This window comes from Trachemys scripta, chromosome 3, assembly GCF_013100865.1.
Source record: "Trachemys scripta elegans isolate TJP31775 chromosome 3, CAS_Tse_1.0, whole genome shotgun sequence".
NCBI classification, from domain to species: Eukaryota; Metazoa; Chordata; order Testudines; family Emydidae; genus Trachemys; species Trachemys scripta.
Genome location: NC_048300.1, coordinates 94,296,983 through 94,420,808, shown reverse-complemented (window position 1 = coordinate 94,420,808; position 123,826 = coordinate 94,296,983). Strand labels below are relative to the sequence as shown.

The following is a 123,826-nucleotide window of genomic DNA, read 5'->3' as shown; positions in this document are numbered from 1 at the left end:
TGTACTTTTTGCAATTCTAATACACCTCTACCTCGATATAACGTATCAGAAGGGTAGCCGTGTTAGTCTGAATCTGTAAAAAGCAACAGAGGGTTGCTACTGAGGACAGCGTTATATCGAGCAACAGAGGGTCCTGTGGCACCTTAGAGACTCCCAGAAGTATTGGGAGCATAAGCTTTCGTGGGTAAGAACCTCACTTCTTTAGAAGTTCTTACCCACGAAAGCTTATGCTCCCAATACTTCTGTTAGTCTCTAAGGTGCCACAGGACCCTCTGTTGCTCGATATAACGCTGTCCTCAGTAGCAACCCTCTGTTGCTTTTTACAGATTCAGACTAACACGGCTACCCTTCTGATACGTTATATCGAGGTAGAGGTGTATTAGAATTGCAAAAAGTACAGAGAAGAGTAACAAAAATTATTGGGGGGGGGAAGAGGAGGTATGGAACAGCTTCCATATCAAGAGAGATTAAAAAGACTGCAACTGTTTATTTAGAAGACAAATATATGATATGATAAAGGAAAAGATCACAAATGGTATGGAGATAGTGAAGAAGGAAGTGTTAATTATCCCTTCACATAACACTAGAACCAGGGGTCACCCAATGAAAGTAATAGGCAGCAGGTTTAAAACAAACATAAGGAAGTACTTCTTCACACAATGCAGTCAACCTGTGGAACTCACTGCCAGGGGATCTTGTGAAGGTCAAAAGCATAACTGGGTTAAAAAAAATAATTAGATACATTTATGGAGGATAGGTCTGTCAATAGCTATTAGCAAGATTGTCAGGGACGCAACCCCCATACTCTGGGAGTTCCTAAGCCTCTGACTGCCAGAAGCTGGGCCTGGATGACAAGGGATCAATTGGTAATTGCCCTGTTCTGTTCATTTCCTCTGAAGCCTCTGGCACCAGCCACTGTTGGAAGCCAGAATACTGGGCTATGTGGACCAATAATCTGAGCCAGTATGGCCATTCCTATGTTCTTATGATGTTCCCTTCCATAGTGTATTACAATGGGTAACAGCTTTTGTTTCTAACCCTGGTGGTTTGCAAGATATTGGAACAAGACAGTCACTGATCCCTCAGATCAGCATTGTATTTTGGCATAGACCATGGATTTATAGAAAGTACCAGACCTGAGACCAATTTAGTTTTCAACCTATATACAAAAATTCAGAGCAGCATAAATACCATCCGCCAAATATCAGATTCTCCCTTATCTGTGACAGCTGGGTACTTGGAGATGGAGTTTGGACTAATGTGTGAACATCCACCAAATTTAAATCACTATAATGGTGGGATATTCATTGGACACCAATAGACAAACAAGTTAAACCAGATTTCACTTAAATGAAAGTACGCTAGCCAAAGTTGACCCAGTTTCATATAAAAATTTATTTGACTGCAGAAATCAGTGCCAGTAACAGCTGAAGAGGCCATATGGGAGCATCATGCTGAGGGAATAATCTCTCTTCCAGTGTCTCTTCCACCCAAAACCCAATAAATCCAGTGTCTCTTCCTCAACCCGGTGTCATCCCAACCCCATAGTCCTCACTCAAAGATTAATAGATTCGGCTCTCGAATCAGCTACACACACGCTTTCAATTACCCCGCTCCCCTTTTCCCCGATCTTTATTTTGCAGGAACGAGGGAAAACGTTTCAAAGTTTAATCCGGGGTTGAAATACACAAAAGCTCCAGCTGCAGGCGAGGAGCGCGCAGAGAGGCAGAGACCCCAGACCGTACCCACCCCGGGGCACAAACTGGATTCTAGTCGGCGCCGCCCAGCCCCTCCCCAGTCCCCAGAGCAGCTAAGGCGAGGCGCTGGGGCAGCAGACGGGGAATCCCCGCCGGAGAGATGGATGCGGGGGGATGTCCCCAGGGGCAAAGCGCTGTACCGGGCGAGGGGATCTGAGCGGGGGATTGGAGGGGGAGGTGCAGCAGCCGGGCAGAGCTGCAAACGGGGTGAGCCGGGCGGGGAGACAGGAGCAACCCCTCACCCCCCTTGCGGCTCCCGAGGGACGGGGCGACGGGGGCGGGAGGGGCTGTTATTGTCTCTACTCTCCCGCGGGGCTGCGCCCCCCAGCGTGCCGAGAGGCGGCGGCCGGGGCCGGCCGGTCACATTCACGAGGGAGGCGCGGTCGGGACTCGCCTCCACCCGGGCACGGGATCCCCCTGGCCGCGCTCCCCTCCCGGGGCAGAGCGGGGCGAGGGCGCTCGGAGCCGGACCTACCTGCGGGGACAAGGCGGCGGCGGCGTCGCCCCGGGCCCACGCGTGTTGCGGGGTGCGGCGCGCTGCGTGCGGCGCTGGGCTCCGCCCGTAGGGCGGCGGCAGCGCCGTTCGGGTCCCCGGTGCTGGTGGCAGCTCGTCCCCTCCCCCACCCCCCGTGGGGCTCAGTTCCGGGCCGCCATATTCTCGGTAGGTCTGGCGCAGAGGGTTTCCCGGATATGGGCAGTTCCCGGCCTCCTTTGCGCGTATTCCCTGCTGCTCCCCCCACCCCCCTGGATTGGAATGTGAGTAGCTCGGAGTCAGCATTCCGGGCCGGGCGGGCCCTGCGCGGGGTGAACGGGCCGCGAGCGCCTCACGCGCGCCCTCGTCCTGGCTCTGGCAGCGGCCCGTAGCACAACTCCGCCCCCCAGGAAAGGCGCCGTTTCTGGTTGGCTGATGCCTGAGGATTCCGATCCCCTCCCAGCCGCCCCCACGTCTCAGTGCAGAGTTATTTGGTGCGTGCAAAATAATCTGGTGAAGCCACGCCGGGGTGGGGCGTTCTTATCAGCGGGGTTCCAGGCAGGAAGGCCTCCAGGAAGCTGTCATTTTGCAGTCCTCACCCCTGCATATCGGGGTTTGTGGCTGCCCACATTGACCTGTCTCTCCAACGCCACTGAAATTCCGCTGCGGCGCAAATTCCTTGCCCCGTACGAAACCGGTTCAGAAGGCTGCACCATTGCCTTCGGGGTAAATGAAACCCGGGTTGGCACGGAGTGGGGTCCCAAGCAAGATAACTATATGTCACTTTCTCTGCGGTCCGTGAAGTTCGCCACGTGTCCTCTGTCGTAAATCCATCACCCCAAACTTGTTCACAACCGGCAGCATGAGGGCAGACGGCCATAGGGTGGATTAAACAAGTCTTTAATTAACAATAGATGTGGCATATTTTGCAATTTTGTCACAAGCTTTGCTACGCTTTCCTGTCTACCAACACTGGCCGGAGCAGTATTGCAGAGACCTGGTAACTATGGTTAAGGTTAAGATTTTGTCATGGTTATTTTTAGTAAAAGTTACAGACAGGTCTCTGGCAATACACAAAAATGCATGGGAGCCATGACCTGTCCGTGACTTTTACTAAGAATAGCGGGGGGAGAGGGGGATCACAGCTGGAGCTCTATGGGGGAGACTTAGAGCCCAAGCCCTACTGCAAAGGGTGAGGGGGACTGATAGCCCCACTGCAACAGAGGGGGCGTACAACCCTAGCTCCAGTCCTGGCCGCAGTTGGGGGGGGGGGCACACAGCTCTGGCTGAAGCCAAGGGTTAGGGTCGCACAGCCCCAGCTCGACGCAGGGTTGCGTGGGGGCACACAGCCTCGGGCCCAGACGCAGGGTTGCGTGGGGACACACAGCCCTGGCTTGAGCCCTGGCCACAGCTATGCTGGGGTAAGGGGGAGCACAGCCCTGGCTCCAGCCCCAGTTGAAGCCACTGGTTAGGAACACACTGCCCCAGCTATGGTCACAGCAAGGCGGGGGGGGGGACACAGCCCCAGCTCCGGCCACAGCAATGGGGGTGGGGGTCACAGCCCCAGCTCCTGCCACAGCTGCAAGGGGTGCATAAAGCCATAGCTCCAGCTGAAGCAGACCGGTGCAGTTACAGAATTGTGACCAAATCATATCTTTAACCACAGTAGAAGAGTAGATGTAAATATGCCTGAAATAATAGGTATGGTGCAATTAAGTTATACATCGATCATCTTTGCATGAGACAAGCGAGCCCCTTTGGAGCACAGTACTTCACCTCTGAATAACAGAGTGCCAAGGCTGAAGTGAGGAACATATGGGCATTGGCACCCCATATCATACTGACCAGTTTCCTGAGCAGGTTTTAGCGCACTTTGACTTTAGTTGCTGTCTTTGTAAGATGGTAACGATATGTGAAAGTTCTATCCAACATGATGCCTAGATAGACCGGGTGTGAATCATGCTTTATTTGCTAACCATTGAGAACTACATTCATCTCTGCCTCCTTGTGCATGATGAAAGTGGAAGGCACCCAACACAGTCTTACTTCTACTTGGTATCAGGCACCATCCACAACAATAATCAGCCATAGCTGCATTCAGAACACTCAAGTATGTCAAAGGAGTGACTGAGTGCTGAGACATATGTCATGAGGCAACAAATGAGGCGCAGATCTCATTGCCTCAGTATCTGCTCCTGGCTCAACGATACCTTGTGGCAATGAGGCCATGGTAGACTGTACTCAACACAATCCTGTCATCAGCCTTTTAGTGTCAACCACTCTCTGTATGCTCTTCTTATAAGAGAGAAAACATCACCTCTTAGATATGAAATAATGAATGGCTCTCTCTACCACAGTGGTCTCCAACCTTTTTATGCCCAAGATCACTTTTTGAATTTAAGGGCAACCTACGATCTACCCCGCCTCTTCCCTAAAGCCCCACCCCGCTCACTCCATCCCCCCCACACTCACTCACTTTCACCAGACTGCGGTAGGGAGTTGGGGTTCAGGAGGGGGTGCGGGCTCTTGGCTGCCATCTCAGCCAGCCCCAATGTTTTCACTCTCCCACTCTGAAAGTTTTCTAGACTCAATTTCTAGACTCTGCCTCCCTTCTTTTATCTATATATTTTTTTGAGAGAGGGGAGGAGCAGAGGTAAGACATTATGCTAGGTGAGAACATACCACTTAATTTATGTAATCTAATAGTTTTATTACCTTTCTACCCTATTCCTGATGCAGCTTCCAAAACAAACAAAAAAGCCACTGATGCACAGTAAGTAAATGTTTTCATTGAGCTGCCCCCCATGACAGCCACGTTTTCACAAGTGCTTACAGTTAATTTAGAACCCAGTAATGTGTACGAGTCGTTAAGATTATTCCTTCTAATATACATATTCTTGCATTTAATAGTGAATTTCATGTGATGTGATATACAGGCTGCTCAGCAGGCTTTGACTGGTCTTGCTGAAGTTTCTCACAGTCCACTAAATTAGCATCTGCTAAATTTACTGCAGTAGATGTTTCCCCTTCCCAAACATTGACAGTTGCTCTACTTAAGTTACTTGCATATTTTAAGGTCCAATTATCTTGTTCATCCTTTTCCAAATCATTGATTAATATACTAAATCAACCTTCTCTAAGGAGAGTTAAATGCTTAAGCCCTTTCAACACTACTTCCAACAGTGAATCTAGGCATCAAGATTTGCTACTGTAGATGCAGCTTTGATGAGGTAAAGATGAAAGGAACAGAATGGAGAGGGAAATTTGGGAGACTGAAGTGCAGCAGGAAATAAAATCAGTAAGACAGGCAGGGACAGTTACTTAGACTAAATGTAAATTTGATGCAGTAAAAGGACAATTAAGGGATTCAAAAAAGCGTTGACCTGATCATAGCATGAAAAAAAGGGAGGAATAGTCAAATAGGGAGTGTTTCTAATGGGATGTCACAGGAGTTTGTTCTTCACCTAACCTCATTCAATATTTTTAATCAGTGATCTGGAAGAAAATATAACATCATTCCTGATACAGTTTACAAAGATTGATGGGGTGGCAAATAATGAGGTGGACAGGTCAGTTGTACAGAGTAATCTGGACTATGAGGTAAACTGGGCATGTTCAAACATGTTTTTTAATATACCCAAATTGAAGGTCATGCATCTAGGAACAAAGAATATAGGCCATACTTAAAAGGATTTGGGACAGAATCCTGGAATGCATGACACTGAAAAGGATTCAGATCTTGGTGGATCAACTTGGAGGATAACCAACTAAGCATGACCCCCTAGTGCGATACTGTAGCCAAAAGGGGTTGGCTGGATGTATAAATAGGGGAATATAGAGTACAAATAAAGGAAGTGATTGTGATGTTGCACTCCATGTGTTTTATGGAAATATGTTTATAAGTTTGAATATGATATAACTGGAATATGCTTCATGCAAAAAGTCTCTTGTAAGATATCATTACAAAGCTTATGATCTAGTACGTGTGTTCATTCTATTTGAATGATTATATCATTCTTGTAGTTGAAGCTAGAAATATGAAGTATTATTCTGAAGTCCTATTGTAATTATGCAAAGTGTGGGCCATTAATGGTGGCTTGGAATCTTGATCTCCCATTGACTAGGACAATTGGTTGTAAATGGCTCCGTTTACTTGCAAGCCTTCCTGTGAGTCAGGCCGGGAAGAATGGAGGCTTGGGGTCTCACAGGACATGTGACCACGTCACCTGTTAGTGGAATCCATCTTAAACCTGGTGCTTTTCCATTTAGGAGAGGTGGGAACCCAGAGAAACAAAGGATTCCCACCTTGTACCAAAGTTATAAAAGGGGGTGGAAAAGAACAAAGGGGGCTGCCAGTCATGAGAAATCCCTGAGCTAGAACTGACAAGAACCGTACCGGGGAAAGGATTGGGCCCAGACTAGGAAGGAGTCAAGTGAAAGAAGCTTATTGGAACATCTCTGAGGGTGAGATTTATCTGTATTCAGTTTCTTAATGTATTAGGCTTAGACTTGCACGTTTTGTTTTAATTTTTCTTAGTAACTTACTTTGTTCTGTTATTACTTGAAACCACTTTAATCCTACCTTTTATACTTAATAAAATCACTTTTGTTTATTCATTAACCCAGAGTAAGTGATTAATATCTGGGGGAGCAAATAGCTGTGCATATCTCCCTGTCAGTGTTCTAGAGGGCAGACAATTTATGAGTTTACTCTGTATAAGCTTTATACAGAGTAAAATGGATTTGTTTGGGGTTTGGATCCCATTGGGAGCTGGGTGTCAGGAGTACTTGCTGAGCTGTTTTCAGTTTAGTCTGCAGCTTTGGGGGCACGTGGTTCAGACCGTGGGTCTGTATAGCAACAGGCTAGTGTGTCTGGCTCAACAAGACAGGGTTCTGGAGTCCCAAGCCATCAGAGAAAATGGGCTCAGGAGGTAGTTTCAGCACATCAGGCGACAGTCCCAAGGGGGTCCCTGTGACCAAACCTGGCACAGTGATATTATCTTTGTATACAGCGTAAGTGAGATTCATAGAGTTTCTGGCCAGAAGGGACCACTGTGATCATGTAGTCTGACTTCCTGCATAGCACAGGCCCTAGAACTTCCCCCAAATAATTCCTGTTTGAACTAGAACAGATCTTTTAGAAAAATATCCATTTTTTGTTTAAAAGTTGCTAGTGATGGAGAATCCACCACAACCCTTGGTAAATTGTTTGAATGGTTAATTATCCTCTTTATTAAAAACGTACATCAGTGGGTTTCAACCTTTGGTCTGTGGCCTGCTGGGAGTCCGCAGCCCATGTCTAAGATTTCCAAAGGGGTCTGCACCTCCTTTCAAAATATTTTAGGAGTCCGCAAATGAAAAAAGTTTGTAAACCCCTGCTATATACTTTATTTCCAGTCTGAATTTGCCTACCTTCAACTTCCAATCATTGGGTCTTGTTATACCTTTCTCTAATAGATTAACAAGCCCATTATCAAATATGTGTCTTCCATGTAAGTACTTGTGAACTGTGATCAAGTCACATCTTATCCTTTGCTTTCTTAAACTAAACAGATTGAGCTCCTTGGGTATCATTGTAAGGCATGTTTTCCAATCCTTTAAATCATTCTTGTGGCTCTTCTCTGAACCCTCTCCAATCTATCAACATCCTAAATCAACCTACATCTTTAATTGTGGACACCAGAACTGGACACAGTATTCCAGCAGCAATCACACTAGTGCCAAATAGAGAGGTAAAATATCCTCTTTGCTCCTACTTGAGATTCCCCTTTATGCATCCAAGGATTGCATTAGACCTTTTGGCCACAGTCTCACAGTAGGAGCTTATGGTCAGCTGATTATCGCTGTTTCCCAGGATATAGTGCCCCATTCTGTAAATATAGCTTACATTCTTAGAAATGTATATATTTACATTTGACTGTACTAAAATATATATTGTTTGCAACCAGCTTACAGAGCAATCTGGATTGTTTGGTATTAGTGATCTGTCCTCTTTGTTATTTATCTCTCTCCCAATTTTTGTGTTATCTGCAGATTTGATCAGTGATGACTGTATATTTTATTCCAGGTTGTGATGGGGTATACAAACCCCACATAGGGCCAGAAGAGGTTAAAGGGTAGTACAGGGCCCAGGTAGCCCTGCCCCTCCAATCCTGCTGAGCATACTCCAACTGGAGATAGGGTTGAAAAGGGAGCAACCCAGCTCAGAAGGGAGAGGCTTGGAAGGAGTGCAAACCTACCAAGAAGGCTCCTGCCCAAGAGAGGCTGGAGAAGCCTCCCTGCATGAATAGGACTGTATGCTAAGCCCAGTTGGGGGTGGGAGTTTGGATTCCATTTCTCCTTGTCTGGGACCAGAAGCTGAGGGAGTGAAGCAGCGATAGGAATGACCCAGGGAAGGTAGCTCAGAGGGCCCTATCTGGAGGCCAAATGATGCTGACCCTCCTAGGGCTGTGGGTCAGAGCCTGGTGGAATGGGCAGGCCCAGGCTCCCCTACCACTGCCCCATGACCAAGTGGACATTAACCACTAGGCCCCTTGGCCCACCAAGGACCCTATTACACTGGTCATTAAGAACATTAAATAGTATAGGGCCAAGAATCGATCCCTGCAGGACTCCACTAGAAACAGCTGTTCAATGATAATTCCACATTTATAACTACATTTTAAGAGTTGTCATTTTGCCAATTTTTAATCTGCTTAATTGGTATCATGTTAATTGTATATTGTTCTAGTTCTTTTGTTTTTAATCTAAATGTTGTACAGTACCAAGGCAATTATGTTGGAGAAGTCAAAGTATATTGCATTACCACTGTTCTTTCTAGCAGCTGGATCACTACTGGAATATTTTTTGCAGTTCTGGTATCCATACTTCAAAGGGATGTTGAAAAATTGGAGAGGTTGCCAGTCATATGTCCTTTTACAGTTACTGAAATGCAATCAAAAGTTATTCTTAATAGTGATTTATAGGGTGCATCCTTGAACCATCATCTCTTTATAAGAAGGTAAAAAATCAAGTTCTAGCATGAGGTTAGAAAAACTGAGTACAATACAGAACTTCTCAGATATCATAAATAGGAAATAAAGCCTTTTCCCAAAACACCTCAAAAAGAGGTTTCCCAGATCTACAATAAAAACGTGGTTCAGACAAGCACTGGCTGCAGCTCATAAGCTAGATTTTTAAACATACACCGCACATCTGCATTTTACTGAAAAGTTAAGGCTAAAGGATTTTTCTCAGCAGCCTATAAAATACTAATGAACCTAATGCAGCGGAACTGTGTAAGCATCATCACTCTTTGGAACAAAGATTTAAACATCTCAATCAAACCAAAGGCAGTGATCTGAAGCTTTATATTCAGAGCTTCCAGTGCTTCTTAGTGGGACCTGAATTCTCTCCTAAGTCATTTTCACGGCCTCTAGCTAAGAAGTGTACTGTAGTGTAGTTATATCCATGAGTAATGCTTTCTCTATCATCTCCAGAGAGCTAGAGACTCCATCCCATCCTGACAGATGATGATCTAGCCTCGGTTATTTATGCCTTCATCACTTCTTGGCTGACTACATCAATGTGATCAACCTGGGCATGAAAACTTCATCTCTTAGGAAACTCCAACTAGTACAGAATGCTGCAGCGTACCTCCTCAGCAACCGTGGCTACTGCAAACACATCAAACTGATTCTTCCCCCCCCCCCCCTTCTACACTGGCTTCCCATTCAATTCCAAATCAAGTTCAAAGTCTCACTCCTTATTTTCAAGGACTTGGACCCAGGATATAGAAGACACCACTTAAAACTCCAAGATGAAGACCACTGTTGACAACTATGCTCCTCTGGCACAATGGAATGCTCTATAATTAACCTAAAGTTAACCTATATGAGAGGCAGAACTTTCTTGGGGGCCAGTCAGACTGTAGAGTGAACTCCCCCATGAACTGAGGACTATCACTAACCTCACCACCTTCTTCTTCAATAGCAAGGCAAATTTGACATTACCGTCTCTAACAAATATAAAGCAACATGTATAGTTACAAAAAAATCCTACCAAATCAAGACATTCCACTTCACGCACTTCTCTCCTTGGGGAAAGGATACAGAACAAACAAACAATGTGAGACGTGTAGTCATACTGTTTAACACACTCCTGAAGGGTGCTCAGATACTATAATGTCAAGCATGGTAGAAGAATCAGTATAGAACTGACCAATATAGAACAGGAGATGCTGAAAACTGAGGTTTTTAAAAAACCCTTTAAAAAGTCATTATGAATCTATTCTTTATCAAATATTTAGCTACATAAATGTATAACTAGGGTGTTCTGGTCTTTTTCCTGTAATTTGGCAGTTAGATTATGACTCCTTTTCCACCTGTTGATTTTAGATTTTATCTGTTAAACTTTTTTTAAAGCATTTTTAGTCCAATTTTTCCTTCCTGTTATAAAAATTAAAGAATGCTATCTTGCTTATTACAAATATATATGCTGCAGTTCCTTCGTTCTCTATTAAGTTCCTTCCATCTCTAGATTTGTTGAAAAATCAACAAGCAAATGTCAAAGAAACCCCCTAAAATTTCAAACTAGCTAAAAATCAGTCATTTGTTGAAGTGAAATATAGTACATTTTACTCTTCGCTGTACCAGGACAGGAAAGGGAGGTAGCCTTGAATGTTTATTCCTCTCATTTTTATTTAAATGCTTGCTTTAATTCCATTTAAGTTCTCACCAACACCAAAACATTTACAAAGTAAGATCTCCCTTTCACATTGGTAGGTATTTGTAAATCAGTAAGCATACTATTTAAAAAAAAAAAAAAAAAAAAAAAATCAGAACCACAGTTCACTTTTCCGTTGATCAAAACCTACAAGTTTTCTTCCCATGTGTATTGGATTCTAATTTGGTGGAAGTGAACATTTGATCATGATCAAAACCAAGAACCATATTAATCACCATTCCCACAAATGGCATTGAAAAGGCCAGGATCCAGAGACTGGTATCTTTAGGAGAGTCAATCGCCCATCTTGTTTTGCAAAGAAACAAGAAAAGGTTGACTTTTGATAATAAAACTGATATTGAACCTAGCCAGTTTTGTATTGGAATCTCATTTGTTTTAACTAGGGTAATGTCGGAAGACTTGGGGGAGGTGGGTGGCGCGGCACAGAAAATGTAGTTCATCACTATAATGCATAGGAAAATAACATTTTAAAGTTGTTGTTAAGCATGTTCTGTTCTTTATAGGTGACCTGCAAAATATTTTTGAAATAGTAGATGTATGTCCTTTTTTATTTATGAAGGCTGCCTGACAAATGTTTTTTTAAATTAGTTTGGCTTTTTTTTAACCTTAGAAATAATCAGAAGTGTGAAATCTGGTCTTTAGAGGACCATCAGGAGGCATTAAGAAAGTTATTGGGAGCACTGCCCACCTTAACTGAAGGGGCTAGGGCAGTGGTTCCCAAACTGGGGTTCGTGAACCCCTGGGGGTTCACAAAATGTTACAGAGGGTTCTCGGAAAAAAATTCCCTAATGGCAGAGAGCTGTCCATAGGGACCCCGGGTAGCACGGGGCCAGCAGCCTGGAGCCTTGGGGACTTCCAAGAGCTAAGCCAATCAAAGCAAGCATATCTATCACACTGAGGAGAATTAAACTTCAAGACTCCTTATATGAAATAGAAAGGGAGGTGGATTTTTTTTTGCTGTTTTTAAAATTAAATAGGCAGCTAGTGTTTTTAAATTATTATGAAGAACAAGTTTAAGCTTTGTTGTAATGTACATTGTTTGCCTGGACTGCTCAAGACCTGAATGCTTGTGTAGGAGGAACTCTTTGAGTTGGCTTCTTAAATGCCTTCATGCTGTTTCACATCTGATACTCCTTGATGAAACATAGGAGGCAGAGGCGCCAGTACAGGGTGTGATGAGGGTCGCATACCACTCCATCGGCGCACCCTCCCGCAGGTCCCTCTCCTTTTTTTCCAGCGGCCTCCCTAGGCCCCCCTACTTTTCTACTGGTGCCTCTGATAAGAGCCTTGTCTTACAACAGGCTTAATCAAAAGGGATACAAGCTACAAAAAGTGAGCTCTTGGAAGAGTGTTGTCATTTTCATAGTGTAATAAAACTACTGTAACGATAAATAATAATAAATAGTGTGTAATAAGAATGTCATAAAAACAAAATTTATATTTCCAAGATCACTGCTTTTATAATTTATGCTAAGGTAAGGGGGAAAATCCCTGGAAATATTCATTTTTACGAAGGGGTTCACAAGACTTGACATTTTAGCAAAAGGGATTCGCGGGTTGTTAAAGTTTGGGAACCACTGGGCTAGGGTTTGAGTCTAAGACTTCTATTCAAATTATCATTTAAAAATTAAATTCTTCTTTTCTGGGGTAAAAAGTTTTGAAAGGTGAATAGAAAATCATTTCCCCTTCTTGCTGATAGTCTCTTCACCATTTCACTAGTTCTCCAGGCATCAGAGATTTCCAGCTTAGACAGGACCTGAATTCCCATTTTAAGAGAAACTAGCAGAATTTAAAAAAACAAAAACAAAAAACAAGCACTTCTTACATCATAGAGAGAACCAAAGAGAACACATCATTCCCCTTGTCCCTCCACCTCCCTTCTGTAGGTCACCTTTAAAGACCAGAAAAATAATGTGCCTTATAGCTTTGCAAGTCAAATCTTTCCTATGCATTCTACAGACAACCAGTTATTTAGTATAAACACATTTAAAAGCGTTTAATAAGTTTCCTGTCAAAACCTGCAAACTTCTTTTTAAATTAGAATTTAGACATTAAATTTGTTAAGTGATATACTCTTTTTTTAAATTTTTTTAAAAATTAATCGTTTTAAGTACATCTTTTGGGGTAAACTGCAACAGCACAAATTATGGTTTATAATGGGGTATTATGTATAAATTAAGGGTTTGCACCAGTATATAGCTACAGTGATGTAGATATATTGCTGCAAAAAGAAATACACACAGAATGTAGACAGGACCCACTGTTCAAGAGACATCACCACTTTGAGGTAGCAGCTCCTAATAGGTGTATGTAATGGATCAAACATAAAAGCATCAGTTGACAAATTAGCGGTCATGATACACAGTGAGCCTCATTACTAGGATTTAGTGTTTTACTGTCTCAACACTTGGCACCTACATAGCACTCTTCCTCCACAGAGCTTAAGCTGCTTTACAAAAGGTGAATAAAAAACATTAGCCTTATTTTACAGATAAGGAAACGGAAGTAGAGATTACGTTACTTGCCCACAGCAAATCATAGGCAGAACTGGGAACTCGGGTCTCCTGATTCTTAGTTTTATCCTGTCAGCCAGTTCATCTTGATTTACAAAATGTTAAACCTCAAGCATTACTCCTTTAGAAATAAAATTGCATAGAAGAGTGACTTTCCCAGAGCCACAAAGCAAATCAGCAGAATAGAACTCAGAATGTGTGACTTTCTGTCCTGTAGTCTTACCATTTACAGCCACGCGATCACTCATACCGTGCATTGTGTTGCTGAAAGGCTAACTACTCACCTTTGTATCCAGATGAAGATATTCCAGTGTACGCATGGACTGATTGGACTGCAATGGGATTAGAGCAGGGGTGGGCAAACTTTTTGGCCCGAGGCCCGGGAAATTGCATGCAGGGCCATGAATGTAGGGCTGGGGCAAGGGGTTGGGGTGCGGGAGAGAGTGCAGGGTGTGGGAGGGGGTGTGGTGTGCAGGAAGGGGCTCAGGGCAAGGGGTTGGGGCAGAGGAGGGGTGTGAGGTGTACAAGGCGGCTCAGGGAAGGGGGTTGGGGTGCAAAGGGGATGCGGCGTGCAGAAGAGGGCTCAGGGCAGTGGTGCGGAGTTCGGGAGGGGCTCAGGACCAGGGGATTGGGTGCAGGAGGGGGTTGGGAGTGCAGGAGAGGAGTCAGGGCAGGGGATTGGGGTGCAGGAGAGGTCTGGGGTGCAGCAGGGGGCTTAGGGCAGGGGGTTGCAGTGCAGGAAGGGTTTGAGGTGCAGGCTCCAGCCCAGCACCGCTTACCTGGAGCGGCTCCGGGGTGGCAGTGGTGCACACCAGGGCCAGCGTATGCTCCCTGCCTGCCTGCCCTGGCCCCGTGCAGCACCCCGGCCCGCGTGCTGTAGTTTGCCCACCCCTGGATTAGAGGGTGCTCTACATATCTGAGAAGTCAAGCTATTAGGGCATAATAGCTAAGGTCCCAATCCCACAAGCTAATTTGTGCAGGTGGATCATGGTTCCAGTGTGGAACCACATTGTGGGACCTTAAAGTGGGTGTGCTGCATATTAAGATCAACTTCTATCGGTCAATTGTAACACTGAACTAAACTGAAAATAAGTTGTTTAGCCTCCTGTAAGATAGCCATTGAAACTTATCTTTTACTTTATAATAAAAGCTAAGGCATAAGAATGAGTAAATAAAATTCTGGTAGAAAAAATATTTATTAAAAACATTGGAGAAAGGGCTCCTTGTTACATAAGCTAGACATAATATTGAAAAATTACAGTAGGCGTTTTTATGATAGCTGTTCGGCAACACTTCAATTTAGTACTCCATTAATTTTGACAAAACTCATGATTAAAGCTTTGTCAAAAACTGTTTATCATATGAACTTAACCTTAATAGGATAAATGCTGGTAAGCTGTCCGTCCAGCACACAGAAAGACTAACTTATAAACATAATTTTTTCTACAAATCAAATATGTACAGGCACAATATCCACATCAAATTTTAACGTGCCCATACCAGTGTTGTTAGCATTGTCTTAGATTACTACAGCTTCAAGATTTTTAGACTCTTATGGGACTTCTAACCATTCACCATTTAAATAGTCCTTTTTGCATTTCACGTAACTGTTTCCCTTTCTAGTTGTCACACACCAGCATAACAATTACATTTCTAATAGTGCATAGGGATGTTTAAATATTAAAATTTCAAATAAAAAATAATATTTCTATTAAGTCTGTCTTTAAAAGAACCCAAGATTCCTTAATTTTGGCCTTGAATGAATACTTTAGTGTTATTACAATAGCATGAACATTAAGGGAGTTCAAATATTCCATATTTTTTTAAGCTATTGTAACATCCTTAGAACATTTAAAATACAATTTATTTCCATACTGATTGTTTTTTTGCTTGCCAAATAAGAAATGCAAAAGGCAGTGGGGAATAAAGAATGGTGCACTTACATAACATATGGTAACTGCTGTTTCATTCACTGGATGCATAAGCATCAATGGCGATGGAACAGTTCTCAAGAGCCTTATTGTAGCTTGTTTTCCCTCTGCATTACTAGGACTACATTAAAGGCCCCTATGTTTCCAGGCTTCTGTAAAAGATTTCATTTTTAAAAAATTGGAATCCTCAGGACCTTTCCTGCTAGTTCTCAAGGTGGTTAAACTACTTAAGAGTGTTCCTTTAAAGTATATTCAAGCAAAAAGGTGCCTATTAACATAAATGGCTTCTGCATCAGTACCACATACTAGACAAGGTCCTAAAACATCCAAGCTATTCACAGATAATGTCTGATTTGGAACTAAATTTGTGATCTCCATGCGGTCCTTGGTAGGATTGTTGCTTAGCCAGGCACTTACTACAGACTGGTTAGCAGTGTGTGACAGAAGTGTAGTACTTCTTCCACCTAAAACAAAAAACAAAGAAAAACAAACCAGTTAACTATGATTTTATTTACTTCCATTCAGGATTGGGGTGGCATATTAAGTATTCAGCTAACATGGTGGGAATACCAAAGTCTGGGTTTTAGATTGAATTGATGTGATGGGCTTAGATGAGACTCCAGTGGATAAAAAATATTTTGCATTACTTGACTGACAGAAGTCAGTCAGAATAGCTAGTTTTTACTAGATCTCCCCCTCAACTGAGGGAGCTAATGCCATCATAACAGTAAACAATCACCTCCTTAGGGTATAGTGAGGAATAACATTATGTACTAGGTACATTAAACCTCTTGATTAATTAACTTTCAAACTGAAAGCAAGCTTGGACCTGTGCAAAAAGTTTCCTTAGACAATATTTTCTTTTGTTTATTGCTTCTTTAGATTTGTGTTTAAGATATTGATCCAAATCGTCCCCCCAATTTCCTGCTTATCCTTTACAAATGATACACCTGGTTTTGACTTTGCTATGGAAAGAAACAGTCACAAGTTTCACAAAATCAGAATTATGATTTCATAACAAGATTAAAATTGGTGGAAGAGATAGACTGAGGGAAAAGCTATTTGTTAAGAATCCAGGGTATGTAATAGGCAAACCTGGTACAACGAGAAGCAGAGTGCAACTAGATTTATTATTTAGTCTGTTATATCAGCTTTCCCCTATACAGAAATCCCTCAAACCTTTGAGCCCAGGGAAGAGAAGGTTTTACTTCACAAATAAATCTGAATATTTTCCCTATTTTTAGCTACCCCAATGTTTTTACTTAGAAATTTCAAGTGTATTTACATCAACACTATGTTGCAAGTTGTGTTTCTACATGGAGGTTGAATTCTGTACTCCAAAAATCAGGACAAGAATGAAAACAGAAGGCAGCAGAATCTGACCTTCTTAGTATTAAGTCTGATTTTTCATCAGAATAGGGTTTCCTCTACAATGATTTGTCTATAGGGCTGTCGATTAATCGCAGTTAACTCAAAAAATTAATCATGATAATTGCAGTTTTAAATCACACTATAAATGGAATACCAATTGAAATTTATTAAATATTTCTGGATTTTTTTCTACATTTTCAAATATATTGATTTCAATTACAACAGACTATAAAGTGTACATTGATCACTTTCTATTATTTTTCAATTACAAATATTTTCACTGTAAAAATGAACAAAATAGTATTTTTCAATTCACCTCATACATGTGCTGTAGTTCAATCTCTATTGTGAAAGTGCAACTTAGAAATGTATTTTTGTTGTTGTTACATAACTGCACTCAAACACAATGTAAAAGTTCAGAGCCTACAAGTCCACTCAACCCTATTTCTTATTCAGCCAATCACTAAGAGAAACAAGTTCGTTTATATTTATGGGAGGTAATGCTTCCTACTTCTTATTTACAATGTCATCTGAAAGTGAGAACAGGCATTCGCATGTAGCCAGCATCGCAAGATATTTACATGCCAGATGCACTAAAGATTCATATGGCCCTCCATGCTTCAACCACCATTCCAGAGAATATGTATCCATGCTGATGACAGATTGTGCTAGATAACGATCCAAAGCAGTGTGGACCAACGCATGTTCATTTTCATCATTTGAGTCAGATGCCAGCAGCAGAAGGTTCATTTTCTTTTTTGGTGGTTTGGGTTCTGTAGTTTCCGCATCTGAGTGTTGCTCTTTTAAGACTTCTGAAAGCATGCTCCACACCTCGTCCCTCTCAGATTTTGGAAGACACTTCAGATTACACCTTAGGTCGAGTGCTGTAACTATCTTTAGAAATTTCACATTGATATCTTCTTTACGTTTTGTCAAATCTGCAGTGAAAGTGTTCTTAAAACGAACAACATGTGTTGGGTCATCATCTGAGACTGCTATAACATGAAATATATGGCAGAATGCGGGTAAAACCGCAGGACACTCCAAGGAGTTCAGTCACAAATTTAATTAACACATTTTAGCAAGCGTCATCAGCATGGACGCATGTCCTCTGGAAAGGTGGTTGAAGCATGAAGGGCCATATGAATCTTTAGTTTTACATTGTTTTATTTTTGAATGCTTTTTTTGTAAATAATTCTACATTTGTAAATTCAACTTTGATGATAAAGAGACTGCACTACAGTACTTGTATTAGCGGAACTGAAAAAATAATTTTTTACAGTGCAAATATTTGTAATTAAAGAAATATAAAGTGAGCACTTTAAACTTTGTATTCTGTGTTGTAATTGAAATTAATATATTTGAAAATGTAGAAAACATCCAAAAAAGTCTCCCTCAAGGACATATGCAGTTATATGGCAGTTAGTGCCCTTCCAAATCAACAATTCTATGATTTTTGGGAAGTGAACTGGATTTAGCTGTGAAAATTCTGGATGCGCCCCTTGATCCATTGTTGGAGAGTGCACTCACATCAGATATGAGGTAATATTTCAGGAGTGAAAGCACTGTAATTCTCTTGAAGAGGACCACTAAGGCTGTCTCTTTCTAATAAGAAATCATCATACTCCATAAATGAACAGACTATGGAATAGTGTCCTCAAGCCAATTACTTAATTAACTACGCTGCACAAACTCAGCCTAAGATCTTCACCTTCCTAAAAGGAAGTTTGCTTCAAAAATCCTTACCTTGATGGAAAAAAGATGGCTTTTCTGATACATCTGTGGAGGTATCCCAATGCCAAAGAGAGCCATCTTCAGAACATGTAAATAGGTGATCTGGGTTGGAAGGATGGAAGTGAACTTCCCACACTACAAGAGTCAAGAGATTCAAGTTTATTACCCAGGATTATATAAACAAATCTAAATTAAAATAATATCAAAGAGTTTGATTCTCCAAGAAAACAAGGAAATTCCAAATCAAGGTGTTCAGTATAACTCGTCACTCAATGTACTGGAGATGAACTAAACTGTCTATAGAGCTTCCATTCTGCCTTAACTGTAAAAAACCCCCACCAAACCAAAACACAACAAACAACCCACACACAAAACCCTCATTTCTTTTGCAATCATTTCTCTGTCATTGCAGAGGCCTCGGGCATTGGTGCATCTCAGTCCCTCCTATTCTCTGCCTGTGGCACATTGACAACTTGGCCTCCTATGAGCTGTAATACTTTGGTCTAATTTCAATTGTTGGGTTTAATGTGTGGGTGCTGGGTGGTGTTGCTAGCCTGTGACATACAGGAGGTCAGGCCAAATGATTTGAGGTCCCTTCTGGCCTTAAACTCCATAACTGACTGAACTTTTAACGGTCACTGTTCTAAATAATACCTGAGATTACTTTAATTGAAAGACTAAAGAATTTTCTCCCTGGTTTACATTGTGTATCATGTAAACCCAGTTTCACTGTTTCCCCTGGTTTTGTGGTTCTTTTCTTTCATCTGAAGTGGATTCATCTATCCTACTCCCGGAAGTGTGCAAGATGCCTCATGAAAAAAGGTAAAAAAGGTCCCTGCCTTGGAGTTTACAATCTAAATTTAGATAGACAAAAACTAAAAAAGGGGAAAGGACATGCATTAACTAAGCTATATGCCCTTCATAAGGCTGCACACTTTTCTCCGTTCACCTTAATGTTTAAGTTACCTGTGTCCTGCCAGACCAAAATTCTGTTTGCTTACTTAAGGTGGAATATATTTTAAAACCCATTTGTATCAGAACAGATGTGTCACACATGAAATGTTAAAAAACAAATGCAAGATGTAGTAAAACCTCATTAGTTTGCACTAATGGGGGAAACCCAGTGCAAGTTAATGAATGCCAGGATAGGGCAGATGTAAGCAAGAAATAACACTACTATACTTGCATAATCTTTTCTTGTTATTGAGATCAGTGGTGAGACAAAGACCACCAGAGCCAGGTCATCTTGCCAGTACTCGCTATAGCTCAGATGGGGTTGTGGGATAGAAGCTAGCAGGCTTCTATGGGGTGGACCATCAGAAGCCAAGAACTGGACTGTCTTTCTAAAGGTGCACAGGCATAAACCTGACACCTTCACAACCTGCACACTAACTTCCTCTTTACTTATTGCCCAAAGAGGGCTGTTGGAGCAGCATAGACCAACCTGACTGTACCCCTTCTCTGACTCATCAACACTTTTGTATCAGAGACCCGTACTTGACAGCATGCAATTTGATTAGCCAGTAGATTCAGTATCACATGCATTACTCTACCCACAGCTAGAACCTGGCTAATACATCCATAAAACAAGCCCCCAAAGTTATGTTTACTGTGAATTTTGGGGTTTTCTTCGTGAAAGTACAATATTATATGGCTAGTTCTATGTTAAAATCTGAAGCATAGCATTGTATTAACAGCAAAGTTGTATATTCAATGCAATGTATATACAGAGAACCCCAAGCTTTTTCCCCCGCCTCACCCCACGCAAATTAAGAAGCTGAGTGTAACAAATGTACATTTTCCCCTATAAATCAGTGGTTCTCAAACCTTTTTTCCCCCCCATGGACCACTTAAAATTGCTGAGGGTCTCAGCGGACCACTTAATGATCTTTCCAAATGTTATTTGTACCGTTAGCTAACTATTGTAAAGCACTTTGGATAAAAGTGGTGCATTAAAAATAATAATGTTTTTTTGTTCTACAAAAAAAGCACACAACTCATTTTAATATCAGTAGTCTTAACTTTCTAATGTGATCAATGTGGCTTCTTTCCCCCACCGCAACAGCCCCCAAGCTAGGGCTGGGGAAGGGGAGGGTGTGTCTCTACCTCTCTCCCCTGCTGCAGCAGCCCCCGAGCGGGATGGGAAGGAGGGCCGTCTCTCCCCAGCAGCCCCAGTCATGGGGCTGTGGAAAGTTGACTCTCTCTGGCCGCTGCAGCCTTGCACGTCCCAAATTCCCTCCACCCTTCTCTTCTTATCCCACTTCCCCCTCCCACCTACACCCTAATCCCCCCAAAGCCACCACCTCATATGTGCTTCTTCTCCAGGGTCCAGGCACCTAATTAGTGGAGTAAGTCCAAGCACCTGTGCAGCTCCACTAATTAGGTGGGTGGCCCTTCATTCTTTCATGTGCGGCCGCCCAGGTGCGCATCTTAGAGGGAACTATCCATGGACCACCTGAATGGACCACGGTTTGAGAACCTCTGCCATAAACTAAGTTGGCATTTAGACATAAAAGGGGACTTACAATCTTAAATGACAGACACTTTTGAAAATTTTACCCCAAATCTTAAAATATATTTCTTCAACTGTCAATGAATATTTCCAGCACAATGTTGTGAAAAAGAGCTGCTCCCTCATAGCTAATGCTCTCAGAATTGCCAGTAGAAGTGGTTGTTTCATCATTTGAGGGTACATCCCAACCACAATAAGGAACAAAAAGAAGCTATCCCAAAGAGTATTTTTTAAAGTTCTTTTTCCTCTTTGCTCAGTTGCACATTTTCAAATTTGTCAATTACTATAATCCTGCTCTCGGTGCTTGTGTGATTCCTATCAAATGTTAATAGGTGTTACATGAGCAAAAAGGACCACCAATATGCAATTCTTATAGAAACGCAGAGCAATATATGTGTAAAGGAGTTATAAAATGCGTTTGACAAAAAAAAAAAAAAAACTACTTTCTCAATTCTATTTCTTGTTTGACTAGACTTTTAGTTAGCCATAACATACAGCATTAACCAGCTCCTGTTAGACAAAGAATAAGCCTGGAAGCAAACAGTGTGGATGAACACACATTTAGTAGTTATAACACAAAAAAACAATGTTTAAATCTTGTCCAAAAATACAGAAATATTTAGAGATACAGTATCTGTTTCTCTTTAGCGCCTTACTTTCAGCTTCATGAGCATTGAGCAGGGACACTGGCATGCTGCCTTGTCGAACGTCCCAGATACTCAACATTCCATCTTGGCCACCCGTAGCTACAATATGCTGCTGGTTGGGATGCCTGTCAACACAGTGTAGTGGAATTCTGTCACCTGTCCTGTGAAGAGGGGAAAAACAAAAGTAATTTCCTGTTCAAACAATTTTACCCTCCCAAAGCACCATGCTGTTGATCAAAATTGGTAATTATATTAATTAGGATGTATAATTACCAGGAGTATCTTACTACTGAGGTTAGAACAATTTGACACCCACTGGAACTTGTTTCTTTTATTAAGTTATTGTACCACGAATTAGACAGGCACCAGGCTCTGAACCTTGTGGTTTATTATTGACCACCTACAAAAGCTTAATAAAGATTTCATTAAAAGTGTAAGGGTGCTTTGTGGTAAGAAGTACAGATAAACATATTTACAAAGGGTTGTTACTCCCTTTGCAGCCCATTGGGTGTTAAAACCGGAATTAGGAATGGAAGTGCCTTAGTCACTCACCCACTAGATAAGCCGGATTCCCCATTGACATCAGTGGGATTTTGATCAGGCCCTATATTTCAATTTCTTACCTACCTCACGAAGCACAGAGAATTAGTGTTCATAAAGCACCCTGAAGGCTAAAAAGTGCCTAGTGTTACAAAATGCTGTTTTCCTAACCAGAAATATAGTGTATTCATAGGAGATGGAGGGAAAAATTTCTATAGATGGAAACACTGCAACTGTCCTCCAAGTACAATTATAATATCCAAATTAAATTATGTATCACCTGTTATCAAGAAAGTATAGTCCAAGAGATTTATATGTAATAGATTTTGTTTAAGATGTATTTACTGGAAAATACAAGCTGAAAATAAAAAGCTTACAAGGAAAATATTTGAGAGGGCTCATTTCTTTGCTGTCTGAAGTCCCATATTTTTAACTGTCCAATTGAATTTACTGTCAGAATCTCAGTTGTGCGAAGGAAAGTCACTGCATGGAGTGTACTGCTGTCTGCGTTTTCTGCAATAGGAAGAGATTAGGAAAATATTGATTAAACAACTAATAGTTTCAAACAAAGTGATTGCACTATTAACATCTATTTTCCTTTTATCTGTCAAAAACCCATGGTCTGCAGATTAAACTTCACTAGTTTTCAAAGCAGCTGCTCTTGAAACTCACTGCTAAGAACATTCTTCCTCCCCCTTTATTTATTAGAATTTTCCAATATGCTCTAGCTTCCTTTGTATCAATACAAACACATTGTGAACATACTTTCCCCCTAAGTCTATCCAGGGAGCCATTTCCCTAACCTGAATTCCCTACGAGTTTGTTTAAACAAAGTTATTGAACTAGATTCTTTTAATTTTACTGGGTTTATATGTGGTTTATAAAAAATTAAGTTATACTTGAAGGTACATAGAAAAAGATATGCATGCTCTACAGACATTCTAGTTTGTTACTGACAGTCAGGTTATTGGTCTGTGGTTTATAAACTCAATTATTTTAGAAGAATCCAATCTAATTTTTGACCTGGAAAGATTTGCTACAAATGGTTGACAAAAGGGTCATTTAGTCGGTGTCTGTGGCATGCTCCATTGCTTTGCAACAGGCCTTTTAAAAAAAAAAAAAAAAAAAAAAAAAAAGAGGGACATATTGTATATCCCAAGTCCATTGTTTCACAACTGGAGGCTGTGAAGCTTTTCATAGTGTGATTCTGTGTTCCGTAAGAGCCACAACTCCTGCTACTATGCTAAATTAAGCAGCTGTCTACAAAAGGATTTCAGTGCTATTTCATCAGTCTTTACCAAGACATGGACTTATTCAAATATCACCATCTACATGATGCCCATCCAGCAAGTCAGTTGTTCTTAAATAGGTCTCCGCTATAGCAGCACTACCCATTATTTTTAACCTCCTAGTTAGAAGTTAAAAATATTTGTTTTTTCACTGAAATATTTAAGAGTGCTTTATGAACAGCATCATTTACCTTCAGAGATGAAATCCAAGTCTAGCAGCATTTGGTCACTTTTTTGGAGTTTAGAAGACAGTGCCCTAATTGACTGACTTACGCTACGTGATCTTATTAACCTATTTTTTCTGTATTGCTCATACTTTGTTATTTACTATAGAGGAATAATGCATATAAGAAGTGTACTGGTCTCCTTTTTAGATGCTTTTGCATTGTACTTGTTAATTCATACTTAAGATTAAACAAAAATTCAGGAGGTATCCCTATTTTTCTCTTATGGAGATTACCTGAATTGTATAGCTATCATGTTAAGCATTCATGTAAATGAACGTGTTCTTTTGTGTTCAACAGAGTAGACAACCAGAGAACCTTCTTTAAAAGTGAACTAGACTACATTTTGTGCATGCTGCACAAACACAGGAAAGGCCAATTCCATTAAAACTTCAGCATATACTGAACTACTACAAGAATTTAGAAAGTTTGCACCCTTTTAGGATTACTGATTATCCACCTTTCATATATTTACATAGACTTCCCCTCTAGCTTTTCTTCTGAAGATAATCGCTTTGCAGTCTATTCAATCAGAAATGGAGATTACACTCCTGAACAAAGTGCTTATTCATAAATTAGAGTTAGCACAGTTGCCCAATTGAAGTTTAATAAGCTCAATTTCAATTGCATATTACTTCAGTGAAATTTCAAAGTGAAATACACACTAAAGGCCATTTCCTATAAAGGACGCCGTCTTGAGACCATTCCAATATAACCTCTCATTTCACCACCTCCATCTCTCCTTTATCCATACCAGAGAAGCAAATTTTGCTGGTCCACTGCATATCACTTATGATATAGTCAGTGAAACTTGTCTTATGCACAAATTTCCTTAACAAAAAAATACATTCTCGCATATTATTTCTTTTTCCCACATACTCAGGTCTCTTTATAAAAAAACTATTTCCCTCTTCTTTTTAATTATTCCCTTTTGTGTTCTGATGTATACTAAGTGCATGCCCTGCAGTAGAACTTAATGCAAATTTTGTCATAAGATAGCACACTTGACTGTTTAGCATATATTAGCTAAACAGTAGATTCCTTTTTTTATTAGGAATGTAGTGGTAAATAATCCTATATCTATATTGCAGTTGTTTTTTTAAGCAGTAGATTTAAGTGTGCAGAGTTTATGTGGGTTAAGTCATCTGAACAAAACAATTACACATTTAATACAATGTCTATTATAAATAGGCACCCTATCTTGTGTTCCATAGCAAAGACAGAAATAGGATTCTCGGTCTAGAAGAGATTACAAATCTCTTACAGGAGTTCCCAGCAGAACGTTACCATCCCCATCACATATTTTTAGGATACATCTTGTATATTTCTGTAGGGCCTTTCCATATAAGAGGATCCCAAAATACTTTGCCCATCAGCTTACTCATTCTAGTTTAGAATCCTTAATTTACCAAAAATGCAACTACATCTGGGGTGAATCACAGCAGCTGTTTAACAGTGCAATTTCAGATAGGAAGTGAAAAATACCACGTCTGGCTGGAACTGCCTGGGAAGTAAAAGAATGTTATTAACTAAAATAAAAAAAAAAAAAATTCTGATTTTTTTTTTTTTTTAGATACCATTTAAGTGGGGGGGGACTTATCTTTCTATTACAGTAATATTGAGTAAGAGAAACATTTCTTTTTCAGTTTGTTTACTTTGTACATTTCATTTATTATATGGTTGTTTCTTTTGTGTGAATGGGGTTTTCCCCACAAGAGAGAAAATGTAATTGCAAAAATCACAAAAAATGGCAAGAGAACTCAAGGACCAACATAGTACTAGAAGCTACTTTTAACTTTAATTTTTATAGTGTCCCTTTAGGTAGACATAAAACAAAAATACCAAAATTGGAATTTGGCCAGCACTAAGGATAAAATCTCTACACGCGTGAAAAGAAGAATGGCCTCATATTGATAGAAAGCAACAGAGAGTCCTGTGGCACCTTTAAGATTAACAGATGTATTGTAGCATAAGCTTTCGTGGGTGAATGCCCACTTTGTCGGATGCATGTTGCTTTTTACAGATCCAGACTAACACGGCTACCCCTCTGATACTTAAGACCTTGATAGACATGTTTCAGAGGATACTATAATTTAAAATAGCTGCTGTAACAAATAATGCAATATTTCAGAAGCTGTGAAAAACACATGCATGCAGGTAACTTTAAGTCTGAATTTTGTCTGTCAATTAAACACTACAAAATATTTTAAATCTGGATTAATGCCCATTACAGGTTCTATTTGAGATATTCAGCACATTTCTTTTTTTATTTGTCACCCGATGAGTAGAGACTGAAATTCTTTAGACCACATTACTTAAAAAGTGATTATTTGGCCTACCTATAGTTCTCACAGCCTCCCTGTGGTCAGCTCTGAAAAGATTTATTCGACCATCTTCTCCAACAGTGACAATTTCTGGATTGTTGCAGATGACCCCTGTACATGACGCTCCACCATAGAAAGGTGTATCTGGATCCACATGGTAATGGGCCCTCTCCCATCGTTGGTTGATAGATAAAGTCTAAGCAGTAAGTAAAAGGGAGAATTTATCAATAGTACTAATTAACAATCCTGTGACAGTGTTAGAGATCAATGCTTCTGAAATATTCAAAGAAGTTGGATCAGAAATTAGTTCTGAATAACCAGGGCACACCACATTATTTCCAGAGTTGTTCACATCAATATAGATCAGAAGATATTTTGTTCCTCTTTAATCCCCAATGCACAACCCAGCATTGCAGCCACTATCCTTCTGGGCATGATGGACCAGACAGAACGCTCTTCTCAGCTCAATCACTGGAGCTTCTTAACAGGGATATGTTGAATAGCAATAGCTCTAAAAAGCATAAGAATCCTGCCAGACAAGAAGCGGAATCTATTTACATATTTATCTTTATGATCTGGGAAATGTATTTCAACACAGTGATATTTATCAGGGATATAGGGTCTTCATGAGGTCTGGATACTGAACATAAACTGAGATCAAATAGTTGGTTTATGGCAGTAAGGAAGGCAAATTATTGCCTCCCCCACCCCCCAAAATCTCATTTAGTTGTTCTCATAATTACACAATAAAGTAAAACAGACGAATACTGAAAGCTAAGTTTACGGGTGGAACTACAGAGTTCTCAAATATTGCCTGTCTTTCTATCAGACAGTATGTTCATCAGGAAATAAATCCAACAGTTACGGAACATCTTGTTTAGCTAAGTGTGTACTTGCATTATAAATTCAAGTTACATTTAAGTTCTAGACTCATACATGTTCTCTTTTAAAAAAAGAAGGAACAAGCAGGCCAATGCTCTTTCAGAAGTATAGCAACTACTACATAAATCAAGTAACATACCATTGTAACTTTTATATATGCATAAACATTCAATGAACAGACTTTTTGCTGATATATATTCATGTAAGGAAGGAGCCTGTCTAGAATATGGCTCTTCATATATCCTACGTGAGTCGTCTGTCAGACAACCATAAGGTCCGCTGTATTGGTTTAGATGAAATAAAGGGCCCAAAGATGTTAACATGACCCAGTCACTGTTTGACACCGAACAGTGTTAAACAAGGCCTGGGGTTTTGGTATACATACAGCCAGCTTAGTACCATGGCAAACACACCATTAAAAATCCTCTTAACCTTTTATTAAAAGACACAGAAGAGACAGAAAAAGAGTTAAAGCATTTGAAATTTGAAGTATTAAGTAAGGCTTTTATTTTAAACAAGCTTTCTTGTTCGCTTTCCTTTTAACTGGAGAAAGGAAAACCCCCTTCTTTGACAGTCTCTTAGATGGTATTAAAAATGGTAATAACTGTCCTTTTGGGGGAAAAAGAAAAGAAGCTTGTTAAAATGGTCTGAAACTGTTGTTGCTGCTGTTGTTCAAGTCCAAAACTTTCCTTTCAGGGAAAAGAGAAGAAGTTCATTGAGATGAGCTGCAGCTGTTGTCAAAGTCCAATCCCATTTCATCCTAGGTAGGGTTTGGGATTCAGCTAGAACTGAGTGAGGTGGTGTTGTCATTGGTATTCTTCTCTTTGGCTTGGTCTGATCAGAACATCCCTCACTTTTAGGACAAAAAAAGTTCCAGTGTGCAGAAGACAGTGGGGGGTGACAGACATGGTGGTGAAGCCTGCTCCAGTTGCCTTCATCTGTTTTTATTTTTGTTTTTGTATTTTCCATAAAAAAAATTCTCTTTTAATGACCCAAAAAGGGAATGATGGGTGGAATACCCCATTCCCTCATTATTTTGTTTATTAATTAGACTTAATATTTGACATACCATTTTTGGATTAACAACTTTTGGCTTTAAATTTTCTGTTTTTAACAAGCATAATTTTAACACAATCTTCTAATTATGTTCACTTGTCTTTTTTGTTTAGACTAATTTAGTTACGTTATCAGTCTTTTGTATCTTTTCCTATTATCATTTGTTATTATACGTTATTGCAATATCTTATGAACGTATGCATGCTTTCTACAATAAAGTTCACAATTTAGGTAAATTTGTAAGCCCAGTTATTACCACAGGTCCACTTATGTAAGTACTATCCGACTATTCTACATATTTTAAAAGTTAGCCTAATTCTTGCTTTACAGATTTTAGGACTCATGAGTTCAGCTGCTTCATGTTTTGATAGTTCTGAGAAGTCATGTCTCTGTGAGCACTAAAATAATTTGTACTATAAGCAAGAGTAGCTGAAACCAAGTGCACGTTATGTCTACAGCAAGTTATTTACCTGATTATTCTGATGGTGACGGAAAATTGTTACACTTCCCGTTGATGAAGCAGCTACAATTCTTTCCTGGTCAAAAAACTAAGAAGAAATATCTTAAGCTTGTTACAGTTTGAGGACATCACCACAGAAACACAAGTGATTTGAATTTGCAGCAGTCTGTCTTATTGTTAGATAATCTCAGAATGTACAAATGAAAAATCTGATGTTTGGAAACTGATTTAGACAATAATCCCCTAGGAAAAAAAATATTTGATTCTCAATATTCTGATATCCCACTGATACTTAAAATCTTCTTTAAAAGTGGTGTTAAATCCGTATTAAAAAGAAGCAAAAAACAGCCATTGGATATAACTATTTTACCTGCATGTCCATGACATCACCATGGTGTCTGATATCACATAACAGCTGTGGTTCTCCTTGATACTCCCCATTGGGACCCAAACTTCCAAAGTCTCCGACAGACCAAACAGAGATCTTGTTTTCCTGTATGAAAAGAGTGAAACTAGCTTATTTTAAAATATGTTAAGACACTCTTGTCAATAAGTCAGTTGAGACAAGGTGGGTGAGATAACATTTTTAATTGGACCAAATTATGTCGGTAAAAGAAACAAGTTTGTCTCTTTGAGCAAGTTGAGGCAATATCTTTTATTGGACCATCCACCTTCTCTCTCTAATATCCTGGGACCAATACAGCTACACTTGAAACAATAAATCAGCTCAACTTTTTCCTCTCTTCCCAAAGAGACTACCTTGAGAAAATAAACTAGCTGACATATTTTCATAGAGGTAGATTAAATACATTCAAGGCACCTGGAGAAAATTAACATGCCATGGTTTTTTTTTTTTTTGTATTTACACAGCATATTAATCCTGCAAAATGCAAAGCAATTAATGAAATCTACATAACCAGTTAAATGCAGCCATCTCTAAGGAGACGAGAGCTAGTCAATCAGCACACATCAAAAGGAAGAGGAAGTGTTGGTCATGGAGCTAAGCAAAGAAACAAACGCACACACAGTCCAGCAAGGAGCTTTAGCCTTCATGAAGAGAAACCAGAAGCTTAGTTCTTAAGATCTCACACCATTAGTTGCATGGTGCTCAATTTAATTGAGAAAGGGGGAAGTCTCTGTTCAACCTACCAGGATCTGAAAATACACAGAGAACCACGCCGGGAGGCTCCGGGGAGGTCACAGCGCTTCAGCACCGAGAGGCAGCGCGCACCCGCCCTCCCCGCAGCGTGGCGAGGCGGAGGGTCCGGGCACTGCGCTGAGGGTGGGGGACCCGCTGGGCACCGCCGCAGTATGAGGCGCAGCGCAGGGCAAACCGGCTTGTGCCGCTGTCACACACTCGCGCCGCTCGGCCGCCTCTCACCCGAGCCTCCCGCCCAGCAGCGGCCTGCCCGGGGGTCACTACCGGCGCGAGTCGGGCAGCGCAGAGCGAGAGACACGTTCTGGTAACGGCCCGGGGAACTCAGGCCCGGCCCCGCGGGCAGGGGCGCGGCAGCAGCACAAGGGGATTTGGGGGCGCAGCGCGCGGGGCTGCCCCGGGCCGGTACCTCGTTGTCCCAGGAGCCGGTAGCGAAGAGCTCGGGCGGCTGCAGGGCGGCAGCGGGCACCGGCCGCCAGCGGGTCTTACTGATCTTCTGGGACACGAACTTGGCGGAAAAATCCTCCATGCCGGGAGCAGCGACAGGCACGAGCGCTACCGAGCGGAAACCAGCTTCGATCCCACCGCCCCGGTGGCCTCCCGCCTCTTCCGCCCCAAACAGTCTCGCGGATTGGCTGAAGCCGCCCGGTAGACGGCGGCAGCGGAAGGACAAACCTCCTGGCGGCTGCGCTCCGAGGGGGGGCGGGACCTGCTGGGGTAGGAGGGAGAGGAAACGTTGCCTGGGGGTGGGGCGGGGCCGCGCTGTCGGTCCCGCCTGCTTCCCGATTCGTGCTCCTGTGTCACTTTGTATTTATAGCGCATCCAACCCCAAACAAGGCTGCACAAAAATCTCAAACAGGATCTCGCTGTCCACATTTACGGTGTAGGATGCCAGATCTGGACCTGCTGATTAGCCAGTAATACCCAACACTTCATTAGAGAAAAGCGTATAGCCCTTGGAGAAAAAGGGCCTATTTCACATGTAACTATTTCCTTAATATTTTACGAAACACCAATTCACTCCCGTTTTCCAGTCCAATTTTCTACGGATCCTTCGTGTTCTGGGCTAAACATCTGGGGGAGTGTCTAGACTAATATTTACAATTGTGTTAGTAAACTGGAGTTAACTGGAAGTCAATTAACTCGAGTTAAAACAGAAACCACAAACTCTAATCCATACAACTCTTTGGATATGATGTAAAATGGAAGAAAGATGTCAATAAGTATAGAAAATGCCCTTAATCACTATCATAATGTCCCCTCATATTTGCTGAAACTGGTCTACGTGCAGAGAGGAAAAAAACGGTCATGACCTATCCAAATTCATATATTTATTCAAGAGAATAAGAGGAATATTAACTCAAAACAACAGAGTTTCCAGTTTATTTATTTCATCCAGGAGCACACACACAAATAGTTAATTTTGAAGTACAGTAAATTTATGACTGGTGGAATGATTAAAATTAAAGTTCTTTGTCCTGTAAGAGATACTGTGCTAACCTCTGTCTGCATTGCTGACCTTTACACTGATAACAAAATCTTGGTTTTGTTACTGTCCCAGTTCCAAAAAATTACTGTATTAATTACAGAATTTAATAGTGTTTCCTTTACGCGAACAACAACAGAGGTACTGTATCTTTCCCAGAGATGCTGTACATGTCCCATTTTGGTGGTGATATCCCTAACATAGAAAAAGACATCCTATTGTTCCTTCCCTTCAACTCTGTTTTTAAACACAACTCTAAAATCATTAAAACAAGCAACAAGCAATTTGAACTGCACAAGTAGACAGACTCTTTGCTCCTCTCCACAAAATAGCTAGACATCTCTATTATATATCCCTATCCTTAGCCTGATCCTCCAAAAATTTACCCTTGTGCTTAACCCAATGGAACTACTCATACTGCATAAAGTAAACATATATATGTCTTTGCAGGATCAAAGACTTAATTTTTCCATCTGTAAACACACTATGCAGCCTTACTGACCTTTATAGTAAGTAATCTTCTTTTCTCTAGAATTGCTCTCAAACTATTACCTATAACACTCTCTCTTCCCTCAACCATCAGACAAATCACCACCTTGTGGAGAAAAACAAAAATGCTCCATTGTACCTTCACAAACTGGATTATACAAACCTACTGAGACTAACTAATATTTTATGTTTGTGAGGAACAATCCAAACCTCCTCACTTTCCTTTCTGACAATATTTGCAAATATAACTGTTTAAAAATTAAGGAAAACAGTACAATAGAACTTTGATTATCCAGAAGTCTCATTCTTGCGTAGAAGCCTTCACATAATTAAATAATAATTAATGGAGATATCCCATCTCCTAGAACTGGAAGGGACCTTGAAAGGTCATCAAGTCCAGCCCCCTGCCTTCACTAGCAGGACCAAGTACTGATTTTGCCCCAGATCCCCAAGTGGCCCCCTCAAGGATTAGAACTCACAACCCTGGGTTTAGCAGGCGCCAATGCTCAAACCACTGAGCTATCCCTCTCCTCCATCATTGGCCTCGACCACTAGGGTTTGAAATATGCCTCCTCTGATCCTGACTGCAGACTTTAGAGGGAGCTGTCCAGTTCCCTTGATTATAGACAGCTGGCCAATTTCCCTAGAGTGCGCTACGAAGTCCAACACTGTTCATCATACTAAATGATTCCAAGCCAGAAGGGACCATTATGATCATCAAATCTGACCTCCTGTATAAAACAGCCATAGAACTTCTTCAAAATAATTCCTTTTGAATTCCTTTTGAATTATTTTGAATAAGAGCATATCTTTTTGGAAAATATCCAATGATGGAGAATCCACCACGATCTTTGCTAATTGCGGACAATAGTTATTTACACTCTGTTAAAAATTTACACCTTATTTTCTGTCTGAATTTGTCTGGATTCAACTTCCAGCCATTGGATCATGTTATACCAGGGTAGGCAACCTTTCAGAAGTGGTGTGCTGAGTCTTCATTTATTCACTCTAATTTAAAGTTTTGCATGCCAGTAATACATTTTAACATTTTTAGAAGGTCTCTTTCTATAAGTCTATAATATATAACTAAACTATTGTTGTATGTAAAGTAAATAAGGTTTTTAAAATGTTTAAGAAGGTTCATTTAAAATTAAATTAAAATGCAGAGCCCCCCGGACTGGTGGCCAGGACCCGGGCAGTATGAGTGCCACCGAAAATTAGCTCGCGTGCTGCCTTCGGCACGCGTGCCATAAGTTGCCTACCCCTGTGTTATACCTTTCTCTGCTAGCCTGAAGAGCCCATTATTAAATATTCGTTCCCCTCGTATATACTTGTAGACTTCAATCAAGTCACCCGTTAACCTTCTGTTTGTTAAACTAAATAGATTTAGCTCTTTGAGACTATCACTAAAAGGCATGTTTTCTAATCCTTTAATCATTCTTGCAGCTCTCCTTTGAAGCTTCCCCAATTTATCAACATCCTTCTTGAATTTTGGGCACTGTATTCCATCAGCGGTCACACCACTGCCAAATATAGAGGGAAAATAACCTCCCTCTTCCTACTTGAGTTAAGTCCAAAGCAGACTGCGAAGAGTTACAAAGGGATCTCACAAAACTGGGTGACTGGGAAACAAAATGGCAGATGAAATGCAATGTTGATAAATAGAAAGTAAAGCACATTGGAAAATATAATCCCAACTATACATATAAAACGATGGGCTTTAAATTAGCTCTGACCATTCAAGAAAGAGATCTTGGAGTTGTGGATAGTTCTCTAAAATCATACACTCAATGTGCAGTGGCAGGCAAACAGCTAACAGAATGTTGGGAATCATTAAGAAAGTGATAGATAAGAAGATAAGAAGATAATAAGACAGAAAATATCATATTGCCTCTATATAAATTCATGGTATGCCCACATCTTGAATGCTGTGTGCAGATGTGGTCATCCCATATCAAAAAGGATATATTGGAATTGCAAAAGGGCAACAAAAATGATCAGGGGTATGCAACGGCTTCCATATGAGGAGAGATTAATAAGACTGGGGACTTTTCAGCTTGGAAAAGAGATGATTAAGGGTGGATATGATAGAGGTCTATAAAAGCATGACTGGTGTGGAGAAAGTAAATAATAAAGTGTTATTTATTCCTTCTCATAACACAAGAACTAGGGATTACCAAATGAAATTAATAAGCAGCAGGTTTAAAACAAACAAAAGGAAGTATTTCTTCACACAACGCACAGTCAACCTGTGGAACTCTTTGCCAGAGGATGTTGTGAAGGTCAAGACTATAACAGGGTTAAAAAAAGAATTAGATAAATTCATGGTGAGTAGGTCCATTAATGGCTATTAGCCAGGATGGGCAGAGATGGTATCCCTAGTCTCTGTTTGCCAGAAGCTGGGAATGGGCGACGGGATGGATCACTTGATGATTACCTGTTTGTTCATTCCCTCTAAAGCCACTGTTGGAAGACAGGATGCTGGGCTAGATGGACCTTTGGTCTGACCCAGTGTGGCTGTTATTATGTTCTTATGTTCCCCTGTTTATGCATCCCAGCATCGCATTAGCTCTTTTGGCCACAGCATCACACTGCGAGCTCGTGGGTCCCAAAGGGTGGACTGCTACCATGTAATATACTGTAGCACAGTGGTCTGCAACCTCCTAACGCCCAAGATCACTTTTTGAACTTAAGGGCAAACCAGGATCTGCACCGCCCCTTCCCTGAAGCCCTGCCCCATTCACTCCATCCCCCGCTCTCTCTGTCACTCCCTCTCCCCCATCCTCACTCACTTTCATCAGGCTGGGGCAGGGGGTTGGGGTTCGGGAGGGGGTGCAGACTCTGGGCTGTGGGCGAGGGCTACGCAGTGTGGGAGGGGGATCCGGGCTGAGCCTCGGGCAGGGGGTTGAGGTGCAAGAGAGGGTAAGGGGTGAAAGCTCTGGGAGGGAGTTTGGATGCAGGAGGGGGCTCTGGCCTGGGGTAGAGTGTTGGGGTACAGGAAGGAGTGTGGGGTGCTGGGTCTGGGAGGGGGTCAGGGCTGGGGCAGGGGTGCAGGAAGCAGTATGGGGTGCTGTCTCAGGTAGGGGGCTCAGGGCTGGGGCAGGGGCTTGGGTGCAGGAGGGGGTTCAGGGTGCAGTAGGGAGTATGGGGTGCTGGCTCTGGGAAGGGGCTGGGGGTTGGGGTGTGGTCTCCTGACGGGCGGCACTTACTGCAGGCTGCTCCCAGTTGGCAGCACAGCGAATCTAAGGCAGGCTCCCTGCCTGCCCCTCCCCACACCGCTCCCGGAAGGGGCCAACATACCCCTGTGGCTTCTGGGGGGAGAGGGGGGGCACATGGCTCTGCGCACTGCCCCTCTCTGCCGGCACCACCCCTGAGCTCCGATTGGCCACAGTTCCCTGTTCCTGGCCAATTGGAGCTGCGAGAGTGGGGGTGCTTTCAGGCAGGAGCAGTACACCGAGACCCCTACCCCTACGCACCCCGCCCTCCTCCCCAAGGGGCCGCGCTGGCCACTTCTGGGAGTGGCATGGGGCTGGGGCAGGCAGGGAACAAGCCTGTCTTAGCATCAGCCCCGCTACACCACCGGAGATCGCGATTGACTGAGAGAGTCCCCAGGTTTGATGATGACCACTGCTGTAGGACAAGGCCAGCAGGTCTAACATTAAGTTACTAACAACAGTCCTTCAGGTCACAATCAACGCTAGGATAAATATGTTGAGACAGATCTTTCAGCATTTATGACAAAGGTCAGTATAAGTCTTCAAAACACAGCTGCTCTGGAGGAGACAATGTAGGTTCTACAAACTACGTAGTCAAACTTCAAACTGTCTGGAGGACTCTGGAGTACACAAACTGTTTTATTGTTAATATCTCATTTAGGGTTGCCAATTTTGATTGGAGGTACTTTTGGAGGTTCATCATGACAAAATCTTTAATTAAAGATTAAACTTTAATTCTTGGTAACTCCAGGACAATCCTGGAAAGTTAGAAACCCTAATCTCATTCCTGCTAAATCCATGGAGTCAAAAATAAAATTGTTATTTTTTCTGTATTTATGGTTATTTTCTTTCTTCTTTCCTTCATGAAAATTTGGTCTTCATTTAAATAATCTGTGTCCAAGGGTTTTGTGGAGGAAAGGCAGAGGGTAGTAAGTGGCAGTGTATCCATCTGTTTAAGAGAAAGAGAAGGACTTGAATGCATTCTGGTTCTTTACAAAGAATATTGGCATAAAATGTATTCTGTTTTTCTGTTTACTGAATGTGGTTACCAAACATTTTCTGGGACATGTACATAATTATAGGAGAAGCTGGTAGCAACACCTTAATTTTGGTTGTCTAACACTTTCCATTATTATAAAAGTTTACTAAAACCTTCTTTTGAGAAGCTCTAACATCTCAGTTGTTTGCAGCAGGCCTCTGAAAATTCTGCACTCAAAAAGCTGTCGGCCTAGAGACCTCCCTTCTCTTTGTCCCCTGGAATTCCATTCAGGTTTAGCTGAGTTGTAAACTATTAAAATCACCATTTCCCTTCTCTCACTTGCATTCCTCAGGAATAGTTTTGCAGCATGATAAATGTGGGTGTTGTGACAGATCTGGAACGGTTCTGTAATAATTTTTGAATAATATAGGTTCTATATGCAGTGTAGTTGTAGCCGTGTCGGTCCCAAGGATATGAAAGAGATGAGGGAAGTGAGGTAATGTCTTTAGCCTGGACTACACTATGAGTTTAGGTCAAATTTAGCAGTGTTAAATCGAATTAACCTTGCACCCGTCCACACAACGAAGCCATTTACTTCGATATAAAGGGCTCTTAAAATCGATTTCTGTACTCCTCTCCGACGAGGGGAGTAGCGCTGAAATCGACATTGCCGGTTCGAATTAGGGTTAGTGTGGACGAAATTCGACGATATTGGCCTCTGGGAGCTATCCCACAGTGCACCATTGTGACTGCTCTGGTCAGCAATCTGAATTCAGATGCACTGGCCAAGTAGACAGGAAAAGCCCCACAAACTTCCTTTCCTGTTTGCCCAGCGTGGAGAACACAGGTGATCACACAGAGCTCATCGGCACAGGTAACCATGCAGTACGAGAATCGAAAAAGAGCACCAGCATGGACCGTACGGGAGGTACTGGATCTGATCACTATATGGGGAGAGGATTCCATGCTAGCAGAACTACGTTCCAAAAGACGAAATGCCAAAACATTTGAAAAAAATCTCCAAGGGCATGATGGAGAGAGGCCACAATAGGGACTCATATCAGTGCCGTGTGAAAGTTAAGGCGCTCAGACAAGCATACCAGAAAACCAAGGAAGCAAACTGAAGGTCAGGTGCAGAGCCGCAAACATGCCATTTCTACGCTAAGCGGCATGCAATTCTAGGGAGGGCCACCACCACTATCCCACCCCTGACCATGGATTCCGAGGAGGGGGTACTCTCAGCCATGCCTGAGGATTCTGCAGATGGGGAAGATGAGGAGGAGGATGAGCTTGCGGAGAGTACAGAGCACTCTGTTCTCCCCAACAGACAGGATCTTTTTCTCAGCCTGACTGAAGTACCCTCCCCACCCTCCCAAGGCGTTATCCCAGACCATGAAGCCATGGAAGGGACCTCTGGTGAGTGTACCTTTGTAAATATAAAATATGGTTGAAAAGCAAGCGTTTAATGATTAATTTGCCCTGAGGGCTTTGGATGCATTCGTGGCCAGTACAGCTACTGGAAAAGTCTGTTAACGTGTCTGGGGATGGAGCGGAAATCCTCCAGGGATATCTCCATGAAGCTCTCCTGGAGGTACTCCAAAAGCCTTTGCAGAAGGTTTCTGGGCAGTGCAGCCTTATTCCGTCCTGCATGGTAGGACACTTGACCACGCCATGCTAGTGGCAAGTAATCTGGTATCATTGCATGACAAAACCTGGCAGCGTATGGTCCTGGAGTTTGCTGGCATTCAAGCAAAAGCCGTTCTTTATCTCACTGTTATCCTCAGGAGAGTGATATCATTCATGGTAACCTGGTTGAAATACGGGAATTTAATGAAGGGGACAGAGATGGCCGTTCCTACTGGGCTGTTTGCCTGTGGCTGAAAAGAAATCCTTCCCTGCAGTTAGCCAAGCGGTGGGGGGAGGGGCATTGGCGCTGAGCTTTTCGCATTTGGCTAGCAGGGATCTTACCTGATACCAGCCACGCGGTGTGGGGAGGGGTAAAGTGATCATCCCAGAGAATTGGATGGGTGGTGGTGGGGTTTAGTTTGGTTTTTGCTGCTGCATGTTAACAGGAAAACCGCAGCACTCAACAGTCTTTGCTTGGTATGGGAAAGGAGGGCGCTGCTTTAATTGTAGAAGGTTGCAGAAGCCGAAAGACAATGGCTTACCATGGCTGCATGCAAGCCAAATTCTGTTGCCTGGACCTGCGTCTGTGATCTCTAACACCAAAGCTGCAGGCCCTCAATATTAAGATGCAAAATGCGACCTTGTACTGAAATCACATGTGCTATGTAATGTGAATAGTGTTGTTCACCGTGAAATAGTATAAGCATTGTTCTGTAAAATGTATCTTTTTAAATACTTCTCTCCCTTTTTTCCCTCCCTCCCGCAGCTGCAAATTTTTCAAGCCTCCCTCCTCCGTCCCAAAAGCTATCTCAGATAAGGCAGCGAAAAAAACGCACGTGAGACGAAATGTTCTCGGAAATCATGCAATCGACCCGCAATGAAAGAGCTCATCTGAATGAGTGGAAGGACACGGTATCAAAGTACAGGAAAGATGCCAGTGAACGTGAGGACAGGAGGGACCAACGTGAGGACAGGAGGGACGCTCGAGATGAGAGGTGGCGGCAGGAGGATCAGAGGAGGCAGGATGCAATGCTGGGGCTGCTGTATGAGCAAACGGACATGCTCCGGCGTCTGGTGGAGCTTCAGGAACGGCAGCGGGATCACAGAGTGCCGCTGCAGGCCCTGTATAACCGCCCTCCCCCCTCACCATGTTCCATAGCCTCCTCACCCAGACGCCCAAGAACATGCGGGGGGGGGGGGGCAAGGCTCCGTGCACCCTGCCACTCCACCCCAGTGGACAGCCCAAGCAAAAGGCTGTCATTACTCTGAACTTTTGAAATGGCCTTTTCCTTCCCTCTTCCCCTCCTCCAAAACCCCACCCAGGCTACCTTGTCAGTTCTCTCCCTCTTTTTATAATCAAATAAAGAATACATGATTTTTAAACGACAGTGACTTTATTTCCTTTGAAAGCAAGCTGTGATCGAAGCGGAAGGGTGGGTTGCTTATAGGGAATGAGTCAATCAAGGGGGCGGGTTTTCATCAAGGAGAAACAAACAGAACTTTCACACCATAGCCTGGCCAGTCATAAAACTGGTTTTCAAAGCTTCTCTGATGCGCAGTGCTTCCTGGTGTGCTCTTCTAAGCACCCTGGTGTCTGGCTGCGCGTAATCAGTGGCCAGGCGATTTGCCTCAACCTCCCACCCCGCCATAAACATCTCCCCCTTACTCTCACAGAGATTTGGAGCACACAGCAAGCAGCAATAACAATTGGAATATTGGTTTGGCTGAGGTCTGACTGAGTCAGTAAAGTGCGCCAACGACCCTTTAAATGTCCAAATGCACATTCTACCACCATTCTTCACTTGCTCAGCCTGTAGTTGAACAGCTCCTGACTACTGTCCAGGCTGCCTGTGTATGGCTTCATGAGCCATGGCATTAAGGGGTAGGCTGGGTCCCCAAGGATAACTATAGGCATTTCAACATCCCCAACGGTTATTTTCTGGTCTGGGAATTAAATCCCTTGCTGCAGCCATTTAAACAGATTAGTGTTCCTGAAGACGCGAGCATCATGAACCCTTCCTGGCCATCCCACATTGATGTTGGTGAAACCTCCCTTGTGATCCACCAGTGCTTGCAGCACCATTGAAAAGTACCCCTTCCGGTTTATGTACTGGCTGCCCTGGTGCTCCGGTGCCAAGATAGGGATATGAGTTACATCTATCGCCCCACCACAGTTAGGGAATCCCATTGCAGCAAAGCCATCTACTATGACCTGCACATTTCCCAGAGTTACTACCTTTGGTAGCAGCAGCTCAATGATTGCTTTGGCTACTTGCATCACAGCAGCCCCCACAGTAGTTTTACCCACTCCAAATTGATTCCCGACTGACCGATAGCTGTCTGGCGTTGCAAGCTTCCAAAGGGCTATCGCCACTCGCTTCTCAACTGTGAGGGCTGCTCTCATCTTGGTATTCTGGCGCTTCAGGGCAGGGGAAAGCAAGTCACAAAGTTCCATGAAAGTGCCCTTACGCATGCGAAAGTTTCGCAGCCACTGGGAATCGTCCCATACCTGCAACACTATAGGGTCCCACCAGTCTGTGCTTGTTTCCCGGGCCCAGAATCGGCGTTCCACGGCTATAACCTGCCCCATTAACAGGATTATCTCCAAAGCACCAGGGCCCGCGGTTTGAGAGAATTCTGTGTCCATGTCCATGTTCTCATCACTGTCGTCGCCGCGCTGCCGTAGCCGCCTCTTCCTCGCCTGGTTTTTCAGGTCCTGGTTCAGCATAACTTCACGATAATGCGCAAGGTGTTTACAATGTTCATGACTGCTGTCTTGAGCTGAGTGGGCTCCATGCTTGTTGTGGTATGGCGTCTGCACAGTTCACCAGGAAAAAAGTCACGAAACGGTTGTCTGCTGTTGCTTTAATGGAGGGAGGGGTGAAGCTGTACCCAGAACCACCAGCGACAATGTTTTTGGCCCCATCAGGCATTGGGATCTCAACCCAGAATTCCAATGGGCGGGGGAGACTGCGGGAACTATGGGATAGCTATGAGATTGCTACCCACAGTGCAACGCTCCGGAAGTCAATGCTAGCCTTGGTACATGGACGCACACCGCCGAATTAATGTGCTTAGTGTGGCCGCATGCACTCGACTTTATACAATTCATCTGTGTTTACCTGTATCTTGTTAGAAGTTTAACAATGTAACCAGATTAGTTTGTAGATGCTAATTCCCTTTCACATCTTAATTGCCTTAATTATATATGGGACTGTGTCCAGTTAACTTTAAGATCAAAGATGTAAGATACTGCAGGAAAACTAATAATATTATCTACATTGTCTTCAGTTTAACTATCTCTGTTATAAGGAAGGACTGGTTAATTGCCTTATTTGAATGAGTGTAACTAGTTTACCTGTGTCCCTAAGTGGCCCCCTCAAGGATTGAACTCACAACCCTGGGTTTAGCAGGCCAATAGTTTACCTGTGTATGCATAGGAAATAGAAGATTAGCTTCAAAGCAAAGGTCGACAGTGCCTATTCTTCTGGGGGCGGGGGGAGGGGGAAGAAGGCCCTGCTGTGACAACGAGGCGTGTCAGCCTGCTAGAAGAGCTATAAAAGAAAAGCCCCAAGCCTAATCCTGTCATCTCTCATCTGCTTAAACTTTGAACAGGGAAAGCATACCTGGTAAAATGGAGATCTTCCAAATAACTATTGGGAATGCCCTGGAAAATGCATGGAAAGACTTTAACAAACTTTACATCTAGCTGCATTTGGATTCTGACCTGTTGGGATGATTCCAGAGAGATTTTTACAAGCCAGCAGTTCACTCCATCACTGCTCTGATCCTGAACTATGAACATTGAAAGTCATTTTTCTGTATATTGATCTTTTAACCATTTGTACCTCTCTTCTTTCTTTTTCCTTTTATTATTAAACCTATAATTAGGATCTTTAGTTCAGTGCAGCTGCACCGCTGTTAGCTCTGCAGTGTACCCATAGCTTAAGACTTCAGAGCTTGGTCCAATGTAAATTTGGCATTTCCTAATTTTGCATTCTAATTTAATGTAGATTTTTTTGTACATTATTTAGAAGCAGAAATCCTATGTTGCCCTAGTTTAGCTCTCAGTAAGCTTCCTCTAAGGTACACCAACTAAATTCCACATCATAACCTTCACTCACAAAAACCTGTGAAAATGGATGGAGCTTTATGCTACACTCTATACGAATGTTTTCTAATGAAAGATCTTTGATGTTATAATTAAAGCAATGAGTTGATATGCTGATGGATCCAATCACCCTCATAGCCCCTCATTTCCCTCCCACTGTTCACTATTGTCACCCTCTCAGTTTCCAACCTTGGGAGTCTGTTATTTTTTGTGTGGTGTATTTTAGGGCACGTCTACACTGGCAAAGTTACAGCGCCGGCAGTTACAGTGCCACTCAAAGAGCGCAGAACGAAAACCGCTGTTGTGTGTTCACACTGACAGCTGCCTGTGCAATAGCGTGTTCACACTTGCAGTGCTATTTGGAGCGCTGCACTCTGGGCAGCTATCCCACAGAGCACCTCTTTCTCTTTGCCGCTAAGACTTGTGGGAAGGTGGAGGGGGTCGCGGGACATCCTGGGTCCAGTCCCAATGCCTCGTGATGCATTGCTTTGCATCCCAGCAGACCCTGTGCTTCCATCTGCATTTGGTGCCATCTTTCAATGGTTTGTGTAGTGAGCACCCTGCCTCTTCAGGCTGCAGGAATGGATCCCGAACTGTTGATCAGCGTGCTGCTCGCTCTCAATAACACGTCATGAGTGGCAGTGGAATTATTCCTTAAACTACAAAGTGAAGAGGAGTGCAACGTTGATCTTGCCACCGTAGTAGCTATGACACGAGATTGCTTGTGGCTTTCACGGAGGTGCTGACCACAGCGCTCCAAATAGTGGAATGTCACTTTTGGCCTCGGGTGGGATCAAATCATGATGCACGTCTGGGATGACGAATAGTGGCTGCAGAACTTTCGCATGAGAAAAGCCACATTCATGGGACTGTGTGGTGAGCTCGGCCCAGCCCTGTAATGCAAGGACATGAGAATGAGAGTTGCCCTGTCACTGGAGAAGCGCGTGGCAATTCCACTGTGGAAGTTGGCTACTCCAGCCTGCTACCGATCGGCTAACCAGTTTGGAGTGGGAAAGTCAACCATTGGACTCGTGTTTATGGAAGTGTGCAGGGCCATTGATCGCATCCTGCTCCGAAAGACTCTGGGCAATGTGCGTGACACTGTGGATGGCTTTGCACAAATGGGCTTCCCTAACTGCGGAGGGGTGATTCATGGCACGCACATTCCAATTCTGGCAGCAGACCACCTAGCCACCGAGTACATTAATCACAAGGGGTATTTCTCAATGGTTCTCCAGGCGCTTGTGGATCACCGTGGACGTTTCATGGACATTAATGCAGGCTGGTCCAGAAAGGTGCACGACGCACGCATCTTTCGGAACACTGGCCTGTTCACGAAGCTGCAAGCAGGGACTTTCTTCATGGACCAGATGACCATCGTAGGGGAAGTTTAAATGCCCATTGTGATCCTTGGAGACCCCGCCTACTCCTTAATGCCGTGGCTTATGAAGCCATACACAGGGCAACCTGACAGCAGCAAGGAGCGGTTCAACAACAGGCTGAGCAAGTGCAGAATGACTGTTGAGTGTGCATTTGGACGTTTAAAAGCCGGCTGGTGATGCCTGTATGGGAGCTGGACATGGCCAATGACAATATTCCTGTACTTATAGCCGCGTGCTGTACACTCCATAATATTTGTGAAGGGAAGGGTGAAAGCTTCACTCAGGGCTGGACCGCAGAGGCTCAGCGCCTGGAGGCTGAGTTTGAACAGCCAGAGACCAGGGCTATCAGAGGGGCACAATGCGGGGCCATAAGGCTCAGAGATGCCTTGAGGCAGCAATTTGAGGTTGAAAGCCACTAATATTTGTGGCTATACTCGGAATTGCAGTGCTTGTAATGCTAGGAGGTGATTGATGCACATGATGCAAGAAGGGGCCTTAACATAATTGTATGTTGCTTTGCAGTACTCTTTTTGATTTCACTTAATAGAATAAAGATTGCTTTCAAACAAATACAATTATTTTATTAAAAGACAACAACTGGAGGAGAGAGTCAAACAAAAAAATTATCAGCAGGGAGGGGAATGGGGGAAGGGAAGGTATCAAGAGGAGGGGGGTCCAGGGACGGCTACAGATTTGTGTATGTCCAGGGATCATACCCAACCTTCTCCTTTGGAGTACAATGAAGCAGATGCTGTACTTCAGCAGGACCAAACTGCAGAGGGATGGGTGTTGAGTGCAGTGGGTAGTGGGAGTCCACACTGCTGGACTGAGAGGAGGGAGGAGTGGAATGCTGCGGGTAGAGAGTGGAGCCAGGAGGTTGATAACAGTGTGTTGGGGGTGTGGTGGGGGCGCATGGGAAAGAGTTTTGTGACAGCAGCTGCAGGAGAGGGCAGGCGTGGAGCTGCTCGGTTTGAAGAGCTAGTATTGCCTGGAGCGTGTCCACTTGGCACTCCATAACGCTTAAGAGCCGCTCCATGGCTTCTTTCTGGTGTGCCACGTTCTCCTTTCGGTCCCTCTTCTCGCTGTCCCGCCACTCCTTCAATTCCTGTTTCTCAGCGGCGGAGTGCATCATAACCTCACGCAGAAAGTCCTCCTTCGTTCTTCGTGGCCGCTTTCTAATTCTGCGCAGCCGTTCAGACGCCAATAAGGAAGGCTGGCCTCCCAAGGTCATCTCTGTGAAGTTTAAATGCAACATTTTACAGAAGCAGTATTGTTTGCAACACAGACAACACTGATTCGGTCCTTTAAAACACAGCCAGTACTCAAACACCTGTCACTAACTGGCTGACCCCAGGCAAGCACACATGAGCCACAAGACCCCCAAAATGGTGAGTAGCCACAGGGTCAGGGTGAATCACTCTTTCTGGACCCTGCTGTACACTGGGCACGTAGCTTTTCGGGAGAGCCAGCACTGTAGGGGGGGCTTGATAATCATTCCTGTCCCCACACTTTCCACAGGATGTGATCATTATGGAAGATATCTCGCTGCTGAGGGTGAGCAGGGAATCAAGGAAGGGTCTTCTCCAAGTCTGCGGCTTTCGTCCTGGCCCCTATGCGGCTCACCTGTGTGCAGCAATGGTCCCTTCCTCCCCCGTGACAGCACAGTGGCACGGGAAAGTTACTGTTAATGGGGCGAGAAACAAAGCATCTCTGCCGAAGTACCTGTGGCAGCGGATTGCCCAGTATCTCCACAAGAGTTTCCAGAAGATCTCTGAGGGAGATTCCCATGAAGTGAGGGAGTCTATCTGCCGCTCAGAATAGGCATGCGGTGGGAGACAAGCCTGATTTCTGCAAGTTCCTGCCCCAACAAATCGCTTCAGCAATTCCCCAAATCAGATCCACTTACCAAGGGCCTCCTCTCCTGTTTGCACTTCGCCAAGGTCCAATTGCTGTGACTGGCTAGGCTCTTTCAGGGTAGAAAAGAGCTCCTGACTGCATGTACCTCTGGCCTCCGAGCCATCCTCTGCCTCGGGTCTCCTCCCCCTCTTTGTCCAAGATTTCCTCCTCCTGGCTCGGTCCACTCTAGACTTGCACATGAGCCAATGAAGTATCCACAGGGGCCTTTGTAGTGGAGGTGGGGTTGCCACTGAGTATCGCATCCAGCTCTTTGTAGAACCGGCAGCTCGTGGGCGCAGCACCAGAGTGACGGTTTGCCTCCCACGCCTTGTGATAGGCATTCCACAGCTCCTTCACTTTTACCCGACACTGCAATGTGTCCCGGTCATGGCCCCTTTCTATCATGCATCGTGAAATCTGTCCGTAGGTATCATAATTACTATGACTGGAGCACAGCTGGGACTGCACAGCTTCCTCTCCCCAAATGCTGATGAGGTCCAGCACCTTGGCATTGCTCCAAGGGGGGGATCACCTGGTGCATGGAGCAGGCATGGTCACCTGGAAAGATGCTCTGAGAGCAAACAGGAAGGGGACTTTCAAATTTGCAAAGGAATGTATGGGGTGGGGATGACGGTTGGTCACCAGAGGGCAGGGCAGTAGAGTTCAAACCGATGACCAGAGAGGTGAGAACAGGCATTGTGGGACACCTCCCAGAAGCCAACTGCAGAACTGTAATCCCCATGGTGTCTACACTGGCTCCGCAGTGCTTTAGCCCCAGCACAGAAAGCTCTACGCCTCTCATCGGGGTGGTTTTTTTAGAGACCTATAACTGCGCAGTTTCTGTGCATTAAGTGGCTTGGCAGTGTGTACACCTCGGGAATTACAGCGCAGAAAGCTGCTTTACTGCGCAGAAACTTGCCAGTGTAGACGGGGCCTATTAACGTAAACTCCTTGGAACAAGGGCTGTAGGCCTTAATCCAATGTCATACCAGTATAAATTCTCAGACAAAAAGTACATTAAGGTGTAGTTAAGGCTGGGAGTATGTATCAGTAATTTAAGAGTGGAAAAAAAAATAACACAGGACTATTGTAATAATCCAAGGAACAAGCATCATAAACTCTGTAAATTCAGAGTTAAGTTTATAAGAAAAAATCCAAACATGTTAAGGTAAAAAAATGCAGTTAGGCATCCAACCAACCTTAACTTTACCCTGTAGTGACATCATGCAATAATCATATGGTTATGAAGGTGTTTGAGGTCCCAGATTAGATTCAACTGATTTCTGTTGACACATTAGTTTGTTTTCTTTTACATATTTTTCCCCTTGTAGTATCACTACAAGGCAGCCTTAATGTTATATTCTGAGAATTTCCTTAGTTTTTACAAATATTAAAATTTTCATATATAAACACTAAACTTTTAATTGACAAGGGATACTGGTTACTCTGACACAATTTGCAATTGAATTATTTGTTTAGAGGGCTGTGTTAATGAAACCTGTGTTATGTGAAGGAGGAGCAGGGAGAGCGTATTCCCTAAAGCCCATTTTGTGTGTGTGCACATGCTTTAAGGTATCTCCCATGCACCTACCTCAGTGTGTCTGCTAGTGGTGCCTCAGTGTGTGGAGGGGGCAACAGCAGTGCCATAGTGAGCTTTTCAAGTACTCAGGTCCAAATAGCATGCAGCCACAGAATCTTTAAAGGGCAGTGACAGGTGGACCAAGTAATCTATCAATGAGACAGGTTTCACAGTGGTAGCCATGTTAGTCTGTATCAGCAAAAAGAACGAGTACTTGTGGCACCTTGAGACTAACAAATAGGTGCCACTAACAAATTTGTTAGTCTCTAAGGTGCCACAAGTACTCGTTCTTTTTGCAGATTCAATGAGAGAATCTGTCACGTATTTAACCTTCCTCATACCACTTACTCATTATAACCAAATAGAATTGTGGCACGCAAATTAGCTATAGAGGATAAGTGGTGATTGATTGAATTACCTCTAATGTCACACTGGCCCCTCTTAAGTGTTACCTGAACAACTGACCTGACCTATCTGTACCCTATATAATATAGTAATTAGATACAGCAATCAATAATGTAGTTTATTGGCAACCTAATTTCTTCAAAAATAGCATATGTAAAAGATTTCAATTAATTTTAACAATATGGAACATTTTAAGTGTCATTTCATTGTAAAGATCATTTGGGACAAAGAGCAGATGTACACAGATGTTAAATTTTTAAATAACCATTTAAACTTATGGGTTAATTAATAAAATTACTTAAATTCCTTCTGGACTCTAAGAGTAAGCAGTGTACATTTAGGGAGGATATCGTATATTTTTCAGACAACACAAATAAGTTGAATCCTGCTTTAAATGCAAAATGGAACTCAACCTTGACTATGGAGTTGCAAACAGCATTTCCATAATCACATCAGTAATAACTCTACTGAAGTCGGTTGAGTTATATGGGCATAAAACTGGTCAGAGGAAAAGAATCAGAGCCAGTATGTATTTAAAACAAGTCAGGCTCAGGAAACTGGGTTTCTATTCCTGCTAGTGACACACTCTGTGACCTTAGGCAAGTCATGTAATCTCTGTGCTGCGGTTCTTGTGAGTGACAACTTTATTGGGGTGTTCTGAAGAAATACATGAACAGGAGGTGCTCAGTGTCACAGTTTAGTGGCACCCATATTTCCCCCTGTGTGGTCCCTCAACGGCACTCACTCTAGGCTTCTGGCTCCTCAGTTGTAACCTGTCTTGGATAGAGACCTGCATCTCTCTCCCTCCTGACAGGCTGCCAGTTCCCTGCCTATGTTGTGATAGCGTCAGTGAATGGTGGAGGAACAAGCAAATTGTCTTATGTTAATTCTATAGCTAAGTACCCGTGATGGACCTCCTTCAAAGTCATCCTAATTGCCTTGTGTTCCTGGAGGAACTTCCAACTTGTCAAAGAGGACATGAAATTGTGTAAAAGATCCTTGGGAACTGATTCTGTCATCTCAGATCTGCTTAGGTTTCCTCAGGGGAAGTTTGAGTCGCAAGACTGAGGTCCCAGTTATGCTGGTATGCCCTGAATATGATATTTGGACATTGGACTATAACCTATTAACTATTTCTAAAAGAACTCTTTGCAACTACAAAGCTCATCATCTCTTCTATGAATCTGCACCTAAATGAATTCAACTCATTTCTATATGTATATTGATCTTTTAACCATTCTCTCTTTTGTTTTTTTAATAAAGTTTAGTTTAGTTAAGAATTGGCTGTAGCGTATATTTGGGTAAGATCTGAAACATTCATTAACCTGGGAGGTAATGTGTCCGATCCTTTGGGATTAGTAGAACCTTTTGTGTTATATAATGAAAAAAGATTTACAGAAATTTTCATCATATTTGACATGGGTACCTGGATGGAGGCCTGAGGCTGGATCACTTTAAGGGAACTGTGTTGTTTGGACTTCTGAGTAACCAGTAAGGTAATAAAGAAGCTGTTTTATGCTGGCTTGGTAAATCTAAGTATCGGAATATTCACCATCTGTTTGGGGATTGTCTGCCCCATTCTTTGCAGTTCACCCTAATTGAGTGACCATAGCTGGTTCCCTACTAGGACCCTGGTCACACCTTCATTCAGCTTAGTTTTCTGACATTGAGGCTATATCTACAGTACTGTGGTAAGTCGACCTACGCTACGCAATTCCAGCTATGTGAATAACGTAGCTGGAATCAATGTACCTTAGGTCGAGTTACTGCGGGGTCTACACCGTGGGAGGTTGATGGGAGAAAATCTCCCATCGACTTACTTTACTTTTCTTGTCGGAGGTAGAGTACAGGGGTCGACTGGAGAGAGATCTGCTGTTGATTTAGTGGGACTTTACTAGACCCGGCCAGTGGATTGATCTCGGAGCCTCGATCCCTGCCATAGCGTAGACCTGCCCTGAGAGTCAGGGAACAGGTAATCAGCAGATTATGGTTCTCTCCTTAGGGTGCAGCTTCAAAAGACTGGAAGTAAAGAATTTGCATTCACCTCCTGCTAGAGATTCCCAGGAAAACCGCTTAACATTGTATGTCCCTTAAATTCCTTCTTGTCTGGCACATTGTCAGCACAATCCTTTGAAGTTCATACCACTTCCCAGGGTTCACATCTACCCCCCAGGCATGGTATATATAATACTGACCTACAAACATACATAACTTTTGTATTTAGTACAACTGACTCCAAAGATACTTAAACTTAATTGAATCAGGTTTTTCAAGGACACTGCAGGAAATCGCCATATTTGTCACTCAGCTATTGCAACGACAGAAGCCATAGAAAAAGCTACTGTTAACGTGCTATACATTTAATAGCGAGAGACAGGCGAGAACTGGGACCACAGCACTCTGCGGAAGCCTGGCTTTAGGTTCAAACTTCACAGCTGCCCTTTTCTTTAGAACAGGCCTGAACCAACCCTCCCACACATCCCCAAAATCCCAAACACTCCAGCCTTTGCTGAGGCGGCGCTGTAAAGCAGCATGCTGCTTGTGGCTCTCACTGCCTCTGCCAGCTCCCCCCTAAAACCGACTGCATACAGCCTCTCCCCAAACAGATCCCACATATCCTCGCCCATATATATAATTTATATGTATGCGACACCTACAGTGACGCAGCTAGAACGTTGCGACTTCTACTTCCCCCGATCCCGCCAGCCCCCAACGAAGATATTCGACCCCTCTTCCCTGCCCTTCTCTGGGTGCGCGTGCGCAGAGCTAGCTGGCGGCCGTTGAGAATGTCGGGCGCGCGGGGCGGTGGGCGCGCGGCCCCTCCCCCCGGCGGGCGCGCGGCAGGGGAGGAGGCGGTGCCTGTGTCGGCGCTAGAGGTTGTGTCGTTCCTAGGCAAGCTTCTCTGCGCAGTCGCGGCGCTGAAGGCGGCTCTCTACCTGCTCCGCAGAGTGTGTCTAGCGATGGCCTGGAAGTCGGGAGGCTCCAGCCACTCCGAGCTCATCCACAACCTGCGCAGTGAGTCTGGGGCCGGCCAGGCGAGGGAGGGGCCCCGGCGCGCACGGCCCCAACAGCCCCTTCCCCCGGCCGTTACCGGCCCCTCGGCAAGACGCACGTCACATTCCGTCCTGGGCTGGGGAGAGACCCACTGTCACTGAGCGGGCCGGGGAGCGCCGGGAGGAACCCGGCTCTAGGGATGGGTTGTCCGCTGGGGGCGCGGGGCCACCGCCGCCTCTGGGTATGTGCGTTGGGGGGACCAGCCCCGCCCCTGCGGGTAGGTCCCCGCGCAGCCAGTCTGAGGGCGGCGGCTGCCGCTGGGGATGCAGCGGCGGCTCCTCTCCCGCTCCAGGCTCGGCCTGGGCTGCAGCCGCCGGGGGTGGGGGCGTGTGGCGGCGGCGGCGGCTGTCACTCTGCCTGCCGGTGCTGGCCGCCTCGTGTCCCCTCCTGTCTGCCCCGTGCTTCAGGCGGCGCGTGCCCGGGCGGGATCCCCCACCGGGCCGGGGAGGGCTGTGGCGGGCAGCCGTTGGGTCCGAGTGATAGCGGGGGAGACTGGCTGGGAGCGTTGAACGGCCTGAGGCCATTGCGGGAGGCGGTTCTTCACCGTGTCACGGTCCCTTTGTATCGGTGTCGCTGGACGTTGTCTGGCGCGTGGTTTTTAGCGGCTTAAATCCCGGGGGGAGGAGTGGTTGGTTGGGGCCGCGATGCACAAATGAAATCCAGGGCGACGCGCGGGTAGGAGTCCGGTCCCTTCCTCCTCAGGGAGCGCGGGGCTCAGCTGGTGCCTGTGGGCCGTCCAGGTTACAGGCTCCTCTGGAAAGTGCTGCGTGGCTGCTGATATCACCCCACCTTCCCAGTGCCCATCTGAGGTGCAGTTTTTCTCTCACTTTTCCCAGGGCTTGCACTGCTCCTGTGTTGGGTGCGGCAAGGTTGGGACTGATGCCCACAGCTGTGTTCTGTTTTAGTGACCTGCAGCCCAAGGGGGAGGTGTGGGCTGGTTTGTGTGTGTGATCCATATTGAGAGGAGGTACGGTAAGGAGTTAAGATCAGGAGCCTGGTAGGCTTAAGTTCCATCATTTTTCATATTAGCCTTTGACTGATACATTTGTAGTGCCCCTCTCCTAGCTCCTGGAACGGGAAAGGATCTCAACATCGGGAGGCGAGGGTGACCACAAGAAGGACATAATTTTTTTGTAAACTGCGTTAGTAGTTTGCCTCCATTGTTTTACTTCTGCAATTCTGGGTTCTGCAAGGGTGCTTGTTTCTCAGTCACTCTGTTTCACAGGGAGGGAAGAATGTAGTTTTTGGTAATATCTCCTAGCCCCTTTATTTCAGAGCCCTTTCCCTTTCTCTAGTGTTTACCTTTGTCATTGCTCATCGCTAGGCTTGGCAGAATTTGATTTTTATTATTTATAATTTTGATGGATGTATTTATTTTTAAACACTGTTTCAATTTTCATCAATTTAAACATTCACAGTTCTGGGAAATTATAGGGGTTGTCAGGCAATAATTATTTAATGATGATAGAAGTTGATATTCAAAAAGTTAAAAGCTTGTTAACCATTAAAACACAAATTTGCAACATCACATGTCAAAACATACAAAGTAAATATCCTTAAATCAAACTCCAATAAGTTGTCAAGCAGTATTTCCCGCTCTGCAAACTTCAATGATTATTGCTGGAAGTATTTTTTTTGTCTATTAGTAAACATTGATTTCACCATACACACACTGACATTTACTGATAAAAATCTAATCCTTCCAAACCTACTCATATCTTACCCATACTGCATGCAGCACAGTATAGTGCTGAGATTATTTTCAGTTTCCTACTGACTACTGGGCTCTGGATAAAGCCTGTGAAACTGGCTACATTAGGAAGGCTATGGGCAGTTAGAGGCACTGGAGCTGTCTCTTCTGCCGATGCAGTAAGTTAACACTAGCTTTGTTAACATTTGAAGATTATCTTTTCAATTCTAAATGCTAAAAATGTTTTTAAATGAGTTTTGGCTCTCCAAACGCTGATAGTGTAAGTCTCCTCACTTGTCTGGGAAGGCTTTCAAAGGTAGACATGGATTTTTCAAGCCTTAAAACCATATATGCTCCTGCAGCATTTACTGCTCTGAGAACGTGAAGGTGAAATTGACTTCATTGCTTTGCTCTCTCTAAGATGAGAGAATTGCAAAAATGTCAAACAGCGTAAAAAGTAAATTGGATTTTGAAACTTCTACTTTGAAGAAGTTGAAATAATAGTAATATAAAAATACATATGTGTAAAGAGATTTAAGTTGTACTTCTATTTTCAGTGCTTTTATTAAGATATCTATTTAACACCACTTAAATAGTATTTTTGTAGAGAATCTGAATTATATAGTTGATAATTTATTCAAAGCTATTATGTGCAATGAGGCCGTCTGTGCCATTGACTTCATTGTTCTCTGTGCTCGTACAGAGATCTGTCTGAGTGGAGCCAACTTCAGGATTGAGGCCAGAAATTCTAAATATGAAACAACAATTAAAATAGGTCTTAATATTGTATTGACCTAGCATAGATAAAACAGACTTTAAAAAAAAATCTGCAGAGTCACATACAGTTTAATTCCATTATACACATTTTATCAATAGAAATAACTTAGATATATTTTTCTGATTTGCAGTGAAGGAAAATGCATGCAGGCTACACAAGAAAGGGTTCTAGACATTGCTTCAAAATTAACATTTGGGAAGGAATTCAGCTGTGTATTGTGTTTTTTAAACTTTATTCTTTTATTTGTATAGCTTTGTTATCAATACAATGATGTACCTTTTGTTAAGAGACAGAATGGCAAAACACAAATGATCCAATAAACTTGATGTTGAGTTAAATTGTGTGTTTATGCATGTATGTAATCCTAGGATAAATAAAAAGAAAACAAATATTACTCTGTCAGGCTAGTGTGTAGTAGCTGAGCTGGTTCTTAAATCATTTTTAAACGGTTAAATGTCAGAACATGCTGTTAGTATGAGAAAACGTGACTTGTTAGTATAATTTTATTCAATTATAAGCTCCCTTACTCAGTTGCGACCTTAATTGTAGAACTGTCATTGTCCTATAATGGTATTAATCATTTATAGTAGGAGATCAGTCCTTGGGTTTTTGCTTTGTGTACTTGCACACTGAATCTGGCTAGAATTTCTTCTGAGGCCTGTCTTACTGGGTATGTCTTCACAGTAGCTTGCAGGTGGGATTCCTAGTGCAGGTAGACATTCATGTGCTAGGTCTGCTCGAGCTAGCGCACTAAAAACGCAGTGTGGCCATGGTGGCTTGGACTAGCTGCCCAAGTATATACACAAGGGATTGGGAAGACATGAGTGGCTCGCCTAAGCTGCTTCAGCCACGCTTTTTTAGGGCACTAGAGCAGAGCTACTATGTGTGTTTACCCATGCTGGAAATCATGCTTTCCAGATGGTTTGTAGACATACCCACTGGTTTCATACCTTTAGAAGGTGCAGACTAAAAGGGGAGGGCCCCAGAGACCTGTTTCATATTCGGTGCACAATAGTACGTCTAAAGATGCCCTCCGATTGAACAAGAGACTTTGCAGAGACCAATGCCTCATGCACTGTAAACCTTCAGTAAAATTTTGCCCAACTATCTTATTACGGTTAGCTTGCTGTACCTTTTGCTTAAAATGTTATGCAGGTTTTCTTTAAAAACAAACAACAGAAATGCTGGTTGTGAACAAACAGATTTCAACTGTACTAAATGAAAATAAGTTTTGATGGAACATTCAAAGGCATTTCTCATTGAAGGCTGGTTTTTCCCCATTGTTTTCCCACAGCTCCAATGCTAGTGCCATCTTAAGAAATGCATTTTTTAACCATTATGTTGCCGGCACAGAGGCCCGAGGATAGCAACGGCGGGGTTCGTTGCCCGGTGTGCTTCGCGCCAATAAACACACCAGGGTGGAGAAGCAAACAAAGTTTATTTGAGTTCTCAAAGTGGTGCAAGGAGACAGGCAAGTCTCAGATCAAGCACACCAGCAAAAACAGTTTTCCTCTCTTTATACGTTTTACAACTAAGCCCCTCCACCCCCGTCTTCCCCTCTCTCTACCGAAGGCATGTTTATACATTTAAGCAATTAAATCATTCTAGGGCTATAAGTCTAGTTTGTTAGTAACACTCCTCTAAACTGTTACCTGGTCCTGTTTACCCTTGGTTTATTACCTCTTCAGCCAGAAACATGCTAGCCTCATCATTATCGCTTGGTACCTGGTAGGGGGAGGGCGGGGGGGAGATTGTAACTGATAATCGTCTGTTTACGCATTCCATGCATCTAGCTTTCGAGGTCGATTAGAGTTAAACATTGAAGAACTTTGGTTCACTCAGGCCTAGCGATATCAACAATTCCCTCCTTTGAGAATACTCAACAAGCTTTTGGCTGAGTTTTCCCATATTCTGTGGACAAGATACGATTGAGTGCCATGGAGCTGGGGTTCTCAATGAGAAGGTATGCTGGGATTTCTGGGGAACGGGGGGCACAAAGCTTACGAAGGAGCAATTTAAAATAAGCAATCAGGAGGAGGTGACCAGGCACAGTACCACACCTGTGAGGAGGAGACGCACAAGGCCATTTCCCAGTCCTCCTAGGTTGGGCAACCAACTCCAAAGGGAATCAAAAACTGTGGGTTCCCTTTCCTGGGCTTTCCACTGCTCGAAAGCCTGTTCGGCTGACAGGATGTGCTTGTTAATGTCCTGTGAGTTTTCCGGGACATAAGTACAACATTCACTCCCAATAAGGACACACACCCCGCCCTGGGAGGCTAAAACATAATCTATGGCCTGTCTGTTTTGCAGGGACAGCAACCGGAGCTGGTAAAGCTCTGAGTTAAGGCTTTTCTCTATGGCCAAGGTCTCATTGGCATACTTGGTGAGAAACATAGAGAGCCTATGATAAAATCGAGCCAGTCGTCCCACGCCATAGGATGGGAGGAAGATCATACCCAACCTGTCTCCTTCTGTAATGGGCTCTGGGGTGGCATACAAAGATCTGCGCTGCCTGGAGCGGCCAGGGGGCAGTTTAGGGAGGACACGAAGGGGAGGGGCAAGGTATCCTAGATAGCAGCTTCCATACCACCTATGCGGTAGCCACTTATAGGCAGAGGTACCGCAAATATAAAAGGAGTGGCCATTCCCTACCAAGCCATTATAACCGCTACTCCACCTATTTGTTTGGGTGTCCCTAAACGATCCGAACCGGTAGAGTCGGATTTGCCATTAAAATAGACAGGGATGGAAGCGTCACTGTCGGGGACAAATAATACTGACAGGTGCTATTCCCAGCAAACCAAGTGTGATTGCTGGACTTGAACTGTCGATAGCACACCAACCCAAGGGCCGCTGACCGCAGATTAATAGGGGAAGGGATATACGTTGAGTTGGCCTGCGGCTTCCAGGGGTCGTCCCTTAACGCATACTGGGACTATCAATGGTACAGTTTTGCGACAAGGGGGTACCCGAGGCATTTTTCCCCCTACTGAACCATCCCCAACAGATATCTGACCAATTTTGGGGAACTAAACTCCAGGGTAACCCTGCTGCGTGGTGTGGGATTTGGGAGCATACCCAGCAGTTAGAGAGGTTAAACTCTTGGGCAAAGCAAACCTTCAGGGACTCGTATGTGTTTGTCTCTAAGGCTAGGTCTACACTACCCGCCTGAATCGGTGGGTAGAAATCGACCTCTCGGGGATTGATTTATCGCGTCCCGTTGGGATGTGACAGTCGATCCCCGAATCGACGCTCTTACTCCACCAGCGGAGGTGGGAGTAAGCGCCGTCGACGGGAAGCCGCAGAGGTCGATTTTGCCGCCGTCCCTACAGCGGGGTAAGTCGGCTGCGATACGTCGAATTCAGCTATGCTAATCGCGTAGCTGAATTTGCGTATCTTAAAACTACCAATCCCGTAGTGAAGACCTGCCCTGAGTTAGTAGGGATTCCTTTCCATCCCACATGTGCCTGGGGGGAAACGGGAGTTAACAAGTGTCCCTATGGCAAAGAGCACTACTGTGGCAGACCCTGGACCTGAACTCATATTGGGCAGGTGACCCTAGGGCCTAACCATCACAATTCCCCAAATACCCACAAAATAACAATTATCAATAGCAAGCAGATTAAAAACAAAAGGGACCAGGCCACCAGGTTAGGCCGGCCCTGTGAAAATAAACACAACCAATGCTCAAAATTCTTGCGGGGAGTGTGCTGTGACTGACAAAAGAGATCACAGGGCATTCCCAGCAGACACTATTGTCGCCTGAATAACATCTTAAGTCCCAGATCGTTGCTGGCAGTCTTCTCTGCAGGCTGAACGGTCCACCGTTCAGGAGCGGGCACTGCTTTCAGACGAGAGTGATGAATCCAGTTTTTGTGTCCCTCAACCTTTGCTGCTGTATGGGAGACCAGCAGGACGGTGTTGGGTCCCTTCCACTTCTCTTGGAGAGGCTTGTCCTTCCGGGTCCGAACGAGTACGGAATCGCCTGGCTGCAAGGAGTGGATCGGGGCATCCAGCGGGAGAGGCTGCAAATCTTTAGTATACCTGTGGAGAGAACAGAGAACAGCAGACAGAGAGCACATATACTGAGATAAGAAGCCACACCCCATTTCCCACTCCCCTGCCAGAACCGGTGTACCATTCATAGGCCATGCCCTTCCAAACATAATCTCGAAGGGACTGAGCCCTAACCTGCCCTTTGGGAGAGCACGAATGCGGAGCAAAACAAGGGGCAAAGCATCAGGCCACTTAAGGGAAGCCTCTTGGCAAACCTTTGAGAGGTGCCGCTTAAGTGTCTGATTTGTACGCTCCACTGGCCTGCGGTCGCCATGGCGTGTGAAGCTTCCAGGGGATATGTAGGGCATCCAATATCTTTTGAATGACCTGGGATGTGAAGTGTGTTCCGTTGTCAGATTCCATCCACTGGGGGAGTCCGAAGGGAGGAATGATCTCCTTAACAAATTTAAGAGCCACCATTTTGGCAGTGTTCTTACGGCATGGGAAGGCCTCAGGCCATCTGCTGAATCGATCCACCAAGACGAGGAGGTATCTGAATCCTTGGATTCGGGGAAACTCAGTAAAATCTATTTGCCAAACCAATCCCGGGCCTGGGGTAGGCTCCAGAGTGGCTGGCAGCACTGACACTCCTGGTTGAGGGTTGTTCTTTTGGCAGACTAGACATTCAGCCTGCACCTGGGAGGCCAGAGGCCTAAGTCCAGAGGTTAGAAAATATTTACCCATTAGCTGAGAGAGAGCCTCCCTCCCTGCATGAGTGGACTGATGTAGTTTCTGTAGTCCACTGGCCGAATTAGGCCCTTTGGTAGTAGGATCTTTCCTTCCAGGGAGTGGAACCATCCCTCTTTTTCCTGGAGACCGAGCCTGTCGGCCAGGTTCCTTTTCTCGCCAGAGTACTGAGGGGTTGGGAGCTCCCCCACTGATGGGATGAGGGCATGCATATGGGCATCTTCAGCTTCCAGTGGTTCCAGGGTAGCAGCTCGCTTGGCCTCCCTATCCGCCCTAGCATTACCTCTAGCCACATCTTGATCTTCCTTTTGATGAGCCTTGCAGTGTACCACTGCTACCGCTGAGGGAAGCTGTACCGCTTCTAAAAGCCGGAGAATTTGAAGTCCGTGCTTAACTGGAGAGCTTTGAGCTCTTTGTTTCCATAGACCAGCATGAGCGTGTAGTACTCCAAAGGCATATCTGGAATCAGTAAAAATGTTAACTCTTTTCCGTTTTGACAATTCAAGTGCACGGGTTAAGGCTACCAATTCAGCCAGCTGGGCTGATGTCCCAGCAGGTAAACCCTCTGCTTCCACGGTTTCGTGGAGATTTACAACAGCATAGCCAGCCCTCCTTTGCCCGTTTACAACTGTACTACTGCCATCAATATACCTCTCATAATCAGCATTTGGGAGGGGTTGATCTTTTAAGTCTGGGCGGCTGGAGTATTGAGCATCTGTGGTCTCCAAACAGTCTGTTCCTGCTCCTCTGTCTCCGGTAACAGGGTAGCTGGGTTAAGGGAGGGACAGGTCTGTAGGATAACTTCAGAATTTTGTATAAGCTTTGCCTGATACCAAGCAACCCGAGCCTGTGTAAGCCAGAGATCACCCTTAGTATCCAGCAGGGCTTGAACCATGTGAGGGGTATACACTTGCACAATTCTCTCCAGTGTCAGTTTCTCAGCTTCCCCAAGCACTGAGGCAGTTGCTGCGACCGCCCGCAAACATGCCGGCAGTCCCTTGGCAACTTGATCCAGTTGTTTAGAGAAATATGCCACGGGACGTTTCCAGGTGCCTAATAACTGAGTAAGCACTCCCAGGGCCACCCCTTTCCTTTCATGCACATACAGTTGGAATGGCTTAGAGAGGTCTGGCAGACCCAGGGCTGGGGCTTTCATCAATTTCCTTTTTAAAACCTTAAATGCCTTGTCGGCTTCTGGGGACCAGTGAAAGGGGTCGTAATCTGCTCCCTTAACACATTCGTACAAGGGTTTAGCCCACAGTCCAAACTCTGGGATCCATATCCTGCAGAAGCCTGCCATACCCAGAAACGCCCTGAGCGGTTTACGATTGCTTGGGATAGGAATTTGGCAGATAGCTTCCTTTCTTTCATTTGACAGCTGACGTTCCCCCTGCCTTATGTAAAATCCTAAGTAGTGTACTTCTGGGAGAGCAATCTGAGCCTTACTCTGTGCTACTTGATATCCTCGGAGTCCAACAAAGTTCAGGAGGCTCACAGTGGCTTTAAGGCAAGAGGTTAGACCCACAGCCGCAATTAACAAGTCATCCACATATTGCAGGAGGAGGACTTTGTCCTCGTTGTCCCACTCCTCCAAGTTTCTGGCCAGGGCCTGGCCGAAAAGGGTGGGGGAATTTTTAAATCCCTGGGCCAGCACTGTCCAGCAAAGCTGCTTTTTAACCCTCCTTTTGTTCTCCCACTCGAAGGAGAAAATCTCCTGAGATTGGGGGTCGACCAGAATCGTGAAGAAAGCATCCTTTAAATCTAGGACCGAAAAATGGGTATACTGCCCCCCTATAGAGGCCAACAGTGTATATGGGTTTGGAACAAGGGGGGTGCAGAGTCTTAACCTGCTCATTAACTGCTCTCAGGTCCTGGACCAGCCGGTATGCCCCATTGGGCTTTCGTACAGGCAAGATAGGAGTGTTCCAAGCTGACTGGCATTCTCGAAGTACCCCGCACTTTAGGAACTGGTCTCTAGTTTCCTGCAGTCCCTCTCTGGCTTCCCTTTTGATCGGGTACTGCTTGATTCGCACTGGACCTTTTCCTGGCAAGAGCTGAACAGTAACAGGGGTTTGATGGGCTGCTTTTCCTGGGATCCCTGATGCCCATACCAAAGGAAGAACCCGCTTCTCCCACTGACTCCACTCTGTGGCTTGCATGGTTGAGGGCTCAATTGCAAGGGTCATTATCCAGGCATTCTCTGGAGGTAAGGTGAGGCTTATTTCATCTTGAGTGAAATGCAGGGTGGCATCTAAGCGACAAAGCAGATCCCATCCTAATAGTGGCGTTGGACAATCGGGGAGGTAAACCAGTTTGTGAGATAGAGTTCTATTTCCCAAAGCACATTCCGCTGGGGCATATATTGGGCACTTAGTTCCTTTCCCTGTGGCTCCCACCACAGTGAGAGAAACTGCCACAGGCAGCTGAAGGGGTTGGTTTACAGCGGTTCGTGCATCTCCAGAGTCTATTAAAAAGTCTGTCTGAATCTCCCACCCGCATTTTTACTCAGGATTCCGGGGGCAGGATAGTCCGTCTCCCCTGACACCCCAATTCTTGATCCTCCGCTGCCATCATAGGGGTAACTTCCCTTTCAGGGCACTCATTTTTCCAGTGTCCCTCCTTTCGGCATATGGCACACTGGTTGCAACCCAGAGCCTTTCCTGTAAGCCAGGGTGCCCGTGTCCACGTCCTCTCATTCCCCGGCCCCTTCCACCTTCCTGAAATTTTCCCCTGCCACCAGCCTGTACTGCTGCAACCATCATTTTCACTTGCCTCTTTTCCTTTTCTCCCTCCCTAAGGCTGTAAGCCCTGTTTGCAGTTTCCAAAATCTGTGCCATTGTCAGGCCCATCAAATCCTCCTTTTTCTGCAGTTTCCTTTTAATATCAGGGGCTGCACGGTTGGTAAAGATACCCTTTATAATTGCCTCAGTTGCCTGATCATCGGGATTGGCATTAGTAGTTTGCCTGATGGTATCCCGAATACGCTGCAGAAAAGCAACCGGACTCTCTTTCGGCTCCTGTACTAGCTCATACGGCTTAGCCCAATTGTTATGTCGGACAGCTGAGTGTCGGAGACCATGTAATAGGTGCTCCTTGTATACAGTGAGACGGGTGAGATCCGTCGGCACGTTGGGATTCCACCGGGGGTCTGCTGTAGGTACCTGAACTGGAGCAACAGGGTTTGCCTCATGTCTAAGCTGTGCCTCCTCCCGTGCCTTAGACAAAACCTGATTACGCTCCACCTCAGACAGCAAGACAGCAGGGTCCGCATAAGGACATTACAGTCATCCCAGTCAGGCTTATGGCTAGCCAGACACCCTTCAAAGACCAAGATAAACTTGCTTGGATTCATAGAGAATTCCCCTGCCTGTGCCTTAAAGGCTGCTAGGTCCACTGGGTTAAAAGGCACATTGGTGTAAACCTGCATTGTAGTGGCTGGGCGATTTTCTGCTTCTGGACGGGCTATCAGAGTCTCAGTAGTCAATGGATAGAATCCCACCGAGGGGCAATTTCTGGGACCTGAGGCACCCTATCTTTATATGGTGGGGGTGTTGGAGCCGAAGGGGACACCGACTCTGCCATCACAACAGGGGGAGGGTTCTGGGGACTAACAGTAGTTACTACCGAACCTGTCGGAGTCAAATTACACCTTTGCAAAAGATCTGACCTATCTCTTAACAACATATACAACTGTACATACATATGTTCATTCCATTTACCCGTACGCTGACAAAACAGAAGCAATTGAAGGATCGTATTATAATTAAGTGATCCCTCCGGTGGCCACCTTTCCTGGTCCTCTAGCTGGTATTGAGGCCAGTCTATTGTACAGAATCTTTTCAGTTTACTTTTAATCAACAGATCCGATCCAAACACTTTCCAGTTCACCAGAATGCATTCTAAGGGCGTACACCTTGCCCTGCCTGCAGTACTCTGTCCCTGCCCCATACTCTAGGGAGACACTGGGCGTCCCCAGGTCAAAACAGGTAAAGTCCCCACTGGACTGTTCCTACCTTATCCAAGGGTCCGGTTCTGCACCGTCGCCCGCAGCTGCTTCTCCACTACTCGAGCGCGTTGTACCCTCCGGGGTCGACCAAACCATGTCTCTGTCGAGGCCCCCGTTGAAGTCACCGGTGCCCGCTGGGTGTCGACCTCTGAGAGGGGTCCGGGCAAGGCTAAATTTCAGCCTCGAGCCCACCCAGGGACGCCAAGACTGTTACCGGCACAGAGGCCCGAGGATAGCAACAGGGGGTTCGTTGCCCGGTGTGCTTCGCGCCAATAAACACACCAGGGTGGAGAAGCAAACAAAGTTTATTTGAGATCTCAAAGTGATGCAAGAAGACAGGCAAGTCTCAGATCAAGCACACCAGCAAAAACAGTTTTCCTCTCTTTATACATTTTACAACTAAGCCCCCCCCCTCTACCGAAGACATGTTTATACATTTAAGCAATTAAATCATTCTAGGGCTATAAGTCTAGTTTGTTAGTAACACTCCTCTAAACTGTTACTTGGTCCTGTTTACCCTTGGTTTATTACCTCTTCAGCCAGAAACATGCTAGCCTCATCATTATCGCTTGGTACCTGGTGTTGGGGGGGTTGTAACTGATAATTGGCTGTTTACACATTCCATGCATCTAGCTTTCGAGGTTGATTAGAGTTAAACATTGAAGAACTTTGGTTCATTCAGGCCTAGCGATATCAACAATTATAAAAAAAAATTCTCAATTTGTTTTCTTTCTCACTTGAAGTAGCTGAACATTCTTTCCCCAAATGTTCAGAAAACAGTTTCCTCTTTGAACAGAGATCAGTCCTGGACAACTTAAGCCCAGTAAGTATAATTTACTGAAAAGTTACAGTAAACTGAAAATATTTTTGAAATAGATATACTTAGTCAATCTTTAATAGCTTTAACTGGCATTTAATTTACTAGTGTATTAAAGCATGTAGTGATCCTAGAAAAAGGGAGAGGAGTTACATAATAGTTCATAATTCATTGATTGCTGCTTGGGTGAAGTGCTCTTTGTAGGATTCTGAACTGGTTCTCTTCCACTTTTCTCATTCTGTTGACCAATCTGCTATCCTCTCAGTTGCTCAAGCTTATAATGTTGGGGTCATCCTAATTTCCTTCCTGTCTTTCATACCCAGGATTGTGTCAAATCATATTGCTTCACGCTATACAACACTTCCAAATTCTGCCACCTCTTCACCATTTCCACAGCTAAAATGTTGGTCCCTGCCCTAGTCATGTCTCACATAGGTTATTCCAATTACCTCTTTAACTTTCTTCCTGTTCTATCCTCTCCAAGCAATACAGTATGCTGCCACAAAAATAATTTTCCTTGATTGCTTCTTTTTGCAATATGCCACTGACGTGCTTGCTGTTCAGGCCATAACCCACCCCACACATTCTCAGATCCCCACCACTAGTTTCCCATCTGATCTCTCATCAAGCTGCTTCATCCTTGCATTCAAGGTTCTGTCTAATACTGATCTCTATATCTTTGCTTGCTTCCTGTTATTTTCCCTCCTGGTTCACATTTGGATGGTTTTCGTCATAGCACTATGAAATACCAACTTAATTTAAAAAATATAAAATTTAAATGAAAGCTCAGATTCTGGAGTAGCTGATGACACTCACTTGAGAAAGATTTCTGCTTTTCCTGATTGAGTGGATTTTTCAACCCATGCTTTTACCTGAGTAACATAGGCAGGCTGTTGACAATTGTCACTCTGCTCTCAAGTAAACTAAAGATAACTTATCTGAAGATTTTGTTTCCCAGATGTTAAGCTTCTTAAAATCATTTCAGTGTCTTTTGAGAGCAGCAATTTCATCATTTTAGGGATTCTTCAGTAAAGAACCTTCCATCTTAGTTGCTGGCAGATTTCTGAACATATTTCCTGACTTCTATGGTCCTCTCTTAAGCCTTTTGTGAGGCATATTTTAAGATGATTTCCCATCTGAAGCCACAGATGTCAGATATCTTGATTTTAGTAAGTCTTTTGGCACCGTCCCACATGACAGTCTCATAAGTAAACTAGGGAATTGTGGTGTGGATGAAAGTACTATAAAGTGGGTGCATAGTTTGTTCAAAGACTGTATTCAGTAGTTACCAATGGTTTGCTGTCCAACTTTGGGGACATATCTAGTGGGGTGCCTCACGGGTCTGTCCTGTATCTTGTACTAGTCAGTATTTTCATTAATGACTTGGGATAATGGAGTGGAGAATATGCTTATAGAATGTGTAGATGACATCAAGCTGGATTGCTAGCACGTCAGAGGATGGATTAGTATTCAAAACAACCAGGACAAATTAAAGAATTGGTCTGAAATCAACTAGATGAAATGTAATAAAGAAAAGTGCAAAGTACTACACATAGGAAAAATAAAATGCATTACTACAAAATGGGACTTAACTGGCAAGGAAGTAGTACTGCTGAAAAGGATCTGGGGGTTATTGTAAATCACAAATTGAATATGAGCCAATAACAGTTAATATTATTCTGAGTGTTAATAGAAATGTCACAGAATGGATTGATTTCAACCATTATTTAAGTCACCAAGTTGAAATTCTTGATTAAAATTGCTGATTTTAATCAAGTTTTTCATTTTTGCTTTTTATTTTCTGAAGAAAGGTACATTCTCATTGGTTGATATAAACATGTTGATTTACAGCTAAATAGAGCCTTTACACTAGATTTGATACATCTTTTTGCTGCCTAACAGGGTCCACTATAAACTATATACATTTATTTAAGTAATTATATATAGCTTAACATTTTCAGATTCTCATTACTTAATTGTATATTTTTAGTATGTTAGAAAATTATGAATGATATATTGCTTATTTACTGGATTAATGTTTTGTTCATCTTTTGTGTCAAGCTGCATTGGAATGATAACTGGAATTTAATTAAACACACAACAGCATATAAAATTATTTTTATTGAACAAAATAAACCCTTAATACACTACATGGCCTATTTTGCCATATTTATAAAGCTTGACCTCAAAAGTTAGATTCCTCCGCCCCCCTGCTCTCCCTCCCCCCCTGCGATTCTTTCTTTACATAGAAAAGGAGAGTTTGTTGCAAAAACAAACCGGGCAATTTTTTCATCACTTACCTCTTTTTGTAATCTGCTGCTTCTTCTCACAAATATATCTATGGTTTTTTCTGGATGATTTTTTTTTTCTTTTTGCTATGGGTGATACTGTGGCTATGTAACATACATGATGTGACTGAAACACTATCATTGGCAGATAACTCTGAAACTATAGAAAATGATGGTGATCTTGAAGGTGGATAGTCTTCAGAATCCTGTATGTTGAGGATGGATTCTTCTAAACAAAATAAGTCAATGCAGTTATTAATTATTATTACCATACTGCTCATTTAGTATTACCCATTGCATTCGCTGACACTCAGTACTACTTTAAAGGTGAAATTGTAAAAGGAAGATCTGCCTATTTCAGCTATTTATTTTTTTATTACAATTGCATCTAAAATTATAGTACCATAGAGTAACAGCTATATTTTTTGCTCAAACATGAGAATTCAAGAATAGTCCAGAAGGAACATACAGTCCTTAAGAAAGAAGTATGAAATAAAAAAGTTTACCAACCTGAAGATCCTGCATGTTCAGACATGTTCCTTTCATCATCTTCAACGCAGCTTCCTCTTGAGAAGGAACTCTTCTCATGATGTTTCATTTGGGCAACCAGGCCTCGCATTTCTTTGTTGCACTGTTTGCATTTTGCACACATGCCTGTCTTACCCACAGGTAGAGGAACTTCATTAAAATATTCCCAAACTGGGTCTCTTTTACGGCCTGCTGCCATTATAGGTTTTCCCTTCTAGTGAGAGAACGGTATGGTAGATCTCAAATCAATGAATGCTACACTCAGAAAGACTTCTGGAATATGCTGCTCAAATAGTTTCACTTTTGTTTCTACTGCCTGTCCCTCCCATCTCACATTTATCTCCAGAATTCTTCTCCTTGTCCAGATCTATTCCACCCCCAACAATCTTCTATTCATTGAACTTTTTGAAACTTTGCACTTTTAGAGAGAGGTAAGGGATTGACTCTGTGTACACAAATTTGCAGAGGGACAATAGTGTTGAGGTCTATTTCTCACCTCTCTCTATATATATTTAAAAACAGTTTTGTTGTTAACAAGCATATTTTCTCTGGAGACACAAATCCACAATTTGAGAACTGCAAAACTAAGCATCTCTGATGATATCTTCTAGACTGAGCACTGGGTAGATAGAAAGACTAACCTAAATCTATACAGAAGCCCCTGGAACCCCGTAAGATTGGGTCCCTAATCCATGAGCTATTGGAACTCATTTACAAAACTTTTCTTTTAAACATTACATGAATATATTGTCTCATACTATAGAATTAGTATTTATAATCCCTATTCCATGATGAGATACATTATAGCTCAAAGATATCTTAATTAAAACTATCTTTACATTGCTTTTTTCCTCAAAAAGCATTTTATCAAAAAACTCTGATATAAATAAAAAATCCGATTTCAAAAAAAGAATCATTGATTTTTATCCACAATGGCCATTGATGAAAGAAAAGCCAATTTAAAATCAACATGTTTTCCTCTTAGTAAGGAGTTCTTCATAATTTTCATTGAAATCCAAAATAAAATTTTTCTCCAAACAGCTACATCCTCCAAAATATACATCCAGTGATGGCAAATGGGTAAATTCACTGTCTGTGTGGGAAAAAGATAAACAGTGTTATGTAAACCATAATACAGGTCTTAATTATCAAAGTCCTGTTTAAATTATTGTCTGTTAAATATTCCAATACTTTTAAGTGGTTTATACAGGATAATATTGTGGCAAACTCCTTAAATAGATGTTCAGTTGCCTGCTCTCACTGTTGATCATCAATTCAGATGCTTTGGTTGTTCCTTAAATTGCTTCTCTAGTACACTTATCACATATTAGTTTTTCTGAAAATGAAAACCAATTTGTGATGTTTGAAAAATTTACCTGTCATTTAGCCCAGGGACTAAGCCTGCTAATGTGAGTGAAAAATGTTTGTGCTGCCACATATACTACAGACTACACTCCTGCAATTTAATGGAATGAAAAAGTTGTGTTCTGCATTTAACATAATCTTACTTAACACATTTTAAAACATGTAACTTACTACTTAGAGTAGCCTAATAGGAAGAAGAAAAAAAGGTTAATATCTTGTTCATCACCTGTGAAATTCATTAAATACATTAATCAAATAAGCTACTAATGCATCTTGTGCTCTTGTTATATCTTCTTCCCCTTTCTTGGCTTAATTTTACTTTTTTTTTTTTTTTCATCTGAGTAACTTGTTTTATTTGTCCAATTCTTTTGTTGGTTGAATATAACTGAATGAATATTTGCCAAATACCAGTTAAAGTAATAATATATAAAATACACCTCTACCTCGATATAACACTGTCCTCGGGAGCCAAAAAAATCTTACCGCGTTATAGGTGAAACCGCGTTACATTGAACTTGCTTTGATCCACCGGAGTGTGCAGCCCCGCCCCCCCGGAGCACTGCTTTACTGCGTTATATCCGAATTCGTGTTATATCGGATCACGTTATATCGAGGTAGCGGTGTATTTGATTAATTCATGTATACAGTCAACATTTTTCTGCTATTCAACCAGCCTTAGTAATTGCACTTTTCAACGAAAAAATAATAAATGCAATACACAACACTCTAAATACTATACATTTCAGAGCTGTGGCTTTGGGGGCTTTGGCAGCACAGATGTTTTTCACCCTGGGTAGCAGGCTTCATTCTTGGGATACTGCATATCAGGAAGCCTGGGGATCAGTTTGGCATACTCTCTTCCCCGGCTCCACTACATATTTTCATCTCCCATTTCTTTCTTCTGCCTCCTCATTTCTCTCTATTGTACTTATATTTTCTGGTTAATTCCATCAGTATGTCACTTGCTTATTCAGGCTTGGGTTGCAACAGTTTTGATACCTGTTTCTGGAGGGCAAAAATTACTAGTCACAGATCTATATGAAAGCTAGAGGGATAGTAGGTAGAAACTGTTTAGGGGTCTGGAAGAGATGCCAAACCTTTTCCTCCCCTGTTGTATCAGGCTTTGCTTAGGAGGTGTCTGAAACTGAAGCTCCCCAGCACCCCACTTAGAGCTACAAAGCAGCATTTTTCTCCACTTCCTGTCTTCTGGCTTTTATGAGGAAGCTGTGTGTGAGTCTTTACCTTGCCCCTCTGCCATGTTTGGGGGATATCTCTGTTACTCTCCTTTGGCTTTCTGGATGCTGTGAAGATATTTTTACTGTTCTACCTTTCTAAACCCCTTTAGCTTGCCTTTCTTTTGTTTTTTTCTCCTCAGCGAGTAGTTTTAGTACCTTCTGCTTCCAGCTTTCCTAAGTAGGCGTAGAGTGAAACTGACTTCATTCTTGTAAATTTTGTGGCTGCTCACAGGATTCTGTATATACCGTATATACTCGTTCATAAGCCGAATTTTTTTAGTAAAAAAGGGAAGCATCAGAGAAGGGGGTTGGCTTATGAACGGGTATAGAGAAGGAGAGGTGGGACACAGCCCCTCCCCCCCAACAGAGGGGGCAAGGAGAGGCAGCAGAGCCAGAAGGGAAGAAGTGGGGCCAGAGTCTCTGTGCTTCTGGCCACGCTGCTCTCCGCCTGGCCTCCGAAGCAGCTGCAGCTCCGGGGCTGGCATCGCCCGGCCCGCCCACCGCAACATGCTGTGGCTGCACCGCTCGGCCCCGCCCGCCTGAACACGCTATGTCCGTGACACCTGGAGCAGCTCCGGCCAGGCCAGAGAATCCTCCCCTGGCCCGCCCCAGCTAAGGTGGGAAGGGATGGGATGGGGAGAGTGTGGGGATCCCGGGCTAGTGGTGGGGTCATGTGAGGGGTGGTCACAGGGGTTACTCCTCTGACCCTCAGCTTCTCCCCCTTCCCTCCCCCCGCAAAAAAAATTTCCCCACCACTTACTGACACTTTTGTTTACGCTCAAGGTAAACTGTCTCAACCTGTCAGCGGCTTATCCTGATGGCCCGGGAGCCAAAGTTTGCCAACCCCTGAATTATAGGGTCGGCTTATGAATGGGTCATAAAAATTTTCCATTTTTACTTATCCATCGTGGGGGGAGGTGTTGGCTTATAAATGAACCGGCTTATGATCGACTATATACAGTAATTAAAAATGACCGTATTCTGGTCAATTTTCTGCATCTTGCAGTTTGAAAAAAGTTATGAACAGCAACAGACACATGGGAGCTGTCTGCATAGACAGAGGAAGACAGCACTGTATTAGCTAATACTTCCTGTTTAGAAGTCTCTTTTTCACAACTATAAGAGCTAGGACATTTTTTTGAAATAAAGCTTAGATTCAGTAGAAATTGAAGAGACTTACCTGGAAAACTTTCTTGCTCTCCTTGGGGAAAATTAAAAAAAAAAAAATCTCTGGTTATATTTTCTTTTCCTTTCTGGTTTCATTCAGCTTCTTCTTTCCTGTATTATTGATAATGGTGTTTCTCTTTTTGTGTTTTTACAGTGTTTGGTTTCTCTTTTTTTCCTTATACCTGTATTTTCATATTTTATATGACATGAAATATGTCTAATTATAAAAAAGTAAAATCTGTTTCACATCCCAGGGACATTTATTAATATCCCTTTTAAAAGGGAAACTCAGTCTAAAATAAAATTTGAATTATTCTACTGCACAGAACAAAAAATTTAATTATAAGTCTTAAATATAAAAAAAAGCAAATAAACTTAATTTGTATATTTTAATTATATGTACTCTAAAGATATAGTTGAAGGAGATTTCCATTCTTGGCTCTGATCTCTTGAAAGAAATCAAGGTGGGAACTTTTCAAGTGCAGTCGCTTCCTGGAAGAAGCACATTATGTCAGTGCTGTAATGCTTTATCCACAGTTGGTGAAGGAGTTCCTGAATTGCTTTGTGCCTGTTTGACTCTCCTGGCATCTCACTAGTTCACCAAAGATCAAAACCTATTCTACATCAGAGTATCTCTTCTTTCTGTAGTGTTTTCACTACCAGTATTCTTAACTCTTTTAATTCTCATCTCTTAACTCTCCAGGAGTTTGAAATCCTGTGTGTGGTATCTTTAAATAGGAAAGTTTATTTATTTATTTATTTATTTAAGTTACTTTAAATATATTTTCATGCAGCATTTATTTTCCTGTCATCTATCTACTAGTTTGCCCTCAAGATTTGGACATTTTATTTTGAGTTGATGTTTTTGGCCTTAGTGGCCTTGCTTATTTGTACTTGGGGATGAAACTTTTTCCAAGACAAGTTCTTATTGTATATGCTTTTACTAATGGATTTTTATGGGAGTTCTTTGCTTCCTGAGCGATTCAGGAACTGGTAGGGATCATTCCAGATGGTACTGGGAGTTGGTCACCTTATGGGTGAATGATGGGGGGACTTGCGTTGAAGTTTCATTATTTCAGAGATGTGTGTCTACTGCAACCAGGAGCATGCCTCCCAGCCCAAGTAGACAGACTTGAGGTATCTTTGCTTAATCTGTGAGCTAAAAATAGCAGGTGGATGTTGCAGCTCAGACTAGCCACCTGCGCTCCGACCCAGAGGGATGGGCAGGCTTGAACTCTGATGGCTAGTCCAAGTTGTGGCCAGGACTGCCATGATCCACACTGGTATTTTTAGCTCACTACGTTGATCAAAGTCAGCACAAGTCTGCCTGCCAGGGCTGGGAGTCATGCTCCATACAGCAGTGTTGGGACACCCTGAGAGGGCCAAAAACTTTAGAGCTTCTGCCTTTCTCTTACTGTGAGCCTGAGCCTCAAGAAAGGGAAATCTGTGATGCCTTCAAAGACTCAGGACTGTTATAAAACCAAAGCTTGTTTTTTCTTAATTATTAATATTGTGGCATATTTCTTCCCAAACTTCCTGCTACTATTACCTGTGGATTAATAAAATCTTTTGACATGTTACCCTGGGCTAATTATAATACTTACGGTACAGTGGACACTATTTGAAAAAGGGAGTAGCATTCTATTGAGGAATTGCAGGCCATTATATAAATCAGTGTCCTTTTTTATCAAGAGGGAGCATTATCTAGTAGTTAAATCAAGCAGTTTGTGTCAAGGAGATCTAATTGCTATTCCTGCTTCTGCCGCATACTGTCTGAATTTGGGCAAGTCACTTACGAATGTCAGATTTTCCATTTATAAATTGAGAATAAAATAATCAGTGGTGTGAAGTCTAACATTCATAAAGCATTTTTGAGATTCCCCTGAATAGAAGGTGCTGAAGAAATGTAGACTATATTTCTAGTTTGTAGCAATTAACCCTTTGAGTGCATGTGCATATCAGTGTAGATGGCTGCAGCAGACTTGCTAACATTCCATCATTTTTTAATTAAAATAGTTTTATTTAACTGGTGACCTTAGCCCAACTTTCTCTAAATTGGAGGCTTCCTGCTCAACCTTACAATCTCAAACAAGAAATCAATAGTTGGGATTTTTCCTGCGCACTCATGTACCTTACTTACATCTCAGAAGCTCCTCAATGCCCAGGCAGTGATGCTGTAGTCACCTGCCATGGAACCCTCTTGATTATTTTGCTTCCCCCTTGCCGTTTAAACAATACCTGAGCTGGTGGCAGTCAATAACAAAAGTGTTAGAGATTTCAAGACAGGATCTCAGAAGGGACTTGAATGATGGAAAACTTTTTGTGACCTCTAATGGAAAGATCAAAGTACAAATTTAGGAATATTTTTCCTAGTTGGCCACTCATAAAGATTTATTGGATTTCAATTGTCTAATTCAACGGGAATATGGATATTTCTCACCCCTTACCTGTCATTAGTAAATTAGTGTTTTTTGTTGTAGGTTTAAGTTATAATTGATCTATGGAACTAACAGTTTGTTGTGATAGCAGGATAAAGGCAGCTCAGCAAAAATATGAACCTCCATGTCCTTATGGATATTTTGCAGTAATATTCCCAGAATGAAAAGTTGAAAAATGGAAGTAACTTTAATAAGAACAGTCCCATTACAAGCTTAAGAATTTGGGTTTAGATTACTAGATCTTGGGTATAATTTTCAAAAGTGCCTATTGTATGAGTCTAAGTCCCATTTTCAAAAATGGCTTAGGTGCTTTTTAAATTTTTTACTCCTTGTTTAATGTGAATAGCTTCATAGAGCACTTCATTTTTAAAACATTTGTTTTTGGTTTAAACTGCATATCTTTTTGTTATGTAAGTGACTGGCTGTGAAGTATACTGTTTATTCCAGTTGTTTTTAAGATACTTTTGTGATTACATGAATGCTTTTTCGGAACACTAAAGAAAACAAGGCTAAATAATCATTTAGCAATAAAGAACTTGATCATAAGTTAAACAAAAAATTTATTGACTGAACTGGTAATGTACATGAATGTAAATGCTTTTGCCATTTTACAATTCAGTTGGGAGAGCAACAAAGATGTAACTGTTTTGATGTGAATTCTCGTGTGGGCTGGGTAAGACCAAATGTCAGAATCCTAATGATGTAGGAGTTTCTTTTAAGAGGAACATTTTTCTCAAGACAAATAGTGAAACAGCACTTGAAAATAAATTACAGTTTGTCAAATAGGCAAATATATTGTAGTTTGTCACTTGTAAGTGGTCTTATTCCTTCCTGTGTATGTAAAGGAACCATAAATTGTTTGTTAGCAGAACAATGTACTTTATATTCAGTATTAAATGAGAGATTAACAGTATTCTTTCAGGAGTGGCAAAAGTATTCAACAAGCTCCATTTTCCCGGGGGTGGGGGTGGGGGGGGGGGGGAGGCAGGTCTTTGGAAAATGAATATAAAATCTTCAACATCTTACAAAATTTAAAGCATTTGATAATTTTTAGAAAAACTTGTGGTGTAGCTCAAAATTCAATGTGTTTAAATACTGGTCAAAGCTTAAAATGAAGCATGGTACAGGTTAAAGTATGCATAATACATGATTTCTTGCAATTTATGAATTCATTTATTTTACATTTTGTGTCCTTGCGTAGACATATCATTATAAAAAAGGAATTGTGCTTTCAGTTTTTTGTAAATAAAACTCTCCTTTTTTCAGAAAATGGAATAATCAAATCAGATAAAGTATATGAAGTAATGTTGGCTACAGACCGTTGCCACTATGCAAAATGCAACCCTTATATGGACTCTCCTCAATCAATAGGTAAGAGAGCATCTATCTAAAATATCTATCCTCACTTTTATAACAGAGTATGAGTTTGGCATGTGTAATAAGAATATGAAAGTATTTTATTTTAAAGAAATGCTTGAAAAGTTTTTATATGGGAGGAGTTTTAGTTCTTCACAATTAGCTGATCCAGCCTTTTTTAATTTGAAGATTTGGCTAATGTAGACTTCAGTAGCCCATTTACTTAGTGACGCCTCTTGGAATATATTATAGTCCTCTAGTCAATATTGTCTTTCATTTTGTTACCAGGTGCAGTTAAGGTGATGGCTTTACTGTATAAAACTCTAAATAATTTGATCTGGTTACATTAGAGATGTTCTTTCTCTTTGAACAATACTGCAGTTGAGGTCAGCTGATGTGGGTACTTGACCTAAAAGGTTAAATAAGAAGGGACTGCTGGCAGGGCATTTTTCAGTGAAGGATCATGAATTCTGGAACTTGCTTGCTCCCACCCAGAGCCTTTAATTATTTTTCTTTTTGGGAAATGAATCAAAGTGAATCTATTTTTTCTTCTCTTTTTCAGCTTTTATTTTGGCTGATGGTGGGATTAGCTAGGGTTACCATATTTTAATTTTTAAAAAGGAGGACATTCCATGGGGCCCCTTCCCCGCCCCAACTCCGCCCCTTCCCCTGAATGCTCCGCCCCCTGCTCCTCCCCCTCCCCTGCTTCCCGCAAGTCATATGTTTGCGGGAAGCCTGAAACAGGGAGGCAGCAGGTAAGCTGGGGCGGGGTGCGGCGCGGCCCAGTCCGGCCCCCCTGACCGAGCGGCTCCCTCTGGCAGCCGGCCAGCCCAGGCCAAGAGGCTCTGGTCCCGGCGTCTCCCACCTGGCTCGGCTCGGGCCCTGGGGCGCCGGCCCCCGGCCAAGTGCCTGTGCCCCCGGCCGAGCACCGCGCCTCCAGCTCCGGCCCCAGCCGAGCACCGCGGCGGCCCCCAGCCGAGCACCGCGCCACCCCCAGCCCCGCACTCCCGGCCCCTGCCGAGCACTGCAGGCCCCGGCCCGGTCCCGCACCGCCGGCCCCAACCCCAGCGGCCCCGACCGAGCACCGCCGGGCCCTCCCTCCCTATTTTCCCGGACATGTCCGGCTTTTTGGAATTTCCCCCCGGACGGGGATTTGAGGCCCAAAAAGCCGGACATGTCCGGGAAAATCCAGACGTATGGTAACCCTAGATTAGTTATAGTACATTATTCATTAGTCCATATTGAACTTTCTGTATATTCCTACATAAACCAACTTTGTCTTGTGTGCATCTTAAAAATCAAATTAAAAATTGACTTGATGTTCCCTAAGTGTTAATGCATGCAATACAATTCTCCCCCATTCATTCCCCTTATATATATGCATGCTGATTTACAGGCAAACAGACACCGTCCCTATGTCAGGGAGTTTGTAATCTGGTGCAAAAACGCATACAAAAAATTATGAACCAGGATTGGCACATGGGAAATAACAGTGGAAAGGGGAAACACTGCTCTTTGGATGTAAATATTGCATAGGCAGCTTTCATGCAATATAGCTTTACAAAACTAAAGGTTTGTATTAAACTAAAAATAAGATGCTAAATGAAAGAGAGTTTGGAAAGATATAGAAACTTTCCTCTTTCTTAGCACCCGTCATTGCTGTATGTACTGACCAGTTGGGGAAAGTAGCAGAACTTTTTTTTTCACTTTAGAGTTGGGCATGTCAGACCTTCTTGTACCGTGATTTTGAATACAGTACTAATATATAACTACACAGCTGGAGCAGCTGTAGTGTCTCATTTGAGGGCTTGCATATGCGATGTTTCATACACAAGTTGGATAGGAATGTTATAACACGGATAGCTCAACTCTTACATCAGTAGGTTTACCTCTTTCTTGTTTTACAGGTTTCCAAGCAACTATCAGTGCCCCACACATGGTAAGCATTAGATTTATAACACAGAATGGTTAATGAAGATGATTAGCAATCTAGTCACTCTCCAGAATAAAAGTATACTTATTCCAACAGCTTTTACTATCTATTGGTAGTAATGTTGGAAACTACTGTAATCTTGCCTGTACTTCTGTCTATCATTATATGTGAATTCAACCAGGTGGAATTGTTGTAATTTATTTAATCTTTTCTTTTGTCAAGAGAGAAATTATACTGAGATGTGAGACCTTTGCCTAGTGATTTGAGACTCAGACAGTTCATGGCTGAGTCTTAACAAGTAAACACGAGGAGTTCTTCTTCGAGTGATTGCTCCTGTGCATTCCACAGTAGGTGTACGTGCTCGCCACATGCACTGGTGCTGGAAGCTTTTCCCTTAGCAGTACCTGTACTGGGGTAGCACCACGGCGACCCCTGGAGTGGTGTCTGTATATCGTGCTATAAGGGGAGCCACGGGCTCTCCCCACCCTCAGTTCCTTCTTGCTGCCAGTGAAGGTAGTCGGAACTTTTGTGCTCCAGCTCTGTTGCAGCCCTTCTTCTCGACCTTAGTGGTACCATTGTAGGTCGTTCTTCAGTTGTTAGAGTGGGCTTGGGGCATGCCCCGTGCCCCAGGCTTCAAGTCATGCGACTCCTGTCACCGTTCTATGCCCAGGAGCGACCCTCACGCTGAGTGTCTTCGCTGCCTGCGAGAGACTCACACCAGCGACTGTTGCAAGATCTGCAGGTCGTTCAAGCCAAGAACCAAGAAGGAGAGAGACTTCAGACTTCGAGCTCTCCTGATGGAATCGGCGCTGACCCCGACGCTGGTACGGAGATCGGACTCGGTGCTGGCCGCCGCATTGTCGGTACGTAGCGAGGCCCCTTCGACTAGTCGGCGCTGCTCTCCCTCCAAAAAAGCAAGGGAACGGTCCAACCTCACAATGCCTCAAAGGCTCCGATTCGTGTGGAGCGGAGCAGCCCGGTACCGTCGGCCCAGGCATCCCCACCAGTATGGATGCCGTCGACACTGGAGGCGGTGCAGTCTGCGAAGGACATTTTCTGCCCGTCCCGAGCTCGCAAATGGGTATGGGCCCTAGGTCGCGAGGCAAGCCCCCTTTCGGTGCCCACCAGACCCCTCCGAGCAGCCGCAGTTCCCGCTCCGAAGATCGTTCCCCACACAGCTCGGCGCGCAGCGGCCACTCTTCTGACAGCTCCCAGCCACCCTCGACGCCAGCCAGACCGTCCGGGCCACCGTCGGGATGGGAGTCGCTGGGACCCTCTACGCCGCCTGCCAGCAAGCGTAGGCACCAAGAGAGGCACTGGGAACACTCATCTGCTAGACGTGGGTACTGTAGCCGCTCTCGATGGGACACACGTCGGTGCTCCCATTCCAGCTCCTGCTCGTCTAGACGTCATGCCAGAGGCTTCCCTCGAGGTACCTCAGCATCAGGGCACTGGGCTTAGGCACATGGGATGCTTCGGACCTCGGCTGGGGAGCCCACATGGGGGACGTGCAAACTCAGGGAGTGTGGTCGGCCCCGGACTTGCCCCTTCACATAAACGTCAAGGAACTCAGGGTGGAAGGTGGCCTTGTGGCAATCACGTCGGCCCGCTCCGCCTTCCATATGGAGCAGAGCATCTTCCTTCCCGTGCTCTGTCCCAAGCCCCACTCCTCTACCGAGAAATGCCATCTCCACACACTCGATGTGCGTAGGGCGTTAGCTTTTTATCTGGATTGGACTAAGCCATTCTGGAAGTCCTCTCAACTCTTTATTGCCTCGTCCGAGCGGGCAAAGGGACAGCCTATCTCCACCCAGCGGCTTTCCCGCTGGATCACCTCGTGCATACACACGTGCTATGATCTGGCAGGGATTCCCCCACCACCGGTCGTCAGGGCACGCTGTACGAGGGCTCAGGCCTCATCAGCTGCCTACGTTGTCCATGTCCCCATCCAGGACATTTGTAGGGTAGCCACTTGGGCCTCAGTTCACACATTTACTTCGCATTACGCGATCGTCTCCCAGTCTACGGATGACGCTGGGTTCAGCAGGGCGGTACTTCGTCCCAAACCTTCATGAACTCCTACCCACCTCCAGCAGATATTGCTTGGAATCACCTACTGTGGAATACACGGGAGCAATCACTCAAAGAAGAAAGGACAGTTACCCGTTCCGTAACTGGTGTTCTTCAAGATGTGTTGCTCCTGTCTATTCCCCGCCCTCCTTCCCCTCTGTCGGAGTTGTCCGGCAAGAAGGAACCGAGGGTGTGGGGAGCCCATGGCTCCCCTTATAGCGCAATACACAGGCGCCACTCCAGGGGTCGCCGCGGTGCTCCCCCAGTATGGGTACTGCTAAGGGAAAAACTTCCGGTAGCAGTGCACGTGGCGAGCACGCACACCTACTGTGGAATAGACAGGAGCCACACATCTCGACGAACACCAGTTACGGAACAGGTAACTGTCCTATATTTCAGTGTATTGATGATGTATCACAGATACTAAAGTATTCTCAGATCATTTATTTCATTATTTGAAATTAAGAATTAATGTGGGTATATTTAGCCCATATAGTATTTTATTTGCGAAATAAAGTTTGTGGGAAAGTACAGTAAACATTTTCATAGCTTATGCTCCATTTGTCTTTCCCTAAAGTTACCTATTAGAATTCAAAGGGTAGGGTCTAATTCAAACTGTCTATTTTGAAACTTTGGCTTTTTTATATCTGAAAAAGTTTAAAAAAAAAAAAATTTCAGAGGTGTATACCAAGAAATGAAGAAATCACAACAATAGTACGTATGTTGTTCTTCAAGTGCTTGTTCATGTAATTTCCAATCAGGTGTGCATGCGCTGCGTGCACGGTTATTGGAAAGTTTTTCCCTTAGCACAGGGGTTCTCAAACTGGGGGTTGGGACTCCTTGGGAGTCGTACGGTTATTACATTGCGGGGTCGTGAGCTGTCAACCTCCACCCCAAATCGCCTCTAGCATTTATAACAGTGCTAAATATATTAAAAAGTGTTTTTAATTTATAAGGGGGATCACACTCAGAAGCTTGCTATGTAAAAGGGGTCACCAGTACAAAAGTTTGAGAGCCACTGCCTTAGCAGCTCCTGTCAGGTTGGCTGTGGCGCCCCCTGGAGTGGCGCCTTCATGGCACTCAATATATGACCCTGACGACCTGACCCCCTGTTCAGTTCCTTCTTACCGTCCATGATGGCTGTTGGAACAGTGCTTACTTGCTCAGCAAGTGCTCCCTTAGCGTTCTTCTGTTAGTCATTACGGTTTATAGTTAGTTAAAGTTAATTTAGTATAGTTAGTTTAGATAGTAGGTTGGGAGCAGGGTCTCTCCCCAATCCTTAACCCCCCTCGGACGCTGGGCATCCCGTGAGCCCAAGGCTTTAAACCCTGCAGTGCTTGTAATAAATCTATGCCCATCAGTGATTCCCACTACACCAAACGGAAAGGTATAAAATCTGTAGGGCTTTTCGGGCAAGAACCAAAAAGGAGCGTGATTTCTGACTAAAACAACTGTTAATGGAATCTGCTGTCCACTCACAGCCGGCTGCGGACCTCCACGATCTGGCACCAGGCGCGTGTGTACGGAATGTTCTAGCATCTGTATGCCAGAGCTTTCTCGGAGTCTGATGCTGACTCATACTACTTGAGGCGCAGTCCCAGAGGCAACGAAGGAGGGTGCCACCGGCCTGGCAGCTGCAGCCCCTGGCACAGTGGTCCTTTTAGACCCGCTGGGCTTACCATCAGGCCCAGGGTACCTTTTCAAGGGGGTCGAGGTTGGTAGTATCAGAACACCGGCCACCCCACTCTCCTAGGGACAGGCCTACACTCAGGGATCCGAGGCCACTCTGTCTGAACCACCCCTTCAGGCTCAAGTCGCAACAGAGGCGATCCCAACACGGGACCAGCTGCAGAGTCAGGCTACAGCATCCCAGGCTGTAACCCCCACTAGGGCGTGCACTGACCAAGAGGAGGTCAGGGAGCCGGTGGGGCAGGAGGACCCAGTACCCCCTCTGGCCACCTCGTCCTTTTCCCCTGGTGAAGCTGTGGCGGAGCGTCAACTTCGGCCACTCCTCTGATTGACCATAGGGCACATCAGGACCTCCTTAGGCAGATTGCCCGCAACATGGGGTTGCAAGCGGAGGAGGTGGTCAAGGCCGAGGACCCCATGGTGGACATGCTCACTCCCAAAGTCCATCACGGGTAGCTCTGCCTCTGATCAAAACTGTTCAAAACAATATAAAGACCTATGGAAGACCCCGGCCTCAATTCTGCTGACCACCATGGGTGTGGAGCACAAATACTTTGTCCATTCCAAGGACTATGAGTACTTATTCTAACACCCACAGCCATGCTCTCTGGTTGTGTCGGTGGTTAACAGAAAGAGTGTCAGGAACAGCAAGGACCAGCCCCCAAATCTAAGGAGGCAAAAAGATCTATTCGGTAGAAAGGTCTATGCCACTGGGGGCCTCCAGCTGAGGATAGCTAACCAGCAAGCTATAGTAGGTATAACTTCAATTCATGGTCCTCCATGTTGAAGTTCAAAGAGCTGATCCCTGTGGACTCTAGGGCTGAATTATCTGCCATCATAGAGGAAGGGAAGGCGGTAGTGGGAGCCCATTTTTTCCCCCCATGTCGAGAAGCTCTCCAACTATGGGAGTTCTGCATAGCCCTCTCCATTTACCTGGAGGCGTCCTATCTCCCAAGAGTGCAGAATGAGATAGCGGATCACCACAGCAGATTGTTCTGCAACCATAAATGGTCCGTCCGTCCAGATGTTCTTCATCCCATCTTCCAAAGGTGTGGATTTCCCCAGGTCGACCTGTTCACCACCCAGAGCAACAAGAAGTGCCCAATGTTCTGCTCCTTCCAGAAACGCAGCCCGGGTTCAATAATGGATGCGTTTCTGCTACCTTGGGAAGACCGCCTCATGTATGCCTTCCCACTGGTCCCGCTCGTACACAAGGTGCTGCTCATGATCCGCAGGGACAAAGCGGAGGTGATTCTGCTGGCTCCAGTGTGGCCCCATCAACATTGGTACACCATGCTTCTGGAGCTGTCAGTGGACTCCGATCTGATCACTCAGGACCACGGTCACCGCCACTACCCAGTCCTCCAATCCCTCCAACTCATGGCCTGGAAGCTTCCTGGTTAAACCGCATGGAGCTCCTATGTTCGGAGTTGGTAAGGGAGGTTCTACTTGGTAGCAGGAAACCTTCCACCAGGGCTACTTATCTAGCCAAGTGGAAGAGATTCACTTGCTGGTGTGCCCAGCAACACACACCTCCACTCCAAGTGTTTATACCATTCATCCTGGAGTACCTTCTGCATCTCAAACCACAGGGCTTAGCTGCGGCATCTGTCAGGGTGCACCTTGCTGCTATCTCAGCCTTCCATCCAGGAATGTCTGGATGTTCTGTGTTCACTAACCCCATGGTAGGACGTTTCCTCTAGGGCTTGGAATGTCTATAGCCACAGATTAGGCAACTGGTTCCCGCATAGAACCTTAACCTGGTCCTCACCAGGCTAATTGGGCCTCCTTTTGAACCACTGGCAACTTGCTCCCTGCTCCGTTTGTTGTGGAAGGTGTCCTTCTTGGTGGCCATCACATCAGCCAGGCAGGTGTCTGAATTAAAGGTTCTAACCTTCAGCCCACCCTACACGGTCTTTCACAAGGACAAGGTGCAGCTCAGGCCTCATCCAGCCTTCCTCCCCAAAGTAGTGTCACAATTTCACAGTGGTCAAAACATTTTTCTACCCATCTTTTATCCTAAGGTTCACACCAGTACCCAAGAGCAGAGGCTGCACTCACTGGATATTCGGAGAGCGCTAGCATTCTACATTGAGCGCATGAAACCGTTCAGGAAGTTGAACCAATTGTTCGTGGCGGTAGCAGGCCAGATGAAAGGACTCCCCGTCTCATCTCAGAGAATGTCTTCCTGGATCACATCTTGCATTCGCACATGTTATGAGTTAGCTAAGTTCCCAGTCCCAACTCTTACAGCACATTCCACAAGAGCACAAGCCTCGTCGGCTGCGTTCCTGGACCAGGTCCCGATACAAGAGATCTGCAGGGCAGCAACTTGGTCATCGGTGCATACATTTACGTCTCACTGTGCTATCACCCAACACTCCAGAGATGATGCAGCATTTGGTAGGGCAGTGCTCCTGTCACCAATTCCTTAACTCCGACCCCACCTCCAGGGTAGAGCTTGGGAGTCGCCTGATTGGAATTGACATGAACAAGCACTCTGTTGTTCTTCGAGATGTGGTGTTCACATCCATTCCAATAACCACCCTCCTTCTCCTCTGTCGGAATAGCCGGCAAGAAGGAACTAAAGGGGGATCGGGTCAGCAGGGTCATATATTGAGTGCCATGAAGGCGCCACTCCAGGGGGCTCCACAGCTGACCTGATGGGAGCTGCTAAGGGAAAACTTTCCAACGACTGTGCATGTGGCGCACGCACACCTAATTGGAATGGACGTGAACAACGCATCTCTAAGAACAACAACTACGAGAAGGTGAGTAGCCATTTTTTCCAGAATCTTAATGTAGATCCATGTTTCTCACACTGTACTAAATTTACCATTGGTGGCACTTGTCCCACAAACAGAGGGCATGGAAGTTTCTTTAAATAGAAAGGTAAATATAATATCAGAATAAGAATCTGTTATAACTACGCTGATTAGAATTATGTAAGTAGCGCACCAAGTATTTCTGAATTCTTATGTTTCAGAGTAGCAGCCGTGTTAGTCTGTATCTGCAAAAAGAACAGGAGTACTTGTGGCACCTTAGAGACTAACAGTTTATTAGAGCATAAGCTTTCGTGGACTACAGCCCACTTCTTCTTCTTCTTCTTCCACTCTATATGCATCCGAAGAAGTGGGCTGTAGTCCACGAAAGCTTATGCTCTAATAAATTTGTTAGTCTCTAAGGTGCCACAAGTACTCCTGTTCTTTTTTCTGAATTCTTAGTGGAACATTAAGTTTTTAAAAGTTTGACAACAGCTAGTCTGCATAACAGTAAATCAATATCAGTAATTGTCCTTAGTGTTCAGCCTAAATTCACTGAGTCCATATTGCCTCTCTAGTCCATCACATAAGCAAGGTAGAAAGTAAAAATATGCATAAAGTGTTTATGTGCAAACTATTCCTTTTTTAGCAGTAGTATCCAAAACTAGGATAGTGCAACTGAAGACCTCTGATGGATTAAAAAAAAACCAATATAATGTACTTTGTATACAAGTTTTTAATAATTTACACATTCATTGACAACTTAAAATTTATTAAACTGACTTTTTTCCCAAACTTACTAAAGGTGCCACTCACATATTTGAGTTCTAATTGTACACTTCAACCATTTTCAGCATTGCAGTATTGAGTTGTGGTTAGAATACTTTGGTTCTTGTCTAACTCAATAGGTTGATGGGATTTTGTTCTAAAATCTCCTCTCAAAGGTGATGGAAAAAGGAAAATGTGTATATTTGAAAGTTTTGCAGCGTTAAATAGGCTATTTGCCATCAAGTGAAAATTATAATGAAGAGTTACGATTTGGTATAGGAACAGTGATTATGGTAGGGCACGCTATAGTTAAAGGTCAAGTTATATCAGCCAATAAATGAAGGTAGTGCTCTGTTACACTCTTTCCTGGTCTACATGCCAAAATCGTAGATTTCAGTTCTTACTGTAGGTAAGTAACTTCAACCCTTTGGGAAAGGAGGGTAGGTTTTTAACAGCCTATACTCTAAGCTACATTGCTGTTGGTACCTGCTACAAAGTCAACAGAACCATGAAGCTACTTAGAGCTACAAAATAACAGAGTAGTTAAAATTTTCTCCTATGTTCCATACCGTCCCATTTTTTGTTCTTCTTTCTAAATAAATGCTACTTCTGTTTTAGGTCATCAGTTTACTATTAAGACTAATTGATCTTTTCATTGAAGAAAACTAATACTGCTATTGTGACTGGCCTCTAAAACTAGTTGCATAATTTTTCCTGGGAGTCTGACAGTCTAGGTGAGACATAGCAGTTGCTAAGACTAAATTCAGAGTTGGGTTTTGTGGCATGAAAAATGGGAATGGGAAGGAGTATTCCTTCACTATCAGTATTCCTGTGATGGGGTAGAGAAGTGAAAGGACTAGACAGTGATGGATCTTCCCACCCTGCTCCCAAGCTCCTGTGCCGCGCCTGGATGGGGATGGGGATAAATCTATGTCTCCTGAAAATCCGGCCCCTCATGCAGAAGAACCACATTAGTTCTGCTTCAAGAAGGCGTTTTACACACATGGAGGAAGCAGAGTTTGTCCTTTAGTGCACAAAACAGAAATTTGACTTGTGAAAAAAATGATTAGTCTTGAAATAATCTTATGCATGTGGGCTGTTCAACTAGATTTCTGATGCGTTAGAACAGGGGTCGGCAACCTTTCAGAAGTGGTGTGCCGAGTCTTCATTTATTCACTCTAATTTAAGGTTTCGCGTGCCAGTAATACATTTTAGCATTTTTAGAAGGTCTCTTTCTATAAGTCTGTAATACATGACTAAACTGTTGTATGTAAAGTAAATAAGGTTGTTAAAATGTTTAAGAAGCTTCATTTAAAATTAAATAAAATGCAGAGCCCCCCGGACCGGTGGCCAGGACCTGCGGAGTGTGAGTGCCACTGAAAATCAGCTCGCGTGCCGCCTTTGGCACGTGTGCCATAGGTTGCCTACCTCTGCATTAGAACCTTAACTTAAATGGAGAACATGCTAATGTAAATATAAAAATTGTAGGCATCTGGAGAAAACTGAAGTTCTAAATATCTGACGTTGTTATTGTGACAATAATACCTTCAGCAAAAGTATTGTTCACTCTCAATGTTGATGGGTAATCTCAAATTCATACAGTATTGAAAGCATATACCACACCAATTGTAGTATAAATACCTAGATGCAGATTTTTATAACTGGAGTATATATGTTGATCATGTTAATGATTGCTGAAGTAGAGCCGTAGTCTCTTCTACTTTCAAAAGCTTTTGAAGTCACCTTTTCTTGTGGGCTTAAAATAAAAGAACTCATAGCCTTCAAATTCTTTCTTTTATTTGATTGAATTGCATGTGGCCAACTTAAAAATACGGCTTTGTAGAATTGCATGTGGCCCCAGATTCTTGCGTCTGCTTAGTTCAGTGCAAAGTGAACTGAAACTAATTGTTTGGAGAAACCCTCTAGAGAATTCCCTTCTGTAGGGGGAATCTCTGGTTACTGTAAAACAGGCAGAGCTGGCTATGCTGTCTTTTGTACCTGCTATGCCTCTGCCTTCTTCCACAGGAGTGAACTGCTTAGTATGAGGGGGAAAAGAGGTGGTAGAGGGGGTGGCAGAACAAGGCTCCACTTTTTCCAATTTGCTGCAGTTAACTTTAGGAACATTATGCCGGTAGTATGAATGAATAAAAGCTGCCCCTTTTGCTTTAATTAGAGCTGGTCCGAACAAAATCAGGGAGCAGCAGTTGGCTTCCTGACAGCCACTTCTCTGCTGTACCACAGCTGTGTATGGATACTGCAGAGAACTCCGCTAATAAAATTAGGCATTATATGGACCTCTTAATTATGGATTTAAAAACAAATTATAGGATAACATTGCTCATCATGTAATTATCCATAAATGATAGATTTTTTTTTTTTTTTTTGTCCCAGATTCTTTGCTTCATGAGTTTTTGGTTGATACAAGGTGGCGTGTTAGGTGTGTGGCAGCCATCAGGGAGCTCTTTATGGCTTCTTTACGCTGGCTCTGTGTTGGTGCTATATAGGTTAGAGCAGGGATAGGCAACCTATGGCACGTGTGCCAAAGGCGGCATGCGAGCTGATTTTCAGTGGCACTCACACTGCCCGGGTCCTGGCCACCAGTCCGGGGGCTCAGCATTTTAATTTAATTTTAAATGAAGCTTCTTAAACATTTTTAAAACCTTATTTATGTTACATACAACAATAGTTTCGTGTTATATTATAGACTTGTTGCAAGAGACCTTCTAAAAATGTTAAAATGTATTACTGGCATGCAAAACCTTAAATTAAAGTGAATAAATGAAGACTCGGCACACCACTTCTGAAAGGTTGCCGACCCCTGGGTTAAAGCAACCTATGGGCTGCTTCTCTCGTATTCCAACTGTCAAATAGTTTCCAAGAGACTGTGCAAGCTGAGGATAGCTGGAGCATAGCTTACATTAACCACCACCTGTGCCAGCACACTTCCTTTGTACGTTGCAGAATTCTCAGCTGGCTACATCTTTCTGGCCTCTGTACCATCAGAGTTTTACGAAGGGTCTAGAATGCAGTGCAGAATCTGTATCAATGATTTTATTTAAAAAATAACCATATGCTACAGACCTAAAAATAGTGAGATGGCATAGTCTATATTTTGTTGTTAGAGGAAACAGTTGAGAACAATATGTGTTAAAGTTAGATGGAAAAGCATCAAAATAATTTTCTTGCTGTGGTGCAGAAGAACACTGACGTCAGTTTCCTATAACAACACTGGGTTGTCATGTATAACCTGAAATCTCTGAAAAAGTGAATATGCAGTGGGTAAAATGAAATAGTACATGCCCTTTTGTTTTTCTTTGTCAGCATGCATATGCTCTAGAACTACTATCTGAACAGTTACATGAAGGAGCCAAAGCCCTTGATGTAGGATCTGGAAGTGGAATTCTTACAGCATGTTTTTCACGAATGGTGAGCACCCTGTTTTAACTTGAACCAACAGAAATTTTTCAGTCCGGATAAATACTTAGTGTTGTTTTGGTTAAATTTAAAAGAAAAAATAACAGTATGAATGTACAATCTCTTGATTTCTAGCATCCTGATCTTCCTTTAGTAAACTGGATTAGTTTTCATAGGAACCATTGAAATTGCCCTACCATATCAGACAACTGAACATTTAGTTTAGTATCCCATTCTGATGATGGCTAATGCCAAATATTTCAGAATAAGATGCAGTAAATTTCATAGTGGACAACTAAGGAATAACCTGAAGGGAAGTTTCTTCCTAATGCCAGTCAGTTAGCAGTTGCCTTATAGTCTGAAGCATGAGGATTTACTCCTGGGGGAATTCTGTGCCACTGTGCATGCACAGAATTCATGTCCCGCACAGATTTCTTTGCTTCCCCTCAGAAAAATGACTTTCTGATGGGGAAGCAAAGGGAAGCCACAAGAGCGGTCATGCGTCCCGTCTCAGCAGCGTGGGCACATCGTTTTGGGTGCCTAGAGTAACTGGCGGAGAGGTAAATCACTGCGGAGGGAGGGGAGACCAGAGGATGCATCGTCCACGCAACCCCCATGCATTCAGACCCTCCTCCCCATTCCTGGACCCCCATCAAGCCTCACCTCCTTCCCTCAACACCCCCCGCCAAGCCCCACCCTCCTGCACCTGGCCCTCCCCAGCCCCACCCTGCGCCAGTCTCAGCTGCTAGTCCTGGCTGGGCTGCGGCTTAGGGAGGAGGACACTTACCCTGCATGGAGCGGCCTCGGCCAGCTCAGATTCACCTCCAGAAACCTCCCTGGGCTCTGCACTGTCCCCCTCCACCACTTCCTGCTCCCATTGCTCCTCAGCCACTGGGGTAAGGGTCACCGTAAGGGGAGCTGTTCCCCCTTCCGACCAACCCCCATGCATCTGGACTTTCCCCATGCCCAGACCACATGCCGAGACCCTCCCCCCGCATTTGGACACCCCCTCCACACTTGGATCCTACTGGACAGGGCCATCCCTAAACCAAATGGTGCCCCAGGCGAGGAGCATCTTCGGCGCCCCCCTCCATTTGTTAAACTTTTGAATACCTTATTTTTTATTGCATGTGTAGCCCATTTCATGTCTTTGCATGATTTATCCATTATATAAGATGATAAATTTGCGCGTTAGGCTATGTAAATCTGTATTTATGCCATATATAAGCAAATAAAAAAAATTTGTTTCCTCTAAGTTTATACAAACTTTTTAATTTAAAAATAACTGAAATGTACTAACATCAAGAAATTGAACTGTGCACCAACATTGGGTGGACCATTATTAAATAGTGTTACAGTAGGTGACAGCCTTAGACTATTAACCCTACTTCTTTAGTTCAAAAGGTCGCTTTTCTCATCTTTGCCCTCGTGAAGTGAAGCACAGCGTCAGAGACATCCAAAGACTGGCCAGTGGCATTTTCAAGCGATAAAATAGCAAGCTGTGTCAGTCTCTCATCAGCCATCACTGATCAAAGATTTGTTTTAAAGAGCCTGAGCTTTGTAAAGCTGCGCTCATCACTTGCGACTGACTGGCAGCATGAGCAGAATCATCAAAGCTATCCATGCATTTGGAAAAGTGTCCTTCAGCTCTGTATCATGAATGAATTGGAGAACTTGGAGTGGAGAGTGCTTCCCATGTGGCAAAATGTGATAGATGTTATCCAGTTTGACAGAGGTCTTTATCATTGACGTCCAAACATTCCCCATGTGTCTGCGTCCAGTGAAGGTCTATACAGTTGTTCGAGTATGTTCCTGTCTGCCGTTGGTAAGCTCCTGTAGGTAGCTTACTAAGGTCACACAAAAAACCCCAGGTCTTTTTGTGGTGCTCATTTGTCTAAATCTTTCTTCAGTAGACACTTGAGTAGTGTCAACCGTTGAGCAAAAAAAACCTTTCTCTTGAATTTTTCTTCCGAGCTTTCCATCACCTCACCTATGTAACATCCAGTTTACCTTCTTTACACTGTTCATTAATGTCCATACTCCCCTTGTGTCCCCTCTTATTAATCTCCTCTCTAAACGAGGTAGTCTCTTCATATGGAAGTCTTTCTGTGCTTCTAATAACCTGTCTCAAAACCCTTTATTTCATCTATATCCTTTTTGGAGATAGGGTGACTAGAACTAAACACAATATTACCTGATGGGGGCATGTCATTGTCTCATGTAATAGTATATTAGTTCCACTCCCTCTGTATCCTAACCTTTTGTTTGCTTTTTTGATTGCTGCTGTGTTTAAGTTCTTCACTCACCTCTCTGTGGTGACAGCTTGTTTGTCTTTGCTGGATTCCAAACTAATTTACTTAATCTGTAAAACTACAAGGAATAATTTGCATTAATGCGCATAGTCTTTGTTTCCCATCACCAAGTCACCTTTGGTTAATCTGCTATTCTCCTACTTCATAGTTAAACTGTGTGCAGGTGTTACGCTGTGATTGGGTAATAAGTTGTATTAGGTTTTTATCTTTAAGTTAAATTAAAAAAACCTTAGCTTCTGTTAACCATTTCTATTTCCTATAGTCCACTAATCGCTAATTAAATTGTTTATGCACCCTCAACCAAAACCAAACTTTGTTGGTCTGTACAACTCAGTAGCTAATAATTTAAAACTACAATTCCCACGTGGTCATTTTTTGTGTTCTGCAGGAAAAAGACTTGTGAACTAAATCTTCAAAAGAGATAACATGAAAAATAAGTCAAATTAAGGCTTGCCTTGAAAATGTGTGGAATCTTTATGCCTAATATTGCTTTTTCTTCTCCTGTTACACTCATGTGCTGTTAAGATTTTTTTTGTTCTCCAGTGTACAGTGTTAGCAGATTAATATTTGGTTTTTTTGTTGGTGTTAAATCCTGAAGAGAGTGTGAGAATAACATCCGTTGCATAGCTGTGGCCCTAACTTTCCCTTCAAGTGTTGGCAACAACAACAAAAAAGACTTCCTGAGATGGCCTTCTGGAGGTCTGTGGGGTTTAAGTACTGCCCCTCTTGTGAGGGAAGTGTATCTGCTAATGATGGGCATATCAAATGTGTCTACTGTCTCAGGTAATCACACACCCCAAGGAAAATGTGATTTGCATATTTACATCCTGGATCCACAAGGACAGAGAAACAAAGCTGCAGATCTTTCTGTTAAATAAATCTATGGAGCTGGCATTGGATCCTGGCTGTCTGAATCCCCCTGTACACTCCTCTCCAAAAAGTGCAAGTGCGGACTTACTGCATGGAACATTGTTTTCCACTAAAAGCTGATGAAAATGGAGACAAGGCACTGTGTAGACAGTGCATTGAGTTCTAGTTGAAGATCACTTTCTGACTCTTTGGTGAAGCGATCTCCTCCCCTCCACCATTCTGCTGAGATTTTGTGCCCCATGTGGCTACCATATAAGCTTTGAATGGCCCACAGCACTGAGGACCCAGTGCTGTCTCAGAACTCTGAGGACACTCTCAGGCTTGCACCATCAAAATCCTCACCAGTGCAGGATACAGCACTGACTGCTTCCCGACCAGTACCGATGAAGTCACATGCAGCATAGTACACCCTGCATTCCAGACTATGCCACTAGTGCTGATGGCAGAATCAGCAGTCTCACAAGAGTTGGTATTGTGGAAGGTGGGGTGAGGAGCTGACGTGTAGTGGCACCGAGAGACTTCCTGGTTCTATGGAAACTGGAGTCTCTGCTCCTTTCAAACTCATTCTCACTGGCAGTACCAGGATTCTTGGATGTGGCACTGAGCACCTCATCCTTCCTAGGTACCCTGGTTTCCAGTACCGTGGCCTCAAGGTCCATACCCCTCCATGCCCGTATGGCCCTATTGGGCACCTTGGTTGTTTCATGGGAGACAATACTTCCTGGAATAGGCCACATGTGCCTGAGGCGCCTTCATTCAAGGTGAGTGCTACTCAGGTGGCACCTGAACCCCCAGCAGCTCAGGTCTCCCTTAGCCATCAATAAAAACAAGAGGAAACTGTTCTTCCCCTATTAGAACCCATAGGACCGGTCACCTTGTCATTCTCCTTTCTGGGTGAAGCAGAACTTATTTCTGTCAGGCTGTCTGGAGCAGCTCACAAGTGTGAGTGCCAGCCTCAGGGTAAACTGTCCAGGAACAGAGCACAAATTCCAAATGAGTTGTATTTTCTATAATTAGATTTCACCAACCAAGTAACAAGTGTAAACTCCTAAAGCACTATATAACAGCCTTAACATGGAGTCACAGACAATCCCCTTGGGCACTCTGGTCTGTCTTGCCACCAAGGCAAGCTTGCCTTTGTGATTGGTGGTCCCTTACACCAAAAATCACAACAATATTCACGTTACTCACAGTCCCAAAGGACCAGTTATTTATCCCAAGTCAAGTGCATTCTAGATCTCTCATGAAAGACAGTGCTTGTAGCCTGTCCTATAATAACCTATCTAAAGGGTTATAACTAAGAAAAGAAATAAGTTATTTACACACACATGAAATACAGTCTTAGCAGCTATCATCTTTTGGAAGCTATAATATGCAAGCTTTATATGTCCTTTAGGGCTAACCCAAGCCAAACAGCTGGGGACCCCTTACTCATGCTTAGAAATCTTTGTCCCTCAGAGTTCAAGCAGCATAGGGATAACAATTTTTCCTTAACAGGCATTTTTATTCCCTTTCCCCAGTGTTTAAGCTGTGATGGGATGAGGGCTTGTGTTGTATCCTCTTCAGGGGCTTAGGGGAAGCAATTAACAAAGTCTTTTGTACACAATGGCTTGTCTGATGTCTGTAGACCTTTTGTTGGGGAGGAGATAACCTCTTGTGGTGAACTAGTATTTCACACTTGGTAATGCTTTTCCCCTGACTCTGGTGGATTTACAGTTTTAGTGAACATTTTTATAGTTAGAGCAAATATTTAAAGATTACTTCATAACATGGGATACAGATATCATAAGTAGGATTAATAGATGCAGCATCATACAAGCATTCTATAAAGTCTAAATACTAAGCACATTCTTAACTCTAATATCTATTTTAACAATACTAACACACAGGTGACCCAGACTGATGTCCAGCTATACATTTGTCAGTGTTCAGTGAGACCTAAGGCCTTGACATGTGCTGGCACCAGGTCTGCCAGCATCAGTGTGAAGACAGAAAAAGCCCTTCACGCTTTAAAGGATTTGAGGGTGCAGTCCTTTGGGGTCTGTACTCTGTGGGCTTATCTACATGGGCATGCTAAATCAGTGCTGCTGCGATTGATGCAGTGGTGTCGATTTAGCAGGTCTGGTGAAGACACGATAAGTTGATGGCAGAGCGCTCTCCCATTGACTTCAGTACTCCATCTTCCTGAGAGGCAGAAGGTAAGACAGCGGGAAAGCATCTCTCGCCGACGTAGCACAGTGTAGACACTGCATTAGGTCGATATAAGCTATGTTGCTCGGGGGTGTGTGATTTTTTTTTTTCCACACCCCCTAAAGCAACTTAACTTACATTGACTTAAGTGGTAGTGTAGACCAGGCCTGTCTTAGTAGGAAGCATTTCAGACAGCAGCTCCCCAAAGAAAGTCCCACTGTTCTTCTACCAGAGGTCCTCAGAGCCACCCAGGAAGACACAGCTCTTCCACAGGAGGAGAGTGGCTTCCTCAGTGACTCAACTGTTTCACCCTTTCTCAAAACACCAGTTTTGATCAGTTGTTTGGGAGATATGGATCCATTTCTTCAGAACCACAGCCAACTCTCCCCTTTGGGAATCAACTTTCTCTTTTTTTGTGCTACCTTGGACCAGTGACTGGATACCATTGCCATAACGTTGGGTTACTGTACACAACTTCTTCTGGTGCGTATCCGCTAAACACCTCTTCCCCATTGCTCTTCAGGGACCACTCTCATGAGGATATTCTACAATAAGAGATCCCCTCCTTTCTCCTGGAGCACTAAAGCATTTCCTGCCTTAGTATCAGGGAAAGGGTTTCTCCAGCCTATACATCCTCATCTAAAGAAAGACTGATTGTGACCCATCTTGGATGTGAGACAGCTAAACAAATCTATTTTCAACCTAAAATCCAGGATGGTAACCCTTACCTTGATTATCCCCACTCTGGATCTAGGAGACTTGTTTGCATCTCTCCAACTACACCTTGCTGCTTGCATGGGTGGCTGAAGTTGGCATACTTCCCAGGCAAATATCACCTGGACATGATCCTGTCCATGCCCCCCCCTCCTGGCCCAGTAATCTCTGGCATGGTAGAAAGACCTAATGTCTGCCTACAGGGCAGTTCCCTTCACATCTCCCTTTTCATCCTGAACAGTAGTGACAGAGGTATTGCACTTGAGCTGGCGAGCACATACTGAAGGACCTGCCTGCAGAAGATCAGTGGACATTCCAAGAGAGACAAATGCACATCAACCTCCTAGAGCTTAAGGCAGTCTGAAAGGTTTGTGACTCTTCCCTGACTCTCATTAGAGGTAAAGACATTCAAATAATGATGGACAATACCTACACCATGTGCCACATCAACAAATGAGGGAAGGGCCAAGTCTTCCCCATTCTGTCAAGAAGCTGTCATGTTGTGGAACTGGTGACTCAGAAATCAAATTTCTTGCTTGCTTGTCCACTTGCTTGGTCGGCAGAACACAGTAGCGGACACTTCTTATCAAATCACAAGTGGAAAGTCGAACACGTCATTCTCCATGACATCTTCTCAGAGGAGGGCCATTATCATCTTGTGTCACAAACAGGTCTATTTGAGAAAGTGCCATAGCTTCTTACAAGGAGAACTGAGCCTGGGCTCCCTGACAGGTGCCTTTCTGATCCTGTGGATAGGGAGGCTTATTGTACACTTTGCCTGTGTCGCTCTATTCCCTGTATGCTCTGCAAGGTCAAGCAGATCTCAGTGAGACTGATTTTAATTCCCCAGCCTGGCCCAGACAATTCTGGTTCCTGGCTGTTCTGAGGCTCTCTAACTGCATGATCCAAGTTGCTACTGCTGGTAACAGACCTGTTGTTGCAGGCCAAGGGAAAGATCCTATATCCAGTCCTCTATCCCACGGCCTGGCTACTGGATGGATATTAAGCATAGAACATTGTTATTCCTCTCCTATTGGAGGCATCCTAGTTTAATAGTAGCAAGGTCTCTGGAGGACAGATTTACTGGATGAAGTGGACAAGGTTTTCTTACTGGTGTCACTAGAAATCTCTGAAGCCTCAGAACTGATAGGTTTAGACTGTTTCAATTTTATCAGATAGTCTAGAATTATCTCTGAGTTCAATGAAAGTACACCTGGCAGTGATCTCAGTGCATCATGCAACTTTAGAGGGTCAGTCTTCCTTGTGGCACTTGACTGTCATAAAATTTCTAAAGGACTTAGTAAGTGTGTTTCCACCTAACAAGGAACCAGTCTCTCCATGGGATCACAACTTCATTGTGAAGTTGTCTAGACTATTATTTTAAGACATTACATTAGCACGTGTTAACAAACATATTTAAAGATCTAATATGTGCTAAACAGATCAAGGCTTACACTAAAGTCTGTATGCTTTTACACTAACATATGCTAATGTTTTAAGTCTGTATGCTAATATTATATCTTTTTTAAGGACTTGCCAATTTCCCCATGTAGACATATCTATAGTGGAATAGTTATGCTATGCTGATGTAACTTCCCAAGTAGACAACCTCTATTCTGGAATAAAATAAAATAAAAATAAAAGTATTCCAGAATAATTACTCTACTTTAGGAAGACACTTTTTAATTCAGGAATAATGTTCACACACGGAAATTATACTGCCATAGCCATAGCAGAATAATTATTCCGCTGTAGTTATGCTACTCAGTTTCCCAGTGTTGACAAGTCCTAAATCCTCAACAGCTACATGTCACTGGATCACTGGAACTGCAAACCTCAAGAGTGAGACTTTCGAGTGCAAGGGACAGAGCTTTAGGCCCATGACTGTCATCCTGGTCTCTTTCAGAAGCAAGCTCAATAAAGAATCTTGGCACTTCAGAGAAAAATGCAAAACCTACTACTTCAACCTGGCTTTTCTGCAATAACCCTATAAAAAAGAAAAATATTCTTGCAACTGGAGGAGTAGAGAAACTAGTGTATGTTAGACTTAATAAATTTGTGGGATGCTCAGATACCATGGTGATTGGCTTGGTAAATAAATTTAGATAATAGTAGGAACCAAAAAATCAGATTTAACCAACCTCTTGTAGCTTTTGGTTTTGACTTAAAATTGTTCTCTAGAAAGTATTAATCTTCCAAGAAAGATACTGGACATAGCAAAACGAGGTTAGAAATTAAAGCCTGTTCTTGAAATTCTTGCTGCCAATAGTAGATGATATAGTTGTGTATGGTAGGACTTTAGCTGTTTAAAAGTGAAGGGAAAAATCTGTATTAATGCTCTCAGATACCAAACTTAAACAAAATCACTTTTTAAAATCTTAAAAAAAACAACAAATAATGGAAAAAAAAAATAGCTACAACAAAGAAATTAACTGATATAAAAAGTGTGCCAATACAGTTTTATTATGCATTGGTTCTAGAAACAGAACTTAGTGGTTCTGAGCAGTAGCTTTATTAGGAATGGGCTAATATATTGCTTTACTAACTGAGCAGACTTAGGGCTGGTCCACACTAACCCCCCACTTCGAACTAAGATACGCAACTTCAGCTACGTTACTCATGTAGCTGAAGTCGAACTATCTTAGTTCGAACTTACCGCGGGTCCACACGCAGCAGGCAGGCTCCCCTGTCGACTCCGCGTACTCCTCTCGCGGAGCAGGAATACCGGCGTCGACAGCGAGCACTTCCGGGATCGATCCCAGAAGATCGATTGCTTACCGTCGGACCCGGAGGTAAGTATAGACGTACCCTTACTTAAAGAATTGAACTGGCTTCAGAAAATGGAAATCATGTCGTTTAAAATAAAACAAATCTAGCAAACTATTCAACTGTATAATTTTCTTCCAGGTTGGTCCCCAAGGACGAGTTGTAGGAATTGATCATATCAAAGAGTTAGTAGATGACTCAATAAATAATGTCAAAAAGGATGATCCTACATTACTGTCTTCAGGAAGAGTGAAACTGATGGGTAAGCATCAAATACTTTGGTATACCAATTAATTAAATTAATATTCTGACTAAAAGCTGACTGCAAATGACCTGAATTTGGAAACCTGATTGGTTTAATTTCTCGGAGGAAGATTTTCAAAGATACAAAGGGCGTTAGGTGCCCAACTCCAGTTGAAAATTTGAAGACCTAACTCACCTTTTGGGCCTTTGAAAATCTCTCCCTTCCCTTTGTATGATTTTGATTTTCTAGCATTTAAAAAAGAAAAAAAAGTCAGTGCACTGAATGCATTTTTTTGACATAATAGTATATTCCTGTACTAAAACACAAACTGAACAAGAATTCACTTAAGTGTAACACTTTTTTAAAACCAGGCCTGTATTTACTGCTTCCTTGTATGTGTGCATGAACTTGCTTACAAAATTAGAGCATTATAGTACAGGTGCTCTGTGCTTGTGCAGTAATAGTTAAGACTTTACTGGCAAAAAGTTGCAAAAGTGAAAAAGTACTAGAATAGTAAAGTGCACTAATTAAATTAATCAGCTCAATTAGTTCTAAAATGTACTGGCAGTGTCTGTATTTTCAAGGAATTGGTAATATAAATTGATACTAAGGCAGTATAATTAAATCAGTGTCAATGAGGGAAGGATGCCCATCATAATGTTTACTAGACTACAGATCTGAATTTAACTATTGCGATGGAAATACAGCAGGAAAAAGCACAGTCTCAATTATAAAAAGCAGTGTGTGTGTGTGTGTGTGTGTGTGTGAAATGGTTTGGTGCAGGGTCACTAGGTGCTTCTGTAAGAAAATTGCTAGTAAACTATTCACCTTACACTTACTATTTCTACTCAGCCCCTATAGCTGAAGTCCTTTCTAAAAATTCTGACTTTTTTCTCTTCTCCAAAATGTGGGGACATTCCACATCTTTTCCGAACTAGAGAAATTATGGGCTAACCATCATGTGGTTGCCCTATGACAGCTTGTCTATACATACACCTTGCTTCATATACAAGTGCTCCCCGCGGTGCATCACCAATTTATTTAGACGTTCTTCGACCAAGGTTAGTTGTGGTGTTAACTTTCACCATGTTAATCTCCATTGATACAGTGCCAGAGTGCATAGATATCACTTTTGTAATAGCCTTAAGAGTGCAAATAGTTTTCCCATTACTGTCATTCAGTGCATCAGGTGCTGCTTGGGTGGCCTACCTGGTCTATTTTCTGCACTCCACTGCACAGGTGTCAAGCTCCTTGGAATTCACTTCACTATATGAATATAGTGATGTACCACCCAATGCAGCTCAGCTATATGTTTTCACGGCATCCAACATCTTTTGTTTCTGCACCTCACTGGTTCTGTCCCCAAAATATCTCTTAAGAAGACTATCCTACTAATGTGCTGCTAGCTATGTCAAAGCCAGATTGCAGGATCTGGGGTCCATCACTGGACATCTAAGGCCATCCAACTGTCGTATGTAAGTGCATGACTAGTAGTCAAATGATTGGCAATGATGGATGGTGCCGTGAGATGATAATAGGACTGATGGCTTATAATGAGCCCCAGGACAACAATCAATCACTCAGGGTAGAAAATGTGCCCATTGTATGATAATCTGGACCCACTATTTTGGCTTTTACCAACTACCTAGTCCATTTTGTTATTATAGATAGTACAACAAGTCTTGGCATTCAAATTATGAGGGACACGGAGGACATGGGGAAACAGTGACTCTATGAAATGGGTGGACTTAAAAAACAGAACCAAGTCAGGAGTTGTTTGATACAATGCTGGGATTTTGGGATCACTTTGGGAGAGACCCAGGACTCTGAGAAGGCCATGGATACAGTAGAAAAGATGGTGGTTGCTGTTGGTTGCATTGTAATAAATTCAGAAAACTGGATAGTTAGTGCTTGTGGAGAGTCAGTCTTCTGGAATATCCTCCACTGCTTCATCATAGCTGCCTTAGTTACTTCATGACTGCTTATCAAAAGTGCCAAAAGAAATGTTTCTTGCCGAGCAAGGAACAAGAGTAAAGTGTTTAACTTGGCCTCAGAACAACTTATAAATGGTGCCAGCATTGCCAGTGGACTTGTAGGATTGTCTCACATTATTTGAATTTGACCTTGAGCCATCACAATTTCCACAGGGCTTCCAGAAGGCCTTTTTGAAATCTCAACGGTCATTGATTCAAGGTCTATGCTGAGAATTATGGGATAGGTACCCAGAGGGCATTGCAACTACAGTGCAACAAGAATATAGTTTTAGTGTGGAAACAGGGCAGAATTACTACTTTCATATACCCAAAACATGTAGTTATTTGTAACAGTTCAAGTCTCTAATGTAGACAAGGCCCCAAATAGTTAACCTAAATTGGATATTCAAGTAGGAGCCTGGGAAAGGTGTAGAGCAGGGGTCGGCAACCTCTGTTACGCGGCTCGCCAGGGTAAGCACCCTGGTGGGCCAGGCCAGTTTGTTTACCTGCCGCGTCGGCAGGTTCAGCCGATCGCGGCGCCCACTGGCCGTGGTTTGCTGTCCCAGGCCAATGGGGGCAGCGGGAAGCTGCAGCCAGCACATCCGTCGGCCCACACTGCTTCCTACAGCCCCCATTGGCCTGGGATTGGCTGAACCTGACACGGCAGGTAAACAAACTGGCCCGGCCTGCCAGGGTGCTTACCCTGGCGAGCTGCGTGCCAGAGGTTGCCGACCCTGGTGTAGAGATTGGTGTGAGTTAACCTTTTTACAAAAAAAAAAAAAAATGTATGTGGTGAAAAGCATGTTTCATCTCTCAGTAACTTTTAATATTCTCCCTTTAGTAGGCTTCACGTAGCCAGAGCTCCATATTGGCTGATAGAAGTGGCTATTGAAGCGACATGAGGGTCACATTCTTCCCCACAAACGAACTGAGCATGCTCTTCTGAAGAGCTTTCAGGTGCTCCAGCCCAGAGACTGAGCCCAAACTCAAATGTGAACTCTTGTTTCCCACTGGGCATTGAATTAGGGAGTCAGGCCAGCCCCGGTTAACTTCTGTACTTAAATACACAGAGAGATGCTGACTGCAGAAATCCAAATGTTTCTAAATTTCTTTGGAAGTAAAATTTACAGATGCTCTATTGTGTTGCTTAAATTAAAAAAAAAACACAAAAACCTCTATTAAAAATATCAGTTGCAAATCCAAATACCAATATTTGAAATAATAGTTATTCTTTAGGATAATGTTATAACCTTTGATTAGAAGGTGCAAAAATGATTCATAAAATTATGGTACTCCACTCTTAAATTGTAGAAAATATAAAGCCTGTATCTGATGTGGTGGCATCCATATTCTCTGTAGTCTGGATGCTCCTTATTTCTATTTTTGTATTGTATCACAATCAGTTAACTTCCTTTAGCAAATGGATTACTTTCTTAATTTATATTGAACATCCTGTGGTTTCTAGTGCTCCAATAGTTCTTCAGATACTGTGTGTGTATGTATTCTTCATACATAATGTATTCTACATACATAATGCAGTTAATACGATATTAAAAATTGACTTATCACACATTCTTATGACAACTCAGTTTTGTCCAGAACTTCAGTTTAAAATGGAGGTTAGCCCCTTTTTTGCAGCTGAATATAACTTGAAAATGTTCAGCTCAGCTGTTGCACATCCCTATGAAAGGGTTAAAAGGTTTTGCTTTCTTGCAGTGGGGGATGGAAGAATGGGATATCCAGAAGAAGCTCCCTATGATGCTATTCATGTAGGAGCTGCAGCCCCGGTTGTGCCCCAAGCAGTAAGCCTTTTATGTTTGTGTGTGATTCATTAATCTCTCTATGTTAGCTTCTTAATTAAAATGCTGGCAGGTTTATATAGTTGGGATATCCACAGGCATAAAGTCTCTTAAAAAAAAATCCCTTTCATTAAACTTCCAATCAGTATGAAAATGTTGCATGTTGTAATACTTTTTCCCTAAATAAGAATATTTTAAATGGGTTTTTCACATATTGGACTTTTGATATTTTTGTTTTGAAACTCTTTGGCTCAATAATCTAATAGAGCCCCTTGGTTTTTATCAACTATTAGAGTGTAAAGTTTAAATACTTGTCTGGTTCCTTGCTTCCTGGGTTGGAAAGGATTGAGAGGTTTTGGAGGGTAACGTGCTCTGCCCTTGTTGGGAAAGGGGAGTGACTAAGGAGTGAAGTTTATGATATTAAAAAGAAGTCTCATTCAGTTCTTGCCGGAAAGGATGGTGGACAATACACAGACTTAAGAGAGTATAAATGGTGGGAATTAGGGTTCTGAAAGGGAAACTTTTCTCTCAGAGAGTGGTGAGAAGTGGCAGAGTTAAACACTGATCTAATGTGAGCTTCGGAAAGGTAGTGGTATGGTAAGTGCTAGTTAAGACTTTCAGTTTTAAATTATTATTGAAAACCTCTGTAAACTGCAGTAAATGAGTTTTATAGGGTGGTGTTGGGAGGTTAGCTATCACGAGATAGTCATTGATACTTTTGCAATGGAATGCTATAGGTATTGGCAGATGGAAATCTTACATTTTTAACCTTATGGAACAATGAAATTGTGCAAAAATGCATAGTTTAATATTTTGGTAAAATGATTCCATTCAACTTTGTAAGAAACTTCTTGGTTCCATAATGTGTCAGTGAAAATTAGACACTTCATCCCTATTGCTGTTTCTGCTAGAAACCTGTTGTGCTCATAAAAATAGCACATTCCCTCAACATTGAAAGAGGTGGTATTTTAGGGAAGAAAGGCTGTTAAGCAAGAATTGCCAAGTAGTTAAATAGTGAGACTATCCTTCTGTAACTTACCATTTTATTTAAATATTTTGCTCTCTGGGATAACTTTGTAAGTTAAGATCAAATGGTCATGATGGCTCAAGAACGTCAGCAGCCCTACAATGTTAGGCTATTGCTACATTACAGAGCTTACAGCGGTGCAGCTACATCAATGCAGCCCCTGCGAGCGGCGGCGACTATGTTGGCGGGAGAATCTCTCCTGCCAACATAGTGCTGTCCACACTGGCGATTAGGTCAGTGTAACTTACGTATCTCAAGGGGGAGGCTTAGTCAGACCCCTGAGTGACATAACTTATACCGACTTACACTGTAGTATGTACATAGTCTTAGACTGTACCCTGTTCTGACTCAACAGCAAATAATGTGCTGTTAAGTTTAGCAAGTTAGGCTATGTCTACACTAGCACTTTTGTCGGTATAACTTATGTCGCTCAAGGATGTGAAAAAAACACACCCCTGAGTGACATAAATTACACTGACAGAAGCACCAGTGTGGACCAGTGCTATGTCGATAGGAGACACGGTCCCGCTGACATAGCTACTGCTGCTCATTGGGGGTGGTTTAATTATGTTGATGGGAAAGCTCTGTCCTGTTGGCGTAGAGTGGCTACATGGGAGGTCTTACACAGGCGCAACTGCATCGGTACAACTGTGCTGGTGTAAGCTCTCTAGTGTAGACATGGCCTTAGTAACGAGTCTGCTACAGATTACCATTAAACTGAGTTGTAACCATCTTCAGGTAAATTTTCTGCTCTTATGAAGAAACCAGAATTACAAAACACAACTAACTACAAGTGACTATTTTATTTGCAGCTGGGATAACTGATAATCAGTTAATTACATTTCAGGCAATTATTATAAATAGTCTAAAATATCAATAGCTGTATCATCCTGTTCAAATACAGTTGGATTAAAAAATAGATTTTGGCTTTGTAACTCAGGCCATTATGTATTGCATAACAGTTGAAATTGCGCATTCGTAAAAAACTTTTTCAATCTATGCAGTTTGATTAACCAGGATAAAATAATGTAGAACTGTTTACTTTGTGCAGTGAATAAAGTCTGGCTTCTCTAAGATGGATTGCTATACATATATACTCTAAAAACAACAACAAATTTATTAGTGTCTAAGGTGCCACAAGGACTCCTCATTGTTTTTGCTGATACAGACTAACACAGCTACCACTCTGAAATATATACTCTAATTATCTTTGTATGTTATGTTCTAGCTCATAGACCAATTAAAACCTGGTGGAAGATTGATATTACCGGTCGGCCCTGCAGGTGGAAACCAGATGCTGGAACAATATGATAAACTAGAAGATGGCGGTGTCAAAATGAAGCCTCTGATGGGAGTGATATACGTGCCTTTAACAGATAAAGAGAAACAATGGTCCAGGTGGAAGTGATTTTCTGTTCCACTTTCTTCTTCCACAGATACACGCATACAAGGTGAAAGGGTGTGGATTTTAAGCAGATAGACTGCAAGGGCTGCCTTTGCTGGTGTCACTGCTTTCTGCTCTTCCATACCATGGAAAGTGACCTTCTCTGTATTGTTACATCACTATGAGGAGGTTCTGCTAAATTTTTGAGTAAAGTTAAAAGCAGAAAAAAATGTTGCATGGGTTGTGCTTTGTTTCATTTGAACTCATGGCTTCTTGAGGTTTTGTGTTGGTGCTGAAGAGTGTTTTCTCCATTGTCTTGAACACAATACTTTCTAAATTTAAATATCTCATCAACTGTAACTTTTTTTGGGGGGGAGGGGGGTAGATTTACACAGGTAGCTAAAATAAAATATAAAAGGATACTTTAGATGAAATGTGAGTTTGCACTATGCTTCATTGAGCTGCTATGTTTTTATCAAGTAGATCTACCTGTAATAGGTCAGGAAATAATTGAGAAACTTACACTTTTACTGCAAATTTTTTCAAGACTCCATAAGTAAGGAAAGTCCTTCAGGATCCTTATTAGGAAGCCGTATAGCTAATCTTCTAAACGAATACTTAATTTCCTGGGCCTAAAAATAATAGAGAGTGAAGAGACTATAACTCCCTTTTTTCTCAAACAAACAAAAGCCAAATGGTTGTTTTAACAGTATTCTCTAATACAGCAAGCTGCCAATGTTCATCACTTCTAAATAAGTCTTTTTTAGGAGTAGACAAATGAATGTTTGTTATTGGCTCCCTAATCCAGCAAAGACACAACACAGCTGTCATCTTGAAAAACATACCAGGCATTAGTATGCAAATGAATAAATCAGCAGTCCCCCTTTGCCTCCTGAGTAGAAACGCTTATGAATGTGTTAGCTTCATTAACTGAAGTGCACACATGCACACTGAGCTCTGCAAATAACTTTCAAGCTGTTTGACTTTTTAATTGTGTTCGATAAATAATTTTTTCTAGTTACTCTCAATTATCTTTAGCATGTATTGTAAGTGTTTTGACATCTAGCATTTAAGTTATAGAAATATCTATACAAATAAAGCAATTAGTTTCATTTGACTGCAGCTTATTGAAGCCTGACTTTAATTTTTGACTCATTACTCCATAGTTGACACTTATAGTAAAGCACTGTAGAGTGAGTTTAATGAGTTAGTGTCTAGCTAATAGCTTGTAAAGCTAATTTAACACTAATTCCTTGTCCCAGCAGGTACCCAGTGCTCTGATAGCACTGTACTGATGGGTTTCCTGCTTTTGTCCCATGCTTTGGAAGTTTCCTTTTTTGCCAGCTCCCACTGTTGGAATGTAAAATTTGACTGGCTGTGATTTTTAAAGTAGCACCTACTTAAATTAGGATCTCTTTTGTTTTATCTTCTGAGGACTTTACTTACTAGTAATATGTTCACATGAAGAGATAATTTAAAAGGATTTAGGGGATAATAAAGCCTTAAGTACTAAATGGTTTGAGTCTGTATAGCAGGCTTGGCTTTGGTTTTTAGTTAATGTATTTTGATGGAAATAAGCATTCTAGACTTTTAAAGAATTCACATTCAAAACTGAGTAACTCATAAATGAGAAATAAGACAATGAGACAGTTTAATTTCCTGCTAACTGAGTGACAGCAGAAGTGACTTCAGTGGAGTCAGGATTTCACCCCAATTGTGCAACATGTTTAATTACCTTTTCTGAAAAGGTTAATAATTTTACATTTGTCTCTGATTAGAGAAAGAAGTTGATGATTGTAAATGCCTCAATGAGCTTAAGGGAATTGGGTGCCCAGGTTCTATGGAAATTCAGTGAGATGTGTGTGTTTGATTCCCTTAGGCTCTTTACACTAGTGAGTGAGATTAGGATTTTCAATCAAGAGGAAAGGGAATTTCCACAGACAAAATATAGATTTTTTTTTTCAGTTTAATAAAAAAATCAGTGGCTTAAGCAAGCATACATGTACTGTATCTGTATCTTGACTGGTCTAGTAGATGAAAACTGATTTTATAAAATACTGCATTTTGGGGCCAATTCAAATTGGCTTGGATATGAGCACTGTCACATGGATTGAACATTGGTTGAAGAGCTACAAACGAAGGGCAGTGACAAAAGGCAATGTTTCAGGTTGTAAGATGCTTCTAGGATGCTGCAAGTATATCTGTTGGGTCTAGTATTATTTATCATAAATAATCAAGAAGGGGGAAGTAATGACAACTTAATGAAACTTGCTAAAGATATTAAATTAGAAGGTGGTGTAAACATCAATTAGGACACAAATGCAAAAAGGGGTCTAGAAAGGTTAGAAATAGAGCAGAAAAGAGTAATATTCAACTAAGAAAAATGCAAGATATCTAGGGAAAAATAGTCAAACATTCTGTGGTAGGAAGAATAGGAAAGCACTAGTACCGAATTATCAAAAGATCTGAACTGCAGATTTGAAAGAGCAAATGTATACCTGTGAAGCTTAATTTAGTTAAAATTCCTCCCAGCACATGAAGACAGATCATTAAATCCTCTGATTTCTCTTCCTTTACACATCAAGGCTAGCTGCATCTCAGATTTCAGTTGTTTCAGGTCATTGTTTCCAACTGTTATGATAGTTTGTGCTTTCCTTAAATCCCCAGGTGGGAGAATCAGGTTATTTCCTGATAATCTCTGTTTTCATTTAAAAAAAAAGGTTTTGGCCCTTACGGATGCAGACAAAAACTTGAAAACGTGAACCATAAATACGCCAACACTAAAAAGGCAAGCCAGAAGAAACCAAAACTTATTTTAAAATCTCCGGATTTTTAGCCAATATCATTTACTACTTTTTGAGGTCCTGCTCAGGACTTTTGAATGCTTGGGAATTGGCAGAACTGGTTTCAGTATGTACTCATTTTCCAGTCTCCTCAAAAATTCCAGCACTTAGGCCAACACTACCAGTACCCAGGGGCTGAAGGAGGAGACTGTTTTAAAGACAAAAACTAAATATGTATAGCTTGGCTAAGCAGTAACTAGTGGGGGAGATTGGGAGACGTGTAAATGCCAAAGATGGATAGGATTTATCAGCACTGTACAAGGGTTTAATAGTCCGCAGTAATGTGTAGGGAAGAGAAAGGTCTCTCTGATTCACTTAAATTTCCCTTTCTAACAGATCTAGAAGACTATAGAATAGTTTATCAAGGAAAGTTGGGAAAAGTCTCCTTCCTTGCAGGGATAAAAACTAGACATAAAAAGACTCAAAGGAAAAAAAAAGTTCTGTTGCAGGACCAATCTGGCACTGTTCAGGGGGTATACTAAAGAATTAGTTCTGCAGTTTCAGAACTTCAGTTGAAACCTGATACTCTACAAAGTCCTTTTACACTTGAAGTTTAGACCAACTAATGCTGTTTTGATTATGTGCAGTTAAGTCCACAGGTTTAAGTTTGCTTTAAATGGAAAGTTAAGAACTAGTGAATTGTTACCTGATTAAACAGGCCTTAGTTTTATAATTTTTGAAATACTTAATTCAACAGGACACTATATAGCCTACTCATCAACTTCTTGTAATATTGGAAAACAGCTAGCACAATTCAAATGTATAAAATATCATGTCTTACTATGAACTGGTATGAACATTCTTTGATTTGGACACTGAAGATCAAGAAAAGCTCTGTAGAGACCAGCTGCTTCACTTTATTCAATTAATATAGATTTTAATATGCAGAGATATGAACAATAGTACTAATTTTAAAGGGTATTTTCATGCTAAAATGTACTTGTATTTACAGGAAGTTACATTAACCTTTTTTCAGGATGTGCTTAACATACACAAAACTAAAATAAAATGGCAAATTACTTATACCGCAGTATTCCATTTGCCATGAATTTGAGTACTAAGAACACATTAGTATTGCCAAGCAAAATAACATCAAATTAAATATGCTCAATGCATTAATAATAGACAAAATCATGCCAAATTACATTGGTGGGGGTGGGAAATTGTCTGCCACTGTCAGTGTTTGAAGACCGAACATTTTTCTTTTCTTTTTTTAATTACAAAAAAAATTTCTTCTTGCCACAGTTAATGTCAGGCTTAATATGTTGTAATACTGCCTTTGTGCCTTGATATTGCAGATCTTTCAGTGTTGAAATCCCATCAACAACTAGGCACAGGAAGCTTTGCCAGAATGCTAGAATTATCTTTACTTTTTTTCTGTTGTAAATATTAAACGAAATAGCAGAATTTAGCCAGATGATCAACATTGTCTATAATTGCACTACTAAATCCATCTGCATTGCACTTAAAATGTTCCTCTGAGACCCAAAACTAAGCAGCCAATTACCTTAAGGATTGAAGCTGCCTGACTGCTTTAGGAATTAATAACTTCAGGAGAAAACGCAAACTTTAAATTCTGGTCTTGCTAGGTAAAAGCCTTTCAGTTGACTTTAAGAAGTTGTGTATGCTGTCATTCCATGCTATGACTCCAAATGCATCCTCTTTGGGATTTGAACACTCTTTTGCTTGTATGCATGTAGCCATATATTTTGTGGGCTGGCTTGCATTAGTAGATTGATTTGAAATACTATTGTATTCTTCCAAGAATCACATTAGTGAAGTTGCTCTTAATAAAAACTACTTGTGCCTTTTCTAATATTAATGAGGTAGACTACTCATAACTGGGGCAAATGTTTTATCATTATATGGAGCATTTATTCTCTGAAGGTAAAGGCAAACTTACTTCTCTGTTACAGTAATTGAGCTTCCTCATGATGATGGAATTGTTCATAACTATCAACTTTGACTAGTAGGAAAATACTGGATTTAAAACTAATGCTTTAAAAAAAAAAAAAAGAATTTTTGGGGTATAGAATTCAGTCACTAATGTATTCTAGTTTCACAGTTGGAATATGGGTTCTGTATTTCACTGTTTAAACCTACATTAATAATAGAAACCTTGATGTTCTGGGGTCATCCTAGTCATCAAAACATGATTAGAGAAACTATTTTGTTACTTCCTTTTCATAGAATCATAGTACTGAAAGGGACCTCGAGAGGTCATCTAGTCCAGTCCCCTGCACTCAGGGCAGGACTAAGTATTATCTACACCATTCCTGACAGGTGTTAGACTCAGACTAAAGTAATAGACCTTATTCCTCCCTGGTTTTAATCGAACCCTCAGTAGCTGAAGGCATGCATGTAGCCCTGGCCTGAGTAGTTTCTTCAGGAGCTGATAAAGTTGCTCTGTGACATAAACAGGCATAACATATAAATAGTGCCAGATTCTCTCCACTTCTTCATCACTGACCAGACACTGCAACTAAAGTTTAACTTTGAACTCAGGTTTCACATTTTGCAGCCTTTTGTGCAGGTAACGAGAATAATTGGACCATAATTTCAAACAAGTCTCTCTCCAGTAAATTGCCCAATGTGTAAGAGAGTCACTTCTTCAGACAACAGGTAGTCCGTTTTTTTTTTTTTTAAGCTGTTGATATTTTAATTGACTTGTTCGCGGAAGCAAATGATATACTTTAAAGAGAAGGAACAGGGACCCATATTGCACAGTAGATCAGTATTTCACTTAGAAGTATGAGGTGCTATTGGATTGCTGTTGATTTTCCTTGTGGCTTAAATGCTTGAAGAGTTTTCTGAAGTTTTGCTGCTGTATTTGAGCACTGTGGCATATTCATTGATTAAATATCAAAATTGCAACACTGAACTCCTTGGGGAGAAGAATATAACTGCATTTATTTTCTTTCTGCAGGGATGAATTGTAAAAGCTACATCATCTTGACCCAAACATAGTGTTACAGTGGACTGCCCATCTCCAGTTCTAAAAGCTTTTTGAAAACCAACAGCATTGCAGCTTGTTTTGGATTTTGTTATACTGTTATCAGCATGGAAAAGCGTGGTGTTTTTATTTCATTTTTTTAGAGGCTTAAGGCAAATCTAGCAAAGAGTTGATGGAAAGTTTAAATTTGGGCTGTTTCTTTTTAACATGCCTTTTTTACTTTCACCTGGTTAAAGAAATGAATTTCTGCAAAAATGCAGACCTACAGTTTGTGAACTCTTTAATTTTGATGGCTGATACTTTTTGAACACTTTATTTCAGCTCCATTGTTCCCTGGTAAAATTGCTTCTGTGCACCTTATAACACTACATACACAATGGCAGGTTCTCTATGTTCAGATGTCTGCTAAATGTTACTAAGAAAATGAGATGAACTTCCTTTTTAAAGCTTGTGACACGGTGTCATAGACTAGCATGTAATAGATGCAATCAGCTGCGTTATTACCTTAAAAGTGGGCATTTGTATATATATTAAACTTCAGGACATCAGAGGTGACAGCTCTTGTTATAAACTCTATGGTTCAGGTTGGACATAACTGACATAGTTTTTTTCCTTCCTTGTCAAAAAATTAGAGGAAACTTGTAGCTCAGTATTGTTTTGTAGCTCATTGCTGATATATATATGAATTTAACATAACAAATGCTGTGTAAGCTATGTCCTAATCACTGAACAGTTTATGCAGTGCTGCTTTGCCAAATAAAGTTAAAAGCAAAAAGGGTTTTGTGTGCTTCTTGTATGGGAGATCAGGATCAGTATGTTAAATATAACTGCTTGAAATGCAGAATACTGTACTCCAATAAAATTAATATCCACATTGTTTAAAAATTAGCTGCTTTTGACATAAAATCTCTGCAGTATTATCTACTTTTTTCTTCCACCTACAGGTAGTGATGGGGAAAAAATTTGGATTAATGTTTTAGGGGAACTTCAATTTTTTAGAAGAGGGAAAAAAAGCTGATAAATACTGAAGAACTGATGGATCCCAAAACCCTGACCAAATAAATATATTTGGGGGGGGGGGGGGGTGAGTGTGTGTATAAACACTACAAATATCCATTTAAAAGAGTAATTTAAAGGCTTTTTTTTTTTTTAACGTTCTCAAGACCCAGGTTTTATGTTCTGTGTTTGCTGCAGTTAATGACATCAGGAAAACCCAAAGCACTTTAAAAACTGTATAGCTCTTGGATTGCTTTAGGGGGGTGTATGTATTCTTCCTAGCATTTGAGTGGTAAAATACATGTTAAGCTCTTTGCCTTTTTTACTACAAAGAAGCAGAGCTAGATGAATAAGAACCTGCATGATTTGGTTCAAAGAGGCCACTGTTTCTTTTTGAAAAATATTCAGCCTGCTTTTGTTAGAACAGACATATTTTCTGAGATAGACTTAATCATTGAAAGTATGAAGGGTATTATTGAAAGGCCTCTGAAATGTGAAAGAACAAGTAAATTACCTTCATGTGAAGGTCAGTCTCTCCTGTTCCTGTGTAAAATAGGTCATATCATTAATTTAGACATTTAGGAGGCTAATATACCACCCCCCCACATCTTTCAATTGAAGCTTGGGAGCACATACACAATATTAATCCTGTAAAGGAGACTAATTTCAAATTAAGAAAGTCACTTGATTACTTAGTGCTTGTTCTAGAAAATACAATGAAGAAAAATGGGTTTGCATCTGATGTCAAATTTGTGCTAATCGACAATCAACTGTGAATATATTCTTAGTATTGAAGTGAAATATCTGAAATGATGCATGCAGCAGGATAAAATATCTCAACAGATAACACCATCTTAATCCTAATTTTTAGCCTTTTGGTCACTGTCATTCTAATTTACTGAGTTCTTAACTTTGCCTCTTCTCACTAATTTAATCAGCTAAATTAAGAATAAGAACGCAAATGTATCCAAATTCTTCTCTCTAGACAAAGTGTAACAAGCTACCTATGTTGGATGAGGTGGTAGACATGATCCAAAATTTTCTGTGTAAAAGACCCACATTGCAGGAGCTATAAGACTTCTGAGACTAAGGCTGTTGGGGGTTAATATGCCTATTCCATAGGAAGGGGTGATGCTTGCCACATTACTGTCATCTGAATCTAGGGGTAGCAATGAGAGAGTCTGAAAGTTGAGATTCCTCCATGGTGAATGAAGCAATGGTTTTGGTCTTAAGGCTTCTTCGAGAAGAGAAGTTGAAATGCAGAGGATTTGAAGAGCTTGAATAAATGCGGTATCTGAATTGCTACTTTGCCAAATAAAATTAAAAGTGAGAGGAACCCATATGAGTGGTTTTTTTTATTTTCTCTTCAAAGAGTTTTGCATCAAGTCTCACTGTCACATTCTGATCACTCTTGTGTCCACAAAGAAATATAAAGGCCACGTAGATATTATATAGGTCTTCATTTAGGACATGACCAGAAATGTGTGAATTTGCTTTTGGCTTCACTTAATTACTGACCTGATTTGGTTATACCCAGATACTTGAGATATTAAGCCTGATCATGATTTCACATCAGCTTTATATTGTGTTAATTTCTTGTACTGATTGATGTTGATTGTGATTCACACGTCAATCAGTTCAGAATTAGGGTTGTAGACTGGGTCCAATTTTGTTGTGGGATTCAGTTGAACATCAGTGCCATTAGGAGAGTTATCTTGAAGATTAAACAGGAAAAAACTGAGCTAGCAATAGCATTGCTGCCAAGAGGAGAAAAAACCTTGGCATTAAAATAGAGTACCTACCATCATTTCTCAACTGAAATACTCTGATTGTACTTGCTGGCATGCTCAAGACCTCTGTTGCTTACACCACAGGTAGTAGAGAGTAATTTAAGAAATGGGATGTGCACTTCTTAAAACACTGTTTGGATCTGTGGTTGCAAGGATATTGTGGCTCCCTTTTATACATTAGTGTGTTCTAGGATGGTCTTCCATATTGTTTCTTAGTGTTGAAAAGTGTGAGCTTTATAGAACAAATAAAGGTAACAGTCCCAACTTAATTCAGACATGACGGAGTGAGAGAAACAAACCCTGAAGTGGTGGAGCCTGGGGGGTGAGAGGGGACATAAGAATGGCCATACTGGGTCAGACCAACGGTCCATACAGCCCAGTATCCTGTCTACTGACAGTGGCCAATGCCAGGTGCCCCGGATGAAGTGAACCTAACAGGCAATGATCAAGTGCTCTCTCTCCTGCCATCTATCTCCACCCTCTGACAAACAGAGGCTAGGACACCATTCCTTACCCATCCTGGCTAATAGCCATTAATGGACTTAACCTCCATGAATTTATCTAGTTTTCTTTTAAACCCTGTTATAGTCCTAGCTTTCACAACCGCTTCAGGCAAGGAGTTCCACAGGTTGACTGAGCTCTGTGTGAAGATGAACTTCCTTCTATTTGTTTTAAACCTGCTGCCCATTAATTTCATTTGGTGGCACATAGTTTTTATGGGACCAAGTAAATAACTTTTCCTTATTCACTTTCTCCACACCACTCATGATTTTATATATCTCTATCATAATTCTCCCTTAGTCTCCTCTTTTCCAAGCTGAAAAGTCCTAGCCTCTTTAATCGCTCCTTGTATGGGACCCATTCCAAACCCCTAATCATTTTAGTTGCCCTTTTCTGAACTTTTTCTAACGCCTGTATATCTTTTTTGAGATGAGACCACATCTGTATGCAGTATTCAAGAAGTGGGCATACCATCGATTTATATAAGGGCAATAAGATATTCTCAGACTTAGTCTCTGTCCCTTTTTGATTGATTCCTAACATTCTGTTTGCTTTTTTTTGACTGCTGCTGCACACTGCGTGGACGTCTTCAGAGAACTATCCACGACGACTCCAAGATCTTTTTCCTGATTAGTTGTAGCTAAATTAGCCCAACCATACATACAATATGATGGGGGGTTATTTTTTTCCACTGTGCATTACTTTACATTTATCCACATTAAATTTCATTTGCATTTTGTTGCCCAATCACTTAGTTTTGTGAGATCTTTTTGAAGTTCTTCACAATCTGCTTTGGTCCTAACTATCTTGAGCAGTTTAATATCATCTGCAAACTTTGCCACTTCACTATTTACCCCTTTCTCCAGATCATTTTTGAATAAGTTGAATAGGATTGGTCCTAGGACTGAAACCTTGGGGAACACCACTAGTTACCCCTCTCCATTCTGAAAATTTACCATTTATTCCCTGTCTTCTAACCAGTTCTCAATCCATGAAAGGATTGTCCCTCTTATCTGATGACAACTTAATTTACGTAAGAGCCTTTGGTGAGGGACCTTGTCAAAGGCTTTCCGGAAATCTAAGTACACTATGTCCACTGGATCCCCCTTGTCCACATGTTTGTTGACAAGGTACTAAGTTACCGTACTAAGATCTCTTGCTTAGCTTTTGATATGTATGCATCTTTTATAGTTCCTTTCAATTTATTTTGATCTGAAAAATATCCAACCCAAGAGGGACCCATCCAAAGCACCATGTGACCTTGACATGGAGGTTAACACAGCATTTTTCCTCCCACACTCCCCAGCTCTACACCACCCTCATTGCCAGAAAACTATATATAAAAACAAAACAAAAACATTGACTTTTGTGGTTAAGTTACAAAAAAAGCATAACATGACCTATTTCTTATAAAATACTTTTCATTGGTAATTTCAAAGCACTTCACAACACCCCTGTGAGATAGGAAGCATTATTATTATTCTGGGGTCTTTACTGTTGGAGCTGTTCCACTTTGTATACATTTAAATATTTTAATGAGTAGGAACTTTAACATCTCAGATGAGTGCCCCAACAATTAGTCATTGGAAAAGAGACTTTCTATAGACCATTTAATTAGTTATACAAAGTGGAACAGCTTCAGCAGGAGAGATTAAGATCGCAGAGTGTGATGGTAGCCTGCTGGTGCAGTTATTTGCCTGGGCTGTAACAGACCCAGGTTCAAGCCCTCTACTCTGCCTAATTCCGAGTAATGACTTGAAGTTGGGTCTCCCACATGAGTTCCCTAATCATTTGTTGTTCTGTAGTGGCTAACGCTCTGTGTGTGTTTTGGAAAAGTTCAAAAGGTCTCTGTTCCATCCAAATAGAGTTTGACACAAATCACACATAAAAAAAAATCAATCTAGTAAATAAGGAATGCATGATTCACCCTTTCCCAACATAATACAAATGTAAAAATTAATTTGAATAAATTAAGCTATAAAATTGTTTAAATGTGTATTGATATAGTGCATCCTTCTGGTTAGGAAAAAGAAGCACCAAATTTAATGTAAATACTATATTAGGTTGCAAATCAACATGGCTTAATGCTTGCTTACTGATAAAAATCAACCTTTCTTCAGGAAAATAATATGTATAAATGCAAATTATGATTAAAATCAATTATTTAAATTGCTTTGATTGAAATTAATCCACTCTGGGAAATAAAGACTTCAGGTCCTTTTAATGCTGTTTAGGAAGGGGGAAATAGACTACTGACATGATGGTTTGATCTCTCCTTCCCTCCAGAAAATGCAAGCTGTCTGGTAAGGACAATGTTAACATGAGAATTTAAACTTTAACTGCTAATGAATACAATGCAAAAATTTAAGAATAAAATAGGTTTATTATCGCTATTATTTTTCATAAAGGTAATCAAGACTTGAACATCATGGGCTTTTTGATTAGTGATTTGTATACCACAGCAATATTCAAATTGACTTTAATTCCTTGAAGTACAAAGGACGACATACAAAAAGATGCATACCTCCTCTGTCTTGATTTTTTTTACTGGGACACTTGATGGATGTGACACCCTTGCACGTTCAGACAAACAGGATAAGCAGCACAGTATATATTTAACATGTATTGAACACATTTTACTGTTAGCACATTTTAAATTCATTCACACATCAATTACTTGCTCTAGTTCTAGGAAATTTTTATTGGGATAGCCACTAAAGCTTTGCTGGGAGCTAAGGGTTCAATTGACAAGATTCTTAAATTTCTCCAGAAGCAGGAACGTCTCATCTATATTTATATGGAAAGTTTAGTCCTGAGTATCAAGCCCACTGAAGTAGAAGCCACAGTAGCACTAATTGTGTAAGACTGGCTGGAACTAACTTCACTTATTACCGACAACACTGAATAGAACAAATCCTGTCCTCTAACAAAGGTATGACCAGGCTAAAGCACAAACCAAAGTCATTGCATGTATCTCTTTAGAAATTCTGTGTGTTGGGTTAGGGATGGAAAAGGTGAACAAGCTATGAGCTTTGGGGGAGGGGACAGTCCCATGATCTCACATGTGCTGTTGGCACTGAGTAGGTCTAAAGATGTGCTGATATTTTTCATTGGAATGTTACGTGTTTGCATTTTTGAGTCCTAGCTGTAAAGGGATTTAAGCTATGCAGAATGGGGAATACTTTTTAAAAATCAAAACTGCAATTCAAAAGGTGGCACTTTGCTTAGATACAAATTGCTATTAATTAACAAAGACAAAAACTTCTGACAAATATTTCCAGTGCATAAGCTGCATTTTTAACAGGTGCGCAAATCTTCCTCAGATGGTAAATTAACATGCTGAACAACAATGTTTATATTTTAGAGGGCAACTCTTCTGACACCAGTGAGGAGCAAGGCAAGGTGTTGACTGACACTGTAGCTGCTTTCCTACACAGTTCTGTCAGTGTATCTCTGTCCTGATTTGCTGTATCCCAATTACTCTAATCCTGGGCTACTGTCAGACATGAAACACAACTATGTCCAGCTGTGTTCCTGGATGGGAGTAAATGAGGTGTAAGACTAAGATATTCTGCCATCCGGTGGTGGCCTCTCCAACCTGCAGCATTTTCTGCATATGATAAAAACATGGTTATTTTCAGGCATAGCCTGCATTGATTTTTTTTTTTAAACCACAGCAGGATTTAATCCAAATTACTAATTGGACTTGGTAATTAACAGAAAAATCCTACTATATAACCAAAGGGGGCAAACATGTTTCTCACCTTGCAGACTTTAAAGAGATATTTCTAGAAGGTGTTTTTTTTTTTTTTTAAAGCTTGAAGTCTTATTAAAGAGAGAGTCATTTGCTGGAGGCAGAGGCCTATGGAAAACTGCGAAGTGGAGAAAACAAGCAACCTAAATCCCATCTTTATAGATACATCCCATTTATGAGGTAATCAGACTCCTCAGACGTAATGGGGCGAGCTTTTTTAAGTTTCTGTCTCACCAAACGCAGCCGACAGGCAACCATAAGCAGCAGCAAAGCAGTGATGGCCAAGCCTAAAGCCAGGGGTAGCACAGCACCTAAAGAGAGGTTAAGAAAGTTTACACTTTAACATACCAAAAATGGGGCGGGGAAGAATTACAGTTTTCTTGCCTTTTTTAAGCAATAGGACCCAGCCTGGTTGAAGTAATGCAGAACTATCTCGTGCACCTTACATTGAGAAACTATGAGATACACCTCTACCCTGATATAACGCTGTCCTCGGGAGCCAAAAAATCTTACTGCGTTATAAGAACATAAGAACGGCCGTACCGGGTCAGACCAAAGGTCCATCTAGCCCAGTATCCTGTCTACCGACAGTGGCCAATGCCAGGTGTCCCAGAGGGAGTGGACTTAACAGGCAATGATCAAGTGATCTCTCTCCTGCCATCCATCTCCATCCTCTGTCAATCAGAGGCTCGGGACACCATTCCTTACCCATCCTGGCTAATAGCCATTAATGGACTTCACCACCATGAATTTATCCAGTTCTCTTTTAAACGCTGTTATAGTCCTAGCCTTCACAACCTCCTCAGGTAAGGAGTTCCACAAGTTGACTGTGCGCTGCGTGAAGAACAACTTCCTTGTATTTGTTTTAAACCTGCTACCTATTAATTTCATTTGGTGACCCCTAGTTCTTGTATTATGGGAATAAGTAAATAACTTTTCCTTATCCACATCACTCATGATTTTATATACCTTTATCATATCCCCCCATATAGGTGAAACTGCGTTATATCGAACTTGCTTTGATCCGCTGGAGTGCGCAGCCCCCCCCCCCCGAGCGCTGCTTTACCGCGTTATATCCGAATTCATGTTATATCGGGGTAGAGGTGTATAAATCACATGTATTAGCAGTATTGTTGCTAGGGTAGCATATTACTCCTTTCCTTATTATTTTTAGCTGGGTCTGTCAGACCTTCCTGAAAAATACTAGCTGAGCTGATGATGATCTGATTTTAAAGATCAGAAATAACAAGAGAAAATCTGTAGATTAAAATATATATCAGTCTTACCTGTTTCTGGGACTGGATGCCCCCCTGTAGCCTGATCACTTTTTGACACAACAATGCCATTTTCGTTCTTATCTGTCCTTTTCCCTGAGGAACTATTAGCTGCATAAAATCAAGCAAGAGAGAGATCAATATTACAATTCAGTGACTGAGGAAATAGATTCGTCTCTGAGTCATGTGACAATCTACTCAAGGTGCAAGTGGATAAATTTACCATACTCCAGGTTAAGAGCTGCTGATCCGTATATGTTTTGAAATAATTTTTTAAAAACTTAAGTTACAAAGAAAAATCCCCCTACATCATGCACCAACTACAACAAACTTCAGCCATGCATAGGTAATTTCACTATGTTCTGGCTAGGAGCTAGTTATAAGTTCCAAACAAAAAAAATCACTAAGATGTGGTTAGGGATGTAACCAAATATCAGTTAAAACACCACAAACGAGAGCTATAAATACTTGAAAACCAGGACATTTCTAATTCAGGTTAAAGTTTTGAAAAAAATCATGTTTTGTAAGTCAGGAAATTCAGTTAGGTCCCACAAACACCCTTAACTCTGACCCATCTCCATCTCCAACATCCAAATCTTATAGTACTATATCTAAATACTTTCAGGAGGTTATAAATATGTGGGAAAGGTATTCTAAGGAGGGTGGATGTGTTGATTTGGGCTCTTCAACTTAATGTAGAAGAGCTGCTATAAAACTGTGTTCTTTCTAGACTGTAAAGGGAAAAGAAAGCACATGTTTTATTGCTGTTAAGGAACTGTTAAAGTTGAGGAGGTGGGTGGCCTATTCCTAATAGCAGATTTGCTTGCACAGGTTCTACAGAATTCAGCCCATAGTCTCCTCTCACGGCTTTGCAATTTTATGTAATCTGTGATGCAGTAGCAGGGTGACTTAATGAAAGTGACAGGCTGCAGTTTGGTCTACACTTACAACTTATACTGGCATAGTTATGTCAGTCAGGGGTGTGAAAAAAACCACAAGCTATGCCGACAAAACCCCCGCGTAGATGCAACTGTCAACAGAAAAGTGCTTCAGTTGGCATAGAGACTGTCATTTGGGGAGATAGTGTTCCTACAGCAGCAGAAAAACTTCCACTAGTGTGGGCTGTATCTACACTAGAGGGCTATGTTGCCATAGCTAGGCTGATATAGACTCCATAGTGTAGATGTAGCCTAGATCCATCAACAGCCTCACTTTCGATCTAAAGGATGAATATTTTCAAATTTCTATCACGCAAGGACAATGCAAGTTTTAGCGCCAACAGCTTATAGAGGTTCGTCTAGCAAACATGGCTGAATGTGTATGGACAAAAGTGGGAAAATTTGGGGGAACAACACAGACCCATCACAAAACATGTTGTAGGATCATTAAGAAAATGGCTATTAATATAGGCTGGGCAAAGCCAATCAAAGCTAATACTGCTTAGTGTCCATATCTGTTGTGGGCTGGAAAAAAAGACGAGGCAACTCCAAACAGGTTTTTGAACAAGATACAATGGGCAACTGTAGTGCTTTCATACAAAGTGTATGTGTAGATTTTTGAAGAATAAAGGAATCTGGTTTTCCTTTGAAACAAATCATTCACCCTAACACAGTCTCTTCCTGGGTCTTGAAATGCATTCCTCTGAGTCCTGCATGGACGAATGACCCTGAGCTAACAAGCTGGGTGACAGTTTTGCTGAGATAACTTAGGAGCACTGAGTCTGAGCAAGGATTTTTTTTCCTGATGTGACATAATGTGTACTTCAGCTTATTGCTTGTCTAGCTGTACATTTAGTACTATTAGTCTAAAGCCTGTCTGGAGTTAACATTTGTACTTTATGACTCTCACCTTATTTTTTAGCGTGTGCCCAATACAGTGTGCTTTTATATAAGATAAATTGGTTATAAATTTAAGTTGTGGTTCCTGCTGTTGTGTGCCTCAGAAGCATAGTAAAGTCCTTGGGGATTCAATCAAGGGTTGTAATTCCCTCACCAAACAGTGCAGCAAGGCAGTTGGCATAGGCCAGTTGGGACACAGTGAGAGACACTAAACCTGAGGAATGCAAAGTTTTTACGGTGACTTACACACCCAGAATCCTGGGAAGTGAAAGTCTTGGGGGCATTCCTAAACTCAGGCCTCCTACATAGACTGTGATTGCTAGAGCTGCTGTTGCTGCTCACAACCAGCTTGCCATTCCAATTTGCTTAGCTGCAAGCAAACTTTTATGACACTACCTCACAAATGCAATAGCACCACAATAGGCAGCCAATTGTGAGCACCACACTGGAAAGCAGCTTTAGAACAGCAACTTAGCTGCAATGCAGAAGTGATGTGTTTGGTCTCTTGAGGAGAAGGTGTGTGAATTACACAATTCAGAGGGTGTGTCTACGGAGGGAAAGTTATCTCCTTTTGACCATTGTTCCCAGCCAGTCCCCCAGAATTTGATCTCAATGACAGTGAAAATGTTTTGGGCACTACTGTAGACAGAGCCAAGCCATGACCCTGTTACAGAAAGTGTGCTCTTTGCACAAGGTGTCAAATATCTTTTTTTATCACAAGCTTTGTCTATTTTGTGGTCTAACTATTTCCAAAACCAATTGGGGAGGGAGTGTAGGGACAATGAGTTAGCCCGTGGTTAACAACAGGTAATTCGTGTAGTGTAGACAGGGTCCTAAATAATCCACACCTCAGTTAGTCCAGTCAGACACATTAATTAAGAGTTTTATATTGCTGTCCATCACTATAGTATCTGAGCACATGTAGCAAAGAGATTCATTTATCCAATATCTTAGTACCCAGAGGCAAGTTCACTGATAGGGAGCTCACTAGTGGAGGGGAGAAGGGAAGGGTGACATGTCCCCAGTAGTGTTGTTAACGATCATTGTAATTTAAAGGGAAAGTAAGAATCTGCTTCCTGCAACCTCTTATCACAAAGAAAATCTCTTCTCTTCATAGATTAAGATCAGCAGGTGCCATTATGATTTCCAGGGCTGACCTTCTGCATAACACAGTCCACAGAATTTACCCCAATAATTTCTGCATCAAGTCCATAACTTATGGTTGAACTAGAGCAGTGGTTCTTAATCTGGGGTGCACGCACCACCTGGGGGTGTGAGATGTCCTTTCTGGGGGTGCGAAACATGTCAGATTTTTTTTAGAAGGTAGATCATCGAAAACACAAATTAAACACTGGCACGTAAGTACAACTACTTTGTTTCATCAAACATATGTATTTATTAACATTATACATTTTTTAATAATTACTGTAATATACAAACAAAAAATATATCTAGATTTAAAGAACTGACCTACTTCAACGATTTTTGATAAGGGGTGCGAGAACATATTTTGAGAACCAAAGGGGTCCAGGCTGCAGTAAAGGTTAAGAACCACTGAACTAGAGCATACCACTGAAGGACTGCCACTCTTGATGTAAAGATTCAAAGTGACGGAGAATGTACCACATCCTCATGTAAGCTGTTCCAATAGTTAATTACCCTTGCTTTTAAAATTTGCACTTATTTCTAGTTTGATTTTTGCCTAGTGTCAACTTCCAACCATTGCATCTATTAAACCACTTCATTTACCTTCCCTTGCCTATAATTTTGTGATAATATACAAAACAATTATTTAAAAACAAGTCAAACCTGGCTCTGAATTGGATTGAGATGACAGATCCGTTGCAGTCTGTTGTGAAATTGCACCTGTTAATGAATACATTTAAAAAAATCATATTTTGCAAAGAAAGTCTCATTGGTTGAGATTAAGACTTCATTTTAATATATTTTTGAGGCACAGTGGTTTATAAACACTACCTTTGCAACACCTGGGAGACATACTGTCAATTTGATTGAGCTCACAAGTAAAATTAGCTTGGTGGGCCTCATCTAGTTATTCGCAGGCATATAAACATGATGTACATGTGGACCAGCTGAGAGAACCACTAGAGAATTTGACATGCCAACTCAGGAGAGGACCTATATTAAAATGGGAGTGTTGTTTATTACACAGAAGTACATTTGTAGATCTGTGTGAGGAAGCCTGAATGGCTTCTACTCGCGCTATCCTTAGCTCTCCTCAGTGTTAGTACTTTTTTATCCTCACTGAAGACTTCTTTCCTTGATGGGATTTACTCCTTTAACCCTGCCTGTGCCAACACTGAAGGTACAATCTTTCAAGCAGAGGACTGAAGAAGTTTCCTTGAAAGCTTAACAGTGCCACTCATCAGGTGGCTGGAGGGACCCTATTGTGCAATCAAGGCACTCTCTTCAGCCAGGAAGGACACCAAGCCCAGAAACAAAATTTACCATCATTCCCCTATATGACATCACCACAAGGCTGGTCACTATTGGGATTTTTTTTAATAAGGGACTATCATGTAGTTGATTCTTCTCACTAAACCAGTAGAAACACATCAGTACTAGCAAACACAAAGTAGATTAGACTATAAGTTTCAGTGCTTTGAGTTTGCTACCTAGGACTTTAGGCCCAAATTATTTGAGGCTGAGATGCTCACACCACACAGCTTCATGTAAATATTTTGTGTCAGAGTATTACTGGATTTATTCAAAATTCTTCAGAAAAAAGCAACACTGTGTCTTAAAGAAACATCTCATCCTAAAAATGTGTACTTGTCTGCCAAGCCTGTATTTCTTACAGGTGCAATAGTTGATTGTTTTTTATAATTGATGTTTTTAAGCCCCAAACCCCAATGTGCTGAGATTTAGATTTTTATCAGTACCTCATCAGCACAGACTTCCCAACATGGGACATGAAGAGATACTGCAGAACCTTGCTAACTGTACATGAGTGCCCTGCAAACCCATTGTTATTACTAATCCTTGCGTAGTAGGTTTATTTGCTTCAAGACTACTTTATCACAAAATGTACTTGCTTTCAATTATTTTGATAAGTATCATTTAGTTATGTTACTCTTATATTAGCATACTAGTAAATGTGCTGTAGCATATGCTGTGAGAGTGATGAAGTCTGGCAATTTAAGCTACTATAACAATGCTGAGATATGGGCAGAGGTTACCATGGTTTTAGTTAAAAGTACTGGGTTAGTGGATCAGTGAGATTCTATTCTACAAGGAAATGTTTAACTTTAACTGAAATGAGTTTAAATTCTAACTGAAACTTATAAAAAAGTAATGGTAAAAGCACAAGAATTAAAGAAATACATAATCAGCTGGAAATCTTGCCCACTTAAAAAAAGTGAGTTAAAAGTAGTTTCAAGTGCTATTCCTGCTCCTGACTTCCCACACCAATTTCTGTGGTTTTATAATCAGTTTCCCGTTTTTAGAAATGTTTTTCCATTTCCTCTTTTTGTGTGTGAAAGGCACATGCTAATATGGGAAGCTGACCAAGAAACTGATTGGGCAGAGGTAAACACTGACACTGTCAATACAGAAGTGTGGACAATAGCACAAAGGAAACATACTGAATAAAAGCTACCATTCCATTTTCCTCTAACTTTCAGTTATAATCTTCGGTGTTAGTAATAAATGTAAGAGGTAAAAGGACTTCAGGCAGAATAGCGAATTTTAAGTTATTCCTCTAAAGAGCCTTTGTTGCAGAGTTCATTTTACACTGCTGGAGCTAATATAAATAAATAAAACCCTTTATAAAGATATATTCCCTTATTCCCAACGGAGGTCATTTTTACCATGAATTTCTACACATTCACTGAGGCAGTCAGATTCTTGAAGGAAGTTGTTTTCATTCCCTTTGCAGCCACCATAGATGAAATGTAGGCAAGTGCCTGAAGAAATATCAAAGTGCCAGCGAGGGAAGTGCCCTTTACAAGGGCCGGCAGCGGGGGGCACTAAGCACTGCTCTGTTGCAACAAGAAAAGAAAACCATATTTCTAATCAGATGTATCTCTGGAAGCTAAGCTCACATCTAAACATTAAAAATCCATTAAAATGTGAGGGTCTTGTACTCTCTGTGTAGTTGTAACTTATTCTTTAATAAAAAGCTCTAGTTAATTTCATTTGTTAACCGTATTGGATTGTTTCAGCTTCCTGGCAAGGGAACTACCTATGCTTTGACTGCATTGAAAGGTCTGATTTCACTGCAGCTTCTGTAGCTTTTGCTAAGATAGTGTTCTGTAACTTCCAACAGTGATATTCTTCTTCACAAAAGCCTCTTTGCCCACTAAGGCAACAGTATGTGGGGTCTGGGTTTTTTTTGTTTTGTTTTTTTTGGGTCTCCACTGTTAAAAATACAAAGGTGTCACAAAAGACTGTGCTACATAAGACACTGAACCTTCTCTACATTTACATCAGCTAGTCGTATTCTTAAAAGTGCAGTTCTAAAAAGGGAAGAGATCATAACATAAAGAATTTCCTTCTCTCAGTTCACATCAGGGCAGATACTATCACCCTTCCTCCCACGAAGTAGTACCTTCCTATGTATGAAGTCCCATTGAAACTATTTTCCTACATGCCTGTAAACTGCCTAACACGTTGATGTTGCTATATAAATAATTAATAACAGCAGAGCCCACAGCAGAAGTTTTCCATATTTGCTCTCTTTGAGTGTTTTGTACTGTTTGCCTCTAAACTGGTTAGACTATATTTCTAGCATTTTGGAATTTTTCTTTTCTTTTTACCAACTGCTAGAAATGATGCCTGGCAAACTTTAAAGGTAAATTTTTAGGTATAATTATTAACCTCCTACAATTTCCCCCACATTACCTACATTTGCAAGACTTTACTTTTGACTAGGTGCCATCTATAATAAAAGGTGCTTTTTTTGGTTAATAAAGACTGACTAACTGAAACTATTTTTCTTTTTTTTATTCTTACCTGGCATAAACCCACTGATTTGTTTCTTTGGTCCCTGAGAGAGTGATTGGTTAGACTTGTCTGCATCAAGTGAAAGTAGTGGTTGATTTCTTATAGTGTTTTTCTGGGTGTCCACAGAGTTGTCTGCATCTTTAGTCAGTCCTACGATCCTTTGCTGGGCAGTGCTGATAGCTGCATGAGTTACTGTCTTTCGGCCAGGACTGACTGAATTAATGGAAATAAAAACAATAATTATTTTTGTATGGAATTAAAGTGAATGGGAGTTTTGTGATAGTAAAAATGGCAGAATTTGGCATGGGGGAGTTTTAACATGTTTATCAGATTCTGATACCACTCAGCATTCAGACCCCTATTATATGACAGTTTTTCTTTGCCTTCTGAGATGCTGACTCTAAATTTTCAGAGTTACAGAGGATTTAGATGCATAGCTCCCACGAGATAATCCCTTGAAAAGAGTTATGTTCTTAAAAGTGACAACTCAGAGTGAACAATGTCTGGCTACAGCAATGAATCAAATGGGGCTTTCCTCAATCTCACCATTGTCATTACTGAGCAAATCTGCTACCAACAATAACCAATTCTTTGGATTTAGGATTCTCTGCTCTCCTATGTTTTCTGCTAACCTCTCCTTAAACTGAGAAAACATCCCACGGGTCGCCCTGTGATGTGATATAATTATAAAATTAACTTTTAATCTCTGTTTTTGCAGCGCTAGTATATAAAACTAAAATACAATAATCTACATGTAATGATCATGCTTTTCACTTTATTGTAAAATGTAGATTAAGACTATAGAAGTTTAAAGCTACTAGCATCCCATAGTCAACTTATAATTATTTCACAAAATGGGTAGCACATCTCTGAAGAACTGTCTAAGCATTTCAGCCACAAAAACCACATCAATCAATCAATCTTAGGTACTTATATGACCCCAATTACAACAGTATCTGAGCTCCACACTAGTACTATCCCCATTTTACAGATGGGGAACTGAGGCACTGGGAAATTAAGTGACTTGCACCCATGTCTCCAGAATCCCAGGTCAGCATCTAACTACTGGACCATCCTTCCTTCAGTTACCCATGTGTTGGGAAGGTGCAATCATTCCAATTCAATTAATAAAAACACTCTCCACTACCACTACATAAAACTGAGAGTGGATAGAACTGACAATTTAATGTACCCTGGGGCTATATTCCTTTCTAAATCTTAACTACGCTCCTAATAAACAATGTACCATATCAAGAAGAGAGAGCATCTTACAGCATATTCCCACTGCAGAACAAAAGGGCATAAAGTCAAAGTTGTGTGAGTGGTGTAAACTGGGTTGTGGGATGCAAGATACAAGGCCGGCTCCAGGCACCAGCTTCTCAAGTAGGTGCTTGGGGCAGCTGCTCCGGAGAGGGGCGGCACGTCCAGGTATTCGGCGGCAATTCGGCGGACGGTCCCTCACTCCGCCTTGGAGCGAAGGACCTCCCGCCGAATTGCCGCCGCAGATCGCGATCGCGGCTTTTTGTTGTTGTTGTTTTGTTTTGGCTGCTTGGGGTGGCCATAACCCTGGAGCCGGCCCTGGCAAGATAACAAGGCAGTGGGAATTGGCTGGATCCCATAACAGATACTTTTTAAACATCCCAACATTTTGAATTTTTGAAAGGTGTACAACTTTTGTGATGTGTACTCTGCATTAGATGTTCAACCTCTCAGCTGTTCCTTCTGATGAAAATAAGAACCCTGGCCTTGGAACAAAAGTGAAGAAAGAACTGATCTTTCAAATGTTTTGTTGAGAACTATTTAATATCTGTTACTCTGGAATCTCCAACAGTTCTAAAGTGATTTAAAAAAACATTTCTGGTCATTTTTGAATACCTAATAAGAGGACAGCTACCCTGTATACCTGCTGTTTTCAATTAAAGGCTGTAAATAACTATTCTGATTAGATTTCAGAGTAGCAGCCGTGTTAGTCTGTATCTGCAAAAAGAACAGGAGTACTTGTGGCACCTTAGAGACTAACAAATTTATTAAAGCATAAGCTTTCGTGGACTACAGCCCACTTCTTCGAATGGGCTGTAGTCCACGAAAGCTTATGCTTTAATAAATTTGTTAGTCTCTAAGGTGCCACAAGTACTCCTGTTCTTTTTGCAGATACAGACTAACACGGCTGCTACTCTGAAATCTAATCAGAATAGTTATTTACAGCCTTTAATTGAAAACAGCAGGTATACAGGGTAGCTGTCCTCTTATTAGGTATTCAAAAATGACCAGAAATGTTTTTTTAAATCACTTTAGAACTGTTGGAGATTCCAGAGTAACAGATATTAAATAGTTCTCAACAAAACATTTGAAAGATCAGTTCTTTCTTCACTTTTGTTCCAAGGCCAGGGTTCTTATTTTCATCAGAAGGAACAGCTGAGAGGTTGAACATCTAATGCAGAGTACACATCACAAAAGTTGTACACCTTTCAAAAATTCAAAATGTTGGGATGTTTAAAAAGTATCTGTTATGGGATCCAGCCAATTCCCACTGCCTTGTTATCTTGCCAGGGCCGGCTCCAGGGTTATGGCCACCCCAAGCAGCCAAAACAAAACAACAACAACAAAAAGCCGCGATCGCGATCTGCGGCGGCAATTCGGCGGGAGGTCCTTCGCTCCAAGGCGGAGTGAGGGACCGTCCGCCGAATTGCCGCCGAATACCTGGACGTGCCGCCCCTCTCCGGAGCAGCTGCCCCAAGCACCTACTTGAGAAGCTGGTGCCTGGAGCCGGCC

General features: G+C 42.3%; 4 protein-coding genes and 1 long non-coding RNA gene across 8 annotated transcripts in view; 1 reads left to right on the top strand and 4 right to left on the bottom strand.

The window, feature by feature from the left end:
* LATS1 (large tumor suppressor kinase 1) overlaps positions 1-2,514 on the bottom strand; it is a 40,752-nt gene extending 38,238 nt beyond the window's left edge. The window contains exon 1 of one of the 2 annotated variants that reach the window (XM_034765436.1): positions 2,233-2,514. The gene's annotated coding sequence lies outside the window, so the exon portion shown is untranslated. The remainder of the gene's footprint in view (positions 1-2,232) is intronic. The other variant, XM_034765437.1, reaches the window with a different exon arrangement.
* Positions 2,515-14,643: 12,129 nt separating this feature from the next.
* On the bottom strand, positions 14,644-30,215 carry NUP43 (nucleoporin 43). Of its 2 annotated transcripts, none has more exons than XM_034765434.1 (8): positions 30,002-30,215; positions 28,807-28,929; positions 28,447-28,524; positions 26,054-26,234; positions 22,579-22,714; positions 21,671-21,822; positions 18,515-18,637; positions 14,644-15,861 (listed from the first exon to the last, which is right to left on the bottom strand). In XM_034765434.1, exons 1-8 carry the CDS (start codon positions 30,119-30,121, stop codon positions 15,650-15,652), a joined length of 1,125 nt encoding a protein of 374 aa, XP_034621325.1. In that variant the 5' UTR covers positions 30,122-30,215; the 3' UTR covers positions 14,644-15,649. The 2 variants fall into 2 exon arrangements, with proteins under 2 accessions (XP_034621325.1, XP_034621326.1); XM_034765435.1 differs by lacking the exon at positions 30,002-30,215 and adding an exon at positions 29,586-29,687.
* A 5,186-nt stretch (positions 30,216-35,401) lies between these two features.
* On the bottom strand, positions 35,402-50,673 carry LOC117874847. Its single transcript, XR_004645096.1, has 2 exons — positions 49,697-50,673; positions 35,402-35,731 (listed from the first exon to the last, which is right to left on the bottom strand). It is a non-coding gene; the product is annotated as an uncharacterized LOC117874847 (long non-coding RNA).
* Positions 49,596-108,268, top strand: PCMT1 (protein-L-isoaspartate (D-aspartate) O-methyltransferase). Of its 2 annotated transcripts, none has more exons than XM_034765432.1 (8): positions 49,596-49,775; positions 72,136-72,240; positions 74,133-74,164; positions 84,769-84,873; positions 93,855-93,975; positions 97,647-97,732; positions 99,985-100,154; positions 105,910-108,268. In XM_034765432.1, the coding sequence occupies exons 1-8, from the start codon at positions 49,721-49,723 to the stop codon at positions 105,920-105,922; spliced, it is 687 nt and encodes a 228-aa protein (XP_034621323.1). In that variant the 5' UTR covers positions 49,596-49,720; the 3' UTR covers positions 105,923-108,268. The 2 variants fall into 2 exon arrangements, with proteins under 2 accessions (XP_034621323.1, XP_034621324.1); XM_034765433.1 differs by having other exon boundaries at positions 49,598-49,775; positions 99,985-100,207.
* A 4,612-nt stretch (positions 108,269-112,880) lies between these two features.
* LRP11 (LDL receptor related protein 11) overlaps positions 112,881-123,826 on the bottom strand; it is a gene marked incomplete in the record, with an annotated part of 43,587 nt that continues 32,641 nt past the window's right edge. The window contains 5 exon segments of the mRNA XM_034765430.1: positions 112,881-113,288; positions 114,264-114,362; positions 117,899-117,955; positions 119,920-120,090; positions 121,064-121,267. Coding sequence (XP_034621321.1) covers positions 113,134-113,288; positions 114,264-114,362; positions 117,899-117,955; positions 119,920-120,090; positions 121,064-121,267 — 686 coding nt within the window.

Bases quoted from the DNA above. Each gene is read 5' to 3' on its own strand.
- NUP43 (XM_034765434.1), bottom strand. From the start codon at position 30,121: ATGGAGGATTTTTCCGCCAAGTTCGTGTCCCAGAAGATCAGTAAGACC. The intron at 28,525-28,806 runs GTAAAATAGTTA...ATTTCTTCTTAG, and splicing joins GTGATGTCATGGACATGCAG to TTTTTTGACCAGGAAAGAAT. The intron at 15,862-18,514 runs GTAAGGATTTTT...TTTTTGTTTTAG, and splicing joins GCCATCTTTTTTCCATCAAG to GTGGAAGAAGTACTACACTT.
- PCMT1 (XM_034765432.1), top strand. From the start codon at position 49,721: ATGGCCTGGAAGTCGGGAGGCTCCAGCCACTCCGAGCTCATCCACAAC. The intron at 49,776-72,135 runs GTGAGTCTGGGG...TCCTTTTTTCAG, and splicing joins GCTCATCCACAACCTGCGCA to AAAATGGAATAATCAAATCA. The intron at 72,241-74,132 runs GTAAGAGAGCAT...CTTGTTTTACAG, and splicing joins GGACTCTCCTCAATCAATAG to GTTTCCAAGCAACTATCAGT.